This window comes from Eutrigla gurnardus (assembly GCF_963514095.1).
Source record: "Eutrigla gurnardus genome assembly, chromosome: 2".
Taxonomy (NCBI): Eukaryota; Metazoa; Chordata; class Actinopteri; order Perciformes; family Triglidae; genus Eutrigla; species Eutrigla gurnardus.
This window is the reverse complement of record NC_139916.1, coordinates 5,636,235-5,758,871: the sequence shown is the minus strand read 5'-3', so window position 1 is coordinate 5,758,871 and position 122,637 is coordinate 5,636,235. Positions and strand designations below refer to the sequence as shown.

General features: G+C 45.2%; 6 protein-coding genes across 18 annotated transcripts; 4 read left to right on the top strand and 2 right to left on the bottom strand.

Moving 5' to 3' along the window:
- The first annotated feature begins 22,306 nt into the window (after nt 1-22,306).
- Nucleotides 22,307-23,591, top strand: id1 (inhibitor of DNA binding 1, HLH protein). Its single transcript, XM_084028478.1, has 2 exons — nt 22,307-22,789; nt 22,992-23,591. Exons 1-2 carry the CDS (start codon nt 22,427-22,429, stop codon nt 23,025-23,027), a joined length of 399 nt encoding a protein of 132 aa, XP_083884604.1. The 5' UTR covers nt 22,307-22,426; the 3' UTR covers nt 23,028-23,591.
- A 2,447-nt stretch (nt 23,592-26,038) lies between these two features.
- On the bottom strand, nt 26,039-53,025 carry LOC311025276 (nuclear receptor coactivator 3-like). Of its 4 annotated transcripts, none has more exons than XM_084028124.1 (23): nt 52,918-53,025; nt 38,875-38,942; nt 36,879-36,983; nt 36,464-36,624; nt 35,176-35,276; nt 34,792-34,966; nt 34,500-34,691; nt 34,163-34,249; nt 33,711-33,854; nt 33,466-33,613; nt 32,743-33,368; nt 31,659-32,632; nt 31,455-31,578; nt 31,114-31,353; nt 30,786-31,001; nt 30,534-30,645; nt 29,975-30,149; nt 29,147-29,509; nt 28,794-29,048; nt 28,445-28,706; nt 28,154-28,346; nt 27,805-28,048; nt 26,039-27,689 (listed from the first exon to the last, which is right to left on the bottom strand). In XM_084028124.1, exons 3-23 carry the CDS (start codon nt 36,962-36,964, stop codon nt 27,678-27,680), a joined length of 4,890 nt encoding a protein of 1,629 aa, XP_083884250.1. In that variant the 5' UTR covers nt 36,965-36,983; nt 38,875-38,942; nt 52,918-53,025; the 3' UTR covers nt 26,039-27,677. The 4 variants fall into 4 exon arrangements, with proteins under 4 accessions (XP_083884250.1, XP_083884252.1, XP_083884253.1 ...); XM_084028126.1 differs by having other exon boundaries at nt 28,454-28,706; XM_084028127.1 differs by having other exon boundaries at nt 29,984-30,149.
- A 4,579-nt stretch (nt 53,026-57,604) lies between these two features.
- Nucleotides 57,605-71,379, top strand: zmynd8 (zinc finger, MYND-type containing 8). 4 transcript variants are annotated; one of them, XM_084028154.1, is made up of 21 exons: nt 57,605-57,703; nt 62,154-62,230; nt 62,458-62,609; nt 64,573-64,794; nt 64,991-65,104; nt 65,495-65,560; nt 65,754-65,846; nt 65,949-66,036; nt 66,220-66,275; nt 66,366-66,443; nt 66,565-66,680; nt 66,759-67,258; nt 67,335-67,469; nt 67,643-67,798; nt 67,946-68,476; nt 68,683-69,204; nt 69,412-69,608; nt 69,919-69,999; nt 70,094-70,172; nt 70,272-70,511; nt 70,680-71,379. In XM_084028154.1, the coding sequence occupies exons 1-21, from the start codon at nt 57,690-57,692 to the stop codon at nt 70,850-70,852; spliced, it is 3,690 nt and encodes a 1,229-aa protein (XP_083884280.1). In that variant the 5' UTR covers nt 57,605-57,689; the 3' UTR covers nt 70,853-71,379. The 4 variants fall into 4 exon arrangements, with proteins under 4 accessions (XP_083884280.1, XP_083884281.1, XP_083884283.1 ...); XM_084028155.1 differs by lacking the exon at nt 65,495-65,560 and having other exon boundaries at nt 57,606-57,703; XM_084028156.1 differs by lacking the exons at nt 57,605-57,703; nt 62,154-62,230; nt 62,458-62,609 and having other exon boundaries at nt 64,776-64,794; nt 65,918-66,036.
- Nucleotides 71,380-72,204: 825 nt separating this feature from the next.
- On the top strand, nt 72,205-93,564 carry LOC311024091 (death-inducer obliterator 1-like). Of its 3 annotated transcripts, none has more exons than XM_084026331.1 (17): nt 72,205-72,323; nt 74,522-74,614; nt 75,957-76,075; nt 76,336-77,422; nt 78,136-78,541; nt 79,150-79,545; nt 81,716-81,959; nt 84,426-84,996; nt 85,099-85,258; nt 85,394-85,510; nt 85,621-85,728; nt 86,033-86,195; nt 86,275-86,770; nt 86,945-87,092; nt 87,203-87,292; nt 87,386-87,581; nt 88,833-93,564. In XM_084026331.1, the coding sequence occupies exons 3-17, from the start codon at nt 75,994-75,996 to the stop codon at nt 93,002-93,004; spliced, it is 8,436 nt and encodes a 2,811-aa protein (XP_083882457.1). In that variant the 5' UTR covers nt 72,205-72,323; nt 74,522-74,614; nt 75,957-75,993; the 3' UTR covers nt 93,005-93,564. The 3 variants fall into 3 exon arrangements, with proteins under 3 accessions (XP_083882457.1, XP_083882456.1, XP_083882458.1); XM_084026330.1 differs by having other exon boundaries at nt 85,621-85,776; XM_084026332.1 differs by lacking the exon at nt 75,957-76,075 and having other exon boundaries at nt 85,621-85,776.
- Nucleotides 93,565-93,733: 169 nt separating this feature from the next.
- On the bottom strand, nt 93,734-101,582 carry LOC311024110 (uncharacterized protein). Of its 5 annotated transcripts, XM_084026365.1 has the most exons (23): nt 100,989-101,581; nt 100,681-100,743; nt 100,076-100,111; nt 99,907-99,961; nt 99,706-99,784; nt 99,562-99,628; nt 99,340-99,488; nt 98,440-99,244; nt 98,186-98,248; nt 98,068-98,103; nt 97,899-97,953; nt 97,735-97,813; nt 97,591-97,657; nt 97,359-97,507; nt 96,591-97,263; nt 96,201-96,542; nt 95,880-95,942; nt 95,756-95,791; nt 95,566-95,620; nt 95,403-95,481; nt 94,865-94,931; nt 94,633-94,781; nt 93,734-94,537 (listed from the first exon to the last, which is right to left on the bottom strand). In XM_084026365.1, the coding sequence occupies exons 1-23, from the start codon at nt 101,502-101,504 to the stop codon at nt 94,234-94,236; spliced, it is 3,987 nt and encodes a 1,328-aa protein (XP_083882491.1). In that variant the 5' UTR covers nt 101,505-101,581; the 3' UTR covers nt 93,734-94,233. The 5 variants fall into 5 exon arrangements, with proteins under 5 accessions (XP_083882491.1, XP_083882489.1, XP_083882490.1 ...); XM_084026363.1 differs by having other exon boundaries at nt 95,756-95,788; nt 96,201-97,263; nt 100,989-101,582; XM_084026364.1 differs by having other exon boundaries at nt 96,201-97,263; nt 98,068-98,100; nt 100,989-101,582.
- A 3,244-nt stretch (nt 101,583-104,826) lies between these two features.
- Nucleotides 104,827-109,232, top strand: LOC311024148 (potassium channel subfamily K member 15-like). Its single transcript, XM_084026430.1, has 2 exons — nt 104,827-105,796; nt 108,053-109,232. Exons 1-2 carry the CDS (start codon nt 105,421-105,423, stop codon nt 109,003-109,005), a joined length of 1,329 nt encoding a protein of 442 aa, XP_083882556.1. The 5' UTR covers nt 104,827-105,420; the 3' UTR covers nt 109,006-109,232.
- Nucleotides 109,233-122,637: the final 13,405 nt, after the last annotated feature.

Genomic DNA, 122,637 nt, shown 5'->3' with positions numbered 1-122,637 from the left:
TGAAAGTATTGAAATTGATTGCTTACGACTTTAACATTGCATTTTAATCATTTTCCGAAGTAACCTTGTGTCACTTTCAGGAGGATTTACATTCATCAGGGTCTATTTGTTTCATCAAACCAGGCACACACAAACAGACATGATAATTCTCCTCACACCCTCATATGTTTGCAGCAGTCTGACTGCCGTCCTTCATACCCGACTTTATCACCAGTCAAGAGTTTAGTCCTCTGATAACACGTTAAGCACCGTTAATACCGGTGCGGTTGCAGCACCGCCGCCACTGAGCCTCTCCCAGCGGGGCGCTTGGCAGGCGTGTGTTGACAGCGCTGTTGCCCCCAGTAAGCCGGATGATTCACACGCAGCATTGTGTCAGCCTGCAGGTCTCAACGCACACCAACGGCACACACGCCCAGCCGGGCCGGCCAGCCCAACGACACGACACCCAAAACGTTTACTCTGGCTCGTGAAGAACACTGTAATTATTGTGCAACCGGGACAATGTGATTCAGCGCTTATTTCTGAAGAAAATCCACTCTTGGGATTAAGGTGTGTTTGTGGCTGTCAATGGGGAGGGGATAGGTGTGTCAACAGCGTTTTCACTGCTGTTATATTCCTTGGAGAGGTAAAAAAACACGATATTTATGAGTTTTTAATGTATTAGTACGTCAGTGGAGAGCACCTTATGTTCTCACGTCAGCCAGGGTGAGCTTGGTGCTTGAGGGGCACTTTAGCAGAGCTTTAGCCCCGCGGCCTCGGTGCAGGTGAGAGCCACGCAGACACCTGTCTGGAAGCCCAAGTGATAGGTTGAGACTCTTTGACTTTTATAAAAAACAACAAAAAACTCCCTCCCTCCATTGTATCTGGTGTCTCACCCTCAGTATCTGTCCTGGGAAGAAAACAAGGGTGGGAACCAGAGCTGATACAGGTGGTGAGAGGACGTGCGAGCTTCAACGGGGGGGGGGGGGGGGGGTGAAACGTGAGAGCGATCGACCACGAACACACTTTGTTCTAATGGCTTGCAGAGAAGGCAAACAGCAACCAGCGCCATCCAGATGTTTTCTGTCTTCCTTTACTTCTCTCTCTCTTAAATGAACATTTTGTTTTACCCAAGTAGCTGGATAATTTGTTCCACTTTGAGGGGAGGAGGAGGAGGACGGGGGGGGGCAGGCGACAGTCAGGCCAGCAGCCTCACAGGTTCAGGCCTTGTTGGAAGGGTATCATGTAGCCGCCTTTTACGACCTGTTTAACACCAGAGAGTTGAACGCAGCCATTTATCCCACCGTGTATGACACAGTGTGAATGCGATATAGGGTGAACACGGCAGTAAAAAAAAAAGAAAAAAAAACCAGAGCTCATGTTCGTGGCTGGGAGAGGAAATCAGGCAACATGGAAAGAAAGAGAGGGTCGCCTGTTTTTCTGCAGTAAATTAGCCCGACGCCTGCCTCACTGACACGAGTCGTTTCTACGACAACTTTCCACCGTTCCGAGAGGGAGACACTATTGTGATTGTGCTGGTGTGCCGAGGGGAAACCCTGATGCACGCCGTTTACCGGAGGAGCGGTTAGAAACTGTCAGGTCACAATGGATGATTTGCATAACAATTCATGCCACAGCTAGAAAGTAGAGGTTCCCAACCGCCTCCCGAGACCATGTGACCTCCCCTACATATAGCTTCATCCATCATGTCGGTGTATTAAGAGATAACGTGTGTGTTTACACGCTAAGGGCTGCCGTACAAAAGGTGATTAGTGCGCCTTTAAAATCAACATTTTGAAGCATTATCTCGTCACGTGCGCGAAACAGAGGGAGGAGAGATAAATATGGCCGACCTGACAGCAAACCGGGAGCCGACGCTGAAACAAGGCTGCGTGTGAGAGAGTGAGCATGTGACGTACCATGCTTATCGCAGCGCTGTTTATTATGTATGTCAGAGCCAATATGTTTATATGACCGCTCTTTGGCTCGGGAGCCTGATCCTCAATTTCTTGAAAGATCACTGCAGGGTCCCCCTGTGAACACTTAGGCTTTCAGAGGGAGAGGAATAACAATCCCCTCTATGATGTCTTCCACATGCTCTCCATGACGCTCTCTCTCTCTCCTTTTTTTTATTTTCTTTTTCGGACTACTTTGTCCTTCATCAGATGTGTTGGGAGGTTGGGCAAGAATTAGAGAGCGGAGGACGGGAGAGACACGGGTGAAGGAAAGTGAGTGGGAGAGAGGAAAAAGTGAGAGCCGATCTTAAGTTTCAACTGAGCCCCGGCAGCTACGCAAACAGTGGACGAAGGTTAGAGGGGGGAGACACGGCAGCTGAGGCGGAGGGATGGATGGATGTGGATGTGGATGTGGAGAGGGAAGAAGGGAGGGAGTGAGGCGCTCGGCAGAGCCACTCAGTCTAGACTCCAGATGTGCAGGCAGCAGCAGTGTGGCTGTTTTGGCCCCCACCAGGCTGCTTTGGGAGTATCCCCGGCACATGTCCCCACGCCGCCTGTAAATCAGCCCAGCCAGGCCTCAGGCAGCACCGCAGCCACAAAAAAACCCTCCGCCCGGACCCCCAAAACGGGCTGGCCAGCGACAGACGGACGCCGACGAGCCCGCTGTGCCGCGTTAAGCCTGTAATAGCCTCCCTCGCTGCCTATACGAGATAGAACCAGCTCCAAATGTTTAAGAGTGACCGTCGTTTTCCTTGTACGCCGTTTGTGTGTTTGCATGCGCGTGTTAAGTGTTCCTATAAATGCAGATCAGCATCAGGCTGCAGCTGCCTATAGATCAGAGAGGAATGCAGCTCGGTGTCATAAACGCTGCCGTCTCTCCTCATTTAGATTCCACCACAGCTCGTCTGCTGCTCCGCTCCCTAGTCTCACTGGCACCAGGGCATGCCTTCAAGCTTCCCATACTTCACATCCACTCCAACATCCACACACAACATTCACACAATTACAGATTCCTGCTGGATATATGTGTGTGTGTGTGTGTGTGTGTGTGTGTGTGTGTGTGTGTGTGTGTGTGTGTAATCCTTTCCCATCAGTGCTCAACACATAATTAGATGTTGGACTGGGAGGCCGAGCCCCATATATAGTAAGCAATGCAGACCGCAAACATGCACTTAAAACCAGATTTCTTATTGTACTCCATCAGAGCAGAGTGAGCTTTTTAAAAAGAGAAGGGGGCGTTCACCTCGCAGTGTTCGACACATCCAAGTCCACGCCAGCAGAAGGAGCGTAGAAGAGGAGGCCTTGTGTGTGTGTGTGTGTGTGCGTGTGTGTGTGTGTGTGTGTGTGTTTCCCAACCAATCCCGTGCTATTGTGCAAAGTGCTAAAGTCAACGCGTCGCTCAGCTGTTCAAACAGGTAGCGTGGAAACATCGGAGCTCTGCAGACGTCCTCTGAACAAACAGGTGAGCGTAGGGGGAAAAATGTGGAGGTCAGTGTGTGTGTGTGTGTGTGTGTGTGTGTGTGTGTGCACTCAGCCGTGACTGTGGCTCTGTGAAAAGAGGCTGCCTCCCCTTCTGTCCACTGTGTGTGAACAGGTGAGCAAGCCACCCACCATTTTGGGTCCAAACACGGTAACTGAAATGCACAAACACACTTATTCACACACACACACACACACACACACACACACACACACACACACACACACACACCAGCTGATCCTCTTAAGCACATCTAGTGCTTGCTCATGGTGAGATTCCAGCAGCCTCCTGCTGCGTCCGTATATGTGTGTGTGTGTGATTGTTCAAACACGTTGATTGTGTTATTCCTTGTTGTTAGCGTCCAGAGGGAGGTTTCCCAGCATCGGGGCCCAGACCAGGCATGGGACGCCGCAGGATGAAACAGCTGACAGGCTGTGGAATGCTCCTGGACGTAGGAGGTTAACTGGGCTGTAACCTGCCGCCGTGGGAGGGGAGCTGCTGGAACTCAACACAGACCTCGGACCGGACCGTCATCACAAACATGACGATGAAGGGAGACTCAGCGATATGAGCACAGTGAGATTAGAGTAAAAACCAACAGTCTTTCCCTTTGACATGACATATAACATAAAACTAGAGTGATTTTATTTTATTTAATGGCAGGAAATGAAATCCTTATATAACTTTAAAGTGGATTTCTTTAGATTTTAGAAGCATATTTAATATTAAGGAAGACTAGACCAATAATTCTCTTTATTAGATGAACTTCCCCTTCATTAACATGTGTTTAAACCGTTACATTTTTGGCTTTTTCTTTACTTTTAGATAACTAAATTGTAAATCCACTATCTCTATCATGTGTTGCCATTTCAATCCATCATTCATTTAATACTTTTAACTATCTATTTTCAACCATTTATCATTACTTTTCACTAACTGTCTTTATTTCAACTCTTGAAATAACTTTTAAATGGATGCAAACATTTAGCCAATAGCTTACTTTAAGCTAACTTATTCAACTGTGCATCTATTCATATAAACTAAATATTTAACCATCTCCCCAACACTTGTAACTTTCAGTTTAAGCAGTTTATCTACTTTAACCTTTTGCATTCTCCTCATAAATACTGTAAGATTATTCACTAAAGTAGTCGTTAATTACCAGTTTTCCAATCCAATCCACTTTATTTATAAAGTGGATTTTAACAAACACAGGCTTTCCAAAGTGCTGCACGACAAGATAAAACACAATAGAAACACAACGTTTTGCATGTAAAACTCCCCATAATCAGTGTTTTTGCATCATTTCCTTTTTAGGTTTTTAGTCGACTCACAAGCCTCCATTATGCACCACAAGAGGGCCACCTTCACCATCTAAGCTCCTCCTGGGGTCCACAACAGACAGCAGTCTGTGTGAGTGTGTGTGCATTTGCCCCGGTGTCTGTTAGCATGCATGCATGAGCAATCCTGAGTGGGGGGATTGCAGGAGACAAGGCAGTCAGTCAGAGGGCTCTCCCAGTTAATTAGTAGCAGGGCTAAGACACAAACAGGCGGGCAGCAGCCGCCCGGGCCGCTAGTCATCATGTGAAACGGCTGGAAGGGAGAACGTCTCCCTGACGCTGCAGATAGAGCCGTTCAAAGAGCTTATCTCAGCCTGTCTGGCCTCGCCTTATCTGATCTGACCCCGGCTCATACGCCTCCTGTTACACTATGTTTCATCTGGTGCGTGGACGCTGTTGCTCTTTCTGTGTGTGTGTTGGAATCTGCTTATAATGTTAAATGCTTGGATTGGATGTCGACCAGGCCAGTGTGAGGTCACAGTCGGTTGTAACACAGTAAAAAAAAAGTGGAGGGTGGGGGTGGGCTGCATATCAAATCAACCGCAGGTAATGTCACTCTTACGAGGCGATCTGAAATCATTTAAGCGTGCATTTGTGCGGTGATTTATGAAGTGATTTATGGGAGAGTTACTCTGTGGCCTGAGCTGGATATGTTAAGGAGTGTGTGTGTGTGTGTTTTCGTGAAAGTGTGTTCTCAACACAGTTTGCAGGAAGCCCCCGGTAGTCTGACGCCGTTCTACGCGCGAGCTAACGAGCAATCTGCACAGAACTGCCTTCTTCAAACAGCCCTCTGAGCTTTGCAACGAGTGTGTGTACTCATCCTGCAGGTGATCATTTATTTTCCATTATATGCTAATAAGCAGTGTTGTATCTTTCCAATGAGCCACTGCACAGTAATTACGTAGCCACTCTGAGCTGGTTCTCTCCTGGCACCGGCTGGCTGTGGGCAGGGACCGACAATTCAGACGCAATTTAGCTACAATGCTGCAGTAATTGCTGTTGCCCACCGTCTCTCCCCCAGGGGTGACCCCCTCACTTCCCCGAAACACAATAACATGCAGATACAGATGCACACACTCACACACATTAACACACAATGTTGACACAGCTTCAGCAGGGACACCCACCCCCCCTCCCCCCCTCCCTTCTACACTATGACACCCCCTTCCCCTCCTCCTCCTCCTCCTCCCTTTTGCCTTCTTGATCCCTCATCCCACCGTCCCTCCCTCCACACACACACACACACACACACAGCTTTTTGGTGGAGATCAGAAGCCCAGCTCAGAGGCCCCACACCTGGGCATGTTTGCGAAGGAAGCGGGCCCTGGGCGGGCTGCACTCCATGCGCCTGTCGACTGGCTCCACCAAGTCTGGCCAGCTGTGCTCCTGGCCTGGCCTCGCGCTGTGGGGGCTGTGCAGCTGGGAAAGGCATGTTTCCCAAAAGAGGAGAAAAAAAGACAGGGAGGGGGAGGAGGGAGGGAGGACACGGAGAAGAGAGAAAAAGAGAGAGAGAGAAAAAAAAGGGCTTTAGGTTATTTCGAGCTCATTACACATTCATCCCTGAGCTCTCGTAAAGCATCTCTTTTTGTATGAAAAAAACATTTTTGGACTTAGCTGGTTAATCGTGTTGAAATTCCTGATTTTATTTTATTGTCGTTGAAAGCCGAAATGATTTGAAGCAGAGGAATTAAAGTCTTGCCGAGCAGATAATCAAACTGTAGCGGTTCGGTTGTGATAATTGTACCTTGGAAGCACATTTGTTGACACATTTGTTTTCCCACCTGATTATGTGACCTGCTTGCAATACTTTATATTGGAAAATATGAATCCATATTCGTCATATATATGTTTAATTGTGCAAAACCGATTGAAATCAAATAAAAAGTTTGTTTTATTATGGTTTGAATGTCGGGTATTGTCATTTAGCAGATGCTCCAGTGTAATGAGTCGGGCCGGGGATACAAACACGCACCCGAAAACGTTGGCCGCTTTAAAGAGACGACAAACAAACTGTTGCAGCATCTGCTGTTTCAGATGTCACCTCTTCCTGTGTGTGTGTACTCAGCCTGCTGCCATGTGGAGCTCCCGAGGACTGGCGAGGCCAGCAGTAGCACAGGAAGTGGAGGACGTGCGGAGAGGCCACCGTGTTCTCCCGTCACTCAGCAGTCGGAGGGACCGCCGAGCCAGGAGGACGAGGGCCAGACCCGGGGGGGATCCCGTCGGAACATGCCCAGACATCGGGCTTCATCCTGGGCCCGCGTCCTGCTCAGCCCTCCCTCCAAACCTCCACACCTCCATCCCAAAAAACGACATGACCTTGATTATGAAACATGGAGATCTGCTGCTGTTATTTTATGTGACTGCCAGAGATCGCTACAACACACTGCCATCCCTCCAAGGCACCTTCCCTTGATCGGTATCACTTGTGTGTTTTGAGCTGTTTGCATAGTTCAGATTCTAGACACCGTGATACTATCTGTGTAAATCATTTGAGGCAAATTTCAACCTTCAGCTTTTGGGCTTGGTTGGAGTACAGGTGAACCAACCCGGGCCAACTTTTTATTGCCCCTGCCAGGTCATTCTCCTCAGAGGACCTCGACCATATGAGAACAGAGGGAGCAACACACTAAACCCACAGAGCCTGCTGACACACAACGTGTTCTGCCACGTGTGCCTCATCCCTCAAAGGAGGCTCTCACAGTTTGGCCTCTGCAAAAGGGAGGGGGGGGGGGGGTGCTGAGGTGGCATCCTGGCCCTAAGCAGTCTGTCGGCACCCCGGGACCTTCCCCTGTTAGCCCCCAGGCTAGTGCCGCTCCCCGCTCCGGCCTGACCCTGGAACTGCCACCCCCTGCTGCCACCAGTTGCCCAAAAAGTTGCACTGTGCATGGATGATGGGTGATGTGCTGCAGGATGGGACAGAGGAACTATTTCCTCTCCTACACATTATTTCAGCTCTTTTCTCTGTAGGCCTGTGCTCTGTCCTGCCAGCCCCATCGCAGCAGCCTGATCTCAGGCTTGGCGTACCGACTAGAGCCAGTCTGTGCTCGCTACCAGGGCCCACACGCCCACACCGACTACATTCCTCCACTCGCAGCCAGAGGGGAGGGTGAGGTGAACACCAGGTCTAATGGATGGGACAGCCTGGCGCGATATTGCGGGATATGTTCTCCAGATCAGCAGGTATGAACTACGCTTTGTCCATCTGACATCGTTAGACCGTATAGATGTCTGTTAGGCTCGTTTTCCTGTGATGTTGTCTTTCATAGGTCTGCCTTTTCTAGAAGATGATCCATCCCTGGGGGGGGGGTCGCATTCGCTTTGCTTCGTATCAAAAATAAACCTGCAGCTTAGATGAGTAAATGGAAAAAACAGTACAGAGGGGGAAGAGGACCTCTGGAGACACAGAAAAAAAATCAAAAAAGAAAAAAAAAAAATTCCTGACAAAGGCAGAAAGAGAGGATTATCTCCCCAGCTGTCAGTGCATCAGGAAGTCTCTCCCAGAGAGTCAGCTCGGACCGGCCTGATCACAGAGGCAGGACAGGAAGTCCCACAAAAAGAAGAGGAAGTGAGCACCAGCTACAGGAAGTGACTTTTTGCTGCTTCGGCTCCACGAAGTCTGGACCCTGAAGAGGGGGGGGGCGTCCAGCTGAACACCAGAGTGTGAGAGAGGAGGAAAAAGAGAGGGAAACACATAGAGGGAGGCAGAGACAAATTAGGGCGTAGTGACGGCAGTGACAGCTGCCTCCACGCCGCCAGCTGTGTGTCATTTAGTGTGCGCTTATAAAAACCAGCCTGGCACCAGCGAGTGATGTTCCTGATGCTGTGGCGCCAGGCGCTCCGCTTCAAATGACACTGGGTGCCACCACCGACCGACTTCCTCTCAACCTACACACACACACACACACATGAGGAGGAGCACAAAAAGCTCAATTCAGCACAAGTAAATGCAGGCTTGTGTCTGCGAGAGACATATTTTCAGCGCCTCCTGCCAAATCTCCTCCAATACAAGACCGAGATGTGTTTCCACGAGTCATCAGATTACACAACACGGTGATTCAACATTATCAGGGCAAACACGCAGTGTGTCCGGGGCAAACAGATTAGTGGCTCCTCCGCTCACACACACACCTGCGTTCACACATTTTCAGGCCTCAGCTCGGCGTTTTGCATGCAAATAGTGTGTCGCCGGGCGTCGGAGGTGCTAACTTCCTCTGTGTTGCACCTGGCCGACGGCTCATCTGCATGAAGAGTGAAGGACAGCTGCAAGGACAGAGAGAAAGAGAGGGAACATCAGAGGTGTTAATGGGTTAAAACCTGGTAATTGGGGGGTATTTAGTCCACCATTGTCATTGTGATGCCCGAGGGACAACAGATGAAGCCTCATTTGGATTTCTTAGAGTTCACGTGTCACTTTAAGCAAGCGCCGGCGCCTTTTAAGTCATATCAGTGTCATTTCTTCCTGTATTTTTTTTTGTCCTCGTCCCATTCTTACGCCGTATCACTAGCTAGGACTGTAGGGACTTTGCATACTTCACTTTTGTTAGCGTGTTCGTTTGTTTGAGATTTGTTAAGAGAAGACGTACTGTTAACTATTTATTCAGAATTGTATCATTAAATGAAGATATCAAGGACTTTCTCTGTTTGAAAAATGGCAGGCATCAAAGCTGATAAGCAACTAGGATGTTCAACCAATCGCACAGAAAAAGATGCACATTTCTTGCAGCAAAGTGTTAGATACATTTCTTCTTCGTTGGTGCTCGTTGGTCCCAGCTCCATGGCAACACGACTTTAAAAAAATGGGAAAATCCTAACACTTTATATGTTATATTCTATTGGATCAATAACGTTCCTCTTCTCCTTTATCACAGCTCGTTTCCACGAACCGACAGGCCGCGCCTTTAAACGCGTGAATTCCCACTGGATGCCATGTTCCTATATTTTCGGCATACAATATTTTTACGAGCGTCCATGTCATAAACATGCAGTCGTAAAATTCATCCAGCCAGCCTTGAAACCACGTCTCAAAATGTGCCCTTTGAGATCCCTCCAAAAGAACCGCTTGCACAGAAAGACAGAAACGCTGTATGGCGAATATCAAGAAGAAGGAACGGTTTGACTCGACGCACAAACACGGATAAGTCAAAGTCGTCATGTCCTCCTGCACGTGCTTCACCTCCGATACTCAGACTTCCCTGATGGATGATAAAGCAGACAACCCCGTGTTGTCCTTTCACTATCAGAGGCTATCAGGGCCTTCCAACAGTATCTACTCGGGCCTCATCAAGGTCAGACCCAGAACCCCTCCAGGCTTGTGCAACTGCTTCTCAGATGGGACTCTGGCGTCTTGGAGTCAGCACGGGACACGCAGTCATAACATTTGCGTAATATTCTTCCAGCAGACGTAATTCAGCACAGCTTTGAAAGCAAAGGCCCCGATAATATTCAAAATGACCGCTGTCATCGTACTCGAGAGAGGGAGCGCTCTGGGTCGGGGCCAGCCCGACTCAACTGCTCTATATTTGGTCATTTTCTCCTGCCTTCCAATGACTTCACCGATTCATTTTTCAGCGCCGGCCCATGTGTTGTTTCAGTCTCATTTTCAGTAAACTCTGTGATCACCTTGCCTTTGCGTTCCACAGGCCTTTCACTGGGAGCACAAAGAGGGAGAGGGGCGTTAGTCCACAAGAAAAGCCCAGCTTTGGCTTCTTAAAGAAAGCAGAGGTTTAGCTCTTTCACTTCCACTGCATTGTTATGCTAAGGCCCAGCTTGGGAATAAGAGTGAACCATTAGCATCTGAAGAAGAGCCAACATCTGAGGGAAACATGTCTTTAAGGCCCCAAAGAAAGGAATCCATGCTGTCTCTCCCTCTCATTTTCTCATTCTCTAACTCACTCACTTGTTCCTCAACTCAGCTCGCCATTCCTCGCCATTCGGAGGCCCATTCTCTTCTTCTTTCAGTTTCTCCTGCTGGCTCTTTTGGCGCGAAGAGGGATAAGAGGTGTTTAAATGTGTGTGGGGGCAGATGGGTGGAGGGAGGGGGGGATTAGGACTTGAAATGCTCCATGAAACAATGCATATAGCTCTTACCAGATACCATGCACCCATATCAAACAGGATACAGTATATTCATTAACAGGATATCATTTAAGACGTTGTGATTTTGAAGATTACAGCACATTTACATATCTCAAAGGTAATGTCATCACTGGCATTCAAGCGTTTCAGACTATTTGTATTTATTTATTTTATTTTATTTATGTATTTACTTATTTTTGTGTGTAGTGAAGTTGTTTTTTTTGTTGTGTTTTGTCGTCATGTCTTGGTTGTGTTTGATGATCATGGGTTCTGCATGGGTAAGAGTTTCGAGTCCCAGTGGTTATATATGTATGTGTTATTATGTCTGGAAATAAATAAAGATATTGTTGGGGGAAAAAAGCATTTTGAGGTTTTTAGTTTTAGTTAAGGTGAGTTTATTCACATACATACCTACACATACATGATTCGTGGACATTTGGGACAAGAAGTGTCCATGCATGTGAACTGGTCCCCAAAAGAAGCTACCTAAAGCTTATGCTAGGGGGCCATGACAAACACAAAAGAGGGGGTGTGGCCTACATATAATACATTACATACATCTCATTCATACTACGAAAACAGTGGTAGATCTCAGATCAGTTCACAGTTACAAAATATGATTATTTCTTGAGGTTGAAGGATGATGGTTGACGTTACACATACAAGGTGAGAATACAAATAGACATCACAAATATACGAGCTTAACAATTGTTTCTTGAGGTTATGTTTAAAGGTGAAAATAGAGCTACCATAGCATGACTTGTGACAGCCTATTTTGTCTTTAATTGCTATTATATAGTGGGATTAATTTGCAAATGTCTTGTCTTTTATAGCGCCAATGTTATGAATACACTAATTTCAACTGACGTCATGAAATCATTGCACCTGATGACATTTTAATAGGATTAAACAGAAGATTGTGTCACCTCTATCACCACTGTTATCTTGTCAGGTATGTGTATCAGTCACATGGGTCAGGGTCACAATTAAAACGCCTAAAAGGACGGGTTTCTGGGTGATGGTTTGGAGTTAAAGCTGCAGGCTGAGTTGTCCTTGTCTGTATATTTGGATGTAACTGAAGGGCAGAAACACAGAATTCTTTAATGACGTTGATGAAGTAACTTCATAACTTGATGAGCTCACAAACGAGGATGTCATGGGGTTCGGGGGAGTTAATTTGCTATGAACTCTAGTTTATCTGGGAGCAGGATAATTACTTATGTTTAGTTTCCACAAACAACAAAGCTCCGACATAAATATCGAGCCTCGCAGACGCAGCCTAATCTACCCGGAACAATCGTGTTACCTGGATAATTGAACACGGCATCACCGCGGCTTCCAAGCGAAAAGCCACTTTAGTTTCCTCGGTGCTGAACAGTGTGAGCTGGAGATGATCAGGGTGTGTGTGTGTGTGTCTGTGTGAGGGGGGGGTTGAGGGATGAATCACAGTCCAAACACACGTCATCCTGGGTGTGATCCCGCACCCCTGGGTCACGACTGGACGTGGAGTGGATGGAATCGCAGAAAAGATACTGTTAAAGTGAGCGTCACTTGTTTTCGACTCTTCTCTTCCCAGCTGGCTGTTGACAGCGAAGGGAGGAGTGATGAGTCGAGTGGGAACAGCAACACCATCACCGGCAGCACTGGAATGGCTGCTGTCTGTCTGATAAACACATGACCCTGACAGGGCTTTTTTTTTTCTTCTTCTTCTTCTTCTTCCCTCGGTCAAACCCTTCTTTGCTGCCTGAAGCTTCAGTGAAGCACGGAGCCGTTCGGGGAAGAAAAGAATGACTAAGTCGTGCACCTGCTTCTCTGTCAGAGTAACGCAGCCAGCACACTGACAGGAGGGAAGGGGGTGAGAGGGCCGAATGAAAAGAAGAAGAAGAAGAAAAAAACAGAATTTCCAAGGACAGGGAAGATGTTGTGAAATCTTATTGCGCATGTGGCCTGCACAGCTGCAGAGGGAGTGAATCGCTCCATGTGTAACAGCATGAATCACCAGAAGAGTTCCTCAGAAGTCAAATCACACTTTTACCTCGCTCTCCTGCCTCCCTCCCTCCCTCCCTCCCTCCCTCCCTCCCTCCCTCCCTCTGTTTTCCATACCTCGCCTTCTTTATCGCAGGTGCGAGCAGTGAAGTAAGCTGACTAGATTATCCACATATGCAATGTATGATCACACCCAACCTCTCTCTCACACACACACACACACACACACACACACACACACACACACACACACACCTCAGTAATCACAATGAACAATGCTCGAGGCATCCAAAGTCTCTTCATCAGCATGAGATCATGTGGCACAAATAACACACATCGCTCACACACTTCCTCCTCCTCCTCCTCCTCCTCTTCCTCCTCTGTAACGCAGGTGGCTGACTGCAGCAGCCGGAGCAACATTCCTGCTCTGTTGTTAAGTGACATCTCCTCTCTAGAAGTGTCCTCGTCCAGGAAAGTCAGATGACTCACAAGGTTATTCATCTCACATGGATCTCATGGAGGTTTTTGTGTTTGTGAGCGTCACATCTAGATTTGTCTGGAGGCCCAGAACACCTTGAGTGTTTTTTTTTGCTGCAGATGTATCATATTTTATTGCGAACACTTCGGCTGCTGCAGCTGTTTTTATTTGGTCATATCACCGTTTCAACTCTGTGGCAAAATCATCTCTTTCCTTGTAGTGGATTTGCTCATAGGGGTAAAAGTGAATCCACTATGGGGATTTCTCTTGGAAGCTAATGTTTGCTGTGAGAGGTGAGAGGTCAACTTGACTTACAAAAACTGCTCAGCAAATGCAGATTGCAGATACTACTTATGAGATAAGAGTAATCGGTGTGAATACATATTTTAAATCGTTTGTGACAATTTATTGCCTCGTTAGCAACCGAGCTAGCAACCTTGAAGAGCCATCCAATCATCTTTACTCCATAAAATGAGAACAAGTCAACGGTTTGAAGGGCTATTGTGACTGATTTGTGCTAGCATGTCACATGCTGGCTAGCATAGCGTGTTAGCCTGCTATAGCCGTGCAAATAACCACTTTGGCGCCAAAATGTATCAAATCAAATCAAACAAATGTCGCTCAGCAAAGTCCCGCCTCTTCTCTGTTCTGGCGCCTCATTGGTGGAACGAACTCCCGACCAACGTCAGGACAGCAGAGTTATTTACCATCTTCTGAAAAAAGCTCAAGACTCACCTGTTCAGACTCCACCTCGACTCTGTATATAGCATGACCCACTAACCCAAAAAAAACAAAAATACTTCTATGTTCTCACCTATGTCACTGTTGTTCTTAAGGTATGCTTGCTGAACAGCTACTACTCTACTCAGACGAGGATCTAACACTTTATGGGCAATGATATGTTGTGGTTTCTTTCTTTCCACAAATGTACTTATTGTATTTGGACAAAAGCGTCTGCTAAAAGCCCTAGATGTAGATGTAAATGTATGTCGGATGCATGTTGCTGCCCCACTCTGGCCATCGAGAGACACCCGAGTGCGGCGGGAGGAGGATCATCCTCATGAAGTGGAGCGGCCGACATCTTCATCTGTCAAAGCTTTTGGCTCATGATGCTAAATTGACAGCTTTAGAATGCGTCTTTAATGCTAATTCGAGTCGAGTCGGGGCTAGCCGTTGTGCCCTGTAGGGCAGCGGTGTTATCCCGGGTCCCTAAGGACTGTCCAGTGCTGCTCTGTGTGGTCCAGCCCCCCCAGGAGAGGGCTAGGGGGCTTTGGGCCGCTGCCTCCCTCTCCTCCTTGTCCTCCTTTGATATCAGGAGTGCTGGAATGGAGGAGTAGCACTGGAGGAGAGAGGAGGAGGAGGAGGGGGGGGGGGGGGGTCTCCCTAGTTGCCAAGCGAACGCCATATGGGCAGCTCACTGGTGTTACTGGGGGCCCGGGGCAGTTCCCAGAATTCACATGATAATGAAGCCCGGGGCCATTCAGAGTGCTGGCCTAAAGCTGGGCCTAAGAGCTTTTGATAGCCCCCAGCAGCCTGTAGGCCTGCCCACCCCGAGCCCAGCCAGCTTTCCTGCCAGGCCCAAACCACCTGTTTGATTTTCCCAGGGCCCTGCCACAGCAGAGGGGGACCAGAGAAAGAGGGATCGGGGGGGGGGGGGGGGGGGGGGGGGGGGGGGGCAGCAAAGGAATGTCTCCCTCTTATTTTGTCACCGAGTGTGTACTTCCCATTCACTTCCTCTTTATAATCCTCCAGCCCTCCCCTCACGTGCACACACACACACACAAATACACACTTGTTGCATAAACACAGGCGCGCCCGCGAACACATGAGTATAACCTAGATGCACACACACACACACACCCGCACACACACACACACACACACACTCTTTGGCCTTTTGTTAAACCCCCTGAATCAACCCTGGGGGAGAAGAATGAAGTTTAAAAGTAGGGCACCTTCTGCTGCATCCAAGTTTCACACAAGCAGAGTCCTGGAAGTGGGCTCCGGGTGAAAAGCAGGGCACTTGTCTTGGATGTGCGTCTCTCTCTCTCTCTGGGTTTTACATGGGAACCAGGGGAGGATGGAGACCCGGGTGGATGAGAGGAGGGAGGGGGGGGCGGGTTGTGGCTCTTGCGGGGGGTCGACTCCTGTTTACAAGAAGGGCACATTCCTCTGTCGTGAGAATGGCTGGTCGATGCACAGCAATAACACCGGGGACAACAGACAGGGCAGATGGCCCCCGGGGGCCTCCTTTACTGTAGAGCAGATGAACACGAATGTTCAACCCTTTGCTTGTTGCTCTATCGAACCGGTGAGGTTGAGTGATGAGGCAATATGAATAGCTTTAAGCATGTGTATACAACGTGAGTCTTCTCTGACACGGTTTACTGGAAGAATATTTCCTGTTGTGAAACCATGTGATGTGATTACAGTAGCGGAACGCACACACACACACACACACACACACACACACAATGGGTGCACAGGTGTGCAGATGTGACGCTGTGTGCTGTGCAGGGACTCTTGGTTGTGTTGTGTTGTAGGAGGGGCAGCGTTCCTACAGTTTAACCTGAAATGCTACTTTAGCTGGGGGCTAAACACCTGCGCCGCGCTCACATGGGGCGAGAGGAAAGGTAGGCGAGAAAGGGGAGGAGGGGGTTAGCACACCTTAGATGCTCGTGTTTACCCCCCACCCTCACCTGACTGCCTCTCTGGTTACTGCGGTGTGTTCTTTTAACACATTATTCAGGTCAGGTGTACAGAAGGGGGACATCTGCATAGAAAACATGACAATACATCTGCACTGTAGCGCACTGTGACAAGAACACACACACACACCTACACCTGTTGCACCTGCACTGAGGCACATGAATAGATTCCCACACCCAGGGAAATTAACTTCCTCTTGCAGTTGTGCCCCCCCCCCCCCCCCCCCTCCCCCATCCAAGCTTTCATAAAGAGAAACAAACAAGCAGGCGAAACTTGAGCCGCCTCAGATCACAGCTGAACCAGCAGAGGCTGTTAAGGTGGGACTTTAACGTCAAGAGCATCAGGAGAGAGAAACAAAAACTCCCCAAAGGCCCAAATAACTTGATTATACCCGCTCCACAATCAAAACAAAAGTGGCAGGCCCAATCTGTTCACTGTCAATGGCGGCTCTCATTTGTCAAGCCCATCCAAGAGGTTGGTTCTCAGGCGACTCGCACAATGCCCAGTGACAAACAGGAGGGCTCTCCTTTTAGCCCTGCCTGCCACCGGGAAGCCCATCTGAAGTATTAATCTTTGGGTGGAAGAGTGGAGGAGAGGGCTCAGCCTGGCCCAGCCATTGTCCCCAGGCCTGGGCCCTCTGAATGGGGCTTTGTCAGCTCCCCAGCTGCCACTGTCCATGCTCCATCTTTGGGCTTTGGCTCCCATGTCCCCTGGCCGTGCTGACTGGACGCCTCTGTGCAGCTGTGGGGATGTTTGTGTGTGTGTGTGTGTGTGTGTGTGTGTGTGTGTGGGATGGAGAGAGAGGTTAGGTGACAGACCATTCGTCTCATGCTCACACAGACACACACAAATACGTGGCGCTACAGAGGATCTTACGTGTCATTTCAAAGCATTCAGTTGCCATGGGATCTTAAAACCGCCAGAAAGAGTTTCCTATCAGAACTTTAGGAGGATATTGCCGGATGGTAAACAATGCTATATAGAAATATATGTATTTGTATAGCTTTTTCTTATTGATTATTAAAATGTGTTAACATTTGTTGCTTTTTCATGTTATTTAGGGTTAAATAAGCAATAGATGGATTTGATGATTTCCCAGAAGCAGTTATTTGCTTGTCCTCCATCTCCCTCCTATAGCAGGGGGTAGCTGGCCAGCAGCAATCATGCCTGTCCCCCATAGGCATCTTCTGGCTACCAGCTGGGAACAGCTGGTCCCCCCCCCCCCCCCCCCACCTCCTCCTTCTGCTACCAGCAGACCTGAGCCCTGCTGGAAGTCCTGGAAAGGCCTCATAGGATCTGACAAACAGGCGGCATTCACTCACAGGTTCCGCTAATGAAGAAACCTCATTAGGCTACATTTACAGTTTCTATAGAGGTGCATCTATTGTTCCGTCCGAGAGGGGAGCAATAGCCACGGGGCTCCCTCGGGACAATGGAGCACCTCGTCAGGTTGTGTCGCCAGTTTCACCGCGGCCCCGGTGCAAAGTCACATTTAACTCACCCACCATGTGTGTGATGGCAGTGTTGCTAAAGTAAAAGCCTACTAGATGGTGGTGGTGGGGGAGGGAGGGAGGGGGGGTGATGACCAGTGGACGGAAAGGGACTCTAGCGTTATTAGATTTGCAACAAGCCGTAACACTGTCTCTCATTGTGTCGCCCTCCACCCCTGCCCTCCCCCAAGCCCCCGACGGTAGAGAAAACCACCCCAGCATCCCCTCCTCCTCCCTCCTCACCCAACTCCACCCCAGCACCCACCCCCCCCAACCAAAGCTCTCTCTCCAGGCAATTGCCACTGGAGTGGAAAGTATTCCAGAGCACAATGCCTATGCTCTCAATGGGTGCTTTAGCATGCCACCAGTGCGCTGTCACCAGCAGATGGGGAGCTAATTAGAAGCCATTAAAGGGCTTTGATAGTGTGTGTGGGAACCAGGCGGAGGGAGATGGCCACAGGGGTGTAAAGGAGGAGTTAGCTTCGGGTCCGGTGAACGCACACACACACACACACACACACACACACACATGAGATAGAAAGAGATAGAGAGAGACCACGCCGTCCCTGCAAGTCCTCCAGGCCAAGGACGGAGCAGAGGACATCTGTGTGGGCTTCAAGGACCTCCGTGAGGCTTCGCCACACATCGACTATCAGATGGAGATAGCGTTCCCGCAACGTGCCCCTGGCTCTCAGGGAAGGGCATCCATCCACCCACCCAGTCTGTCACACAGGAAAAACACCCAGACAGGCTGCGAAGGCTCCAGCCGGTCTGCACTGCTGATGACACATCTCTGAACCAGGACTCCCACAGGAAGTGACTCCCAACCGCCGTCCCTCAGTCATTACAGAGGCCGGGCTGCCCAGGGAGGGGCCGTGCCAGGCCACGCCGAGGCCATAGCAGGAATCCGTGCAGAAACATGCACAACAGTCTCACAAAACACTGCAGACTTCCTCCAACCCGTACCTGTGACCGACGACCCCCGAACGCCACCCGTCAATCACCACCCAGCTGGGGAATGGTGTGACGTTTTTTCTTTTCTTTTTTTGTATCTGACACCGAGCTCACCCCTCCCAGTCCCATGTGAGCCGCTCCACACACCTGCACACAGGTGTGATCATTATCAAGCAAACAGGAAGAGCGTGACTGGGAACTGGAAACTAATCCCACAGCTGTGAGGAGATGGCCTGCGTGCGTGTGTGTGTGTGTGTGTGTGTGTGTGTGTGTGTGTGTGTGTGTGTGTGTGAAAATTGTTGAAAACCTGCATGTGGTGCTCTCTTCTCATAATCAAATTCCTCGCTCATTTCTTTTCAACAGTGTATCTCAATAATCACGCTGAAGTAAAAGCCTCTGTCTAAGAAACCATTCATTCTCCTCGGCCGTCACTTTCATGTTTCAGGAAGTAGTATGTGCACTACTTATTGTCCCCCACAGCAATAATAATAGCACAAAAAGTGTAAAGGCATTACTGGAATGTCCTATTTCCTCTGAATGAATTCCTGCACAGACTTCCTGTAGTGTGCTGCTGCACATCTACTTTCTGTGGCGATAAAGAGGGCGTAATACGTTTCCTCTCCGCCCGCCCTAATGGAACAATTTATCCTGAAAAACGCTACTGGTAAAACGGCACAAACACAGCCAACAAACACAATGTACTGGGATTAAAAAAAAAGCCCAACACGAGTGTGATGAAGGCAGGATGTTGCAACAGACAGTAGCCCGTCATAGACAACACTGAGTGATAATGGAGTCGCATGTAAAGAGTCCGCCGGGGGATGAATTGTGTGTCGTGGAGGTGGAGGAGGAGGGAAGGGGAGCTGGGAGAAGGGCACTGCCATTCTGTCAGTTAAAATCAGGAGCTAATATGTTTCACTTTTGGTTCCCCTCCTCTGCCTCTTCCCTCTGTCTTCTCTCTCCCCTCGCCTTGATGTGCTGTAAACAGGCTAAAAAGGGCCCAGCTGTGTGGAGTTATTGTTGGTGTCAGTAGGAAGTGCTGATAGCTTTTGCAGCTGAACAAAAGCTGGATGAGGGGAGTGGAGGGGCGCTCCAGACACTGTGGCTCCAGCCTAGATTCTCTCCCACAATCCCTGCACCGCACTCCCATTGTTCTGCCCACCCCGGCCCTCCCTCCGCCCTGTCAGCTGCGACCTAGGACAGAGGGCAAAAAAAAAAAAAAAAGGGAAAAAAAGAAAGTTTCTTAAAAAGTTTTTACAGGCTACTGCAAAAGGGAGAAGAAACAGGCCCGTTAACTTTGTTACAAGACAGCACAGCAACACTGTTGTTATCTGGAGTCTGGAACAACATCTGTGCAGATACAAGCAGCGGCCCTTTAAATGCCACGAGCATTTAAATGTGAGGAGAAGGAGCTGTTTTTAATCCCTACAATATGCAAATGCATTTAAAAAAGGGGGAAAAAACTGTCAGAAACTAAATGATACTCTAAACAGAAGCATGTATTTAATCACAATTATATGTTGCACATCCTAGTCAAATAAAAAAAGCTTAATTATGAGCTTTTATACAATTCTGAGGTATTTGAACCTTAATATGAAACTTTATACTTCTACCTGCACTTCTTGTCTAAATCAGACCCAATACTTTTTACTGCATTCCACTGCTCAAGTTACTGGCTCGTTACTTTATTCTGATTTTCCATCTAAAATATAACATCTGCTTATAAATGGTGATGTATCGCTTTACATGTAACTTCCCAACAGTATGCACAATAGATTCACATCTAGCTGGAGTATTAAAATACATGGTGTCATTAAAAACAATCCAACAATATAAGACAAAATAACACAGATAGGGGTGATTGTCTACTAAGTACTTTGATCCTGAAGTTTTGGACCTTCAAATGCAGTGTTTAATGGATAAACATCTTCTTTTACTGAAGTACAAGATCTAAATATTTGTTTCACTTATTAATATAGTAGTTGCTGCCAGAAAACTAGCAGGGAGTAAATAAAGAAGTAAACAAAGTACATTGTTTATAAATATTTCATGATCATTTTAATCCAAATGAGTTGAATGCATGATGTGGTATTTGACTGAGTACTTCTGATACTGAAGTTTTGGAACTTCCAATGCAGTGTTTTATGGATAAACATTACTTCTTTTACTTAAGTAGCCTACAAGATAAATATTAGTTTCACTTATTAATAGAATGTTACTAAAGTAGTTGCTGCCACAATATAGTGAAACTAGTTAGGGGTAAATAAAGAAGTAAATCAAGTAAATTGTTTATGATCATTTTAATCCAAATGAGTATTAGTTGAATGCATGATGTGGTATTTGACTGAGTACTTCTGATACTGAAGCTTTGGAACTTTAATGCAGTGTTTTATGGATAAACATGACTTATTTTACTTAAGTACAAGATCACAATATAGTTAAAACGAGTTGGGGTAAATAAAGTAAATTGTTTATGATCATTTTAATCCAAATAAGTTGAATGCATGATGTGATTTGACTCAATAGTGGGAATAAAATGCATGAAATGAATGATTTCAACGCCGTTTTAAGGCCACAGTAGTCGGACTGGTGTGCAGGAATGCAACCGTTATTCTGTGTTTAAACGCGGCGAGGACACACACACACACACACACACACACACACACACACACACACACACACACACACACACACACACACACACACACACACACACACACACACACCGCCGGGCCTCTCCCCTCCTCTGACAGCCCGGGCTCTGCAGGTGCGCTGGGCGGTAATCTCACCCCGCTGCTCCGAGGTGATAAATGAACGACAAAGCTCCGGAGCCGGTTTGTTCTCAGGGCTCCGCGCGCCACGCAGGTGAAAGGAAGGAGTGCCGAGTGCGAGCTCTCTTGTTTGACGTCTCCATGGAGACCGCCCGAGCGGCGCCAGGCTGACAGGCGTCAAGGCTCGGATGAATGGGTGACGTCACCGCGCTGGCGCCTGCCAGTCTGCTCGGGCTTGTTTGGACAATCTGGGGGGAAGATTCGGAACAGAGCGATGCGATCTGAGTGCGCACACAAGGCTGAGCACACACTGCAGAAACATGTGAAGGAATCCGCAACGCCGCGGCGCACACTGGGCTTCCTTCAGCACATGCAGAGGCAGGAAGAGGAGAGCAAAAGTGCAGTTTGTGAGCATAAAGAAAGCTTGTGAGTTTTAAAAAAAACAGCCTTTTTTGTGTCCTGGGAATGAGTTTTGCTAAAACAATCAGCAATCTGTCCTCAGATAAATTGAATAAACTGCTAATCTCTTTATTGACTGCATGCCACACAAAAAAGAAGCTTTTTCCTTCACACATATTAACAAAAAAATGATCTTTTCCCCAGATTTCCCACCAGAAGGCTTCCTTTACTGTACTATTGTCAACCACATCTGCAGCCCCATCGACATTTGGTGAGAGGCAAATCTGGGACACGGTGGTATCCTAATTATCATGAGCCATTCATCCTATTCATCCTGTCCCATCCCACACACATTCTCCCAGTGCATACCCAGGCATTCACCACCCCTCCACTGTCCCCGGGCAATCTACACCTGCAGAGTCCCCAAGCCATGGACAGCTGGATTCCCACATATTACCCATAAAAGACACACATTTGTTTCCATTTGTAACGCCATCCCTCAAACAGATTGTAAATCCCGATAACCAGGCGAGAGCAGCCATTGGCCGAGAGGGCTGTTGTGAACCGACCCACCGATGCGAACGCTGCCCTCTCATTGGCCCTCCGCCTTCAAACGGGACAGCTCTGGCACGCCCCCCTGCGCCTGCTCCGCTATAAAGCCGAGGAGGTTTGCCCATGTGGATGTTGCAAACTGTCAACATAACCGTGCCAAGATCTCTTAAGAGGAGGGGGGAAAAGCCTCATTCCACAACGACTTTATCTTTCATCCCTCGACACGTTTGGACTCTACACCTACCACGTCAATCAACGATGAAGGTTGTCGGATCTACCTGCGCCCTGAAGAGCAAGGTCGGCGGCGACGACATGGTGCGCTGCCTGTCCGAGCAGAGCTTGGCCATCGCCAAGTGCAAGATCCCGCTGCTGGACGAGCAGATGAGCGCCTTCCTCCACGACATGAACAGCTGCTACAGCAAGTTGAAGGAGCTGGTGCCCACCCTGCCCACCAACAAGAAGGCGAGCAAAGTGGAGATCCTGCAGCACGTCATCGACTACATCTGGGACCTGCAGGTCGAGCTGGACGAGCCGGAGAAGAGTCGCCAGCTCGCCGCCGGCGGCGTCACCCGCACGCCGCTGACCACCCTGAACGCAGAGATCGCTAGCATCGCAGTGGAGGTAAATAATCTCCTCACATGTGCAGCAATACATTAGTGGATGGTTCAGTGTCCTATAAAGGCAGGGCACCACTGCTATGTGTGTCTTTGAAATGTGCGTAAAAGTGCCAAGCCCGTGCGTAAAATGTACTTTACGCACCAGTTGTGCTTTATATCCACGTAACGCAGATGTACTAATCACGTGTCCCTTCTTTCTCACGCAGAATGGATGCTCGGACGACAGGATTATGTGCCGCTAGGAGCTCGTGGAGCTTCGCACCATCAACCCGTAGCGAGCACCGCGAGGAACGAGCAAGGCTATCGGATGTGACTTCTCCAGCGCATCTCTAAAAAACAACCTTGAACTGTGTAGGGACGTTTCAAACTCCCAATGCTAGAAAAATAACGTCGTGTGGACAAATCCTCTGGCGGCGAGGATCTCCTTCCACCGGGCTCTCGATTGATCAGAGGGCCCCGAGTGGAGAGGAAGAAGAGGACGAGGAAGAAGTCCGGCGGGGGTCCAGATATAGACTGGGTTAGCCGGGGGAAGGGGGACCAAGACATGTTCAGTGCAACCTGCAAAACCTGCGCGTTGCTTGTAGAGTTTCTAAAGAAAGCTAATGTTTCTGTTACGCTCTTTGTATCGTGTATAAACCATATAGAGATATTCAACATGTGAAAGAAAAAAACGTAAAATTTCTCAGATTCCTGAGCGACAAACTGTATTGTATATTACAATGCCACACTATGTGAAGATATTGTTTTCTTACAATGTACCTTATCTGTGTTTTTATTAAAACAAGACGATTATTTTTGAACAAGAACCCTCCTGTGTCATCGTGTGTGTGTGTGTGTGTGTGTGTGATAAACAGGCTACCTGTAGTTTCACTATTGATTCCCTTGAAAAAACGACGCGCATAGTTGTGAAACATGACACTCAGGTGGTTATTGTGGGCTGTTAAAGCCTTATTATCATCGTGACTAATAGCAGGCCCACTCATATATCGCACATCTCGTTGCTGTCTGGTGGAGAGAGAAGTGGCTGTCAATAAAAAAGCCTCCACGTATAGAAGCTGTGAAGTCATTCAGGTACCATGAAGCTGGTGGTCAGCATAATGGCTCGTAGCCAGTTAAATTGGTAATTTGCCTCTCTAAGGGTCATTACGGTATCATATTACAAGAGGAAGTCTCGTGTTAAATCGTCAGCTTTAAACATCTTGACAAATTGAGGGAGGTTGGAAATCAAGTTTAGTATGAAGACACAATCAGTCATGACACATGCATTTTTTTTATTAAATGAGGGTGATTCTACTTAATATTTAACATAAAAAACACGAAAATAAAGTGATTTAATTTGGCGACACCAATTAAATAAATGCGATTAAAAAGCTCCCCTTTAAATGTGCTGCTTCAATATGTTTTCGTGTAAATCAGCAGTTTTTTTAAACATTTTTTTTTGGTCTCCACCGGCACTGCAGGGGTTAAACTGGCTTTGGCGAAGCGATTCGTTATAAGATTTATTCTGTCTCCCTGGTGCAATGTTTTTCCCATTTCCCTGCGGTGCGATGCGCACAGCTGCAGCCCCGGCGTGGCCAGTGTGTGATTGTGTTTGTGTGATAGCTTTGTGCCAAGGGCAGGGGAGGGCGGCGGGGCCCAGACTGAGCGGCGCCTCGGCACACCTGGGGAAGTTCAGGTTAAATAGCTCCACATTCCTCAACACACAGCTGATTGAAACATTAACAAACAGTAATCCACGGGCCAGGCCGCAGATGGGCCGGGAACCACGCCAAGAGAGGGAGAGGGAGAGGGAGAGAGAGAGTGTGTGTGTGTGTGTGTGTGTGTGTGTGTGTGTGTGTGTGTGTGTGTGTGTGTGTGTGTTGCTCTCGGGTAGAGATTCCCACAGTACAGTCTTATGTTCTAAATGTGCTATTAATATATACACTTTTTTTTAATTATTTAAAGAAACACACACTGCTCGAGGTGTTTTAAACAATTATTAAATATGTCCCTTCACACCGAAAAAATTAATTTGTGTCTCTGAATTTCTAATCGCATATAATTGATCTGTAAATCCCTCACATGTAATCTGTGGAGAGAATGAGGACCGGGCTTGTTTGTGGTCTCCACAATACCGGATGTAGTAGAACCTTTAAATCCAATTAGGCTCTTTGGTTCGATATTCGCTTAATTCTTAATTATGATTATTCATTTCACCCCTCGGTCTATAAAGGCGAATGAAGCTCCTGCTTGTAGTCAGCGCCCTCTTGTGACCACGGAAGGAAGTGCAGGATTAAAAGTCTGTATGAGCTGCATTGACTGTGACGTTAGCACATTAGCAGACAACAGCTCCCCCTTCTGGTCTAGTATATATATTACACGTTACATTCATAATACTTGACTACTAGACCTTTACTGGAGTATATAATCCTACATTGTACTTGTACTCCACTACATTTGAGTGGGAAATATTGTACTTCATACTACATTATGCTAATCTAAAATAAATTATGCATTGTTATTAATTAAATGACCAAAACAGCACATAAATTACTTGTACTCAAGTATAGCACTCAAATATTATTTTGCAGTACCTGCACTTCACCGTTTGATGAACCTTGTACTCGTGTACATTTCAGTGAGAGATGATGTACTCTGCATGTATCTGAAATACTACGACTTGTTTCTTCTCAGATTACGGTTTTACATAAAATCAACTAATAAGATAATAATCCTTTATCCTTTAGGATGAGGCCTTTATTAAACTATAATAACTACTTTATTAAACTATGAAACCAGCTCCAGCTGTAAAACTCTCCTGATGATGATGATTAGTAGTATTATCATCTAATAAAGTGTTAATATATCAGTCACAAGTGCCACGTTTTCTGCATATACTACTTCTATATTTGCTAATAATATGTATGTGCTCTCACTTATGTAGAAAACCAGACCTTTACTTGTATTGGAGTATTTTTACCCAATACTTTGTCCATCACAAGTATTTAAATACGGTTATGTCGCTACTTTTACAGGGTGCTTCCTGCGTTCATGTTTTCTACATTATAATTCTATGCTGAAGGGTAATTATGAAAAGCAAAGCAGCTTTTCTTCTAACATTAGATCTTAAGATGGGAATGGATGAATCCTTCGTTGGCATCTTCCCAGAACCCGACAGCGTTGTTTGGTCACGGTGATTATTTTGTAATAAACCGGCTGATATCAGACGGAGTGAATTGCAGTCTCATGCATAAACAACAAAAAAGAGTCAAGGGTGTTTAAATAGAAATTTGTATTTACATCAATATCAACAACAGTAAAGATCTGTAATATACATCCTGTAAGATGACAGCTCATCTCACCTCCAAACAAAGAAAAACAAATTATATCTCGCCTGTTTTTGCACTTCAAACTCTGCCAAGTTTATTTTTCCTGAAGTAGCAAAATCTGGACATACAATTAAGTTGTTTCCTGAAAGACAGAAGAGATACTGATATGTCTCGAAGTGGATTTCATTCCATTGGTTTTTTCTCTTTCACAGCAAAACATGCTCGGTTTGTTTGTTTTCTCTGGATGTATAAACGCTCGGCCGTGGGGTTTCCAGTCCTCTTCTCACTGATCGCCTCCCACTGTGGAACACTCTGTTGTTTACATGTTTACAGTACAAAGCTGTCTTTTACAGATCCGTGATATGTACCCATTTACCACCAGACTAATATAATACATATCATTAAAAATATACACCAGAAACTATACAGAGATGTGGAAAAATATCTTTGGATTGCGCACGTTCAAAAGGTAGATTCAGCGAGTTGAGAATAACAGTCAAAAGAAGATGAATAGAAATACACTTGACAGACGGAGCTGGTGGGAGAACGTGGCGAGGAGCAGGCGTGTTGCTTCGCTGAGGAGTGTGTGTTCCCGTCTCCACCGTCCTGCAGACCGAACCCACACAGACACCAGCGAAACCAACCGTTTTACATGATAGACTGTTCTCCCGACAGTGTGAAAGCTAAAAAACCTTCAACTCATCAGATACTCGTCACAAGTAAAAGTGCCTCGCTAAAACATGGAATACATGACTTTAAAAAAAAAGAGAAATACAGCATTCAGAAAATGACAAACAAGGGAAGGAAACCCCCAAAACACACCTGCAATATTTGCAAGGGCATTAAAAAAAAAAGAAGCAAGATCAACTAAATCAGTACTGACCTATGGGACACAAAAATACAACCAGGTCTCATACTTTGTGCAATAATGGGCCTTTAAAAAGCATGTTTGATATATTTTGTAGAGTATTTACAATTCATATTCACAGAGGACATTTGAGACATCTAATACTGCAGTACCATTTGTTTGCTTATAACAGGTGTTATGATGCTCAGTTACAGTCTAAAGCATAGAGGCAAGAGTTATTGCTCCGATCTGCATAACGTAGTTAACTGTGCTTATAGCTTCTGATGACTTCAAGAATGAGGCGCATCCAAAGGATAAAAAAAAAAACAAGAAGAAGAAGAAAGAAACCAATCGTTGTGAAGGCATTGAATCTCTAGTAAGGCTGTAATGATGGGAGAAATATTGCATCGCTCTTTGTTCCACACAGAAGCTTCCAGGTAAAGTGCAGCCATAGCTAGTTGTACCTTAGTCCCGTTCTGCAGCCTGGTCGTGACGCAGAGTTCTGCCCGACAGCTCCAGGTCCTCCACGCTCACCCTAACAGGGTTTCAGGGTGTGAGACGTCCTTGTAGCCAACTTCTTCCAGGATGAGCAGTGTGTTGTGCCGAGTCTCCTGCGTCACGTTTCACGCTGGACAACTCCTGCTGTGTGTGTGTTTGTGTGTGTGTGTGTGTGGGTCCAGCTCAGACCACGCCGCCACAGCTGACATTCTCCAGATTCTGCTGTCAGCCACAGGTCTTCAGCAATATTTCTGCAGAGGGAAAAAGAGTGAGATGAGCAGACGGAAGTTTCATCTCCGGGTGTATGATATCTCTTCTAGACCTTCATGTGAGGCTGCTTAACTCCTGTGTCAGTGTAGCACCCACCTGATCAGGTCCCATTGGCATTCTGCCCATTCCCATGGGGTTCATGCCTATTTGACCTTGCATCTGGCCCTGCATCTGGCCCTGCATCTGGCCCTGCATGGGGACCTGCCTCTGTCCTGGCATTTGGCCCATCTGACTGGGTGCCCCGCTGACCGGCCCAGGTCCGCCCATGGAGTTGTTCATCATCATGGGTCCAAACTGGCCCTGACTGCCCTGCTGGGGAAACTGTTGCTGGGTGTACGTGCTGGAAAATACAGACAAATAAAAGAAGCCGTTAAAAATACACAAAAAGGAAACAGAAACCTTTATAATTGATGACACTAAATCGTTTTAGCCTGCTGGTACGTACTTGGTGCGTGGCATGCCGCCCTGTGGCCAGCCTTTCATGTCTCCAGACGAGTACATGGGCCCTGCCTGTGGATTGCCCTGCATCCCCGGCATCATGGCGTTCTGAGGAGGACCCCCCATTCGTCCTTGCATCATGTTTGCTGTCGGGCTGCTACCTGGAGCCATAAATGACGGGTCCCCCTGCTGGTTCATCGCTGCAAATACAACAACAACATGAGAACGGGGAGTCACGAGTGTGAAACTTGAAATATCCTGGAGGATATGACACAGAGCTCCGTCTCAGTCAACCTACCATAGTTACCTCCATAGTTGAAGCCCTGCTGTACAGGCTGGTTCATGGGGGGGCCTCCGATGGGGCTGTCCATGCCTCCTGGTGCTGTGACATTCGGAGGAGGGCTGAAGCCTCTGACTGCCGCCTGACCCTGACCCTGCTGCTGTTGCTGCTGCTGCTGCTGCTGCTGCTGCATCAGCATCATCATCCGCTGCCTTCTCATCTGCATGGTCATCATCTCCCTGCTGCGCTGAGCCATCATCTGAGCATTCAGGAAACCAGGCTGCAGACAACAATCAATACTCTGACTACACTTCTACTTCTAATGGTGACACGGCTTACGTATTAGACGTGAGGACTGACTACATACCTGTCCACCCATGCTTGCAGGTTGCACACCAGGCTGCATGCCAGGCTGCACACCAGGCTGCACACCAGGTTGCATGCCAGGTTGCATGCCAGGCTGCATGCCAGGCTGCATGCCCGCCTGCATGCCCGCCTGCATGCCAGGCTGCATGCCAGGTTGCATTCCAGGCTGCATGCCAGGCTGCATGCCTGGATGGATTGCAGGGTTTCCTCCAGGGGCGTGCTCCATCTTTATGCCTTGTCGGGCCTGGTTCATAAACTGCCAGAGGAGAACATATAAAGAGTTAAATATACCAGTTACAAGGTGACCTGCTGTATCTTATATGACAATATGGATGTTTGTGTCTGTCGGGTCACCTGCTGTCCTTGCAGTCTCTGCTGCAGTTGCAGTCGGAGAGGCTTGGGGGCGGTCATCATGCGAGGTCGCATCATGTTTGCGCGGGGGTTGCCCATACCCGCCATGCCAGGGAAGCCCCCCGCCTGACCGACTTGATTCATCATGGGGTTGAAGCCTCCGGGAGATTGGCCTGGCATGGCGTTGCCACCATAACCGGGCTGCATGCCCATAGAGGAGGGCCCTGGGGGCCCAGGGTAGCCTTGGTTATACATGGGTTTTTGATCAATTCCCAAGGAGGAGTCCGGCCCCGGGAAAGTCTCTGACGGCAGGCACCGACCCTGGCCTCGATTTGGGCCCTGCTGGTGGCCTTCAGGTCCATGGTTCTGAGGAACAGAGAGTTACAGAGAGGTAAGAGTCGTGCTATCCAATATTAACATGAAGGTTGATAAAGTGTTAATGTAATTAAACTACTGACATGAACACAGAGAGAGTAACAGAGAGTAACATTTACTGCAGGCTAGCATTAAGTTGAGGATTGAGACCCAGCATTCAAACCACATCAAATGTAATTATCTAAATGTAAACAGCAGAGAGGATATATATATATATTCATCTTCAACCTTATTTTTTTTTTTTAAATCGCCAAAACGACTTGGAAGACTTTGCATTTAAATATTGCGTCGATGTTATGAATTGATGTCTTAGATTACAATGAAGGTCACACTTCAGAAACAAGAGTTACTTTTAGAACAACTGAAGTTCGTTGGTGCCAACACTGCTTATGTGTTTCCTGATTACAAAATGAGTATATGCTATATATATTATGAATAATGTGTCGAGTGCTGTACCTGGCCTACAATTTCAGGGATGCCTAGGGCTCGGTCTATCTCCTGCAGTGCAATGACATCAGTGGTGTTGAGCAGAGAGTCCAGCTGGTCAAGAAGCGCCCTTTCATCGCTCGGGCCCTCGGTGGTGATGACCAGGGGCCCCAGCAGCTCCTCCAGGGGATGCCCGAACTGGTCCCTAACACAACAAACGACGAGAGGAAATGTGAAATCACTTCAAGGAAAGGAGACACTGTTAACACCAGCTTCTGACAGTAGTATGGGCAGGGGGTCTACTTTTCTTGTAGGTGGCTAAATATCTATGATACTTTAAAATCAATATCTGTTTTTTGTTTTAGAATATTTCCCCCACTCCATCTTCCCATCAGACAGCCCTATCTGACGAGGAACTGAAGCAGTCATCTATGCACGTTTTATTCCAAACTAACCCTTTAAAATACCATAAGTCACAGCACAAACAAGATAATCAATCAAGTGTTCTGCAAAGTAAAATAATGTGTTTTTTGTCAAATGCATGCAAACATTTAGAGCGATAGGGGAGGGACCGGTGCAAAATGTTTACCTGTTTGTGTTACTCTGTGGTCTGTCCATTCCCATAGCAGAGTCTGGCCAGGAGGGGGACCGAGGTGGTGGCCCTCCAAAGGGGCTCATCCCCATGTTGGCTTCATTAGTACCTGCAGAGGGGAAAACGGGGGAGTGTAATGATCAATACTGTGCAGACACAATCAGTCAAATGATCAATTCCCCCCAAAATATTCCAATTTAGATCATATCCCAACTTCCAAACATTCAGTTGTAACAGCATACAACATACCCATATCCATGAGTTGTTGTTGCAGCATAGATCTGGCTTTTCCGGGTACGCTGCTGGACCGGTTGATCATGGGTCCTCCCATGGAACCAGAGCGACCCATGCCGGGGTGTCCTGGTCCGGCCGCAGGGCTGCTGCTGCTGGATCTCTGGATCCCCCAGTCCCCTGGGCCTGACATGGGAGGCCGCTGAGGCATTCCCATTCCTCTGCCCATACCTCCTGATCAACACAAACACCAGAAATAGTGAGTCATCAATAAGCTCTGCAACACAGTGAATATGTAGTTTCACTGGAGCTAAAAAGCATGCTAATAAACAAGTGTTTAACTTACTTGTTGGATTGCCCCTCGGTGGACACACACCCATGCCCCCTGGAAAGCCATTGAGAACCGGCCCGGCTCGGATTGGAGCGTCCATCTTCTCCTCTTTGACCAACGTGGGACATGGGACATTGCGTCTCCCGGCCAGTCCGCCTCCTATTGGACCCTCTCCGCCGACGGGCTTGGCGTCCATGGACATGGTTCTCTGATAGGCACTACGCTGAGCTTGAGGCATGGGGCCTCTCTCCCCATCTGAAACACACAATACAAATATTACACAACAGACCCTCACACATTTAGGTTCTTCAGCCATTTTCCGTTTCTCGTCTCTAAGCAAGATGTGATAGACTCACCATGTAAACTGTCAGGCACATTTCCCTGTTTGTTTCCCACTTCCTTCCCTGCTCTGGAGTCTGGTTCAGGGTAGAAGCCCGAGTTGTTCCTTGGGACGCCCAGAATAGTCTCCAGGGTCTCTGCCTGAACCATCGAAACAAGAATGATTAGACTCTAACTGCATATTATAATCAATAATCGATTCCTTTTGTTAAAAGCCTTACCTCATCGGATGGCTCCAACTTGACCTTCCCATCCATGCAGTGTGGGTCAGAGCTGGTGACCCCTGCCCCCTGAGCTCCTCTACCCTCCAGCTCCTCCAGCTTCGGCTTGACGTCACCACTTTCTTTCGAGTCGTCCTTGTTGAGCAGGTAGTGAAGGAGGGCGTGGGGCTTCTCCTTCTTGGGGCTGTGCTGCTCCGGCTTTGATTCTGGTCCCCTCATCCCTCCAGTGGCTGCCGGTCCAGGCTCTGGCGCCCCTGAATCAAGGCTGCTCTTCCCAGTGGCCTCGGCCGTGATGCGAGCCACCTCGTCGGGAGTGTTCCCGTTCTGCAGGAGCTTGTGGAGGATCTTGTGCTTCTCCTGCAGTGACTGACTTGTTAAATGCCCCGGACCACCAGAGGAGGACACTGTACCACCTGTAGAGGAGGACACCCCGGTTGAGGAGGGGCTGGTGACGCCGGCCGTTCCGTCTTTAGCATCAGGCGTGGAGCTGGGCCCGGAGCCTGGCGTGTGATTAGATGGCACCAGCTCATCTGTAGGGGAGGTGAGGAGCTGCAGGAGCTTCTTGTGGCACTTGGTGTCAGGGACCCGTCGGTTGGAGTCTCCTCCGGCCAGACAGATCTCTCTACTGGCCTGGCTGTCCGGCTTGTCAGGAGGGCCCTCACTGGTGGGGGTGTGTGGATGTGGCTGAGGCTGCTGCTCCCCTCCAGACCCCAGTGAGCTGCCTGGGCTCTTGGAGTCAGAGTAGGCCGGGAGGCTCGGTTTACAGGGTCCCCCCACTGCATGGTTGGTGGAGTTGATGCTTGGGGAGCTGTCGGGCTTGTGAGGAGGAGGAGAAGTGAGGGGCGAGGGCATCGGATTGCCCACTCCCTCGCTAATGGCTTGGAGGGCATTCAAGGAGCTGCTGGAGAAGGTGGTCCCTCCTCCTCCACCTCCAGAGTTACCGGGGTGACTGGAGCTCATGGGAGAGTTCATACCTGCAAAAGGACACAATCAGACACTTATAACCTGTCTGCCTGAATAACACAAAATGTGTGAGTTAAGAAGTTGTCATTTATAACTCTTCTACAAAAGGTTTGGTTTATACCTCCGGGAGAAAAGGGGCTGGCACTCATCTTGGGGCTTCTTCGAACTCTGGGTGAACCCATGACGTTGTGTGAGGGGCCATTCAGTCCTGGACTGGCCTGGGGGGGACTGATCATTCCCATCCCGTACCCTCCACCTCCATGGAACTGACCCATCTGCTGATGCTGCTGCTGCTGATGTTGCTGCTGCTGATGCTGCTGCTGCTGATGTTGCTGCTGCTGCTGATGTTGCTGCTGCTGATGCTGATGATGTTGTTGTTGTTGTTGTTGTTGTTGTTGTTGATGCATGCCATGGTGGCCCATCTGATTCATGGACCCCATCTGGTTCATTGGGGAGTTCATTGGATGCATGGGATTCATTTGACCCATGTTGTTCATCTGATGCATCGAGTTCATTTGATTCATCTGATGCATGGGATTCATCTGGTTCATGGCGTTCATGCGGTTGCCCCCGGTGTATGGAGGCGCTCCTCTTTGCGGCATGCTGCCCTGCTCGGTCATGCCGTAGCCCCTGTTCATGCCCATGCCCCCCGCTGGGCCCATGCTCATCGGTTGGTTGGGGTTGTTCACACCCATGTTTTGAGGCCTAACGCCTGCACTCTGGTTCCCACGAAAACCGTTCTGCTCCCTACAAGAGAATACAGTCACATAATACAAATTATAACAAAGTTTAAGCACATACAACAAATAATTATTTCTAGATGCAATTATTACAGTATGTGCACCTTTGTAGCAAGTGTGTGGAGAGGAAAGAGTGTGGTTCATTGGTGTTGGGATTCCTGCAGAGGTCACTCCTGGTCTGGGCTGTGACTGGGGTGCCATCAGAGAGCGAGAAGCGATAGAGCGGGGTCTCTGCGTGGCCAGTATGGAAAGCTAGACCAGGAAAAAAAGAGGAATGAAAACCCCCGACATGGCTGACAATGGGATAAAAGCATGCATTCCCATACAGTCTAAAACATAGGTACTATACCATCTTGATAGTGCCGTTTGTAGGACCACGGTTGCCCTTCACTTCGATGGAGGAACATCTGCATGCATCGCCTGACCAAGTCCTCCCAGCCTGGACGCATTGTGGTGCTAAGAGAGGCTTGCTGCTCAATTTCAATCAGCTTACCTGCAACAGAAGATGCACCATGAGGAATACAACAAGGATAATGGCTAGTGGTGAACTTTAGATATAATGTGTGTGCCTAAGTAAATTATTTTGAAAGGTCACATTAGTACAAGTAACGAGGGAATTTTCATTTTAATGTTGAATTTAAAAAAAGGAAGTACACAACATCACCCAATGCAATCTAACACAGCATGTATAGCCTAACCTAGGATGACTAAGATACAACAAAAACATTGCCAAAAGTCATGACACATGTATCCAAAACAAATACACTCGGGGAAAGTACATAAAACACAGTGTACACTTACCAGACAGTTCATGGCGTGTGCTAAACCTCTCTGTCCTCTCTACTGCAATGATGCGTCGCGCCACACAGATCATACATGACTGCAAATCTAAAACAAATGAGACAATGCAACATTAATTCCACATTTGACTCCGTTAGAGGAGAACGTGAGCATTTAAAAGCTTGTGGATACAGAATAATTTGCAACATTTAAGCACATGCTGACCAATAAACCCAGTAGAGCTACGCAATACATGCAAGCCAAGATAGTCGCTTTGAAGCTGCTTTTTAAATGTCAACTTGCTGTCACATGCTTACGCCATTTTATGTTCAAAGCTTTAAACAACAATGGCTTTTACCATCTCCTTCCTCCATCATGGCCCGGGGCTGAGTGAGGGCAAAACACTGCATGCTCTCATAGCGTTGGCCCCCGGGCCTCTCTTCTGACAACCCATGACCCTGACCATGTAGGAAGTTCACCAGCATACGACAGTTGAAGGTGTGGCTCTTCTGTCTGGGTGCCTCTCCACCCCACGATGCCCCGTTTGGTGCTACGAAGAGAAAAAACACGGGGGAAGACAGTCGACCGTGAGCCTTCAACCGTAGGTAGGTGATCTGAATGTGCTTCTGCCCACACATGTATAAACTCACCATTAGACTTGGGTAGATTCTTGTGAAACTCCTCCCTGTCCTCGTCGTGGATGATGTTGTACACGCTGGTGTTGATTAGCTCCTCCTGCTTGTACTGCAGGTACTGCGTCACGTTGTCGGACACAAACACGATGCTGCCTTCTCGGTTAACCACAAACAGAAAGCCATCCAAGGCCTGAAAACAGCAGGGACACAACAAATGCATTGTTGAATGGAGGAAGACTTATCAATGAACCTAACAACATTATATATACCAGATTTAGTTATCATGTTCCCCTCTATAAACCAGCTGAGGCATCTCTATCAACTTCAAGAGCGTAACGACTGGGCAAGCATATGGAAGGTGTTGTTTTTTTGCCCCCCAGTGATTGTCCCCAAGCTGACCTGTAGAAGCAGCGGCCCCAGATGGTCCTTGTCAATGACCCCTTGACCAGTGGAAGACACGTCCGCCTTCTGGACATCGTCATCACTGCAAGAGCTCTTTCCTGAGGACAGATGAAGCAAAATATCATGTTCCAACGGCTATCTTTGTCCGTGGAGTATTTTTTCTTCATCTATTGCAGATAATTTCCATGGTTTAACTGAACTCAAACCACTGTCGTTTAGAATACCTTAATGATGCCCACTTAGCTGGAGGAGATGGTGCCCCGATCCAATTAAACAACATGTGTTTTGCTTCTGACCAGCAGGTGGCAGCATGAGTCACGGATGGATGATTAGCATGCCTTTCTATTTTTAATATCAGCATGTGTCTGAGGCTTTGTTAGATACCACTCTATATAGCAGGGCCATCTGTGGTGTGAGACACCGAGCAAGACGACAAATACGATGACGCTGGATTTAATTAGATTTCTAAACAAACCTACCAGCCAACTAGGAGCAAACACAGCTGAGAGGGCCCGTATGTGACGTAAAAAAAAGAAGACACCAGATAATCTGATTTCAAAGAGCAATGATGTGTAAACAGGGGGAGGGAAAAGGTGTGTTAAATGGACAACAGACAAAAAAAGAGAAGGAGAAAAAAAAAAAAAAAAACAGAGGCCCTCCATCATTCCTATCCTGTAACTATGGCAACCTGGCTGCATAACACTGGGGCCAGCAGTAGCCAGCTGTGACCCTCTGTGTAGATTCCAACATGATTGCTCTCTCTCTTCCTTACCCACTTAACCTCACAGATCTAATCACAACCAAGCTAACGCAGGTAGAGGAATATATCTGTGTGTGTGTGTGTGTGTGTGTGTGTGTGTGTGTCCAATCATGTCAAATCTACAAAACAATTGGAAGATGCCCCAAGGATCGGAGCGACTATTTATAAAAAGGTCTGATTTCTGAGTCGACGGTGTCATTTGTCTTGTGACACCGTGTCGGCACTATTATACACACAGTCACTGACAGCCTTGAGCCACGACCACCACGGACCCGTCTCAATTACCGGTGTTCGTTTACCCCTAGCAATACAAACAGCCAAACTGGCTGTCAGTCTGAAGCGGCCTGGCCATGAACCAAACCGCCACTTCATCACTGGCATCATCTGTCCTGCAGCCGGGGACGGACTCACTTCATTCAGTGTTTACTCCCCATAACAAATACAGAAGAAAATACAAATATAACAATAATAATGATAACAACACCAGCATTGTATGGATGTACACAGACTGCACAGTTGTGGTACCTTGCTCTTTGATTTGTCTGATCTGTCTCACGGTCTCCTTGAGGATGGCACATTTATCAGGCTTGACGTTGAAGCTGTCAATGTTGGAGAGGTTGGCGGAGATGAGCTCGGCCAGCTCCTCGATGTACTTGCTCTCCTGTTCCCTCCGACGTTTGTCACACCTGCCGGGGGCCGCCAAGGGATTAGACACGTTGCCATGACAACCTCACCTCCCCATGCCCCCCGTCCGTACGCAGGCCATACGGCCTTGGCTTTCACAGATTTTGCAAGCAGCAGAGGCACGTGTGAACCGGGTGGGGGGGGGGGATAGGGATGTTTATGGGAAGCATGCGTATACTGCCATTCACGGCAAAAACAGCAGCCGACATAGTGGATTGATGTGTGGTTGACACTAAACAGCAGTTGTAGGACTCACCCCAAGCCCGGTGTGTCACAGGTGGACAGTTTACGTTTGCGGTCGGAGCACAGCGGCTCCAATGAGTTATCTCCGACCCCACTCATCTTCAGCGCATATCAGCACCTGAAAGCACAGCATTGCACATCAGATACACACACACACACACACACACACACACACACACACACACACACACACACAGGCTGTGCAACATGATCAGGGTGTGTGTGTGTGTGTGTGTGTGGTTTTATATGCTTGCGTGTGGTAAAATCTAATCAAAGGATATGTGGCTTGGAAAGTGATGTCAGCCGTCGTCCCTTTGATTCAGAAATTATGTCAAATTCAGGCAAATCTTAAGAGCTTAGCGTCAAGTTATGGAGGAAAAGAAGAATCAACAAAATCCCCAGGCTGAGGATATAAATTAAGTGATTCTTCTAAGGGAAGAGTAGGTTGTAGATTCCTACTGATTTATGAGGGTAGAGTATCCAGTTAGTAAAGCAGCCTCGGTTCCTTCTTAGTGCTCGATGGGAGTGAAATCTCATCTGTTCCACTGCAAGAAGCGACTGATTATGATGTAGTGATTTGGAGCCTCGGGGGAGATGGGTCATCCCGCGTTCAGTCAGCTCGCCCGCTAGAATGAAACCACTCTGCTAGCCGTACACGCTGCGTATACAAACTGTTTCCAGCACGCTTGCATGTTCAGGCATGTCTTTGCACAGTCTGTTAGAGAGATGAGCGCTAGTAGCTACTGCCCCAGCAATGCACATATTCACCAGTCTGTCTCTTTGTCTAATTATCTAACTTACTAACGCTGCTTAGGCTTGTGGACGAGGCTCCATTCTGCATTTTCAGGACTAGTAACAACTATCCCTCTCCTGCATTCTCTACACTCTGCACACTAGGCTACATCCGCTCTTTCTTCCAGCCGGTTTTAACTGCCGTTCTCCCCCTACCATCCGATGACAACCCCTCCCTTCTTTCCCTCCCTCCCTCCCTGGATGCAGGCCTGTGGACCCTGCCCTTGTTTTCTTGCTCTGGCATTGCCCTGTGTCTGACCCCCTCAGAGCTTACGTTAGAGGAAACCTCTGTAGCCAGCCTCTAAGGTCACTGCTCTTTCCTATTCCCACCCAGAAACACACACACACACACACACACAACGCTGTAGCGTGTGTCTGCACAACCAGATTGTTCTGCTGCAGCTCTGTCCTCGACTCGGAGTCTGCTGCATGTGTGTATGTGCACACACACACACAAAACGCTCTTAAAAAACACAGAGTGAGCTCATTCCAGAGTGGAAAAGTATAGAACGGATGGGAGCTATTATGCAACTCCTTCTCCGCCACTGCAGGCTAGGACATGCAGCCCAGTCACCCACCACCACCACCACCACTACTACTACTACTCCTACTAGAGGAGCACCAAGTCTCAGACACGCACTCGTCATAAATCTGCATCGCATGCTTCGTGTCCGTCCACCTCTCACCACCCCGCTCTAAATCTGCCTGTCCTGCTCCGGCTGTGACTCCCAATGCCTTTCCCTCCTCGCTTCCTTCCTTCCTTCCTCCCTGGTTTCTGTCCTAAGGCTCACCTCTGCAGCAGTGGAGAAAGATGACATCAGCCCTCAGTCGGCCTCACATCCTGAAACGGGGGCCGTCCTGAGAACGGGGGAATGCATAGCGGTGTAGAATGGTAAAAATAATGTTGAGAACTCCTGCAGCTCCTCAACTTCGTGGGATTCAAACGACACGTTTTACTGTGCTTTCATGTTTGTAATGGTATGTTTTATTAGTACGCTCATATTGACGTTTTGCACCCTCTGAAATCTGACAACCCAAGTACACAACTTCCACAGCAGAGTGAGAGATTGTGAGCAGCAGCCCACCAAAACCACAGCTGAGTCTCAACAGGCCTGGCACAATGCCACTGACCTGAATCAGCTTCATTTGACAGTGTGTGTGTGTGTGTGTGTGTGTGTGTGTGTGTGTGTGTGTGTGTGTCTACATCACATGCTCACCTTGACCAGTACAAGCCCCAGTCAAGCTCCATTCAGGGTCTAGTGTCGCTTCAATGTCTCAACATCTCCTGAAAACAGAAAAAAGGAACATTCAAAAGGTCATGAAGTGGTTGAATGTTGAATGTCATGGCATCTCAACATGACCCCATAACAGCACCGCTGCCTATGAAACGGCACACGTTTCAGTATATGTTTAGCTGTCACAGAAATTCATGGGAAAAAAAAAAAAAATGATTTCTAAAATTGCACAGGAAGCCACAGCAGATAGCATCCTGTTTATGTCCTCCCCTCAGCCCGTTCCACTGCGTCATCACTTCCCTTTCCTGGAAATGTGGCCAGTCATGCAATATTTACATATTCTGTTTATCACGCCAGATCCCGTTCGTCCTGGTTCCTTCTCGTACTACCGGCAGCCCAAAGCTTAGCTAACTCAGCAGTAAGAGTGCTTATACAACTTGGAGAAATACTCGTGAGATACGACACACAGCAATTCTGTCAAAGCTTTCATAACCTTTAGTACCTCAATAGAGTGCAATCATATTCATAATCACAGTAAAGAAGGCTCCTTCTCATCACAGCGATTGGATAAGCTTCATGAAAGAAATATTCTCTCTTGAGGCGACCGAGTCTCATTGAAGTAGAATTCATAATACTATACCAGATATGAACCTTTTCTGAATTATTTTTTGATGTACATTTTCATTTAAAGGGGCCCGTCATGCTAATGTATGTAGCTTTGTGTTGCATATATAGTGTGTTAATTTCTCATGTTATATTTTTTTACTCTGTGCCGTTTTTTTATTGTTCTAAATTGACCTGCCAAGGGAATTATTAATTAAAGAGTTAATCTGGTTTGATGCATCAAATTTATGTTCCTAACTTCAGTGGAACATTCAGTGTTAAGTACACACTGCTCCCAAATGTCCTTCCCTTCATGAAATCTAATAATAATCATACTTCTCTAAACACTAATTCTTATATAATGCAAAATAATATAGGACTATGATGCCCTAATAAAAAGAAATAACTGTCCCCAACTGGTGATCTCTAAAGGACACCGTACACTATAATTACAGATTTAAATACATCCATTTAAATTAGGATTTGATAAATGTTGAACTCCTGAAAAGAAAAACAGTCAGTCATGAGTCTTTTTCACAATCATCACAGCCAAGTGCACAGGCAGTAGCTGCAAGCACTCAACCTACTCTGTCCACAGTCTGTGTGTGTGTGTGTGTGTGTGTGTGTGTGTGTGTGTGTGTGTGTGTGTGTGTGTGTGTGTGTGAGATCCTCCACCACAGATCACTGATCACATCAGTCCTAAACGCAGGGCTGCTATTGAGCTAATGGTGCAGCTGAATAATTTAACATAGAGAAAGAGAGAAAAGCGTCGCCTTTCTGTCAACGGTCCAAACACAGTTTAATAATTCGGAGTCCACTCTTCCGGAGACGAAAACAAATCAACCATTCAAAGAAAGTGGAATGAGAAAGCACAACGCGTGACTATTTTTTTACATATATATTTTTGTCTTGTTGTGTCCTCAGCTCTCGTTCATGCCTGCTATTATGGTTGAACTTTGTTTGTGTTTTCTGTCACACATAAAAACCACGCTTGCACGTGTAACTTCTGCTTGTGAAATGTCATTCCAAGCAGGAGACATAAGTACTAGTATGAACATGGACGGCAGCAGCAGCAGCAGGAGGAGGAGGAGGAGGAGGAGGAGTCAGGGCAGATTGAGTAGAATAAAAAGAGGGAGGTGGCGGTAGAACAGGGAGGGGGAGGGGAGAAGAGAGGAGACAGAGTGCAGCAACATACATAGTGCTGCGTATCCATTAGAAACATTTAGATACTGGTAGTAAGAGATATTTGACATTGAAACTTGGTTACAACTTGTTTTAAAAACAGAAAGTATGTTACACATAAAAATGCCAGTAAAAGCAAAAAAGTCAGACTGTAAAGGAACAAAATATTAAATAGTTAAGTGCCAGTAGAGTCACTGTAGGGGTCAGAACTGAAGTTATGGGCTGTTGTTTCACCCATGAGCCTGAACCTGACATATGACATTAGGACAGCTATACTACCCTGAATAGAAAACAGTTAATTGTAAAAAATATGTCCACATCTGAAATGATAAAACGGCCACAGTGCTTCCATTAAAAAGGTCACTCATTGGAGCTTTGACAGTGAATTTGCTTGTTGAAGCTGGTCAAAAGTGAAGAGACAAAAGGCCTTTTTACACAGAAGAGTCCGCCGTAATCACGGAAAGGAAAGTCAAAAATATGCCGCAAAAGTATTTTTACATTCTTCAAAGTTTGTTTACACGACAACGCCATTTTTGTAGGCTGCAAAGCTGGTTCCAGGGTGAAATCTTTTGAATATGCTACCCGTCGCCGTGGAAACGTTGACGTTACGGCTCCGCTTCGCACAAATTAACAACGGTGGATTACCGATCTGTCTTTGTGTTGTTATAAATGTATTTACCTCCAACAAAGTGTTGATTTGTTGCACCATTACTGTGACCAGTGGAGACAGATTATCAACAGGCACCGAAAGGGCCATCTATTAGAAAGTTTCATAAAGTACGATAACCCTGGTAGAGCAAGAGAGCCATTCACGCTTGCGGATCTCCAAAAGAAAAATGCCTTTTCCTTCACATATACGATGCTAATAATACTTACGGTAAACTTGGTACTGAATGACACTACACTACATGACACTACATGTCAAAGCAATTCAGTTGGTATTATAAAAAATACTTTATTTCCATACATGGGCTAAAGGCCAGAATGGCAGCAGTGTCAGTCAGTCAGGACCAGAATAGTGAGGAGGACATTCCTGCTGAGCCTGAAATAAAGCCTGCAATCTGAGCTCCCGGAGACAATGAGTGGCAGGCCCAACAATAAACAGAGGCCCACCCAAAACAAAGATACACACAATTACAGACCCCCTTAAAACACACCCAAAGCAACACGTGTCCAAACTTTCTTTATCATATCTGTGTACGCGAGGGGTTCAACAGCTCTGGGTTTGAGGGAGTGGGAAATGTGCCAAAAAATAAAGAAATAAAAATGAGTTTTCCTCAAAATCATGTCAGACATGAGATACTCAAAGCATTCAGCACTCTAACTTCACAGCACCCAAACACACACTCATACACACAGCAATAAAGCCACAAAAGGGTGTCCACTAGAGCTTGGGACATCAAGAGCAAGAAAGAAACGAGGACAGAATGACTTCCTGTTTTTCTTCAAAGAACTTCTCCACCTCCTGCTGAGCATACAACCAGCTCCTGGGTTAAGTGCAACTGGAGCTCACAAAACCCCCAATGTTTTTGTTCAAGACCAAATCCTGGATCATTTAGGGAACAATGATTTGCAGAATCCAACTATTGAGCCTCCAGACTTTACGTTCTGGGCCCTCTTGGACTTGATGTAATATAAATAAATAATACGAAATCAAATTTTACATTTTGAGCTTCAGATAAGCTCTCTGACATTATAGGATGTGGGTATTTTTGCCGGTTTGATGTGCAGCAGGCTGAGGAATGCCATGTCTATTAAGACCCACCTGTTGTACTTTTCCCCCAAAATAAAATACTGTCCACAACAAAGAGAATTTAACAAGGAGCACCTCGTGAAGCTTGTTAACAACACGCAACAAAATGAATAAAAGGTGAACATAAACATTTGATATTTACGATTATTCCGACCATGAAAATGCACTGTTATCATCTTGTGTTTTTAAAATCTCCATCCATGATGAATTCCTATATCTTCCCATACCTTACACGGTAATGTTTCACTCCCATTTGGCTTCAGAAGTTGGTTAGTACTGATGATGTGCTTTCAGACAGACATTAACAATCAATGTTAAAAAAAAACGTCTTTCTTTAAGTCTCGACTTCAATGAGCCTCCATGGCGAGATATGTAAAGCGCTCTTCTGGCCCTCAGCATGGAAATAAAGACAAGGAATCAACTTAGGCTGAAATCGAGTGGCCATTACAACCATAAAAATACATGCTGCCATAACAAACTTACAAATTGCTGGAGTTAAGGAAAGCATCATGTCTTGCAAAAGTGAATATAGTTAAAACGCTTTAAAAAAAGGTCTGACTGCCTTCGAGGAAGTAAAATCAGTTAAATCTGAAAAAAACTAAACAATAAAAGGGCTTCCTTCTTTGTACTTTTCCACTGCAAATGTTTGAAAAGATGGTTCATTAGTTCTGTTTGCATTGAGAGCAACCAACGGACGGTGTCATCAGATTTAAAAACATAACATTCTGAATCAGAAGATAGGTTGGGAAATGATCCTTGCCACAGCATCTGTCTCTCCGTGCTGGAACCAATTTTTCACTCAGCTCGATGTCAGGAAAAAAACAAGGGAACCATAGATGGCGTTACTGCTCTTGCTTCATATCATTTAAAACTATATTTCACGTTGTTTAGCAGCCATCCATCATCCCGACATTTTGGGCGCTCCCCGTTCATTTTGAACCAAGATAACTTTCAGAGGCATTTTTCATAGTGAAATGCACCCTTGTTGGTTGAATATTGTTTATTAGCCATTTCCCCGTCACATTACACAGGATTCAAATGAAACATGAGCTAATGGGTCTAGACTGGAGCCAGGAGGTTTAATGGCATGTTGGAGAGTGTCGCCACACAATGTGAACCAGGGATGGGGATGAGGACACATGTAAAGCATGTGTGTGTGTATAAGTGTGGATTTTGAAAAAGTGAAGCTGTAAATTGTTCTGAAAAAAAGCCCCCATTTATTTGCTGAGGCAGCTGTGAAATTCCAGGCAGCTAAGAAAAAAATCTCCAATGTTTGTCTGCAGTGTGTCTAGCGGTGGAACAAGATGTTTTAGTGTCTTTATTCCTCTGCATACTTTTAATATGATGATGATAAACCAATACAAAGCCAATTTGATTTCATTTCCGTTTGAACAAATTCACTCACTTGGATAAGTTCGTCAAATGAAAAGCCTCGGCCAGTCTGACTGATTTAAGAGTTAAAGTCGCACAAGAAGCAGCTCACAGTGGAATAAAGCACACCTTTCATGGAGGTGGAGTTGGGAAAGCAGACAGAAACACCCTCACAGAAGCCAGTAAGAAGCATCGGTAAGAAGCCTCGGCCTTTATGAAAGACTCGAGGCACAATCTGGTTGACCGCTCGAATATATGACAAACACAAATACGGTCCGCTATGTTCTATACATTAAATAGTTTCCAAAGTCCACCACAACCTCTAGATGAACAATAAATGTGGGGATTTATTATCTAAGCCCATCTGCGACTCATCGACACCGACTGTAAAACATAAATTAAATATTGAAATTGATGAAGAAATTTACAAGGGCCCATAAAAAAAAACAACTTTGATGTCTAAAAACCCACCCACAGAAGTTATATTTTTCCTCGTGGCTTTTCCCACAAACTTGTAGCATACATGATGCCTATAGATGAATGTGGCGAGGGAGGGAAGATAGTTCAAAGCACAGAGAAACTGCCTTCATACTAGGATTGCCTTTTTCCAAGAAAAAACATCCCCCACCCTTGCCCAGCGCACACAGATCTCAGACAGGCTGTGTGTGCATCTCCACAGTTCTCTCACACAATCTGCATCGAGTAGAAAAACCAGGGGAAAATAAATGAAGGTGGAAACAAAGAGATGGCAGATTCCACCGAGTGTGTGTGTGTGTGTGTCACACATGCATCTCCTACAACTATCCATCATTAATAGGGACAAAGAACAGAAAGGGAGGACCACACGGGCACAGATCCAACCAGCAAAAATGTCAAACAACCCCTTCATTTTCTATGAGCGTCACATGTTGGCGTATATATGTGAAGGTGATAAGAGCGAGGACACGGCATCGTCCAGAGGAGACGGCAAAACAAAATGAAGGCGGCTGTGTGATCACACAAGGCTAATATTATGGAAATGAGTTCATTAATCAAACAGCCTTTTATCTGGAAAGCCAGAGCGCCGGGGCCTGATCAGCCACCATATTGCCCATTCTGATAACACACATGTATCTTCACGGGCAACCGATGGAGATGCAGTGAGAAAGAGAAATCACGCAGCCTCAGATAATTCAGTGTGAAGAGATGTCAACCACTGTAATTGCTTTCGGTAATATGTCTTAAAAGACTGTGGGCTTAACTTGTACACGTTTCAACTGTGCCGCTAAAAAAAAAAAGCAGATATTCATTTTCTGCAGCGCAGCTCTGGCGATTTTCTCGTTTCCCTTCCTCCCTCCCTCTTGTGTCTTTCTCTCCTCCCTCATTCTGCTCCCTCCCTCCCCCCTCCTCCTCCCTCTCCTCTCCCCGCCGTTCCCTGTTGGATTGGTGGAGTAAACACAGGAAGAGAGCGGGCTCTGTTCCACCACGCCAGAGCTCGGGCTGGGCGTTCCTGCGGAGCTCCTGCTCCGGGGTCAAAAGTTTACTGTGGTTTTCATTTCACCTTTCCTCAGCCAATCACAGCGCCACACTGTAGCACCTGAACTCTGACCCCTGCAAAGAATTCCACTCAAAAGATGGTCTGACGCCAGTTTCACAACTGCACCCCCCCCTCCCCTCCCATCGCTCATTTTTTCTTTTACTACTCCTTTTCCTTTCTTTCAACTGGCTGGTTTCATGTGTTGACAGAGCCTAGGTGAAAAAGATTCCAGAAATGAGGTACGAGGGGTAACGGAGAGCAGGAGCAGAACTGGGGGGTTTAAATCGTCACAGAGTCACAGCCATGCTTTACTAAAAAAACATCAAGTCTGACACACGTTTTGGTTCAATAAAACCCACAGAATTATTGATTATAGAAAGATAGACCTAATCCTTGTACACATGACAAAGTCAAGCAATCTACTCGTTGGTTTTCTGCACGTTGCTTCATCTTCAATGCTCTACAGAGCCTCCACCACATGCCTCTGTTCCAGGTTAACACTATTAAAAGCATGTTTAAATGACGTACGACAGGACAGGCTGGATACAGGGGTCACACAAGTACCAAGTGTTGAAAGGCAGACGGTGAAAGAGGGGGAAAAAGGAAAACAAGAAGCTTGTATCCCAGCACTCGGCAGTCTGTTTAGGAATCAAATCAGTGTAGCCCAGTCTGACTGGACACAGACAGACACGCAGGCTATAATCTAACTGTGGGTTTGTTTTTGTCCTGGTGACACTGCACTCTGTTCCCATCTGCTGAGTGATTAAGCCTGCACTGCTAATCAGGTCTCTCGTAGTGTAAGGGAGCGGGCAAAGGACGCCTCACGCTGATCCAGCCGACACGCGCCGGCCGACGCTTCAAAAATCCTTCCGTTGTCAGCCGTAAAAAATAATAAAAAGGTTCAGGGCCAATGTTCCTGTAAATCCACAGGTTTTCAAACTGAATAAAAGAAAATATGTTAAATATTTGATGTCGCCATGGAAGAGCGTGTCAGGTTTCTTGGATTGGACTCAACTATACTGACCAACAAATGTATGAGTAAGACGGAGATTTTTGTCAAAATTCTGCTTGCATCTACTGTTAATAGGACAGCCAACTATAGCTCTTCTGTAGCCTTATTTAAGTTCAGTGTATAAAGCAGTTACAACTGCCTGAGGCTTTAAAGGAATATTTCACTCCCTATAAATGTTGAAAACAGGAGGAACTAGTGTTGTAGTCTCACCCCCTCTAACCAAAGCAGCCTCCGATGACGCAAAATGACGATACTTGTGTCATCTGAGGCTCTTTTTCAGAATAGAAATACGGAGATCTCCCTGGAGAAAACGAGGGAATGATGCACGACCATTCAAAAATACTACCGGGTTTCTAACGATACAAACTAGAACACTTTATATGTTCATTTAAGTGTTGTGGAAATAAGCATCTGACAACGAAATATTCAAGGGATTCAATTATTAGATACATTTCACATTGATGTTTTATTCCTATTGAAGAATGATTTTATATAGCTTTTGTATAGATTCTAATGTATGTTTAATGTATGTTATCGCTACTGGATGCTTGAATTTCCTTCGGGATCAATAAAGTATCTATCTATCTATCTATCTATCTATCTATCTATCTATCTATCTATCTATCTATGGAAAACATTTTATTGACCTGTGAACCTTGTGACTACAGACTGCCTTGTCCCACTACTTCTGATTACTGTATTTGCTTTTCTGTCAAAAAGCATTTATTAAAGCTCCCAAAACCATGTGGGTTGACTTGATCCACGTTGCACCAAAACACACTTATTGCGATCTGCCCCGCTGGCTGTGCTTTTGGCCCCCACAACTGTCAAAGCTGCCATCTCTGCTTAAAACCAAACTCAGAAATTGCTCTCAGTATTGTTTAGTTTTTCATCCAATTCCAAGGGTGGCCACATGGAAGAGGGTCGTATCAGGGTCGTACAGACAGCAGTGCTAACTGAACTGGGGCTTTTACTTCTCCCATTTTAGTCCGACCACAGCAGTAGAAAATCACTTGTTCCAGTAGGTCAATAGCAATCAGATGAGCATATACTGACAAGAAACAAGCCAAATGGAAACATGGCGATCAGTTGCCAAAAGCATGGCCACCACCATACAAAATACTGGATCGGACCAGTAATGGGCAACTTATGTGAAAAATAAGCTTGGTGTTGCAATGTTAGGAGGAAACCGTATGATTGAAGTGTTGCCTCAACGAAAACCCACATACAGGGCGACGTCACCAGGCAGAGTAAGGAACATTTTCCACTTTATCCAGAGAAAAAAAATCAGTCCAATTAAGAACTATGTGTAAAACAAAAAAACACTGTATGGTAATAAATTATCTGCCACATGCCTTGCCAGTGTTGACATGCTGTACTAAGTCTGGAATCTTTAACGATGGTGTGCAAGTCTGTCATTCACAACTTGACTTTTCTTTGAACTTAAGGCGGCAATTAAGTGGAAATCGCGTGTGGAAAATCAAAACGCTGTCTAGCACAGTGTCTGCACACTCACTGCAATTTGTGGTAATTCCTTTTCATGAAAGGAGCTTTTAAAATCACAGGTGAACTCCACGCCAGTGCCCCTACGGACCCTGCTTGCACGGTCACATACGTGCACATATCCTCTTACGACTAGCGACTGCAGGGCCATGCCAGCCTGCAACTGCCTCTCAACCCAGACAGACCCGTGAAACCACACCCCGCTGCCACATAAGTCCAACATCAAACGGCTTCATCGTGGAGATTTACAATGCGGAAGAAGGACACAATGTAAACAAAGCGAAAAAAAACACAACCGACTTTTCTACAGTGTTCATTTGCAGGGGATGGAGTACTGAGGTTACCGCCCTAAATACTACAAAAACACAATTGTGACCAATTCCCTTTGCAGTGGTTAAAGTCAAAGTCCCTTGTTGTTTTGGTTGAAGTAACTATTTTGTGTTTGTTTTTGTGCTATTAATGGAGGTAGAGCATACATTTGTACACGGGGAGAAGATGGAGAGTGTCCATGAAGCAGTTGAGAAGTTCATCCACAAATGACTGTCTTTTCTCCTCACCAGCCTCTCTTTTGCCTGCTCTCGATGCTGAATAACAGACAGAGAGAGCATCTGGTAGCAGTTATCTCACAAACCAAACTTTTTTTCACCCTTGTCTCTCCCCCAAAGCATTTTTTTTTTTTTTATAAAAGGGGGCCCTAAACAAAACACAAACAAGGTCTTGCTAACATTTTACAATGGTAACAAAACTAGGCCAGGGAGCTACCCTCCCACTGGCTTGTTCAGGTGAACCCTTTTTACGAGCATTCTTCAGCTGGGGGAGCGAAAGTTAAAGGGGGAGTTGAAGTTAAAGAGGAAGGGCAAGGAAGGAGGGGGGGGGGGGGGGGGGACAAAGCTCTTGGCACCCCCTTCCCTAATAAACTCTTGCCTTCGTCCAATCAATGAGGACTACAGAGAGTGAACTGTTCCAAATCCTTGCTGGTTATAAACTGGAATTGGGTGCAATGATTGCTTCAGGCTGCCCGTTTGGCTTTTAGAAGTGTGCATGGCTCCCATATGGCTCAGCTATAGCCTGACACTTGGGTATTACCTCAGAGTTGAAGAAGAGGGGACAGAGGGGATGAATGAGATGGGACTTCAAACAGAGTCGGGAGTGCAAACTGCACCGCTTGACTTTGGACCGGCCCGGCCGTCTGTCTGACTTCCTCCCGGCGAGTGAATACCAATCTGCTTCCAGCAGCTCTCATCTCATATTCTCACTCTCACTTGTTTGGGGCGAAGTTGCTGTAAATATTTTAGCAGTGGAAACACGACTGTCTTGTTGAGCAGAGTCGTCTATATTTAGCTCATAGGAGGTAGAGCAGAAACCTACCTGTTGAGCACTACCGCACCGGTGAGGGGGATGTTCACTTTAACGAAACACAAGGACGGATCACTGACACCGCATGAGTGACCTTGAGATGTGGGGGCTAAACAGGATGTTTTACACAGCTGGAGCTGACCACAGGAAACATTCTTAAACTGTGGCTGTAAAACAGCCTCCCGGAGTCGAGACTAAATTGTACGAATTAAGTTGCAGAGAATCCCATAAAAATGAGGAATACTCTTAACTTGACTTGGAAACAAGTAAAACGATTAATTGGAAATGTAATTATGTACACTCTCTCTTTGAATGACTTGCAAGTTATCCATCAGAAGCAGCAACTTGACCAACCCTACACTACCTGTACTGCTGCCTAACAAAAGGGTACTAAGCCAAGGAGTCATATTTCAATTAGGGGAAACAATCGGGCTTTGCTTTCAGCTCCGTGTCATCAAGAGTCCACTCACAGCCACTGCTCACTCAAACAGCTATTAATCTTATTGAACACATGGGCCACATGACCAAATGGCAGTGACTCAGAACGAAACATATTATCCCCGTCTCTCGGCCTTTCTTTTAGGCACACAGACTGACGAAACACTAAAAGAATGCCATGTATTTAGACACCAGCGATGCAAAAATGCAGCTTGACGAAGACAGATTAGAGACAGTTATCAAAAAAGTGGAAAACTTTCCACTTATCCCCCCCTTTATGATACCAGCCAGTATTTAGAATTCAATTCAAACACATACCTGCAACATTTACCCAAGCCCATAAAAAAATGTTTTTCACATATTCAGCATACAGATTTAAAAACCTCTAGAACCTACTATACTTCCTACACTGGGCTGGTCTACCATTAACGCCACTGTACCGATTAATCAATTTGTTGTTCGGTCTATAAAATGTCAGAAATGGAAATGGTGAATAATGCAGCTCTATGTTTCCCCAAATATCTAATTTTGTCCACAACTGAAATATATTCACTTAGCTCCTGTTTCAACAACATCGAAGTTTTAAACGATCGGTCTGTTGTGTTATCATAACGATGGCGGCTAACGGCTAAAAACAGTAATGTAATGACGTAGCTAGGCAGCTAACATCATCAGTGCTGCCTGACTACGGTTGAGACGTTAATTTAACAGGTTAACACAATAACGTGTCTGAAAAGTCAACCAGCTACTAGACAGGAATGACCAGCAATGAAAATATAGTGACAGGAAATAAACAGGACTGTAGCTGAATACATATAATATAAATTATACCCCAAGTTATGTTGTTGATGAGGACTTTTTAAAAAGTGTTATTGATGGTGTTTGTATTGGTCTAAAAATTCTGCCTCTTAATTATTAAATACATTTTCTCCCCGTGGCATCAAAAATGTTATTGAGTATCGAGTATTTTCCTGGGTATCGGTATGACTTCTAAATTCTTGTATCGTGACAACCCTATCTAGAATCAATACACACAACCAGAAAGTCCAGTTCCACACGTCACCTAACCCAGGAAGCTACAGATGCCACGCCACATATGAACAGCCAAATCTGCTGCATTTTTACACCGATTTATTATCCGACATGCCTGATCTTATTTATTGATTTATCTTTGTCTGTTTGGTAACTCTCTCACCAAACTATATTTTTTATATTTTGAATTGTTGACAGGATTCTAACAAATTCAACTTCAAATAGTAACCCATGAGTAATATATCAGTAATGCCCCTAAATGTATGCTCATTCGATTATCAGGCAATCTGATTTAACCACAGAATCAGCCACCGGAGAGAGACACATCTCCCAATCCCATGAGAAAAAAGTGATAAGTTAATGAATTATTGGGCGCACAGGGGCCGGCAGACAAAGAGCGAAAGCCATGCATCCCAGTCACTCCTTCACCCCATCTGCAGTCAAAGAATCCCCCCGAAGATTGATTCATTGTTAACGCAGCCTGACACCCTGTGTGAGGGAGAAAGAAAGTGGTGGATAAAGGGACAGAGAATGGGGGGACAAGGGGGCTCCATTTGCCAAGAATATGAGCAGAAGCACTTCGTTGGACGGGTTCCCACAGTGGTCATTCTACCACTTACAGAAATACCACATACGTGGGCTTGAGTGATGGCATTCCACCAGACTTAAAATAAAGGCATGTTAGCTCATCTGACGGCTGCAGACTGCCGGCGGCGTCTTTTCTCACTCGCTCATTCAGCTCGCCATTAAAAGGCCCAAATTATAAACACGTTGCAGGTTATTTAATGACTGGCCTGCATTAAAACTACACAATCAGGAACGTTAAGTGGCATCCTAGTGGTCACACCATGTAGTAATATGACACAACAACAACTAAATGCTTTCAGAAAGTCTCACATGGAGGATTGAGCTGTAAATACCTGCAAGTATAAGCAGGGATGGCCCCGGGGCGAAGAGCACACCTAGACCTCAATAGTTTCAGTGGAATGACTAATCTACCTCCTCATTGTGTGCCTCCACAATGAGCACGCTCTCCAAGAATGTCCTCTCACCACCTAAAAATACTGAGTGCTCAGCATTACACACTGTCGTGCAGCACGGAGAAAGCAAACCTGGACTCTACCTGAACCCTGTGAGTGATCATCGTCCTCCTCCTGCACTGAAACGCATCAATCTCCCTCTGCCAGTCTGTCTGTCAGTCTGTCTGTCTGTCTGTCTGTCTGTCTCCCACACACACACACCTAAATATGATTTATAAGCAGTGAAGAAAAAAAACAGCATTTACCATTCCGTGATTATACCAACCATTACAATCACGCACACGTTATCTCGCTGCAGCCGCGCAAACACATAACAGATGCCGGGGATTCTCCGGAGCAGCCACGCTGAGCTCTTCAGTTCAAGTTTGGTCGTCGGCAGCGGAGGACAGTGACGAACACAACCAGGCAAGCAGCTGGTTAACGTCACAAACGTGTAAAAACAACGAGAAAATATGACTTTATTTCCTGAAAAGCGCATCTTTTATTTAATATGACTTGATTATACAGTTTGTTGCCATTTGTTTATGCGTGTTAAATATGGAAAAAGGTAAGAAAACTACAAAAACAAACAGCAGACAGGACACGCCGTGTTCACCCTGCAAAGAAAGACACACTTTTATTTCCCCCCTGTTACCGAAACACAACAGCCCCCGTTGTACCGAAACTGTGAGGCGAGTCGGACCGTCTGATGCGAGAGAGAGGGGAGAAGAAAGAGAGGTAGCACCCCGGAGCCGCTCAGCCGTGTTTGTGGACACCGAACGGGGCCCGGAGGCTCCACAAAGTTACCGGTAACGGTTGGAAACACGAGTATTAACGGCTAACGTTAGGCTATCTATCGCACCCCGGTGGAACCAAGAGAGCCTGTGTCTCGTAAACTTTGTAGCTAGCGGATAATGGAGGGGGGTTAAGAAGAAGAAGAAAAACCGTAACCGACAGGAATGACACGTTAACAAGCTAGGCTTAACGCAACGTAGCATCTTATTGCTAGTTTAGGAGCCGGTAATATCACAACACATTCCATAACAAACAGCGGTAAGATGGTTCGTTGTATCACGGTGGCTAAAAAAAAAAAAAAAAAAAAAAAAACACACACTGCCTGCTCGGAAGCGGAGCAACGTTTAACTGCCTCTGTGACAAATGTGCACGTTCAAACACGCGCTAACGTCCGCGTTCACAACTTAACGTTCGTTATATCGCGAACAAACAGCGGGAAACTCACCGGTGTCGATGCGTTCATTGAGTGGAGCAGTTTCTTTTTACGCCTCTACAAACTCTCCGCCATCTTCGGCAGGACCGTGTTTGTTTAAATGCGAAACACTCCCAGAGCGGAGGGAGCCAGCTTGTGGCAGAGCGACGGGACTTGTGGGTAATGTAGTCGCTTTCCTCGGCTAAGCGCCGTCCGACTGTTCGACGCGTTCCGCAAGCGAACTACACATACACCAATACTCATAGGCAATATGATAGTATTAGGGGAGAGATGTAAACTTATTTATAGGCTGGCAGAGAAAAAAATGCTTTATGCAAATTACTTATCATGCCCCCTAGAGTATGACATTATTATGTTCTTGACTTTACAATTATAACAAATATTTTCCACAAATCTTAAATACTGAATAAAAGTAGTTATTTGGAATAAGAGTTGACTTTTAATGAAGCAGAACACTGTAAAAAGCTGGACATTTTCCAAATATTGTTACTGTGGGACTTTACAAATGTCCATGTGTAAATAAGAATCGCCAAATATGAATTTGCAATCATGATTTATGGTAAACCACACCATTACCTTTTAATACCGTGCAATAACGTCAATTTTAAAGTGAGTTCCTCTGACACATGCCAACTCATGCAGCCTAACAGAATCTGGATTCAGTGTCGGTTATATTATTTGGAGTGAGTGTGAAGCCATCATTGCCCCAACAGTGGATGGAGGAACAGTCTCCATGGTGATCTCTCAGGCACCCTAGTTTTGAACGTTTTACTAGAAGGGAATGAGGACCAAAGAAGGAGGTAGAGCAGCAAAGTAAAAAAGAGAAGGGCAGAGTTATAGCTCCTGACTTGCCGAAGCATTATTCTGCAATGAGTTTAAAAACTTGGTGAGGTGAACAAATTAAAGGGTGAGTATATGCGGGACAGAAATGTACCCATGGTTTAATTGGTTAAAGCAGAGCTGCTGAGAAGGTTCATTACCAAAGTCAGCATTTTAGGTTGTGCAACAGACGTAGAGGCCTTCTCCCTGAAGTGTTACACAACTGGTAAAGCAGAATAAGGCCTCAATACATTATTCACCATATAGATGAAAACAATTAATCCAGATCGAGGCAGATTGTTTCCTGGTGTGAGATGATTCATGACATAATGTAACAAATTAAAAAATGCCTCATGCTTTTTTGTTGTGTGTATGTTTTTGGTCTGATGTCTTCCTGAGAGAGAGAGAGAGAGAGCCTCCGTTACTTTGCTAAAGAGGGGCCCCAGTGGCCCTCTGTTTGTGTCCCTTCCCCCACAAAACATGGCAAACTGACCTTCCCCCTCAGTGTGAGACACTTTATCCCCTCCCCCTCCCTACTCAGCCTCTCTACTTTGAAAGGACAGGAGATAACAGTTTGAAAGGACAGGAGATAGCCCCATAATCATTAATGTATTCAGATTAGTTTACCTGCAAACAGCTAACAGCATGCCTTTCTTTGCTCCAAGCCCAATCCCAACCCCCCCACATTTGCAACGCTATGCAGATGCAATAAAGCACAGGGGAAAAAAACAGATTGCATACCAGCTATAACACAGATTATAACTAAACAAGATGACATAACGTAGTTTTAAATATAAAATCCAGGTTAACAAACGTCCTATAGGTCCAAAAAACAAGTTTAAAGTTTGGTAAAACACATTCATTATCTTATAAGTTGCTGGAATTTGAATTGTTTTTTATTTTTTTTATAAAGAGAATGAAAACATTCATATAATGAAGTTTTATTTAATCAAGCCACTAAAACACAGCTGAGACACAGATAGTTAGACATTTAACGGTAACTGGAGATTCTGATCCATATCCTAAAATCTATTTTGATTGTCGAAATAAAAAATAAAATAAAAAAAACACTTTAAAAAACATATAAACGTCTCATGAATAGCAGCTAGTGTCATTTATGATACAGGTATTGCCTTAGAAACCAACAGTATAAAGTGAAGGCCCAGTCTATTAACCAATACGTTGATAGAGAAAGATTTTGCATAGCAGACTTTCATCTGGTTAACTTAATTAATGTGTTCAAAAACATCTCCTCAAAGCACGCGCACATGTATTATGTCCAAGGCCTTGATTTCCGGGGAGACTTCAAAGCTATAAAGGTCTGACCCGAGCAGCCAAAGTCTAGCGACGGCGCCATCTTGGGGGCTGCGGGGCTCGTTACGAGTTAGTAAAACTGGCCGGTCGTCGTCGTCTCTGCTCGCCGGACACCAAACGGTAACTCACGGCAGAGGCTGACAAATACAGACACCAAGTACCTGTTACGTTTTTGTTGTGTAACTATCACTATTAATGACGTTATTATCGTTAAAACATCATAAATGGACCGACGAAGTCCTCAAGCTCGTCCCCGTTGAAGGTCTCGCGAGATCGTAGATGCTTAACCCCAGTTAACATGAATTTAAGCTAACTCATCAGCTAATTTACTAATTAACGTTATTACGAGTTAATTATGGGGGGGAGGGCACGTTAGCGGAACCTGGCGAGAGATACCGCGTGAAAAGCTCCACTATATAAAGTAACCTTCGTGTATGTTTGTTTATTTTGTATTAAGTTACCGTAGTTAACGTTAGTCGGCTTTATTAGGCGTTAATGTAGCTGTTTAGCTAGCAACGGGAGGAGATTTGCAAGGTAAAACCTAATACGACTATCTTAACTTTGGTGTCGTTTTACAGTAAGACGTCGTGCTAAACTATTTCGGTATCATTACTTTGATGACATCCATATATATATATATATATATATATATATATATATATATATATATATATATATATATATATATATATAGTGTGGATGTCATAATAAAATGTATTATTTGAAATTATTTATTTTGTGGGTCTCGACGTGAATAATTGGTTTGTGAATCTCTGGGCTCGTGTCCACTGAGCTGTTATACCGTTTCGCCACTAGAGGTCGCTGCTGCCTTTCTTCCTGCAGAAGGAGCGAGGTGCAGGTAGATGCTTCTCAGTAGTCAAACCTTATACATGACAAAAAGCAGAATACAGTTAGCCTTGTCGCTCTGTGAAACAAACAATGAATTCCAGCATGTCATATTTTACCTCCAGAGAAACAATACTTTGTTTTCAACCTAAAAATTAATTAACCACATATATTATGTATGATCTTAATGCTTCCTGCTATTATGCATGCCACATGACAACAGAGTGATTTATGTCTGTCTAAAGTGGTGGATAATCTATTCTGCTGTTCACTGTTACCTAGGCGGTGTTACTGATGGCTAAGTTTTATATCGTGATCATAATTTACCAGTTCCAGTTTAGCTTTGACAATAAGTGTAATGTAAGTACCCTTATGTGTGACAAGTACAGACTTCTAGAGACAAGTAGTCTAGTAAAGTAGTAACAATTCATCGAAAATAGATCAGTGGATAATTTGCTTACAGGTAGCATTATCCAAATGTTTTTGATAAGCACTTTACATAGATTTACATAGATTTATCTATCTATCCCTGATATGCTGTTATCACAACAGCAGTACAAGAATGAACCAAACTGAACAAAGTATATCCAAACACAAGTACTAACATAAGAGTAGGAAGTAAAAGGGTATGCCCATTAAACATGCAAACAGATTTCCAATTGCTGTAATCTGTGCAAAATTAATGTAAACTATTCTTCCTATTGCTATGCAATTAGTAATGCTAGTTTTTCTATTTATCTTATGTCTTTTTTAGCAAGACACTAAATCCCCTCCTGCTACTTGCCGTGTTTGTGTTGACAGCTCTCTGGTTCATGCAGTATGTGTGTGGGAGCTGCACACAACTTAAGTCACAAATTATTTATAACACTGTGAAATATGTAAGAAAAAAAAATGCTGTTCTTTACTAGCTAACGACATGGTGAAAGTGAAAATAAAAATCAGATTAGGTGAGAAAATGATATGAAAACTTTCCTACAAATTTCTGTGTTGTAACACATAATAAATATAACATCACATTTATAAAGATATACATTAGGTCAACAAAAAAGAAAACAAGAATAAGTGTATTCTGTGGTACAAAACATTTTATTGTCAGTCATTTAAAATCTCCACCAATTGTGCTCCACGGTGGAACTGAAAGTCACTGTTTCTTTAACAGGACAACCTTGGCCTATGTGGAACCACATTGTCACCATGTGATCAAACCAGTTCAAAAAGCCAGCGTCAGACAGATCACATGACTGAAATTGTGTCTGCATTTTTTAAGCATTGTTATTAAACCCTTATGGGCCAATGAAACAGAACATATTTCATTAAGTGCCTGTTATTAACTGCTTTTATTTACACGGTAGTTTTTTTGATGGAAGCTTGAGTTTGAGGGTGGGAGCTAGTGAGGCCCATTTCCTGCTTAGGAATACAGCCACATGCCTGTTCTTGGTGTGCACACTTCTTAACTACACCTACTTTATAGTGAACAAACAGTAACAGCTGTATGCAGTCGTCTTTGTGGCTGATAGGTGTGCAGAGCCTGACTACTTTGATGTGGGCCTAGCTCCCCTTGCTCTGAGTGCTGCGTTTAAGCTCGCCTGTGCTAAACAATAGACAAGCAGCCAGGAAATGCGCTAGCCAATCAGCAGCGGCCTTACATTCCGTCGGCCTGCGTGGCCACTCTCAGAGTGCCTTATATCGCAGCAGTGAGTCGGACAGCTTGGAGAGCCGTGGCTGTGCTCTGAGCAGGGTGAGGGCTGACAGGGCTGTCCTCCATGTTTTAATAAGCATTGACATATCACACAGAGTTTGTAGCCATGCATCCACAGAGGTAAGCCTTATTTTCATTCTTTTACATATACAACACTGTTGATAAGGCACCCAGCCACTGTGTGTGAGATCCGTGCCTGAGCAATAATACAGGTTTGTCTGACAGAATGGGGGAGGGGGAAGAGTATTTGTCACCCCACAGCATTGGAGTGGAGCTTGGAAGGAGAGCATAGCATGGTACAGCACACCACACTGCCTCTGCTAGCTGGATGGCCGTCTGGACACATACAGTAAGGGGGGCCACAGGTCAAGTGGAAGGTCATTGCGTATTCACAGTAGACAACCTGCTTTCTTTTCTCAAGATCAAAGAGAGGATTTGAGTTTTTTGTGGGCTGCCCCTGGCCTCGGCTGTCAAGATGGCAGGCCTGGTGAGGGATCCAGGCAGGATGGGAGAGGCAGGGAGCAGCGCAGGGGGGGAGTCCCCAGAGGAATTAACAGATGGTAAACTGACAGCACAGCAAGTTTAATTTAGGCCTCAAACTGGCACGGGAGCAAGGCAGCAGGGCACTGTTGTTAGCTGATTGCCAGACCGACGTGGCAATGACAAACACAAGATTGTAAACTCTACTTGTCTAATTTTTCTACACTTCACTCAGGACCCAGTTCACCTCACCACGAGTTCCTTTTCCCCCCCTTTTGGTGAATAAGAAAAAACAGGCTTTTAAACAGGCCTAAACCTGTAAGCTGCTCAACAGTTTTCTAAAATACCAATAAACTGCGGACTAAATATGCCGTAGCAGCTTATTTATCCCAGGGTTGGAGGAATCGCCTGAGCCTAATGGTGTGCACTGCCTCCCAGTGTTGTTCTCTGCTGCCGAGTGTCAGCCATTTTAGAGAGCTTCCCCTTTCTGTCCCTCTGCTCCAAGCACACTGAGTATTTGTATGTGAGAGAGAAGGAAAGAAGGGAAGGACTTCCTCTGAAAAAAAGGCTCTGCATAGAAACCTCATCTCATCCAGAGGGGCTTGAAAGCCTGTCTGAAGTCGACAAGGTTAGATTGAATTCTGTTTATATGGAATGTTGTGGATGTTGTCATTTTGTGTGCATGAATCAGATAAAAAAAAAATATTTGAATTTACTTAATGATTGTATCTATATTTCTACCACTTCATCAATGCTGTTATTTTATTCTTGAACGTTTAATCTATTCCAGATGGAATGTTTTGTCATTATGAGTGGATGATGTCTGACAAAGGCTCTGTTTTAAATACAACCAGGTGAACTATGGCCTGGACATAATGGCGCTCATAATATTGCTTGACCAGAGTTGAGGAGCACTCTGCATTGACTGAAACCCCCCCCCCCCCACCACCTCTCCCCCTTGTCAATGGTGCTTGGTAATTCGTCTAATCCCTTCATTCCACGATGGGGTGAGGATTGCTGTGGACTGACTCACAGCCTATTGAGCTCGGTGTCTTGAACGCACCACCGGTGGACCTTCTCGGACCAGCGTTGATGATGCCATTTTGGCCTCGGCGTGTTTCTGTTTTCAAGGAGGGTTTATACTTCTGAATATGTGTACGTGCTTTAAACCCTGTGTTGATTAAAACGCGACGCGATCGCAAACGGAAGCGGCTTCCACAAATGTATACCCGTTCCCCTCGGGGTGTTTTATTTATGTATTTGTTGGCTTCCTATCCGCTCACACAGATGCAGATTATGAGACAGTGTATGTTAAAGAAGCATTGCGGAGGGTGGGAGGGTGTTATTCCTTCCATGCTGTCTGGGAGGCCTGTGACATTTCCAGTCCCGTCTTTGTGTCCAGTGTTAGGCCCATGCCGCATATCAACATGCTGGGGCACATAATAAGCTGCATGTGGTCTTTTACAGCAGATTCGACTTGTGCTGTGTGTACGTGCTGTGTGTGCGGCGCGCACAGTGGTCAGAGAGAGAGAGAGGGAGAGAGAGAGATAGAGAGAGAGAGAGAGAGAGTGTTCAAAATGGATGCCATACACACACTGGCTGAGAGCACAGCGAGGGAGGGAATCTGATCCTCTCCCTGTCAAGAGCTGCATCTTACATGTCTGATAAAAGGTACAGGGGCTGCTATGTGGTGGTGGTGGTGTCTGTATGGCTTTTTCAAGGGGAGTGAGAGACTTGGGTTTTTCAGGAGGGTTTTTGTAGCAAACAGTGAGGAGCAGTCCTCTCTGCATTGCAGCACTGTGGCTGAGGAGAGCGGGGAGAAGAGAGCCTGTGTGGCACACCAAGCCGAGCACCCAATCAGGCACCTCCGTGTGGTGCTCAAGCCAATCGGCAGCCTGCAGCCGAGGTTAAAGATTGACAATTGCAAGGAGAGAGCAGCAGGGAGAGAAGGCCTTCTGGGAAACCTGGACCCATCTTTTCCCTCATCCCCCAACGCCCTCAATAATTGAAAAAGATTAAAGAATAGGCTGAAGAATCTGTATCTGAGTGAGGATTTAAAAAAAAAAAAAAGGTATGCTTGTTGATTTCCTACATTGAAGCATTGGTGTTGTGGCAATGGTGGGTGTGGAAAGGGTTGTAACAGTAGGTTACAATAGGCTGTTTGTGTGCTCTGTGGTCTTTGATTTAAAAATGTCTTCGTCAGGATTGGGCAGTATTGATTTACGTCCTTGTGCCTTTGCCTGTCTTTCTCTTTGTCTTGCTGTGTTTCCTGCTCTGGACAGGAGCAGATTTTGCTGGGGTAGCTTGTCTGAGGCTGTCCAGACAGGTTAGAGGAGGAGGCCAGTAAAGCCATTTCTCTGCACATGCATCTCCCGTCTGTGTCTGCAGATGTGCTGTGTTCATGTCTGATATTTCATCCTGCTTTAGTGATGGAGGAGCAGGAGGTGTAAGGGGGGGGGGGGGGGTTGTATTATTTGTGTTTTCGGTGAATGATTGTCGATTTTTCACACACAAAAACATTCAAATTGTGCTTTGCTCAGGGGAAGTCGAATTGGCAGAACGGTGAGGCCAGTGCATCTGCTGTGGGCATTAGAGAAAATGGCAACTATGATAGGCTCGACAAGAGCGCACCTGAAAGCCAAGGTGAATCATCTCGAACTGATACAGAAAAAAACCTGTTGGGCAGATTTTGAATAGAGGCTGATTCACAGCACACCCTGCGTTTCAAGGAAACGTTTCATAACGTAGCTGTGATTGTGCAATCCATTACGAGATGGTGTCTCTTATGAGGTCACTTGATCAATGGATGTTGCTGGTTGCTTTTAAACACCAGGGGAAGCAGGCTATTTTACATGCTTTTGCGTGCACTTGCTGGACGTCAGAAGGTTCGGACACTGCAGATTCTACTGTTCTGTGTTGTCAAGTTTACTATTTATAGATCCGTGGTCACTGGAGAGAGGCGCTTGCTTGTTTATGAGTGGAGAATGGCCCTACACATTGAGCTGCCAGTGTTGGTTATCTTTTGCTTTAATTGAGTTTAAACTAGTGTGAACGTCTGACCGAGTCACCAGGATGTGGTCTGATTCTACTTTAGAGCGTAACAGTGTTATTTGGATGTGTCTTTAAGGTGTTGGTGTTTGCTTTGAGTCATATAATAGCCGTTATGAGTACTGTCATTCATGACGAGGCTTGAAGGTTGTAGTTAGTTTGGAAAAAAAGTGTTTTTATGTGCTTTGTCTCTTTTTTGGCACATGAATTACATAAATACTTATATTTACACACACTCACATATTTATATATATATATAAAATTCTTGTTGCAACCCACTACTGGTGACAATTGAATTTACTGGATTATATCAATCTTATGAATCGTATCCTTCGTAACATATGTAATGAGCATGGCACGTTGTCAGAAGTAATGGTTTGAAAGATGGGTTTCAATGTCAGTTTTTACAGAGGATTTATGTATATTATTTATTTTCTGTGACTACACGAGCAGCCCAAGTATAAACCATAATCATATTAATGTCAAAAGACAGTCTGCTGGAAACATTGACCTTTCCTGTCTAGAATGAGCTCATTGCAGTAGGACGAGGGAAATGTATCACGAAGTAGGTGGGACTGATTAATAACAAACTCCTGCAGGAACGTATTACTGTCACGTTTTACATGTAGCATGTAACTGAAGGTCACTAGTAATCTAGACTGTTTGATTCCTTTGGCACCTTGTCAGGCATGCAGTCAGTTGTGTTTGGTGATATATAAGATTTGACCTCAGTTGAGGAAATTTTGCACTATTTGGCCACTTTGATATATGAAATATTTTAAATATATCGGTCAAATCTCTAGATCCTCGCTAGGCTAATCAACTGTGATGTTGCATGAAGATAATCGTTCTCTACACACCATGGACACCATTTTTCTCTTTTATGAGATAGAGTGCAGTAGAGAGCTGACAGGAAGTGAGCGGCCAACATCTTAAACTCCTTGACAGCGAGGATGACCCAAATACAATATACCTCTAAATAAAGTGTGACGAGAGGCTGTGTTTACTGGTAAACCTTTGACAATGCTCCTTTTTGCATCAGCGTGGCAGAGGAGGAGGAGGAGGAGGAGAAGACTGAGATTACAACGGGAGAAATGGAGATCTCAACACGATCCAAAGGTAAGAACATACAGTACGATACAGGCTTGTTTGTTGCAAAGCTCTGCTTCTACACGCAGTAATGTAAGTGCTTTTGTCTTGGTTTTCTATTACGTAACCATGCCGATGCCTTCAGCCCACAGTGAGACTGCAGGAAAGCTGTGGTGTGTGTTCTGGTATTTCTTTCCTGCTTGGGTCATCACTCTTCCTTTCCTGGTTTGTGTAATCTTTGACCTTTTTGTCTGCAGTTTCAGACACAGGGTCAACAGAGCGGATGACCCAAAAACGAAAGATGCCGAGTCCCTCTCACTCATCTAATGGTCACTCGTCTGCTGAAACGTCCCCCTGCCCGATGAAAAAGAAGAAGAAACCAGGTGCTGTTAGCAGCAGTAAAGACCAGGTAACAACCCCCGAAAAAACAGGACTTAAATCAGCCGTCGCCCCCCAAACTGATTGATTGTCTTTATTCAGACCTGAGCCGCAACGTTTGAGAAGTTTCACCAAGAGGTAATCAATCATCATGGGGCAGCTGTGGCTCAGTGGGTACGGCAGGTTGTCCTTTAACCACAAGGTTGCTGGTTAGATCCCCGGCTGTCCACATGTTGAAGTGTCCAATGCTTAGGAAGGGTTAAATGCAGAGGTCACATTACATGTATGTACCTGTGACCGTTTTAATAAAACGTGAATAAACTGTTTATGCAATTTTATTCAAAGGTTGGTTCAATCAAATCAATAAAGCACATTTTGGTGTTGGCTTACAGCCAAAGGGGATAGTTACCACTGAGACTTTGTGAGCTCCATGCATCCAAAAAGATCACATTAAAATGAGGTATTACAGCTGAATTAATAATAAGTACTATGAAACAGTTCGCTTTATGTGTTGTCATATTGAGGATAGTTTAACCCCAGATGAACATGCATCAAATCAACATGAGATTAACAAATACTTTTGTTCGGAGGGTACTTTTCAGTATTAAAACAATTCTGTGAATCAGACATCAACAACACACATATCTGTGTGACAATCTTACTCAGGGATACATTTGCATCTCTGTATTTTAATAAAAGGCACAGTTCCAAACCTCCAAACCTAGAAGTCGCCCAGTATAACCTGTCAGTAGCTCCATTGGAGCACACAGGGCTCCAATGGACATGTGCCACTCCTCCCATTACATTTCCCCAGTTTGCTCCAGGGTTGAGACAAAGTGATATTGTGTCCTGCTTTATATTATTGCAAAACTGGCATCGGTGGCACTTACACTCTCTTGTGATAGCCTTCTGAGGCAGAGGGATTTATTTATGTCCGCTTCACAAGCATTTCAGCTCTGAATCTGTTCAATGTGTTGGTTGTTTGTGGCCGTTTGAATAAAAGCACATGTTTGCATGTAACTGAAAGTATATGCAGATGAATACATGCTGTTTCAGTAATGTTGTGAATCTGATTCCTCATACTACCAGGAGCTAAATATTGCATTATTATTATAACTAGGGTAGTGCCCGTTGAAAAAACATAACATAATAACTAACAAATCTGCATTTTAGTCAAGTTCAAGTAAAGCATGGATTTATTAAGTGGGAAAAAACATACAATTTGTGCTGCAATGGAAGATTGGTTTTGTTCCTGTGGGCTAAATGCTTGTGATGCTATCCATTATTAATTAAGTGTTATTTATATGTTTTATATATATGTGTATATATATTCTGCTACAGAGTGCTGTGTGTTTGTTATTCAAAGGTAATTAATATTGAATGTGTCCAAATTGCACCGAATTTGAAAAAGCACTGCATTCTGTCCCCAGCAATACACTTACCAAGTTCTCAAGATATATTGTTTTATAGTTAAATATATATATATATATCTTAATGTTATCCTGTGATTTCCACATCTTGTCTGCTCCATTCAGATCTAAATAATTTAGTATTTCAGGGCACTAAAGCCTATTAACTTGTTATATTTAGGACGGTCTGAATTCACATTTTTGTTGTACGCAGTTAAATCTCATTGGTTCCTTCTGGTCATAGTTCATATGTTTGAAATGTGTATGAAAGTGTGACACATATCCTTTGCTACCATTGTGTTTGTAAATGCACAGTCGGTGAATGATTGCGAGTGTCTTACACTCCTACACCTTTCGTAAATGATTAGTCGCCATTGGAAATACCAGTTTAATCAAGGCTGTCCACACCGTTTACCCTTCTACACGTTGGTGATGGCCACATTCTGAACCCAGTCCACGTCTAACACTCATAGCAGTGTGAGCTTTGTTCATTTTTTTGATGCTGTGCATGTCTGCTTGGCTTCTCTAATGTCTGGCCGGATTTTAACCTTCCACAACTTTGTCTTTCTTTTGCCTGCATTCCAGTCAGAACTAAGACATGGTCCCTTTTACTATGTGAAGCAGCCAGCACTCACCACAGACCCTGTTGATGTTGTACCGCAGGACGGCAGGAACGACTTCTACTGCTGGCTGTGCCACCGCGAGGGCCAGGTGCTCTGCTGTGAGCTCTGCCCCAGGGTGTACCACGCCAAGTGCCTCAAACTACCAGCCGAGCCCGAGGGCGACTGGTTCTGTCCGGAGTGTGAGGTACTCGCCCAGGAATGTGTGTCGTGGGAAGCGTGTTGCAAAAACCATATTTCCAGGCCTCGAGTCAAAACGTGTCTGAATATTTCTTTAATTTTCCCGAGGGCCTGTCAGCAAGTTTGGACGCAAAGTGGTAAAAACCTGTTCTCTGCAACAACAAAACAATGTTTTCAACTATTTTCCTCTTGGTGTCTTTCAGAAAATAACAGTTGCTGAGTGTATAGAGACTCAGAGCAAAGCCATGATGATGCTTACTATAGAGCAGCTGTCTTACCTCCTAAAGTTTGCCCTTCAGAAGATGAAGCAGCCAGGTGTAAGTACTCTGGTCCCTCTGTCTTTCTCGGGAATTCATGCTACTAAACTGATTATATTGTGTTGTGGCAGACAGTGTACACTCTATATTCTCATTTCTGCCGTTTCTAATTATGCACTCGGATGTATCACTTAGGAATGCTTAATTTTTTAGATTTGCTTTTGCGACCATCATATTCCCCCCAGTTGCTAAGATCTGCACCCTGACGTACTTCCTGTCCACATATCAGTGCAGCATGATATGTTATTGATCTGCATGTGCAAATTGTTTCTTGTAACAGAACTAACAATCAGTCATTGTACTATAATGGGCCTGTCATGACTGGAAACCATGAAGGTAACCATGCTAGCTGGTGGTGAGGATACAGCTGCCCCTCTCACTCTCTTTCAGGATCATCCCCGCTTGTCATCTCGCTCCCCCCATGCAGCTTCCACGCAGAGAAAGACTTTTAATTGGGTAATCAATTACACTAACAAGACCCCTTCATGATTTCTTCCTCCACTGGTTTTTCCAGCTTTTGTTTGATGCGGCTTTTAGATGTTTCTTTAGTTGTAGCATGGTGGTAGCATGTTCATGTGCGGTAGAGGGGAAGGTCGAGCCGTGAGTCTGTTTTCCTTCACTTTCCTTTCTGTCAACTCTTCTCCTGCAGACCGAACCATTCCAGAAACCCGTCTCTCTTGAGCAGCATCCGGATTATGCAGAGTACATATTTCACCCTATGGATCTTTGCACACTTGAGAAGGTAAACCACAAGCTGTCACATATGTTTTTTCTTTGATAATATGAATTTAGCACCATTAAAAAGTTTGTCAGTCGGCCACCATCTTTTCTTGTTGCACTGCAGAATATTAAAAAGAAAATGTATGGCTGCACAGAGGCCTTCTTGGCAGATGCAAAATGGATTTTGCACAACTGTATTATATACAATGGAGGTATGTTTCATTGTGAGAAACCATATTTAAGAATAATCCAGCAGACTAAATCACAATTTACTCAGAAAGATGAATTTGGTAAACTGACGTTGCTGTTATAATCCCTTATGTAACAATAATATTAAATCATCACCATGTCCTGCGTGTATTTAATAGTTTAACATAAATGTATGTCTGTTTCAGGCAATCACAAACTCACAGCTACGGCTAAAGTGATCGTGAAAATCTGTGAACATGAGGTGGGTTTGTGATCTGCGTCAGAAAATCATCTTCTTGTGTTGTCCTACACGTGATGTAATCCCATGTTTCTTCTGATTCTCTGATTGCAGATGAATGAGATCGAAGTTTGTCCCGAGTGTTATCTGTCTGCTTGCCAAAAGAGAGACAACTGGTTCTGTGAGCCTTGTGTAAGCTAGTTGAGCAACTTGGGAAGTGTCTGTTGATGATTCCACCAGATTGTTTACCCTTTTAAACATAGATCGCTGGAATACAACCACTTAGTTCCAGTGTTTTACTGTATGTCTGCAGAGTAACCCACACCCTCTAGTGTGGGCGAAACTGAAAGGATTTCCATTCTGGCCTGCTAAAGCTCTGCGGGACAAAGACGGACAGGTGGACGCTCGCTTTTTTGGACAGCACGACAGGTACGACCCTTTTGTGCTTCGGTCACTCAGCTACTTTGGCACGTTTCATGCCGTCTTCATGATGTGTTTATCCTTTAGGGCGTGGGTGCCTTTAAACAATTGCTACCTCATGTCCAAAGAGATTCCATTCTCTGTGAAGAAGACCAAGAGCATCTTCAACAGTGCCATGCAAGAGATGGAGGTCTACGTGGAGAACATGAGAAAGAAGTTTGGGGTGTTTAACTACGCCCCCTTCAGGACGCCCTACACTCCCGAGAACAACTTCCAGATGCTGCTGGATCCCTCCAACCCCTCATCCACCCCGATCAAACCGGAGAAACAGGAGAAGATCAAGCTGAGCTTCGATATGACGGCATCGCCCAAGATCCCTTTGGCCAGGACCATGTTGTCTGGAGCTGGGGTGGGAGGGAGCACAGCAGGCCGGCGGCTCCCCCTCAGCGATATGCCTCGCTCCCCCATGAGCACCAACTCCTCTGCCCATACTGGTTCAGATGGGGAGACGGAGACAGCAGACAAGTCCCAGACAAAAGCTCCAAACAGCCTGTATAGTACAGGAGAAGAGTCCATGGACTGTACAGGTATTTCACCAGATGCATGTCTAGTGTATGTTGTGTGTCATGGGAGGAGACTTTAACAGCAAATATCTCTGAACAGCATCACCTGCCCATCATCGACCCTGCACCGCAGGCAGCTCCTTGGACAGCCCCAAACCATTCCACTCCCAAGCTCCCGGTGCCCCCAAGCAGGAGAAGACCCCGCCGACAGGAAGCATACTGAATCTCAATCTAGGTGAATCTTTTATGGCAATTATGTAATATGCATGAAAGCGTTTAATAATGGCCATTCTCCGTGAGAGAATACTGGTCACCACTGGACATATTTCTGCTAGAAATCCAGAGGAGATAGAATAGAAGTTTCTTGTGCAAATATTACTGTCGTCATTTTGCATTGTGTCCTTCCAGATCGGAGTAAAGCCGAAATGGACCTGAAGGAGCTCAGTGAAACGGTTCAGCAGAAACAAGGAGCCACACCGGTCCTCACGTCTCCAAAACGACAGATCAAGAGCCGTTTCCAGCTGAACTTGGACAAAACCATCGAGAGTTGCAAGGCACAGTTGGGTCAGTAGATTATGTACAGGGAAAAAAAAGCACTTCCTGAAGTACGTTTGATCCAGTTACTTGCTTAGTGTGCATGCTCCTCAGTAGCTGAACCTATAATATACTGAATGGCGGTGTGATATATCCCTCCTATTCCTTGTTTTGCAGGTATAGATGAGATCTCTGTCGATGTGTATAAAGGTGTGGAACACAGCGACACAGACGATTCTGATAAATCGGACTCCAGTGACAGCGAGTATGCCAGTGATGAGGAGCAAAAAACCAAGGACTGCCAGGATGCTGAACCCAATGATGACACTCAGAAGGAGCCGACCAAAAGTAAAGTCAAAGACGAGCTCTCTCACAGCCAAGATGAGGGTAAAGCTGATTCCCACGTGGCATCTGAGACTCCGGCAGGCGACGCCGCTCCAACGGCATCAGAGGCTTCAACTAAAGAGAAAATGAGTACAGATTCTGAAAAAGAGAGCCCAGAGAAGACCAAAGCACCTCCAGCATCACCGAGTCTCAGAGAGAGGCCTCAGGTGAAGGAGGAGGCAAAGCAGCCGGTCCAAGTGGAGGACTCTGACTCGGAGAGAGAGCTGGTGATTGACCTCGGAGAAGACCAAGGAGGCAAGGACAGGAAGAGGAGCAGGAAAGAGAACGCCGCTGTTAAAGAGTCGTCTGCTGGTAAACCTGAAGGTAAGAGTTGTCTGTTTCTTTGTTAAATAATCACACACATTGAATATAAGGTCTATTTGATTTCTGTCTCTTTTTTCTTTTTTGTCTTATTCTTGACGTTAAAGCACTGCAATAAAAGAGTTCTATTTTTAGCGTATGTAACACGTGGAACCATTACAACTTTGTAATGACTGGTCAAATGTGTGTGTATGTACTTTCCCTTGTAGGTAAAGCCCTGCCGTCATCCACACTGCCGTCTCAGAACAGTACAGCTCCCAACACACCCTCCAGTGCTTCCACACAGTCCCCTATGGCCATCCCCGTCACCATGGTCTCCTTCACTACTCCCTCACCCGCGACCATAAGCCTCTCAAACGTGTCCAGCGCCACCGCCACGCCCCCTTCCTCCTCCTCCTCGTCAGCCTCCTCCACCACACCGGCTTTGAAGAAACAGCGCCCTCTGCTGCCCAGAGAGACGGTGCCGGTGGTGCAGAGAGCCGTGGTGTGGAATCCCAGTGCCAAGTTTCAGACCTCCTCGCAGAAATGGCACATGCAGAAGGTGCAGCGTCAGCAGCAAAACCAGCAGCCTGTGGCAACCACGCAGACGCAGGCGTCATCTCCGCGGCAAAGCCAGGCTCAAGTGCCGACCCAAACGCAGGCCGCCGGGAACAGCGTGACGGCAGTGTCCTCGTCTTCAACACAGCAATCGTCTCAAAGCACACGCTATCAGACCAGACAGGCTGTGAAAGGTAGAGAAAAACCATTCCAGTATGGCTTTACACAGTGTGTGGGCCATTTATGTTTTAAATATTTATATACACAGTTTGTATTTAATCAAAATGGATTCATATAATACTGTTAAAATATTACAATTAACCCTCTACACCAACAAATGGGCTCATAAGTTGAGTTTCCCAACAGTAATGTTTCTGATTCATAGTGTTTTCTCATTCCAGCTGTTCAACAAAAAGACACTCCACTCAGCACGTCCACGTCGGCCATCACCCTGGTGTCCAGTAGTCCGTCTTCTGTCGCCATGATGGCAGCGTCAAGTTTAGGCACGGCTGCTTCATCGTCACCGGGGGCAACAGACCTGTATATCCCCACTGCCTCGGCGGATGTAGCGGCAGACATCGCCAAGTATACAAATAAAGTTAGTCACATTTACATTTGCTTTTGTAGGACGCCATATCCACTGGACTTTAGCACTGACGTCCTCCTCTGGATCAATACCTGAGATGAAAAGCAGCCTTCCCCGAGAGCAAAATCTGTGGGGGTGAAATGTAGAAATGTCTGGTGTCTGTCATAAACTGAGATCCAGTAGATACCTTTCAAACTACATATTTTACACAAAATGCCACATGAAGATGACAAAGACAAAGAAACCAGATTAACACCAATTGGCTCAATCCGTCAAATATTTTTTCCTTGAATCAGAATATCATAAGTCTCCTCTTTTTCAGATAATGGATGCAATCAAAGGGACAATGACTGAAATCTACAATGACCTTTCTAAGAGTACTTCAGGGAACACAATAGCAGAGGTGGGTGTTTCCTCTTGGCATTTTGAATACTATTTAGAGCACAACAGTGGAATGTGACCCTTAATGTACCCTAACCCATGGGTTTTTCCTCCAGATTAGACGACTGAGAATCGAAATAGAAAAATTACAGTGGCTGCATCAGCAAGAGTTGTCGGAAATGAAACACAATCTTGGTGAGTACTTTATGGATCAGCAAAAAAACTATACATGTGACCTTCACCCCCTCAAAACTGTATAATAAGTCTTACCTGTGTTTTATCATGTGAACGCAGAGCTGACAATGGCAGAGATGAGGCAAAGTCTGGAACAGGAGAGAGAGAGGTTGGTGACCGAGGTGAAAAAACAGACGGAGCTGGAGAAGCAGCAAGCAGTGGACGAGACGAAGAAGAAACAATGGTGTGCTAACTGCAGGAAAGAGGCCATCTTCTACTGCTGCTGGAACACCAGCTACTGTGATTACCCGTGTCAGCAGGCTCACTGGCCAGAACACATGAAGTCCTGCACTCAGTCAGGTAACAGCCCGGGCCGGCCTCAGCATGCTGCTCACACAAGCTAGGGCTATTTGGGTCTTTTTCTTCTGGCAGTTTCCCGTCCTTCGCTCACCTGCAGAATCGCCAGCCACATTTACACCTGACATTTTCAAACGTAATGCATATCTTTCACTTTTGTTCCATCTGTAGCGACAGCCCCACAGCAAGAACCTGAGGCTGAGTCGACAGCAGACCTCCCAAACAGAGGTTTAGGGCAGACTAGCAGTGGCCCGACTCTGAGAGACACGCCGGTCTCTGCACCATCAGACAAAGACTGTGACACGGAGAAGAGCACTGACAATGTCGCCGTCACTTTGTCCTAAACGGGTTAACCATACTTGAAAATGTAAATGTGTATAGATTCTTTTTCACTATATGTCTATGTAAATTGTTTTGTTCAAGCAGCTATTAAGGGAGCAATCTAAATTCTTTTTATTTATATATTTGTGTTTGCCTTTCAGGGCTCACATACTGCCCACAGTGCACAGTGGTCCTTACATTTTAAATGTGGAAACAAGACAGCAGATAGTTAGTAACCACTAGAGGGGGCAGTTTAAAAAAATGTATATTCACGCACTCCTTTGCAGTATATAGAGAGCTGTCAGTATAAAGATCTTCAGAGCATGCCTGAGTGTCACAAAACATACACATAGTGTAAAGGACAACAGTTAAACAGTTTGAGACTGCAAAAATGTAACCCATGCTAATGGACCACCCAGATTTAGAGTAGACTGTTGACAGAAATGTCTGTAAATTCCTTATTTTGTACTCTATGTTAATTTATTTGTTATTCTAATGTTGCCTGCTGTATACCGCAAGGAAAATAACAAATACAAACATTTGAAACAAGCTGTTTATTTGGTTGCAGTGTGGTCAAATTAGTTATGAAGCAGTTGGCAATACATTTGCATACCGTAGTTTCAATTTTAGCTTGAGGATATATATTGGTGTAAAACATTTGAACTTAATTTCGGAAACTCAAGTTCAGATGATACATCTTATAAAAACGTGTTCATGTGTTGGATTGATTTTGGTATATGTCAATTTTTATCAGATTATATATTGTCAATTTGATCAGATTATATATTGTCAGCTTCAAGCTGAGTGTATTCGTAACTCTTTAACAGCTGTGGTCTATTTTGCGAATTTCAGGACTTCAGAATTTAGGCATTAAATACTGATTCATGGGAGGTCAAATTATTTACTTCTGTATCAAATATCAGAAGAACAGCCACAGACCAAAGTCAGGAATTCTGAAATTGGCAGCTGCAATTTATTACTCATAAGAATGAATGGTTGCCTCACACTTTAAAAAAAAACAAAAAAACCCTGACCCATAGTATAATATGTTAAAATGCAATATATTCAGCATATTATCTACTATAGGTAACACATTGAAATAATAAAAACGCAGGCAATCCCATTCAGTTTAAGGTAGTTTATTATTATTTATTCATTTTTATTTATTTATTGGAAAATAAATATATAAAAATGACAAACATTTCAGTTTTTAAATCTTTCAATATTTAAAATGTTCAACATATCTTGAGATTAAACTAAAAATGCTAGATGTCAGTCTATTTAGAAAGTATCTGATAACGCATATGCATACAGGCCAACTCATTGTTACCCTGCGCAGTTCCCCTCCTGGCCATTGGGGGGCGCTGCAGACAAAATCAGTATTCTCTAAACCGTCAGCCATCTGCCGCAGTCAGTTAGCTAGCTCCAGCGGGAATGGAAAATGGAGGATTGACCGAAGAGCGAGGGCATATCATCGGTATTTCTGTCGTGTAGGTGGGTACAATGCAACAATTTTATATTTTAGCAATGCAAGAGTAGTATTGGTATTTTCTGAGGGGTAAATCCGTGTATCCGTTGTGTTTCTGCTGCGGGTTTTGTCGTTTGCATTCGAGGCAACGTTATGCGTGCGCCTGACATTAGCTGTAACGTTAACTTGGGTAAGTTGCCGCAAAACTACGCCATTAAATGTATCGAGTCGTTTGCGTTGGTTAGTTGGATATGGCTCTTGCTACAAAACGAGCCTTGGTCCGTGTTGTTTTATACTTAACTTTACGTGCGTCCATTTTGAGGGTTAGCTTAAAAAAAGCCTAGTAGCTACAGGTTAGGTTTGCCGTTAGCTCGCCCATGCTCGTGGTGGCTAATCGCGTTAGCCAGGCTGCTTCTGCACGATTCTCCCAGTTCTTGGCAAAACGGGACGATAAGCAACGAGGGGGGGAGGAGCTGAAAACATACATCGGCATACTTAACATTATACATGGCGTTGCTGCATGTGTACCGTGATGCAACACATTCGTTTGCCGCTTGGTTTAATTTCCTTTGCTAACGGGCTACCGTTGGTTAGGAGCGTATCGGCGACCATCGGCTGTTTCCGGACTGCGGGAGGCAACGCACTAGTCTGTTGTCTGACTTCTCCAATATATATGTATAACACATATTACAGTATACGTTTGACAGCGTGCGTCTTATATCGATACGTGGTTGTGAGCGGGATTAACGCCACTACATCACGCGCACCAAGGCCCCGCGCAGCCTCCATCTTTTCGGAGTCGGAGCAGCAACTACTGGACCTCAATCCGCCGACTTCAATCACGGCATCACCGTGTCGACATGTCACATTTTTGAATCCGTACGTGGTACAACGTGGATTTCTCCGTTTTGCTTGTTTTATGCTCGTGTTACATTTGACCGCCGTCCCCGGGGCCCCTCCCACCTCTCATGGCAACAGTTTTCCTGCCATTCACGTGGCATTGTGTCGTGACCACATTGGAGAAATCCTTTTTAATCACTCTATTGATTTTGTGTGTGTGTGTGTGTTGCAAGTTATCGATTCCTCAATTTAAAGGTATATATGCAACAATTTCACCTACTAGAAGTGTGTGGCGGGGTCTGTATCTACAGAGACCCTGTCCTCTGCCTGTGTGTCCTTTTTCTATTCTAATTTTACTATGTTTGGGAGTCATCTTGGCGTCAGCACCCTATAAGCAGGGTGTGCAGCCCATTCTCGTTTCTAGCTCAAACGCTGCTTTGTCACGCCTCTCTCGGCTTACTCATAGCCCTGATGCATACAGATGCACACAGACACCACAGCAGGATGAAGCATGTTTGTGAGGTTTCCATGTGTTAAATGGTGCTTTTAAACTTAATGATGAAGCCTTCAGATAGTGTATTATTCTGATCCACCTCTTTGTTCCTTCATTCACTCACTAGCTGGCTCAACCGAGCGCTCTTGCTCCCTCCTTGACTGGTGAATGGGTGCTATTTATTTAGGAATGCTGTGTTTACAAAAAGCAACTGACCCTGAGTGTATCTGTTATACTTAAAAAAAAATATATATAAAAAAAGCAGAGACTTTTATACGCTATTCAATTTCATTTATAAATAAAAAAATCACAAAATTACCACAGAGGGCTTTACAATCGGTACAGCATATAACATCCTCTGTCCCAGGACCCTCTCGTTGGATAAATAAAAGCTCCCCAAAAATATTTTTAAAAAGTTAGAAACCTCATTGAGAGCAGCCGCGGAGGGAACCCTCTCCCAGGATGGACAGGAGTGCAATAGATGTCGTGTACAACCAGATAATAACAACTTGGTCAATCCAAATAATGCATGTAATGAGAGCAGTAGTAACATTAATAACAGAAATAAAAATTATTTCAGCTATTGATATATTTAGATTATACCCTAAAGGTTTCATATTTACTGTTTCTTACTAACGTCAACAAATTGTTGCATATTTGGTTCCTTTTATCCATTTTCAGTCACTTAAATTAACATTGTACAATTATCACTCTGGTACATCAAATCATTTGTTCAAATACATTTTTATTTTTTATATAAACATAAAACATTTAACATTTTCATAACATGGAACATGACGTGTTGTTGCTTTTCTCATCTAAACAACCTTTGTTGCGTCTTAGCCAAAGCGGAGTATTTGATCCTAACTTGTGTTTTCCTCTTTCTGGCAGATACTGTAACCTCGTACCAAGACCGATGATTACTGGTGCAAGGCCTTTGTTTTGTTTGAAGAACAACCGTTACTCGTCACTGCAGAAGCGCAGGTACAGACACTAACCGTTTTCATTACATGCTCTTAAAGACCAGCCAGTTTGGCCCTTGACTGTCTTAAATGTAGTGAGGTTTTCTTAATTCTCATTTTCACTAAGAATCATCACTATCAACAATTTGTAAATTCTACAATCAGTCTGGTTTAGACTTGTTATTCCGTTCTATTAAATAGCTTTTCTGGTTCTCATCTGAATTTTCGGCCTATAAATCAAAATGAAATCCCAAATGATCCAAACGCAAACATTAAAACCTGTGATTTTAACTACAAAAACGGGTATTTTTGTTATCAGTATTGTACAAGTCTAAGTTGCAGCATTAAGACTATAGAGGGTATGCATGTGACTTGACTATACACAGAAGTTGCTGCGAGTAGAAAACATGCTACAGCACCTGTCCTCATGCAAAATACTGCTTTAAATATAAAAGGCTGTGTTTTATATTTACAGATTAAAAGAATGCAGGCACACACATTTGCAGGCGGCAGAAGGCTTAACATCTTAATATTTTCCACAGAAAATAATTAACCACAGACAACATTTTCATTCACATTATAAAAAACATTTTAAACACTTCCACATTACACTGAACAAACACTTCACCAAAAGGCAACAGGTCACAATATGCGATACAACTAAAAACATCTCCCGTGCTATGAAATTCAAATCAACAAAATTAATATAAATTAATCAGGGGAAACAAATTAAACATGTGCATTAGGAGTGTTTTAAGTAGTTCCACCATGGCTAAATTTAAAAACTCACATCTGGGTGATACTGTCAGACAGGCGTAAACATGTTCCCATACACTGGAGCAACACACCCTCCATATTTTATTGACAACTCTCTCCACTGCTGTTGTAGCTAAGCGGGAATGCGTCTTCGACCTCCTGCGTTTGATTTGCACTCACCAAAGTGTGCCTGGTTTCCACATCAATCTGCTTGTTGTGCTAAAAGTAACTTGGCGGAATACAAGCTTGTGAACTCGGGTTTCACATTACTTTTACAGCCTTACTCTGCATTCATAGCAGCCATAACAAGCTTGCTTGCTACTTGGTGGTGGTGGTGGTGCAAAAAAAAAAAAAAAGTGACGACAGTGCATGCCCTCAATAGAGCTGCCACTACAAAGATTTTCCAAACTAGAATTGTCTGGTGCAAAATAACTTTTAGTGTTTGCATTTGTAACGCTACGGACTGAGAATGTAATAGGAACGCGTTATTTACATTCCTGCAATCCCTCCCTAATTTATATAATCCTGGCAGCCCTCAACATTTGCCATGTTATGAAATGGAAAGAGTGACTCATAGCTGATATTTTGTGCTCTTCTCTTAACTGTAGACATTCTGTTTGAGAATAGTGATTGACTCCATCATCTATGGAGGAGAATGCAAGCCCTGAGCTCTCTCTAGCTCCTGAGCCAGAGCAGAGCCAGAACCGTATGGATACCTGCTCACAAGGTACCTTGGCTGAGCTTCTTTTCCCCTCACAACAAAGGGGTGGGGACGTGGTGATACTGGGCACAATTGTAGTTCTGTGATCCTTTAAAGTGTTTTAAATTTGGGTTAATATGTAGGGCAAGTAATGGTCAAACCAAAGTCAATCATTTTCAAATTTGCTTTGATAACTGGATCACAAAACAATTAGTAGTCTCTTGGCTATGTTGTGATGTTGCATGCCACCTTTTTGCCCACGGCCTTCTTTGATTGTTTGTTCACAGGGTTCGAAGAAGAGGATAGAGAGCAGAACGAACAGTTTCCACCCAAATGTGAGAATGTGGCCAAAGAGACACTAGAAGAGACGGATAAATCTTCCAAGGCCAACAGTGAAGTAAAGAAGACTTGGTGTTTCCGACGGTCCACTGTTGCAAAGAGAGAGATGCCAGTGGAGGCAGCGACCGACAGCCATGACAACCGCTGTCCTGTACGTCGCAGTGGCAGGCAGCCGAAGCGCACTGACAAACTAGAGGAGTTCCTATCGACTGCCAAAAGGGGGCAAAGAAAGAGTGCTCCTCCTAGTCTGGAAAGCGGAGATCCTCCTTCCCAAACCCCAACCGATGCAGAGACCGCCTCAGAGGCCAGCTTCGATGGTAACGCCGACACCAAAGCTGTGGAGGACAAGGTAGAGTCTCCAGAGAGGAGGACGAGAAGCGGCACAAGGAAGCAGACCCAAAGGCAGAGTCGAGGCGGCAGACCGACTCGAGGTGGCGCTGGAGTTACAGTCAAAAATGAAGGAAGCTCTGAGAACGAGGAGGACGGCGCAGACGCTACCAAGAAGGACCAGTTAGCGGATATAGATGGGGCGGGGAAAGATGAACAGAGTTCTCCCACCCCTGAAGATGTCGGGAGCAGCAATTCAGTACAGCCTCAGCCAGAGCAGGACTCTGAGAGGAAAGAGGTCATCACGGAGAAGAACGAGCAGGCAGAGGAAAACGACAAAGTGGAAACGGAGGAGTCTGATGAGGAGTCTGACGAGGAAAGCACAACCATACCCGCAGCAGTGTTGGTCAAACGTGGACCAATAAGAACATACATCAATAAAAAGAGGGCAGCCAATAAGAACGCTGCCCCTGTTAAAAGTCCTGCTGTTGCCAACAAGATCGCCACTGCTGTCAAAAGGGAGACCAAGCCTACCGTTCCCCAAGTTTCCGGAATGATACAGAAGACCCGGGCTCAAGAGGACAACGACGATGAGAATGACTCTTCGACCTCTTCGTCTTCCTCATCCTCCTCATCCATCGATTCGGACGAGGGTGGATATGACCCCAATGCCCTTTACTGCATCTGTCGCCAGAAACACAACAAGAGGTATTGGTGGGTCTTATACTATTATTTTGATAGTAATGGCTGCAGTGTGTATTTAACGGACCAGTGAGTAGGACTAGTAGGTAATATGTATTTATATAAGGCTTTCACAGGTAAAATCACAAACTGCTTCACAATAAACAAAGTGCAACAGTTATTAATTAATTATTAAAGTAATTAAAAACGGAGACAGAACCACCTTAAATAAGTGGGTCTTAAGCTGCCCTTTAAAGATTTCCACAGTATCAGCAAAGTGCCTTTTAACCCTCCTTCGTTGTCCAACTTAACTTGTGGCAATCGGTGCATTCAGGGAAACTACGGCAAAAGTAGAGTTAAGTGTTAACCTGAGGGGGAACATGTGTGGGGGTTCTACACTAATGTCTGACTGCGTTACCAGCTGTATGAGCAGAGTAGCAGGGCATGTTTACTAAAAGCATGCACGGCTATATCCACAGAACAAGGAGAAGCTCTGATACCAACATAAACAAAGAGAAGAGATACTTCATTCTCTGCTCTGGACGCCATTCCTCCAATATATCTTTACATAGCAAATTGTTTTTTTTTTTTTTACCATGTTGTCAGACTCGCTGTCCGATTCCAAGTTTTCATGTTGCATCCATAATCTACTCAAAAGTCTGAGGAATTGCAAACAATGTTTGTTGACCAATACTTTGAAGAAATGTGGCACTTCAACGTGGCACTTCTGTGCTCTCCAGGTTCATGATCTGCTGTGACCGCTGTGAGGAGTGGTTCCATGGAGACTGTGTGGGCATCACTGAGGCCCGCGGGCGCCTGATGGAGAGAAATGGAGAAGACTACATCTGCCCCAATTGCACCGCAAAGAAGAACCAGGTGGTGAGACCCGCCACGTCTACCCTCACTACAAGCATAGATATGGGGAAGGCCAGAGCACCGACCTCTGCTCCTGGTTTTACTGCTGTGATCTCTGCTGAGAAAACCTGCGGGGTAGACTTCAGTCTGTCAGCTGTTCAGGCGGCGGCTGCGGCTATCTCCTCCACTACTGGAACCGAAGAGAAACCACCAGAGGACCTGGGCATCAAAGGCCGGATAGAGAAAGCTACTAATCCAACTGGGAAAAAGAAGATAAAGATCTTTCAGCCGGTAGGTCACAACTCATCTCAACTTGAAGGCTTTGAATTACTCTGTTATTACGAGTCCAGCTATTAAATCACAATTGCAGTGCCTATTATGTCATCAAATACTTCACAGTGCATGTCGAGTGTTGTCCTGATAATCTTAATTTTAAAGTATGTGCCATAGGTTAATATTCAATGCTGTAAATGATTTGGGCTTGGACCAAATTCAATTACATTTCACCACAGTATGTAAATAAATGTAATTATTAATCCTCCTATCTATGATTTAGCGTACAAACTGAAAATTGTTGTGGGCCATGCTGCGTTGCAAACTGCTTTTGCCGACCTCATATTATCTTGAGTCTCTGGGTGCTGCTGAGTTTAGAAAATCCAGATTGGGACTGAAAAAGCTCCAGATTCTAAATCTCTTTGTGGGCAAATAAATGGTTAAAGGCACGGCAATGGCATGAAACTGAAAACCGTACTGCAAAACAGTTTTTAAAAATAATTATTGCTATCTAAAAAAAAAAAAAAAAATGTAGTAAGAGTAGTCAATTCAGCTGATATTGAGAGAAAAAATAATGGCATTCCTCGTCTCAAGCTGTAATTTGATTGTGTGCTGACTTGGAGCAGACTCTACTGCAGTCGGCCCAACCAAAAGCAGACCAGAAACCTGCACCAACCCTGGAAAAGAAGGCAGCGCCGGCGGAGCAGAAGGCCCTTCCAGACGCGGAGGAGAAAGTGGCGTCGAACGTGGAGGTGAATACGACTCCGACGACGGTGGAGGTGCCGGAGGAGAAGGCCGAGGAGAAGGCAGAGGAGAAGGCTGAGGAGAATGCTGAGGAGGACTCTTCCCTTCCCAAGTGTATCGGGCCCGGCTGTGAGAACAACGCCCAGCCAGACTCTGTGTACTGTGGCAACGGCTGTATCCTGAGACACGCTGCAGCAGCCATGAAGTCCATCACTGACGTCAAAGAGCCCAAGCAGAAGGACAAGGCCAAGGCTCCGAAAACCAAGTCTACACCAAAGGTAACTCGGACGACTCAAAACCAAGCCTTTTGTCTGTCCTGTTCATGTCTTTCAGCTTTCAGACAAGCTGTGCAGGGTTTATATCGGCAGTGGGAATGTGTGTCCTAGTAGTGTAGACACTTTTGATGCCATGTCTTTATCACATCTCAGAAAGGAATTGGTTACATTGGCGAGTACTTTTCTGTCCCGTTGATTATCATCACAGAAAATCAACATGTGAACATCAATCTGTGCTTAATACAGTTATTACAGTCAGATTTGGAACTTAATATAAATTCCACTTTGTGTTTTGTCTGCGACCTTCCTCGCTTCTGCTTCCCTGCATTTTGACGTCACACGAGGTCATAGCTTGGCCCGACTACAACGGCTCAGAAAGCTTTAGCGTTGCTCTAAAATACTACTTGGAAGTAAAATGGCTTAATAAATAGTACTACTTTCTGATGTCATTATGTCTTCATGTTTACGAACAAATTTAGTGCCTTAGTGTGGCAACCTAAATTTGGTGGTAACGGGCTGTTTCATAATACGTGAACTCATATTTGACCCCAATTACTGTGATTCCGTTGACATATTTGTATGCAGTATCTCATGCCCACCTTGGGCAAGCGTAAAAGTTTTTACGCTTGCCCAAGGTGGTATTTGCCTTTTTGTAAATAAAAAAAAAAAGTTCATGGAATAATGGCAATTGTAACTTCTTTGCCGAATGAATTCTGATGTAGCAAACATTTAACTTCCATGACTGATCAGCTGTTTTGGCTCTTTGCTTCTTCATGGATATTCCTATAATGTGTGAATGCTGGTCTTTGTCTCCAGACAGCATGAAACATGAACAAAGGTAGCTGACTTACAAGAACAAGTGTTTATTGGCAGATTACAGCCTTATAGCGCTCACTTCTGATCAAACTGCTGCCGCAGAGGTCACTTCACTCCAAATTAATTGATGGAAATGTGCCTAATTGGCATTTTTTTGGCAGCCTTTCAAAAGTTAATGTATTATGTCAATGATAAGATGTTGTAACCTAATAGGGCTACTGATGTTCCATGATCCCAGAGAATATGTGGTGACTTTATGAAGTGAAAATTGTATTCTAGATGCGATGTCATAGGTTGTGTAAGTGAAGTATTTTCCAGGTGCACCTTGAAGATGGCACTGTTTTATAAAACAAAAGGAATATCTAAATGAATATAGCTCCTAATATGTAATCTACACGCCGTTTTAACATGTAATGCAAGCTTTTTCATGCAGTCACACTGTGCTTGTCTAATGTCCTGTATCATATTTATGTTGTGGTTTATAGTGACGGTACAGAGGGGAGATCACTATAGGCTTGGAAATACTGGCAGGATGCAGCCTTTACAATAACTGCACAGTATACTTGCTTTTACTGTTATTACTGTTTTATATAGATTAATGTTGTGCTTATCCTCTTTTATGAGCCCAAATGTATATAATTTGGCAACAACACAATCCTTACATGAGACGGCAGTTCTGCTCTTGTGTTGAATACGTTTCAACGCAGTGACTGCTCATTTGTTACAGACGTATAAAGTGCAGTCACAGCTGGATTAAAGAGTCCTATCATCTCATTACTTTGAGATCTCTAAATGGACTTTAATGAGATTTGTACTTTCCAGGGCTGGGGAAGCAATCAAACAATGACGTACCCCAAAGAGCCACATATTGTTTATATTAATATGAATAATTTGAAGTGATGAAGTGATTAAAACTTGAACTACTCCTGAAGAATGCCTGACGATGTTGAACTTTACTTATAATACGGATCCCTGAAGGCAATGTCTATAATTTCACCTTTCGGCTCGCTGGCCCAGACCCTTAAAATGTACCTGCCAAGTCTAATGTAGCGTACAGTGTGTGTTTTTCATAGAGATATGTCCAGGTTTAGAGAAGCTTAGATGCTACATGCAGTGCAATGTAAAAGGATGCTAATGCAGAGCCTGGTTTATACAGAAATGCTGTTTTTGTGTTCGGTGGGCAAAAACCGACTAAGAAAACTAAGTTAATTATTCAGTTTAACATGGACAGATTTGGCAGTACTTCAAAGAGGGAATCTATTTTTAATAAGTCAAACATTTCTCTGCTTTAGCTCCAGTGTTCTCACTGAGTTCTGTTGTCAGAAGCCTGAATGTGTGTTTCTTCCCCTCCAACCAGAGGAGCGCCGCTGGTGGGAAGAGGACGCCGAAGAAAACCCAGGAGGATTCGGACAGCGAGGAAGACGACGATGCTGATCCGGATGACGATGATGATGACGACGACTACGATGACGACGAAGATGAGCATGCTGAGGAACACCCGCCCCCGCCGGCCACTGCATCCTGGTCCAGCGACCATAATTACATTGCAGTAACACCAGAAAAGACTACACCCATATCAGCAACAGTGTTAAACAAAAAGTGTATGTATCTCCTTGACGGTCTGGGGCTGTTGTTGAAACCACGTTACTTTTCCATTATAAATGTGCTTCCTGTCGTGCTCGGATAATTTAGATGTTAACCGTACATATGGGGATGAACTCCGCTGTATGCTACACTTAATCTTTTTTGCGTGTTGTGACTTTGATAATGTGAAGGTTTTGTCACTCAATGAAATGTTGGCAGCTGTGAAAAAAAAGGTAAGTGGTATTTGTGGCTTTGGGTAAGTATTCAATAATTCAGAACAGATTTGTTTTGAAAGGGGCACTACAGGTTGCACTCATAAAGGTCTTTAGTCCTTGTGATTTTATTGGCTACTTAGCCTGTGGACGCAGTCGCATAATGACCAGGGTTATCTCCGCTTGGAAGACTTTAAATCCGTAAGCGAAGCCTGCAATATAAAGTGACGGCGTGAATTTGAAAAATGGTAGGGAGTGTCTAACAAACCATCCTTTTCTATTATGGGAAATGTAGGATCCAGCTTTTCTATACTTTTTTTTGGATCTTAACCCGTTCTGACTAAACATAGGGATACTTCGGCCTCTGCTGCAGCAAATCTGACTTACTTTTTTTAAAGAGGATTCTCTTGAGTCTTTTTTCAAAGTGCAACCATCAATTGCTGGAGTGCCTCTTTTGGAATCCCTCAGGGTTAGAAGGCAGGCTGTACATGAGTTGTACAAAGGGGTCATGTGGGTGAGACGGAGGGTGATAATCGCAGAGCTCTTGTGCTTTTACCGTGAGATGCATAGATGGGATGAATGGACCGGTTACGTGTGTCTTGAGTGTGGTTTTCTCATCACCTGAACAAGTCTTCACTTCCTGGGTTCATCACCTCCACTGTTGACCCATAAAACAGGTCCTCCCCTCCCTTTCTCCAGCAGGTAGGTGTCTCATGTTAATGTGGACTAATCAAGCTAACGGCTCATATTGAGCTGATGACATCAGCTGTTTTTTGTTTTGTGGGCAACAGGCTGACTTGAAAGTTTTTCCATTCATATTGAATATGATTCTTCACTACTCATGGTGAAACTGGCTTTGAAATAAAAGGTGTTTTAACAGATTTTTAGGATGCCTCGATTGATTATGTGAGCAGTGTTGGCTAACTGTGGAGCAACCCTGACCAGTTCAGCTCAAACAAGCATGACGCAACTGACAAATCTGCACACACCGTGGAGATGTGACACCCAAGAGCCCCCAGATGAACAGCCGGGAGAGAAGGCAGCTCAGCCGGGGGGGAGACTAGACCACCGGGAGATACTGCGAAGAAGTTGAGATGGGCCACTGAAGAAGATCCAAGCTGAAGACCTCGGGATTCAGAAGAGGGAGACTCGTGCTGGCGTTTTTTCACACACACCTGATCTGATATATATTGAGGAGCGTTTGTTGCAGTGACATGTGGACAGTGTGTTTCACCTCTCCCCTTTCTAATTGATGCGATAGCCAGTATTGATAAGCAAATGCATCTTAGGTCAGGAGAGCAGTATGACCACTGATTAACAGAAGGACGAGGTTATGGCTCATTGATTTGTTCTTTAACAGCCTGTATTTTTTTTGCTGAGTGCCATTTTGATTGGTGTGTCTTCAGAAGGTGGTTGACTTTGGTTGCTTCCTGTTGCTCTGCACAATCGTGTTGTGGTTTATACATCTAAGTAGGGGAAGAGTTTGTTAATGCGTGCTTTAACATGCAACTTGGACATGAGAGGTGATGCACCAGCATCTGCAGATTAGTTCGGAAAAGGATGTCACAAAGGGTGTATTGCCATATACTGTAAGTGTTGGAGCAACTTGGTTGATATACTTTTTGATATATAGTTTATGTGAATAGTTTTATTTATGTGTGCCTGCATTTATTCAAATAACCATTTACACGGTTTTGAGTCAGCTCATTGCCTTCTCAGCTGGTGACTGTTAGTGGTTAGGGTGATGATATGAATGCATGTTTAAATTAGCTTGAGAAGTCGTCAACCTGGTCCTTGTGCAGCCGCCCCCCCCCCCCCCCCCACCCACCCACCCAGGATATGCTGATAAGCAAGTTAGTTTACACAAGACTCATTTGTTCCCCGTGCGGTTTTATAGACCCGGTAATTATGCTGTTTTATGAGTATGAAGACCGGTTCCACCTGAATAATATTCAGAAAGAAAACACTTATTTCTCAAATGGACCTCCATAAACCGCACAATGCATCTGGCGTCAACTGATACAAATAAAAAGGGCCTTTTTTTAACAGCCCAGTTATCAACTTTGTGTTTATTTCAGAATGTTTATAACGGTGTGGACACAATTTTTTTTTTTTTTTTATCAGCTGTGAACTTGCAGAGCAATAGTGTTTGAATTAAGGTCCCAAAGTCATGATCCTCAGTGTTATACTGTGACCCTACATGTCATAGCTGCTCATATTGTATATGATTGCATATTTATAAATGTTTTCTCTTTTTTTCTTGCTTTCCAGCCTCCCCAAAAGAAGAGAAGCCGAGTGAGAAGGAACCGAAAGAGAAGGAACCAGCCCCTCCTCCTGAGACTCCTTCCATAGCGGCCTCAACGCCAGTAAAGGGAAACAAGAAGTCTCCGGCGACTAAAGCAGCCAAGGTTTCCCCAAAGGGCAGGAAGTCTTCCCTTCAGACTAACAGCTCAAAGGCGTCCAAGAAACCTGTGGCAGCCTCGAGTAAAACTGCAGCAAAGTCCAAGAAACCAGGCCAGGCGCCCGTCCACACCCCGTCTCGCTACCCTCCTGGTCCGATCCACGTCACAGGAGCCCTGAGAGTCACCAAGTCCAACTTCACCATTCCTAAGAAGCAGCCACAAGCGAAGGCTGCCTCGCCCCCGAGTAGGTCCTCCTCGTCCTCCTCATCCTCCAGAGTCCCGTCGTCTCCGGGTTCCTCAGCGCCCTCCAGCCACTCCTCATCCTCCAGACCTCCACATCCAGCTCCTTCAGCGCCCCCGATGTCCTCCAAGCTGCCGCAACCCAACAACCAGATGAGAACCAACATCCGCCGCTCGCTGACGGACATCCTCTTCAAGAGGTAAGAGTCCCACAAAGCCTAGTGCAGAATACTTTTTGTCGTTTCTGAGATACTTTCTGTAAGTCTTCAACGCCAACGTTTGTTGCGTTCCTTCACCACCAGGGTGAGCGACAGCGACGATCTGAAGATGACTGAGTCTGAGGTGGCGAGGCTGGCGGTTGGCATTGAGAAGGAAATGTTCAACCTCTGTCTGAACACCGACAGCAAGTACAAGAACAAATACAGGTCCCTCATGTTCAACCTGAAAGATCCGAAGAACAAAGTGAGTCGACGTACATTGTCAGATCAAGTACACATCGTTTGTTTACAGAGTGTGAAAGCGTTGCCTGCAGCCTGAACGCCTCGACTTGAAGTTCATGCTGAGATGTTAAATAACTGTTTGGGATGTTTGTCTCAGGGCTTGTTCTACCGGGTGGTGGGCGGAGAGGTTAGTCCCTTCAGACTGGTGAGACTGAGCGCCGAAGAGTTGCTTTCCAAAGAGATATCCGAGTGGAAGAAGCCGGAAGCCACGGAGGTAATTGATACTTCTCTTTGACTCAACTTGTCCCTGTTGAGAGGTTTGCAAATGAAACTGTCATCCAGGATGCATACCATTTCTACATTGTACATGCTTGTCCCCTGCAGGCGCTGTCTCCCAGTGCAAGAGCTCATTCGGGTCATTCCAAGCTGGGTAACAGGCATGACTCCCATAGCATGGATATGGAGGATGCACCGCCGACGTCCGATACGGATGTATGTATCTCTGCCACCACTTCAACTACTCGCATGGCTTCTGCTGCAGTAAGTGGTGGCACGCTGTCTTTCTTGAGCTTTCCACTCTTTCCTATTTCATCTTTGCATGGGTGCTTAGTTACAAACTGTGACACAAAATGACGTTTTCCAAGCCGTTTCTGTCCTTCTGGAACTTTTTCTTCGTCTACTTTGCTCAAAACAGTGTTTCCTCACATCATAGTATATATCCAGAATTCTTGGTGTTATGTGAAGGACTATCGGCTGACCCCAGGGTTGACGGAGGTCCTCTTTTCTGCGTCCACAGGACCCAGACGAGTCTTACTCCACTCCCTCAGCTTCGGCTCAGTCCTCGAACGCCGAGGGGAACAGCGGCGGCAGCATGCCGGACATTTTCAGCACCATGCTCAAAGACACCACTTCTGAACACAGGACTCATCTATTCGACCTCAACTGTAAAATATGCACGGGTAAATGAGACGCGGAGGTCAGAAAAGTGTCGGTGTTAATTTTCATCCAGTGAATTAAACATGATTTCTCGCCCTCTAGGTCAGAAGAGCGACGACGAGCCTGCCGCGAAAAAAGCCAAACTGACCAAGAAGCCGGAGACGAAGCCTCCCAGACAAGAGCCGCATCTGTCCAGGTCCGGGGATGCCTCTCCTGCAGGCCAAGCACAGGTCGCCACGGGCTACCAGCACCAAGACCCCGCCCCCTTCCAACACCCTCCACCCTACAGGTCCAACGTGGAGCCGGCCGTCGCAGAACCGCAGCCTCAGCTGGACCTCAACATGCTGGCAGCTCTAGTCCAGGAGGCATCACCCGTCACCCCCACCGTGTCCTCCGTCAGCATCACCCGCAGAGACCCGCGCATGGCGAGGCACGGCTCCGGAGTGACCGTCACCTACCCCGCTCCGGAAAAACCCATCAACAACTTGGCAGAACCGCTCCCCGCTGCCGTCAGTGCTCAGGTGGACGCTGCACCCAAGGCGCCCCTACCGATGCCCCCGGCCCCCCCGCCCTCAGTGTCCAAAACGGCGAAAACAAGGTGCTCGATCTCATCACGCCTTTCATTAGTGGTGTACTAACATTTGTTGGAAATATATTTTTAGATCGTGTGCTAAAATTGCATGAATATATGGATGTGTGAATATGATTAAGAAAAACCCTGTATATGATAAGCCGATTAGGTATAATGGTTTGAGTGTTTTGGCTTTTACAGTTCATCTGAGACTCCTCCCGATGGTGAGACAGCAATCTTCCTCCACGGCCAAGAGAAGATCTGGAAAGGATTAATCAACATGCAGTCCGTGGCCAAGTTTGTGACCAAGGCCTATCTGGTGTCGGGAGCCTTTGAACACCTGAAGGAGGTCAGCATGAAGCCTGGCGATTAGGCGCCATTCCAAACTTCATCAGAATTGAATGCAAAAAAAAACCCTTTTGCGCATACTTATAAGCAAGTGTTGTCGATGTTGTGCAGGATTTGCCGGACACCATTCACGTTGGAGGACGGATCTCTCCGAGCACGGTGTGGGACTACGTCGGTAAACTCAAAACCTCGCTCTCCAAGGTTGGTTTGGGAAAGAAACGCGTTGCGTTTGTGTAGAAGTGCTTCGTTTCGAGGCCTTGCATCGCTCACATGCCGTTTTCTTTGCGTTTGCAGGAACTGTGCCTGATCCGTTTCCACCCAGCCACAGAGGAGGAGGAGGTGGCGTACGTGTCTCTCTTCTCCTACTTTAGCAGTAGGAAGCGGTTCGGCGTGGTGGCTAACAACAACCGGCGCATCAAAGACCTCTATCTCATCCCGCTGAGCTCAAAGGACCCGTTACCCTCCAAACTCTTACCGTTTGATGGGCCAGGTAAGCATCTACAGGGATACACAGATGTACCTTTTTGTGGTGAAATTCGTCTTATTTGTATTTAGTTTGCTCTTTAAATAGTGTTTATTGTCGTCGTACTTGCGGTGAGTATATTTAGTGTGATTTTTTTTGCTACTCGGGTTGAAATGAGAGCTTGTTGATTCTTGGGTTTGTACTGTAGGGGGCACTCACATTCCTTGTTGAGTTACACACTTCTGTGCATATAACAGCTGCTGTGGTCTCTGCTCTGTATCTGACTTTGTATCACACATGTCTAATAAAGGAAGTTTGCATCGCAGGTTGGTGCCATCTGAGTCCGGTCTCAGCCTGTTGTTTGTTAAGACTTGGCTCCTCCATAAACACCATTGAACTGTAATCAATCAATTGCAATGACGTAATGTCAACCATGTCATACCACACTGGTGTTTATATGGTCACGTGCTGCCTCGATGAGATGAACATCCTCCTAAATGCAAAATCAGCACTTGATGTAAACTTGTCCAACACTGTTAACCGCACATTGCTATTACAGCTGTGGTAAGTAAATGGGTTGTACACCTGCTGCATAATGTGATTCAGGAAGAGAACATTAATTATATATATTAATAGTTTCAGAAAAATAAAATCCCACATCTGGAATTTGTCTGGTTTTCTGATCCTAAATCCCATTTTAATAGGACCTAATGTATGCACCCAACTGCAGATTAACCAGGATTGTATTACACTTTACATTTTGAGGTCTTTCTGTCAGTCATGTTTTGGCAATTTCCAGAGTCTTTAGGGCGATCTTATTTCATTTATTTTGACTCTTGGTTCCATCTGGCAGGACGTCTACGAAAGAATCGCATCAATAACCAACACAAGCCTGCTGATGACAAATGTTGTTGTTGTTCTACATTTGTTATTTTTCATTCACAAACAGGTTTGATGACTACAAACTAAACTGTAAAACTGCACAGTTTGTAATATTGACCATTTGTTGTATAAAAGGATACACAAGGGAGAGTTGAGTTGGTTTAATATCTGATAAACATTTAGTGATAGATTATTCTTATAGCTCAGAACTTTTTTTAGAAGCTCTCATTTCACCCGTTTTCATCCCCTTTTTGAAATCAATTCATCAGAAATACGGAATCAACCTTTTTGTAGGTTAGTAGAAAGAATGGCTGTTTTGTGAAATGACATGTTATTTCACATTCACATGTTTTCTAATGTTCTAATTGTTTGATTCTTCTTTTGTCCGTGTTGCAGGGCTTGAACCAGCTCGTCCCAACATCCTCTTGGGTCTGCTGATCTGCCAGAAGGACAGAAAGCGTACTGGTGCTCCGTTGGAAGCTGAGGAAAAACGGTTCAAGACTCAAACCAAAGAGCCAGAAGACACTGGCCTCCTGAAGCCATCTGCTGTAGTCAGAACAGAAAGAAATACCCGGCAGAGTCTTGAAATCTCCTATAGCAAAACCCCTCCGGGGTCGCCTCCATCTCACTCCTCTGAGACCTCGAGCAGCAGTCTGCCCACCTCCTCGGTCTTTTCCATTTTATCCTCTGTCAAAGCTACAGCCACATCTACCACCACCGGCAAGGACTCCCCTTCATCATCCAGCTCTGTCGCTTCCTCTGCAGCAAATGCGACCCCTCTTCAGACCATCCTCAATTCTCTTTTCGGGAAGAAAAAGCACGACTCGGAAGCTTCCAACTCTCCATCCGATCTGGGTGGGGAACTCTCCATCCCGACCTCTACAATGCTAGACCCCATTGTGCAGCAGTTTGCACTTTCTAAAGAGCAACAGGTGGAGGAGGATGAAGATGACCGGCCATATGATCCGGAAGAAGAGTATGACCCCAGTAGGGGCTACAATGCCCTCAAGAAGTCTGTAGAGGTAGTAAGCATAACTGAAACCTCTAAGCAGCCTGAAGTAACGAGCGAAGGCGATGACGTGGCGTATGACCCAGAAGATGACTCCATTTTTGAAGATGTCAAACCTGTAGTACCTGTAGTACAAGCTAAGGTTGCAACTGAATCTATAGCTGATCCACAAAAGATCTTGGAGAGCCTTAAACAGTTTGGGGAACAGGCCTTCCAGAAACAGGCAGAGCAGCAAATATCATCTACAGGGACACCTGGTGCCTCATTGACACTTCCAGAAGCACTCCTATCTCAACCTACCAAATCTCTTTTGGCCAGTACTCAGCTATTGCAGCTTGGCAAGAAGGTTGAGGAACTGGTGAAGTCTTCATCGGTTGCTCCCTTGATTAACCAGAGGAGAGATCCCCGACAGAGCCGGGATCCTCGCCAGGCTGCAACCGGCAAGAAACCGACCGATGAACCCGAGGATCAAGAGGAGACATCTGCTCCGTCGGTGGATTCTACTCCTGTCTCACAACCTGTGGTTCAAGAACCTCAGCTGCCTAATGTAACTGAACTCGCTGAATCCTCTGAAGGCCCCCCGGAGGCATCGCCGCCTCGGGAGGAAGTGAAAAGTGAGACACTACCCTTCATGCAGTCGGACATGACGGATGTAGCGATTCCGTTACTAGGAGAGGAGGTGGAACCCGATATGGAGGTCAACTACATGGACGACGTGAAAACTGAGGAAGCTGAGCCAATCAAGGGCGAAACTGAGATGGACAAGTACAGTATTTGGCCAAATGCTGCCAGTATTTTAAAAGCTAACGAGGAGTCAGATTATGAGGAGAATAGCCAAGATGCAGCGTCAACAAATTATTATAGTGAGCCTATAAACTCCTCCACGATAACGTCAACAATCCCAGTACTCACTCAGAGTGCAAAGGTTGACTCTCATAAATCCCACGAGTCCCATCACATGCCGCATCACAGGACAGTGTCGGGCTTCGACGGCGAGTACAGACCTCCGGCTGACATTCCCCCGCCATCCAACTTCCCCCCGTCACACCCGATACAGGGTCAAAGCCTGATGATGAGGCCGCTGCCGATGTCTATGCCTCCACCCATGCAGGGTCTTCCTCCAATGTCAGGCCCCCCTCCTATGCAGGGACCCCCTCCACCCATCCATGTTCCTCCCCCTGTACGTGGTCCTCCGATGCAGAGTGACAACAGCCTGCAATATGGTCCACCTCTGACTGCATACCCTCCCTATCAAAACCAATGGCCAGGCTCCCAGCCGCCGCCGCAGCAGCAGCCGCCTCCGCCTCGACCACCACCCCAGAATATCATGCCTCTCAGAGGACCACCACCACCATTCCCTCCAATGGCCCAGAGAGGCCCTGCTCCTCAAATATTTAATCCTTCCATTCCCCCACAGCATATCGGACAGCAAGGCCTCCCTCCAGGCCTTCCCCCACCTCCTGCTTTTGATGGACAGAATAGTTTACCGCCACCAAGATTCACTGGTCCCCCGCCACCATTTAATTACCCTACAAACAGAGGTCCTCCTCCACCTTTTACGGGGCCACCTCCACCACCTCACTTTGAAAACAGACTCCCTCCTCCGTCCCACTACCCTGGGCCCAGGGGTCCCCCGCCATCTCAGTATGGCGACCATGGGGCTCAACCCCCGATGGTAGACCAACCTCGAGGCCCTGCAGAACAGTATAACAGAGACAATTCTAATTCTTTCAAGCTCAATGTGGACCAGAATCAAAGCCCTCACCATATTTTTAAAGACAATCATGGTCCCCCGCCAGCTCCAGCATACCGGGGACCTCCACCTAACCAGTATGAGGACAGAAGAGGCCCACCTTCCAGTGGCGAGATGAGCGGACAGCACTTCAGTCTACATAACCAGCACGAGAGTTCCAGACTACACTCCTCACCACCACCACCACTTCGAGGCTCTTTCGACGACCACCGAGGTCCTCTCCCTCAGGAGATTAGACCCCATCCATCTCCACGTTTTGGGGGATCTGAGCGGTACCGCTTAGATAGACTCTCTGATGAGGCTAGACCTATTCGACACAGTGGGCCCCTACTGCCAACTCCTCCAGAGGCTCCCATAGGTCCTCCAAGTCGCATGGGAGCCCACAGTCCTGACATGCACCGGGACGATCCCTGGCGACGCTACTCTCCTGAAATGAGGCGTAGGACCAGTGCCACTCGAGAAGGCTCAGAGCCCCGCATTGGAGATCGGTTCAGTCGCTTTGAAGGAGTGTACAGAGAACCTGTTTCTGGTCTCTCACAACCCTCTGAAGAAAGACAGAGGGAGCTGTCCGAGGACCCCCGGAGAGAAAGAGAGCGGGAAGTCCCCCACGCCGGCAGGCCCTCATGGGATAGAGGTCAGGGCAAGCGGTGGAGCAGAGAGCGGGAGTGGGATAGAGCCAGAGAAAGGGACCGCGATCCGGAGCGTAGCCAAGAAAGGGATCGCGATCCAGAGCATAGCCGAGAAAGAGACCGCGATCCGGAGCGCAGCCGGGAAAGAGACCGCGATCTGGCACGCAGCCGAGAAAGAGACCGTGATCCGGAGCGTAACAGAGAAAGAGATCGAGATCCGGAGCGTAACAGAGAAAGAGATCGAGATCCGGAGCGTAACCGCGAAAGAGACCGTGATCCGGAGCGTAACCGCGAAAGAGAAAGAGACCGCGACTCTGAACGTAACCGAGACAGAGAAAGGGACCGAGACTCTGAGCGTATCCGAGAAAGAGATCACAATCCAGAGCGCACTCGAGAAAGAGATCACGATCCAGAGCGTACCCGAGAAAAAGAACGCGATCCGGAGCGTAATCGAGAAAAAGAACGCGATCCGGAGCGTAATCGAGAAAAAGAACGCGATCCGGAGCGTAATCGAGAAAAAGAGCGCGATCCGGAGCGTAATCGAGAAAAAGAGCGCGATCCGGAGCGTAGCCGAGAAAAAGAGCGCGATCCAGAGCGTAAGCGAGAAAAAGAACGCGATCCGGAGCGTAGCCGAGAAAAAGACCGTGATCCCGAGTGTAGCCGAGAAAAAGATCGGGATCAGGAGCGTGTCCGAGAAAAAGACCGCGATCCAGAGACTAGCCGAGAAAAAGATCGGGATCCAGAGCGCGTCCGAGAAAAAGACCGCGATCCGGAGCGCGTCCGAGAAAAAGACCGCGATCCGGAGCGCGTCCGAGAACGAGACCGCAGCAGAGGGAGGGAGGGCGACAGGCACAGAGACCAAGACACCGACAAGAGGAGAGACAGGGAGAGAGACAGGCCTCGGGATTCCGACAGGAGGGACCACGACCGTGACAGAGGGAAAAACCGCGAACGAGACCGCGAACGAGACAGGAGAAGGGACAGATCCCGAAGCAGGGACCGAGACCGTGGGAAAGACCGGGGCAGAGACAGAGAGAAAGATCGGGACAAGGACAAAGACCGGGATCGTCGGGACAAGAGCAGGAGCAGAGAAAAGAGAGAGGAGAAAAAGGACAGTAAACACGATCCACCCAAGGAGAGAGAGAAAACTGCAGAAAACGACAAGAACGTGTCCTAGTCAGTTTTATGGACACTCCGTTATGGTTCTGAGACACTTCAATCTTTCCCCTGTTGCATCACTGTAAATGTAGTTAATCAGTATTTCGTTAAATTTCCACATTTGTGTTTCTACTAGGAAGAAAAGAAGTTTGACAATGTTTGTGTTCTTTTCGTGACTTAAAGGTTTCTAACTTTGTTTTATCACATTTGAAAAACTAAAACAATGAAGGCCATCTAAGTTGCTTGTGTACAAGGTGTGTTCAGGAGGCTACGAGTCCTATTTCATGTACCTTTCTCCGGTCCGAGCAGGTTTTTTTTAAGAAAACAAAAATGTAACTGAGTAACACACCATTTGCAATATGTAAATATGAATGTATTTGTGTATATACTGTTTTTAATCATACTTTTCTTGGTAGAGAAAATAAAAGCCATATATCTCAGATGGAGAATGTGAAGGTTAAGGAAACACTGTTGAACTTAAAGGCTCCAACTATCTACAGCATACATCCTGTCAGTGGTTGTTAATGAGATGTGCAGATTTTGTTTCAGCTCAACCAATTAAACCAGTTTGATGACTCATCTGTTTCTCTGTTGTAAATACATATTTAAATTTTTTTTAAATATGAATCAAGCCTTGGTCCCAAATAGGGGTGGGTAAAAATATCGATACGGCAATATATCGCGATACTTTGCCGCCCAATACAATATCGACTTTTCAACTCCAAAGATTGTGGGAGTTGAATTTTTTTTCAAAAGAAAGACTTTTATTAGAATTATACATTATATTATTATTACATAATGAATACAGTCATAGTGCACCGTTTTGTTTGTGAAAGTTCAATAGAATCCAACTGAATCGAAGATTACTGGAAAACCAAACTGAATACAAAAGTAATCAAAAGCATCAATTAACTTTGGTAAAACAAAATCAGCCATTGTATGAAATACTTCGGAGGGTCATTCAGTATTTGGAGTGGAAAATAAAAGTATGCTCAAAGCAGACAGGGGACTAAATGTGATCACGATGCAAGCGTGCCTTTGATGCACTCTACTCTCCCACAATGCAATGCACGAAGGAAATGGAGCTACTCACGGCTGAAAAAACGTAAATACATTGTGGGTGGTACTGAAAGAGCTCCAATTAATCTTGTTAAACAAAAATAAGTATGTTTTGATTGTATCTGATGATTAATATGTAGTTCAGGTTTAATCTTCATTGTCTGGAGTGAAGGGATTCGGGTCAGGCTCTCAAGCGGGTGTTTTTACATTCCTTTCCTGCAACCACATCCTCTGGATTTTCTTCGGGCACCACACAAACTCGTCTTTACGCTCGTAGTTCAAATAGGCAAACTTGATGAGCCTCCTGCGCTTCTTCTCATCGCGGACGGCAAACACAAAGTAGTTGAGAACACTTTCTTTGACTTTTGGGAGTTGTCTGTGGACAAGCGTCTCCTCCAGGAAGAAGCGGACCAGGGGGGCCTGGTAGTGAGGGAAGCCCAGGGTCCCCAGGCACTTCAGGATGCGAGTGATGCGCAGGTTGTTATGAGTGTTACTGTCAATGACAAAGAGTAAAAAGGTCAAGACATGACTTGGATGTTGTTTTACACCTTTAGTGAACAATTTGCTTTCTTGAAATCCAGATCTCACCTGTTAAGGTTGTTGAAACGGTCTCTCCAGTTTGATGCTCTCTGGACTTCTCCTGTCTCCTCATCAAACAACCTGATACCATAGAAGTCCAACATGAGCTTGTAGGACTTCAACAGATTGGCCTTTGCGGTTTCGTTTCGACAAAACTCCTGGAGGAAAAGTAGAACACCTGTTAGGATATGTGAAGAATTTGTTTTGAGGTGTTCATTTGGCAGATTATTTAGAAAAGCACCTCTATCTCTTCTGTTGTCAGTATCCTGGCCTCGCGGTTCATCCCTGGTTCCTGCAGTGGGAACAACCTTTGAGAGAAACAAATAAAGTATATAAACAGGAAGTCAACATTTTAAATCACCCCTGTGATTATTAGGGTTGGGTAAAAATATTGATACAGCAATATATCGCGATACTTTGCCGCCCAATAAAATATAGATTTTTCAATGCCAAAGATTGATTTAAAAAAAAAAAAAAAAAAGATTCATGTTTAGATGCGTTGTGAATGCAGTACTTTATCCTTTTTCATTTTATTTTCAATATTTATTCCAGTGAATTTCATGGGAATTAATAAAATGGAGAGGCTGTTTTGAATGAAATAGTTTTGGCTCAATTTGTCCTCTGATCAATATCATCTGATGCACATATACAGGTACTTGTGTTTTAATCTTTATTTATGTCGCAATATCGTGATACGTATCGCATCGTGACCAAAGTATCGTGATACATATATCGTGAGGTTCTTGCCAATACTCACCCCTGTGATTATAGTGACTTACCATTGAATGTAGGAGTGTACCATCTCCAGTTTGTCATACCGCCCAAACCAATCCTTGTGGAAACCGTCTATGAAGACACCTGAATACAAAACACAAGTACATTATATATATGTAAAAATATAGTGTTTCATTCACATTTGTTTGCTTGTAACTGTCGGCCTACCGTCAGGAAGAGAGCACTCCTGTCCGAGGTAGAACCACAAATTGGGCTTGTCCTGCTACTCAACAGAAGAGAATTACACTTAGATTTTTATGTTAGGAAATAACCACGTCATATAATAAGTAAACACAATCATATAATAAGTAAACACAATCATATAATAAGTAAACACAGTCATCGTTTGCATACTTACGGATGCTGTGCTCCAGAGGAACACACTCTTTAGCTGCTGTGTAGAAGAAGAAAAAGCACAAAGTGATGCTTCATGCTCGTGTGTAGCCTGTGTGTGTGTGTGTGTGTGTGTGTGTGAGACTCACAGGGTAGCCATGCCTGTAGTTCTGCATGTCTCTTGCAGCATTTTGAAATAGGTTGAACTGCCACTGGCACACAGCAAAAATAAGTGCAGGTCAGTTAAAACTCAAACATGTAATGGTTACAGAAGGCCTAACAACAAACAGAGCAGTAAATATCAGCATCCTCGCACCTCCAAGAAAGTGGAGCCCCCTCTTAAAACAGCAGGAAAGTGGTTGACATTTACTATTAAGTCACCATGTCTCTTCAGTCACAGCAATACATGAAATAGAAAGTGCTTCCAACGCAGGCCTCACAGAGCTGCAGCAGGCCTCTGGTTTACTCACATGTCCGGACTCTGCGGGTCTCCTGGTCCTCCTGCTCCTCCTGTTCCTCGTGGACCCGCTACTCGTGTTCTCTTTGGTCTCCCAAGTCGAGTCGTATTCACAGTACAACTCATCTGTGGTTTCAACTCGATACTCCCTGCCGCGAAACTCATCCTCCTCTTCCTTATCCACCTTCTCCCCGTCCTCCTTCAACTCGTGCTCTTTGACCTCCTTCAACTCGTGCTCTTTGACCTCCTTCAACTCGTGCTCTTCGTGCTCCGTCAGCTCCTCCTCTTCGTCAGACCTCGGCCACTTGTGGGCGAGTTGTCGATTAGATTCCGCGACCCTGTTCCCGGCGGCGGTCTCACTTTGACCCTCGCAGCGAGACTCCTTGACCTCCTTCTCCCCCACCTCCTTCAGCTTGTGCTCCTCGTCCTCCTTCAACTTGTCTTCCTCGTCCTCCTTCAACTTGTCTTCCTCGTCCTCCGTGAGCTCCTCCTCTTTCTCAGACCTCGGTTGTCGGTTGGGTTCCCCGACCCTCGTCCTGCCGCCAGTGTCACTTTGACCCTTGCGGCAAGACTCCTTGACCTCCTTTTCCCCGTCCTCTTCGTCCTCCTTCAACTCGTCCTCCGTCAGCACCTCTTCTTCGCCAGACCTCGGCCACTTGGAGGCGAGTTGCTGGTTGGATTCCGCCGCCCTCTCACCGTGACCCCCGTAGCGAGACTCCTTGACCTCCCACGAGCCCCTCCTCTCCGTGAGTTTGTTTTCGACCTTTACGTCTCCTCGGCTCCTGTCAGCGTTCACTTCCTGCGACCACATCCTCTGGATTTTCTTCGGGCACCATACAAACTCGTCTTTACGCTCGTAGTTCAAATAGGCAAACTTGATGAGCCTCCTGCGCTGCTTCTCATCACGGACGGCAAACACAAAGTAGTTGAGAACACTTTCTTTGACTTTTGGGAGTCGTCTGTGGACAAGCGTCTCCTCCAGGAAGAAGTGGACCAGGGGGGCCTGGTAGTGAGGGAAGCCCAGGGTCCCCAGGCACTTCAGGATACGAGTGATGCGCAGGTTGTTGTGAGTGTGACTGTCAATGACAAAGAGTGAAAAGGTCAAGATATTACTTGGATGTTGTTTTATACTTTTAGTGAAAAATTTGCTTTCTTGAAATCCAGATCTCACCTGTTAAGGTTGTTGAATCGGTCTCTCCAGTTTGATGCTCTCTGGACTTCTCCTGTCTCCTCATCAAACAACCTGATACCATAGAAGTCCAGCATGAGCTCGTAGGACTTCAACAGATTGGCCTTTGCGGTTTCGTTTTGACAAAACTCCTGGAGGAAAAGTAGAACTCCTGTTAGGATATGTGAAGAATTTGTTCTGAGGTGTTCATTTGTCAGATTTTTTAGAAAAGCACCTCTATCTCTACTTTAGTCAGTGTCTTGGCCTCGTGGTTCATCCCTGGTTCCTGCAGTGGGAACAACCTTTGAGAGAAACAAATAAAGAATATAAACAGGAACTCAACATTTTAAATCACCCCTGTGATTATAGAGTGACTTACCATTGAATGTAGGAGTGTACCATCTCCAGTTTGTCATACCGCCCAAACCAATCCTTGTGGAAACCGTCTATGAAGACACCTGAATACAAAACACAAGTGTATGTAACATGTACTGTAAATACAGTGTTTAATTCACATCTGTTTGCTTGTAACTGTCGGCCTACCGTCAGGAAGAGAGCACTCCTGTCCGAGGTAGAACCACAAATTGGGCTTGTCCTGCTACTCAACAGAAGAGAAGTACACTTAGATTTTTATTTTAGGAAATAACCACGTAATATAATAAGTAAACACAGTCATATAATAAGTAAACACAGTCATCGTTTGCATACTTACAGATGCTGTGCTCCTGAGGTACACACTCTTTAGCTGCTGTGTAGAAGAAGAAAAAGCACAAAGTGATGCTTCATGCTCGTGTGTAGCCTGTGTGTGTGTGTGTGTGTGTGTGACTCACAGGGTAGCCATGCCTGTAGTTCTGCATGTCTCTTGCAGCATTTTCAAATGGGTTGAACTTCCACTGAGACACAGCAAAAATAAAATAAAATAAAAAAACTCAAAACACTGAACATGAACAAGTGATTGACATTCAAGGTCACCTTGTCTTAAGTTACATGAAAGAAATAGAAAGTGCTTCCAACTCAGAAGGCCTGTCTCTCTCTCACAGAGGGCCTGTCTCTCTCTCTCACAGCGGGCCTCTGGTGGACTCACATGTCTGGACGCTGCGGGTCTCCGGGTCCTCGTGAACGCGGTCCTCGCGCGCTCCTCGGTCTCCTCGGTCTCCCACGTCGAGTCATAGTCGCAGTACAACTCATCTGTGGTTTCAACTCGGTACTCGTCCTCGTCCTCCTCGTCCTGCTCGTCCTTCTCGTCCTCCTCGTCCTTCTCGTCCTCCGTCAGCTCCCCCTCTTCGTCGAACCTCGGCCGGCTGTAAGAGGCGAGCTGCCGGCCGGACTCCGCGGCCCTCGTCCCGGCGGCGGTCTCACTTTGACCCTTGCGGCGAGACTCCTTGACCTCCTTTTCCCCGTCCTCTTCGTCCTCCTTCAACTCGTCCTCCGTCAGCACCTCTTCTTCGCCAGACCTCGGCCACTTGGAGGCGAGTTGTCGGTTGGATTCCGCCGCCCTCTCCCTCTCACCGTGACCCCCGTAGCGAGACTCCTCGACCTCCCACGAGCCCCTCCTCTCCGTGAGTTTGTTTTCGGCCTTTACGTCTCCTCGGCTCCTGTCAGCGTTCACTTCCTGCGACCACATCCTCTGGATTTTCTTCGGGCACCATACAAACTCGTCTTTACGCTCGTAGTTCAAATAGGCAAACTTGATGAGCGTCCTGCGCTGCTTCTCATCACGGACGGCAAACACAAAGTAGTTGAGAACACTTTCTTTGACTTTTGGGAGTCGTCTGTGGACAAGCGTCTCCTCCAGGAAGAAGTGGACCAGGGGGGCCTGGTAGTGAGGGAAGCCCAGGGTCCCCAGGCACTTCAGGATGCGAGTGATGCGCAGGTTGTTATGAGTGTGACTGTCGATGACAAAGAGTGAAAAGGTCAAGATATTACTTGGATGTTGTTTTATACTTTTAGAGAACAATTTGCTTTCTTGAAATCCAGATCTCACCTGTTAAGGTTGTTGAATCGGTCTTTCCAGTTTGATGCTCTCTGGACTTCTCCTGTCTCCTCATCACACAACCTGATACCATAGAAGTCCAACATGAGCTTGTAGGACTTCAACAGATTGGCCTTTGCGGTTTCGTTTCGACAAAACTCCTGGAGGAAAAGTAGATCCTGTTAGGATATGTGAAGAATTTGTTCTGAGGTGTTCGATTTTTTAGAAAAGCACCTCTATCTCTTCTGTTGTCAGTGTCTTGGCCTCGTGGTTCATCCCTGGTTCCTGCAGTGGGAACAACCTTTGAGAGAAATAAATAAAGTATATGAACGGGAACTCAACATTTTAAATCACCCCTGTGATTATAGAGTGACTCACCATTGAATGTAGGAGTGTACCATCTCCAGTTTGTCATACCGCCCAAACCAATCCTTGTGGAAACCGTCTATGAAGACACCTGAATACAAAACATAAGTATATATATATATATATATATATATATATATATATATATATATGTGTGTACTGTGTATATATAGTGTTTCATTCACATCTGTTTGCTTGTAACTGTCGGCCTACCGTCAGGAAGAGAGCACTCCTGTCCGAGGTAGAACCACAAATTGGGCTTGTCCTGCTACTCAACAGAAGAGAATTACACTTAGATTTTTATTTTAGGAAATAACCACGTAATATAATAAGTAAACACAATCATATAATAAGTAAACACAGTCATCGTTTGCATACTTACAGATGCTGTGCTCCTGAGGTACACACTCTTTAGCTGCTGTGTGGAAGAACAAAAAGCACGAAGTGATGCTTCATGCTTGTGTGTAGCCTGTGTGTGTGTGTGTGTGTGTGTGTGTGTGTGTGTGTGTGTGTTTGTGTGTGTGTGTGTGTGTGTGTGTATGAAGGTAAATCGATGTCAAAACACTTAGAAAGATGCGCAGCAGCGTGTGTGTGAACGCATGGTTATTTGTTATGCGTGCGTGCGTGCGTTGTCGTGCGCAGGTTGTATGTCACGCGTAACAAGAAGCTGCGTACATATGAAGCAGCGTGCGCACGTCTGTCTGTCACTGTTTGACAAATGTTGTTACGCGTTCACACGCACGTGCGGTCGCAGATTCTGATGCTGCGCGGCCGGAATTGATCTGCTGTGCGCACCTACTCCGCGTAACTTGAACGCGTAATGTAGTTGGCCTGTTCATTTCAGTCAACCAGGGGAGGCAACTACATTACACGTCAGGCGCTGTGTGCTGCACAGGCGTCAAAGCACGCCGGTGTGAAGCGTTCAGTTGATAGTTGCGCAAGTAATATGAAACTATTCTGACGCCATAGTGTGTGTGTGTGACTCACAGGGTAGCCATGCCTGTAGTTCTGCATGTCTCTTGCAGCATTTTCAAATGGGTTGAACTTCCACTGAGACACAGCAAAAATAAAATAAAATTAAAAAAAACTCAAAACACTGAACATGAACAAGTGATTGACATTCAAGGTCACTTTGTCTTAAGTTACATGAAAGAAATAGAAAGTGCTTCCAACTCAGAAGGCCTGTCTCTCTCTCACAGCAGGCCTGTCTCTCTCTCACAGAGGGCCTGTCTCTCTCTCACAGCGGGCCTGTCTCTCTCTCTCTCTCTCTCACAGCGGGCCTCTGGTGGACTCACATGTCTGGACGCTGCGGGTCTCCGGGTCCTCGTGAACGCGGTCCTCGCGCGCTCCTCGGTCTCCCACGTCGAGTCATAGTCGCAGTACAACTCATCTGTGGTTTCAACTCGGTACTCCTCCTCGTCCTCCTCGTCCTCCTCGTCCTCCGTCAGCTCCCCCTCTTCGTCGAACTTCGGCCGGCTGTGTGAGGCGAGCTGCCGGCCGGACTCCGCGGCCCTCGTCCCGGCGGCGGTCTCACTTTGACCCTCGCCGCGGGACTCCTCGACCTGCCGCGGGCAGCGCCTCCTCCTGCTCCCCGTGGGTTTGTCCCCGGGCTTGACTTCGGCCTTCCGCCAGCCTATCGATAACAGCACACGCCCGGCTATCGGACCGAAGGCTCTCGCCGCGCAGCGCCACAGGAGAGCCAGCGCGCTGCATATCCAGCCGATCCACCGGAGCCCGACCGGGTAGCCCCGGTTGTTGTTGAACCAGGCCATGACACGGACCACAAGGCGTCTGCCGAGGCGGTACAGCATTATAGACGGTCCTCACCCGGGCTCGTCTCTTTCACTTTCACTTTCTCTGAACTCCCCCTGAAAGTAAACAGAAACTTAGCAGAGCTATTAATACTTATGTGAAGTTTGAACGAGACGTTTTATTGTCTTTGTGTTGTATTTTGATGGTTAAAATGTACCTGAACAGGTGTGTAGTGACGTAAAGGAAAGGGAAGAGTTGCCCTTTTAGCTAATAAGGCTCAAAGGAACTGTTTATAGCTGTAAAGTTCAAGCCTGCTTCCCTCTGAGTTCATACAAAACCTTTTTTTTTTTAATTAGCCAGGTTCTGAAGAGACCTTTTTTGTTTTGTTTTTACAACCAAAATATGCCACGTCTCTTTAATATATGATCATCCTAATGGCTATCATTATCTCCTCGCCCACTTTTTATCGGCGTTAAGATAGCATCATATTTCCCCGCCTCGTTTTCTTGGATGGCACTTGGACAGATGAGCGTCTCGCCTCCAGTCATGGACATCCTGCTCTTAATGTCTTCCTGTGGGAGATAAAGGGAGGCATGTAATGTCCTGTACAGCAGAGAGATACGAGATGAGCACGTCGATAATGCAGTTGTTAAACCGCAGGATCCTTATTAAAAAAAAAAAAAAAAAGGCAGGGAACTGCTGAATAGACTGCTGCAGGAATGAGTCCCACAACAAGGAAATGAGTGAGCGTTTTTTGCACTTCCGGTCCCCTCGTCTCCAAGTTTGTTTTTTAATGTGTTTTTCATTAGATGCCTGACGTAAGGTCTGGTCAACACAAGCTTATGAGATTTTAATATACCGGTACGCATAGAAATTAAACTAAACCACTAGTTGTTCCGATTCCGATACCAGTATCGGAAATGCCTCCGAAGCTGCCGAAAATGCTTGCATCAGTAATGGCGAGTACTGGAGTCCACGCACCGATCCGATACCACGTTATTTATTTTTCAATTAGCTTTGACACAGTTCTTCTTCACCGCTCTTATAACCATCGGCAGCTGCTGTTTTAGAGGGGTGAAGAAGAATTGATCACCTGACCCCTGCTAAAAGGAGCTAATGTTAGCGCATCATGTTGGCGGTTTGGCAGTACATCGAGGGGTGGCACGAGTGTTGCAAATTTCAACACCAGCAACTTAATCAAACATTTTTAAACACACTGGTATCGGCCGATACCCTCAGCACGAGTATCGGAATCGGTATCAGGAGGGGAAAATGGTATCGGAACATCCCTATAAACCACACTCACTGAGATGAGGCTTTGCATTCTCCATTAAACGAGCAGTGTAAGGTTACCATGCGATCTTGTCATAGGGCAGGAAAGCCTGATGAATAACTTTGTTCAGCTCATTTTTCTTTTAGCCACAGCTTGATTAATAAGCCGGCTGGCTGACAAGCGGACAGCTTGTTACAGAAAATGAGTGAACAGCGGGCCGCTGGGTCTAACGGTCCTCCGCCTCACGTCCTGCTGCTCCGGAGGAGGACAAACTACCCAGTTAGGATGCCAGCCATCTCCGGAGCCGAGTCTGCTCTCTCCCTGACGTGTTGCTGGACAATCGCCTATGTGGGCTGTCACCATAACAACTAACAACAATCACCTTTCTTCTTTTACAATGTCCGTTCTTCTACTTTTCTAGTTTTATGGTTCTACGGCGTAAAATACATCAGTAAATATCCCACTTGTGGGTTCGTTTATAGACTCACATTCGCTTGCGTTTACACTTCGAAAATCCTAAAAAGTGGTGTTCATTTGTGAAGATTATCTTGCTGAACAAAACATGTAAAAGTTAAGTTTTTGAGGAGGGGACCAGAGTGATGAAATACAAACACGAATGCGTCATTCTACAGCACTCTATGACTGTGTCTATTTCTTCTGGGGTTTTATTTGTTTCCTGCATACAACGTGAAACCCCACATAAAGAACTGGTGTCGAATGGAACGACTGTGAGCACTGTGTGCACTCATTAAGTGGACACTGGACCGGGCTATTATCTCCCAGGCACTGCTCTCAAAAGGAGATAATTGCACTTAACGCCAGTGGAGAAAATCAAGACTTGTCTGCATACAGCGCTAACATCTGCTGGGCAATAGATTAATTTGTGCTTGCTGAGTCTGTGTCTGGAAGATAAAAAAACACAGTGTAGAGATAGCCATATGCTCTATATGCAATGGAGGCAATAAATGTGGGTTTACATGACAGATCTCAGCCTCTTTATGGCCGGGTTTTAGTGCATGAACGGCTCCCGCAGATTGGAATGTCCTCCTGAAATAGATGGGAAGGTGAAAGTGAAACAACTTGCAGCACTGGAGCTACAGCAGTCAACCTATTTTCTGCTCGCTCTGCTGTGTGAACCCAATCAGCGTGACAGCTGAAAAAAAAACACACAAAAAAAACACGCCACCGAGCAGGCCTCTATGTGGCTTCCCTCCCTCTCCCGCTCCGCCTGCGTGGTGGACTTAGTTAATGACGGAGGCTTGCTGGATCACTCGGGGACTAAGTGTGCTCGATGAAAGGTCAGCGCTGCCACCAGCTAATGCTTCATCGCTCAGAGTAATACTTTAGCCGAGCGTATTGTGAATACTCCGCACATGAACGCTTCGCAGCGCAAAATAATCAAGAGAGTAGAGTCTGGAAAAGCCCAGCTGTTTCTGCTGAGCTTCTCTGTGGCAGACACAACACAACACACAAACACACACACAACACACACACACGATCCCAAACCTCCAAAGAATCAGTGATTATTAGCTTGGAGAGTCAGTTGGACAACTTTATTTAATATTAATATTAAAATAAAGAGGGATAAAGTGATGATAGCTGAGAACTAACACGTTATCATTTGTCACTTCATCATCAGGAAAGGAATTCACATTAAAAGGACTAAAGTGGCTTCCTTTCCCGCCTGCACTGATTTATTTTCGGCTTACTGAAGTTCATTATTAACATTTTTCTGCCTTATTTATTCTGTAAAGCTCTCAGCGGATTGGAAAAATACTGCCAATCCTTGTGTCGTGAATATCATGAATATAATATCAAGGATGCTCACAGACCGACACACATGCATGTGTGCTAATGTAGTTATTAATGCCCCCCCAGACATGTTACTGATGCTGAATACCTATGATACAACCAAAAAGTTACCTTTCCTAATTGAAATTCTTCAAATTCCATCCCCTGTTTTACCTTGTTGAAAAATGAATGACACCAATGTGAATATTGATGAATCCATTAGTGTCTGTACGCTGGAAGCTCCGGGTTCTGTGTCAGAGACACACTGGATCACACAGCTGTGATGTGCACACACACACACACACACACACACACACACACACAGGTGATATCAGCAGACTACAAGGTCAAACATTAATATTTCTAGATATGATCCAGTGACCTAAAAGGGCCTTAAGGGGAAGAGTGTGATTTTTATGTATTTTTTGTTGTTGTAATAACTCAAAAAGTAATAATATATCAAAAGCAATGTTGCTGCTAATCATTGGCTTATCCCAGACTGATAATCCCTGCACACACACACAAAAAAACGCGTTGCATTCACCATTATGTAAAAGAAAATGTGCCATTATGTATATTAACTGGCATTTATAGCGTTAGAATTCTGAAAATGAACTCACATTTGATAAACACGATGAGAACAGGAGTTAATGACCTTTTTTTTTCATGTTTAATATTTTTTTCATATGGTCCAGTGACCTAAAAGGGCGTTAAGAGGTAGAGTGTGATTTTTTAAAGTAGGTCCTGAGGGTTAAACACCTGTTGCGTGGAGAGGGATTGAATGCACCTGTATTTAGGTTAATCACGTGATGACCTAACATCCTGTGGGAAGGTAAGGTGCTGCAGAGAGCTCAGGTAACGCGTGCAGACACGCAGGTTTGGGGCCGCCTCACCTGCAGACACGCTAGTAGATGGATGGAGTCGGTGGAGGACGCTCCTCGTCCCCTGCTCCTCCTCCTCCTCCTCCTCCCTCCGTCCGCTCCCCGCGCACTCCGGAGTTGAGGATGAAGGCGCAGAACATCAGGACCCTCTCTCTCATCCTCTCCATCGTCTTCTACTTGCTCGTAGGCGCCGCCGTGTTTGACGCGCTGGAGTCGGACAGCGAGAGTTCGCGGAGGAGCGCGCTGGAGCGGAGGCTGGACGAGCTGAGGCAGAAGTACGGCGTCACCGCGGACGGATACGGCGACATCGAGAGAGCGGTCCTCCAGTCGGAGCCGCACCGCGCCGGCAGGCAGTGGAAGTTCGCCGGCTCGTTTTACTTCGCCATCACCGTCATCACCACAATCGGTAAGTCTGATTTTATAGATATTATGTTTCCCTTTCCATACAAACGGTGCAACATGCGCAGTTCCTGCCTTAAACCTCGTGTGAGTCAAAGTTGAGATCACGTGACTTTTGTTGGAATACAACTTTCCAGTGTAAACATGAGGGTCCATAGTGAGCACTCAGATGATTGAAGCCTTATTAAGTCATGTATTGAAGATATGACTGGAATGTATCAGCAGCGTACATTATACTGTTGCAGTGCATGAATTTGGAGAATTTGGACCTTTCAATCCCCCCCCCCCTCTTAGAGAACTGTTAGAATCCATTAAGTTCAAGCTGCCCAAGCCTCTGTTGGATGAGGGAGGATGAAGTGTGACCTTCAAGCCGCTGACTGTTACTTACATTTTACGTTTCTCCTTAATTGCTCTTCCTTTTTGTTTTTTAACTTAATGTAAGTAAATGTAATTTGGATTAGTGGACATACAACACAACAGCATGATTGCTGAAAAGCAGCTGAATTATTAGTGAAATAGCTGGGAAAAAAGGATTTACATTTCTGTTTTTAATGAAATTGCCCTGCATGCAAGGCAAGGCAAGTTTATTTGTATAGCAATTTTCAACAACAGGGCAATTCAAAGTGCTTTACATAAAACATTAAAAGCATTGGAGGAAAAACCCTATTAAAACAAGCCAATAATAAAATAAAGTTTAAAATTTAAAAAATATATAAATAAATAAAAAATCCTGCAAATCAGGATATGACCATGGAAGTGTCACGTGAGCATGAGTGGGAATTTATTTTTAATATTTCATGCCATATGATAACTTCAAAAACAGGTTTTACAAACACATTCGCTCTATCTACGCACCTTACACTTTTCTACAACGTTAAGGGCATTTATGACATCTGGCAAGCTGGACCTAATCTACTAAACAGACTTGAGACCTGGTGCACTGCAAAAAGGGAATTTCAAGAAAGTAAAAAAAGCCTTGTATCAAGAAAATAAGTCTTATTTTTTGTCCAAAAAGAATATTAATCTTGTCAAGCAAGTTTTGCATTAGAAAAAATATCTCATTTTAAGAAAGTATGCCTTACTTTTTCTTGATAAGATATTCCAGCTAATTTTGAGCTAGAATGAACCAGAAAAAGAGTATAAAAATGTTTTACGATCAAACCCAGCGGGGCACCAAGATTATTTGCCTTATTTTAATAGTAAGACCATTTGCACAACATCTCAATTCAAGAATGCCATGAAACAAGGACAAAAGTTTTTATTATTAATATTTTCATTTTCATTACAGGACAGTTGCTTGGTGAGAATGAAAACCATATGGGATATTATGCTGCAAACCAGCTGCAACATGATGTTTAGTTGCTATGCTGCTACAATAACTGATGTATTATTATTTTGATAGTGAGGTTCAAATCAAAACTGGCTTTTCAATCTGTTTGATTATGATGGATCTGGAATGCAGAAGTGCCCTTTTTTTTTGGATGTTGAATTGAGCAATTGTATTGCAAAGTTAATAAAAAAAATTAACTGGGGCGGTCGGTAGCGCAGTCGATAAGGCAGCCGCCCCGTGTACGGAGGCTCAGCCGGTGGCGCAGTGGATAAGGCAGCCGCCCCATGTACGGAGGCTCAGCCTCGACGCGGAGATCAGTGGTTCGACTCCCGGCCCGGCAATCTCCTTCGTGCATGTCTTCCCCCTCTATCTCCCCTTTCCACACTGTCTCTCTCATAATAAAAATAAAAAAGGCTTGCATGGCACTCCAGCCATAAAAAAAAAAAACTGAGAAAGTTGTGGTATCTTGATTTAAGACATCACTTTTATATTTGTTATGCTGTTTTAAGAAATTATGTCTTATTTTAACTACTTTTATGCTCATTATCAATCCCAGATTAAGGTGTAATTTCTTAAATTAGTAAAGAGACTTAAATTCTAATTTTGAGTAATTTAATCTTGAATTAGTGTTTTTTTCATTGCTTGTTTTAGAAGAATTTGGATTAGTTTAAGATTTTCTGTCTAGTTTAAAGTCTCATTTTAGTCTTTCGGAGCTAAGAAATTTGGGCTTATTTTAAGAATTGCTTGTCAAGCAAAAAAAGCTTACCCCATTGGCAGATTTTTTTGCTTGATACAAAATAATTTGATTGAATATGAGAATATTTTACTTCTTTCTAGAAGGGCTGTTTTTGCAGTGTGACGACTGTGACTCATTCTAGACATGAAACATGAGTATTGACCTTATGTGACCTCCGATATTCTGTGACTTTGTAGGTTACGGCCACGCTGCTCCGCGCACCGATGCTGGCAAGGCCTTCTGTATGTTTTACGCCGTCTTGGGCATTCCTCTGACGCTGGTCATGTTCCAAAGCCTCGGCGAGCGACTCAACACCTTCGTCCGCTACCTCCTGCGCAGAGCCAAGCAGGGCCTGGGTTTCCAGAAGACCGAGGTGTCCATGTGGAACATGGTCCTGGTGGGTCTGCTGTCGTGCATGAGCACCCTGTGTGTCGGGGCTGCAGCCTTCTCCCATTTGGAGGACTGGACCTTCTTTAACGCCTACTATTTCTGCTTCATCACGCTCACCACTATTGGATTCGGAGACTTTGTGGCCCTGCAGAAGACCGACGCCCTCCAGAAGCGACCTCCCTATGTGGCGTTTAGCTTCATGTACATTTTGGTCGGGCTGACAGTCATTGGGGCTTTTCTCAACCTGGTGGTCCTGAGGTTCCTCACCGTCAGCGCAGGGGAGCCTGACGTGAGGGCCGAGGCCAGGGTTGAGGAGCAGGGAGGGCAGCCTAAGGACACGGATCGGGAGGCGTCGGAGGCAGAAGCTGCTGATGTTGGCTGTAGAGACGGACACAGCAGCATGTGCAACCTTAGCCTTCCCATGGAGGGGGGCACCAGCTGTATGAATCTCCTCCCCTCTCCTGTAGAGGAGCACGGACTGGTTTCATCTGATCGCCCACAGCTCTCCAGGCCCAGCAGACTCGGGGCCTTGTTCTCCTGCATGTGCTGCGGCCTGGACATTGCCGACGTCCCCTCGCCGCCCCTCAGCGACCTCATCGCGGGCGGCCACAGCAACCCGGTCTTTTACAACTCCATCTCCTACAGGGTGGACCACGCCTCCTCGTGCAGCTCCTGCACCGCGTCGTCGCAGGCGTCGCCCAGCAGCGTGGCGTTCTGTCTCGGCAAGAACGATCGTCACGCCAGGAGGAGGTCGTTGTAACTCTCCCAACCTTCTGACTCAGTGGCCTTTTGTTCTGGACTTTTTGTACACACACCAGAGAAGCCTCTGATTTGCTGCACGGTGGATGTCTTTGGACTGTGGGAGGAACCCGGAGAACCCACACTCACACGTGCAGCCCTTGAAAAATCGTTTCCAGTTTCTATGTATTTTTCTACTTTAAAAATTAGAGCAAAAGAAAACTGTGTAAAAGGTATTAAAGTGTGTGATACCCATGTTTCCCGACCTGTCCCAAAACACTGAGCTTTTCTAGAAACGCAGGAAAAACGTGGCATGCGCAGGAGAACGGTGTGGTGATCTGCATTATTTTTTTTTGAGGTGTCAGGCTTTCTGCAGTGTTGTCACCTGTGACCTTCAGTTATTTCCAGTCAGTAACTATCAGTGTCTTCTAATAGGAACGTACACTCTGGCTGGTTCCCTTGGTAACGTTTCCATCCTCATTGCTCAGTGCAGTGGAAAACTGGAGACAGACGTACAGCACCAGGAAATGGCGCCTGTCTGAAGGCAAGCCGTGTCCTCTGATGAATGAACTGATGTGATGTATGAGTGTGTCAACAGAGAAATATTACGAATATGAAATGTCTCCTAACGAGTGTTTGATTGCCTTCTTAGGCAACTAAATCAGACTTTATGGTTACATAGCTCATAGTTGCTCTGAATATTGAATTTAGCCCCTTTAATCTGGCACAAGACCAAATAAGTATTTTAATACAACGCTGATTTGATAGCTTATTGTAGCATCATCGACCAATTTACACCCCAAAGAAGAACCGCCGGTTTAACCACATTAACCAGAGGAGCTACATTCATGCATGACAAACATCTGCCCTGAGGAACACCAGGAGGGGTTGCTCTGTGGCTGATTTTAAAATCAGAAAAGGTTTGCCTACTGCCAGCTCCCACCGAGATGGCTTCATTTGCAATTACTATCCCCTCCTGTTAATAATTCAGTAATCTGTATCTGACCTGTACTCTGACCTCCCCGTGGAGGGTCAATTTGAGGCTCACTTTGCATTATACTGTATTATTAACAGGAGCCTCTCGTGGTAACAAGCTTCGACTTGCATTTATTTTCCTCTTGTTCCCATTTCTGACACTAGGGGGCAGCATTGGTCAATGTAAACTCCAGGATTAATTTTGCAACACAGGCAGCGTTTGCAGAAGTCTTTGCATGACAAAAGTCTTTTTACGTGTTTTATTTATGGATGTCATGTAAATACATGGTACACAGTCATTGCATGTGAGTGCATCACAGCACAGAAGATTTAGAAGAGTTAAAGCATGACAGCAGGTCATCTTTAATGTAACAGCATGAACTATGGCAAAGATTACTGCTGCAGGAATCAATGTATGGATACCAGGGGTTTATTTTAGAAAGCAGGCTCTACCGAGCCTAAACCTGAACTCTAGAGTCAACCAACTCTGAACCTAAACCTGAACTAGTCTCTGAGTCTACCAACTCCGAACCTTAAACCTGAACTCTGAGTCAACCAACTCCGAACCTTAAACCTGAACTCTGAGTCAACCAACTCCAAACCTTAAACCTGAACTCCGAGTCAAGCAACTCCGAACCTTAAACCTGAACTCTGAGTCAACCAACTCCGAACCTTAAACCTGAACTCTGAGTCAACCAACTCCGAACCTTAAACCTGAACTCTGAGTCAACCAACTCCGAACCTTAAACCTGAACTTAACAGTCAACCAACTCCGAACCTTAAACCTGAACTCTAGAGTCAACCAACTCCGAACCTTAAACCTGAACTCTAGAGTCAACCAACTCCGAACCTTAAACCTGAACTCTAGAGTCAACCAACTCCGAACCTTAAACCTGAACTCTAGAGTCAACCAACTCCGAACCTTAAACCTGAACTCTAGAGTCAACCCACTCCGAACCAAACCTGAACTCTGAGTCAACCAACTCCGAACTTTAAACCTGAACTCTGAGTCAACCCACTCTGAACCTAAACCTGAACTCTGAGTCAACCCACTCCGAACCTTAAACCTGAACTCTGAGTCAACCAACTCCGAACCTTAAACCCGAACTCTGAGTCAACCAACTCCGAACCTTAAACCTGAACTCTGAGTCCACCAACTCTTAACCTAAACCTGGAAAAACAGTAAGTCATCAAAATTCTCTCCTGATGGTTACCATGGTATCTGACCTAAAAGTTGAGTTCACTCTTTCTGGAACAGAAAACTCAAGAGTATCCCTCTTCTCAAGGTTAACAAACTCAGAGTTTCAGCAAAACCTGCTTTCTGGAACACACCCCTGGTATCTAATATACATCATAATGCCATTAATATTGCAGACGGCGCTTCTCTTTATGTTGTTATGAGGCCTCAGATGATGACTCATATCTGTGACTGTAGCTGGTCTGGGCCTGAAAGTCTTGAAAGCTATCCACAAATACCACAATCCAGAAGAAATGAGCTCTGTGTGTTGTTTCAGGCTGTGGCCTGAAGGTGGTGGTAGTGATCTTTGTGAAAATACAACCAAGCCATGTTCTTTAGGTGAGTCCAGTTTCCGTGCACACACACAACAACTCGTTCACATTGACAGAAATGCAGTCCCATGAGAAGTCCAGTCATTCTGATATTATGGGTTGTTGTTGTTTTAATGTTGGGGTTCAGGTTGCTGAGCATCATGTTCAGCTCTGCTGGAGTGAAAACGGCTGCAAAATCCATAAGCTTGTAATTCCGAATGTTAATACCCACACAACAATGCTTTAGTTCATTAAAACAACAGCAATACCCTTCAGGTAATAACCAACCATTTATTGATTACAGTGTTGATTTCATCATCAAAGCATTACACACATGCTTAGCCTCTGCTGTATCGTGGCCGTCCAGGGCGGAGAGGGTGGTGAATAATTGATTATATTGTTCTGGATTTCACTTTGTGAACACACCCGGTTAAGTCCTCACTGTCCGGCGTTGAAGGGTCTTTCATGTAGCCTACAGTAGGAGATTAAAAGGGAGCAGTGTGCAACTCTCCTCCTTATAAAGGGTAAATATTCCCTTTTATATGGCAGAAACACAGGCAGTAGGTTCATAATAGAAGCTGCAAATTATGTATTTATGAATGTACAAATAGACTAAACCAATAGCGGTTGCCATGTTTTGATTACGGAGAAATATGTTTGCGTAGACTGCATTCAGTCTTCCAGGAGGAGCTCGGAGATTAGCATTTATTTTCGGATGTGTATCAGAATGCAAAGGCATATTTGCCGCGGCTCACAGTGAAAACAATGAAAGATTAAGGAACTAAAGACAAGTGTCATATTTATTCAGATTGATTAAATAAATGGAAATTAGGATTCAGTTGGAGAGCATTGAGAAAACAGACATTAATAGAAGTTCATTGGTGGGGTAATTGCTCATTAGTTTTAATTCCCAGCCAATTTGCTGCTTGTGTCGAACAGTGTGAAAAAGGCTGTTTTTACCCTGTTGTTGTTTCCTCCAATCAGACGCTGTGCTTGACACACCGGCTCTCTTTGACACAGAGGTGTCTCTTTGACATTTGGTGTCAAAGAGATGACGCTGCTTCATCACTTGTAGAATGAGTTGAGTCTTAAAGGGGAGTTTGAATCATCCTCTCATCAATGGGGCCTTACATCTCTGCAATACTGACATCTGTAAGAAAAATAAAAAAAATAACACTTTCTGTGTTTGCTGTGCATATGACCTCCAAGCTAGTAGACTCCAAGTTAGCATATTAGTGTGCTGTGGGTGTTACTGTCAATCCTGCCCTTCTCCATCTATTTTAATGCAAAATATGCTGCTGAATTGGTGTCCTTTAGAAGCCGAGGGAAAGTTTGGTCCAAAGGGAAATATTTAACTGTTGTGCTTATCGTAAAATAATCATGTAGAGCTATTCATGGTCCCCAGAAGATAAAGCAATTCCCTCACTCATTTCAAGTCTCATTCAATACATGATGTCCATCAAAGTCTCATTTAGGATAAAATAGTAGATTATGCTTTTTGGGCGTGGCTACCTTGTGATTGATTGGTTGCCACTGTCCGGTGTTCAATCCTTTAACCCTTTCCATTCATGAAAGTGAATTGTAACATTTTTGGTTAGCTAAGAACGCTGGTTGTACTTAGATCCTCTCTCTCGTGTCACATCTGGTTGCTAAAAAGCCAAGATGGCGACGGCCCAAATGATGAACCAGTGGCTTCAAAGCGCTAGTCCGCATGCTAGCGTCACAGAGCAGAGATTCAAGGTCCCCTCGGGATGAAATATAGCTTTATTCCTAAATAAATAAATCATCAGGTCAGAATCGTCCAGCACTTTGGTTCATGACCAAATAATGCCTCTCTCCTCAGCCGTACTTTGCACTTTTTGTTTGTTTGTCAGTTAAACTGATATGGCAAACGTGGTAAACATTATACCCAAACACTAACCCATTAGCGTTGTCAATGTTAACATGCTGGTGTTAGCATTTAGGCTATGGACTGTTCGTCACATGATGACGTATATGAGCTAAAGCTCTATTGGGCTTGACAGTGCTACCGAATAAAGTGGCATATAAAAGTAGCCTTTGAGTCGAATCCTTCCCAGTGATTTAGGCTGTTGTCTGAGGCACAGGATGTACAATTACCACGGCTGTTATCCATTTCCTCCTCAGTCGTACCATTTAACAAGACAACGGCTCCTCCGAGCACACGGCTTCCTGTCTAAACAGTGACTCTGAGATGGAGGGCGAGATGGGAGAACGGCAGCGGGCGGCAAAGTTTATATGAAACAAAGCTGTGGTCAGCAGCAGATTAACGTCCGTGTGAAAGTGTCTATTGGGTCCGAGCGCTCCTCAGTTGGAGGACGGGCTGTAAAGAGGAACTTCTTATCGTGACAGTAAAGAGACACAATGAGAGATGGGGAGATACGTCGTCGGGAGATTTGTCTCATCTCCAACATCTGCTCTTGAATCCTCCCAGCGTCGTTCAGGTCACACTTATCTCCTGTCCGGCAGCGCCGCCATCTTTTTCTCATTGTGTGCGGCTCCATATGGAACTTGCACAAATGCGTTGCCTCCTGTAATCAGTGCGACTGACTCAGAAGTTGCTGTCGGGGCAGAATTTGAATGAGTGAGATAAGGCCACGAGGAGAAATGCAACACAATGGCCTTCAGTCGGGTTGGATAACGAATGCACCCTTTTTTAAAATGTATTTATTTATTTTTAGACATGGAGAATCGTTCCCAGTGGAGATACGAAATCGGATTAATTCATCATCCAGCTCGGAAATGCAAAAGATTGACAACAGAGTGATTTGCCACATCTGTTAATCTCCCTAAATGAGCAAGCAGTCAGATCTTTGCTACGGCCCCTGCACTAAATAATTCACAATACTGCACTTCAGTTTTATTCCATTTCCATCTTTTTTTTTTCCCCTCCTCACTGTCAACTGTCAAGAGCCTGAAATCATTGCTACTGTATCTCGAGGCACTGCTGTATATTTCTCCATATTTTGCCATATGCTCATAGTCAGGCTCATTAGGGTCAGCCTTTTGGGAAGTAGGTGATAACAGCAAAGAGCAACCAGAAGAGGGATCATATTTATGAGCCATGTAAGCCATTATCCACATGGTGACAAAAAAGAAAAAGTGTTTTACTGTGATAGATTTCCCAGCATGTGGGTGTTATCCTCATATTATTCCACCGGTCATCATACATAGACATTTCACCTGCACAGAAGATCAGATGACCACAGCAGCATCTGATGCCTGTCGGATGAAAGACTTTGCTTTTGAACAATCGCTGCTGTTTATCCCACACCTCCAATGCTGGATTTTTCCCCCCCCACATTCTCTGATATAATGATTTTAATATTCCATTGACTGTGGCTTTGCTGGTCTGCTGAGCAGGAAGCAGACGTTCACCATCAGCAGTGCTACGTCTGGCATTCATCATCAAAGGTCTGCTCAGGAAACAGACAGCTTTCCTCTCATCTGCATCTGCTTGGTATGCCAACTGAGTGAACATCCACATCATCCAACCCACACTGTTATTTCTGATTAGCATATAATGCATCAATTACTTCACTTTCACTAAACAGAAAAGCAACCGCAAGTTTTGGTTTCCAAGGCAACTATGGAGAGTGCTGGTGGCGGCGGTAAATTAGTTTGGATGTGGAAACCTTCCATTGCGATGGCAAAAGCCAAATATCGGACACAATGGTTGTCCATCACAGCTCGTCTTCACATGTGGGCTGTGATGAGGGAGTGTAGTGATGACTGAGCAGTTAAGATAAACAAAACACACACTTCTGCATGCCGTCTCAGATATGGAACATAATTACCATCATTACCTTATACATACATCCTCTTCCTGTATGCTATATTTTGTCACTTACAGGCATTTCTTATCTTAATATGGTATGAAAAGAATAAAAATAAAACTACTTTCCATAAACTCCACTATTCCTTCATAGTTCAGTGCACATCACAGCTGCGTGTTTGTCAGTTTATTTGTTTATTTTTTCCAGTTTTATCATCGTAGTGATTCCAATGTTTGGAAGCTTTTTATCTTTGAGTGAACATCAGCAGCGACGGGGGTTCGCTTCAAATAAATGAAAAGAACCGGGGAGTGAAAGCACAATGGTTTTAAATTCTTTAAAATGTTTTTATCCTTCTTTTTGTGTGCACTGTAGCACTTTGAGGTCATTAGGTTGATGTAAAGTGCATTATAAATAACATATTATTATTTTATTATTATCCTTATCATAGAGATATAGGGAATAGGGAAAGAACATGGAATGGAATGATGTCACACAGTGATATTTGTTTGTTTGTGTGACTCCACCCTCATTAATATAAATGCGTTGGACAAAATAACAAATATTTGTGATGATTCAAATTTATATCTTTATATCAAGATCTCTGAAATAAGCCTTAATTAATAAGTAATAGGCCCCTCCTATGACGTTTACTAACCTTATTATATTTAATAAAGATGATGTAGTGATAGATATTGTGCATAACAATATAATCACCCGTTAACAGTCGATGGTATTTCCTGTATTCTGGTGTATTTTAACATAGTTTGATACTTTTATCTGACTGTCACTCCTGTCAGATCACATATTTGATAATATTAAAGAAGCGGAGTACAGTACATAAATATCATGTAATCCAGAGAGACTGCTCCAGGTCACATAATCCAGGCCGATTAGGTCACAGCCCAACAGCATTGTGGGTACGGCAAACAATCAGATCATAACTTAAAAAGTAATATGGACTGAAAGGTCAAATACTCGTTTTGAGCTTGTGAGACTGCAATATTCACACCTGGAAGCTGCTTATATAACAACGTATCTGCTGTTGAGGAAGTATTATATAATCTACTGCACATAAGTAATGTCTGACAGTTATACTGTATTAAATGTGTATCTGGGTTTTTAGGACTATATCAATATTGTCTTTGTTATGATTATTATTAATATTATCAACTAAATGAGATATGTTTGTTAACAGACTGAACAACTGGCGTTAATTATTACATAGGAAACAGGAAATTTGCACTTTCTACTAAATGTGCTGTTTGTTATCAAAACTAAGAGCCAATGGCTTTGGAGCCAGGTGTAACCGAGGTTATGGGCCCGAACCATGAGAACAAAAAGAAAAGAAAAAAAACAAACTAAAGACTAAGGGTTAACTGTAGTTTTTTAAATAGGAGCCATTAAACAAAATACGTCACTGTGGTTCGATAAATAAGACAGAAGAGGCAACATTTTTGTGTTCATATTGTCCATTATTTCAAATCTAATGATGGGAGTGTTGTTGTTTCCATTTTGCAGACTTCCAGGTGACATTTGAGTGAAATAGCCCTTTTGTTCATGTGACACGCGTATGATAGCCAGATGATAGACCTAACCAGCCAATCAGAATTAAGCTTTGCTGCGTGATCCGGAAAAAAGTACAATTTCAATTTCACAAAATCATAAGTATGTGACCATGTCAGTGCAATTTAGACAAGTCCAATGGATTCATAGACCCAGAAAACATGGGGTTAGACACCAAGATTTCTTGACAAGGTCAAATATTGAAGGAGCGAGGCTATTTTAAGGGTTTCCTACACATCTTGGACGCCATCTTGAAAATGACACCTTTATAGTGGTCAGAATTTGGTAAACCTTTAGTATGTTATTAAGGACACCTAATACTACAAAAATCAGTTGAAAAACATTTTGTTAGAATTATTTTAGGTTTTAGTGGGGGTTTTTTTTTCATATATGCACCCGCCTAAAAAGCATTATTTAAATAGGGTTGCCAAGATGTGAATGTAAACGCCAGCAGGAATCACTTTAGCAGGCCATAACGTTTTATTCTGATTCGTGTTTCTTAGGTGCTTTCCTTTGGGTTTGCTTCCCTGAGGTGTGCCGTCTCCAGGGGGAACTGCTGTACTTACCATTCATTCAAGCAGTCTCGCTCCATTCATACCACTCTGTTCACTTCCCTTTATTCTCAGGAGGATGTCTTTGTTTTGCCGGATGATGGCCACATACACTTCAGCCAGAAGGCCTGAATACAAGACGCCATGTTGGTAAGTCGTTCACTGAACACTGAACGCTGAATTTGTACAAGCTCCATGACAAATGTCCAAAGTAAAAACAGTTGTTGTCCTTCACTGAGAGCTGTTTCTGCAGATGTAGACAGCTGTCATTGCTATCAGTGAGGTACATATATCATGATGTATTAAACCCAATGTTATGCAATGCAAAATAAATGGGGGAAGTAGTCAGACAGCAGACAGTCTATTAAAACGGAGCTACTTACCTGTCTGTCTCTACATGTCAGTCCTGTGATAGACTGGTTACCTGTCTGTCTCTACATGTCAGCCCTGTGATAGACTGGTTACCTGTCTGTCTCTTCATGTCTCCCTGTGATAGACTGGTTACCTGTCTGTCTCTACATGTCAGCCCTGCGATGGACTGGTTACCTGTCTGTCTCTACATGTCAGCCCTGTGATAGACTGGTTACCTGTCTGTCTCTACATGTCAGCCCCGTGATAGACTGGTCACCTGTCTGTCTCTACATGTCAGCCCTGTGATAGACTGGTTACCTGTCTGTCTCTACATGTCTCCCTGTGATAGACTGGTTACCTGTCTGTCTCTACATGTCAGCCCTGTGATAGACTGGTTACCTGTCTGTCTCTTCATGTCTCCCTGTGATAGACTGGTTACCTGTCTGTCTCTACATGTCAGCCCTGCGATGGACTGGTTACCTGTCTGTCTCTACATGTCAGCCCTGTGATAGACTGGTTACCTGTCTGTCTCTACATGTCAGCCCCGTGATAGACTGGTCACCTGTCTGTCTCTACATGTCAGCCCCGTGATAGACTGGTCACCTGTCTGTCTCTACATGTCAGCCCTGTGATAGACTGGTTACCTGTCTGTCTCTACATGTCGGCCCTGTGATAGACTGGTTACCTGTCTGTCTCTACATGTCAGCCCTGTGATAGACTGGTTACCTGTCTGTCTCTACATGTCGGCCCTGTGATAGACTGGTTACCTGTCTGTCTCTACATGTCAGCCCTGTGATAGACGGGTTACCTGTCTGTCTCTACATGTCAGCCCTGTGATAGACTGGTTACCTGTCTGTCTCTACATGTCGGCCCTGTGATGGACTGGTTACCTTTCTGTCTCTACATGTCTCCCTGTGATAGACTGGTTACCTGTCTGTCTCTACATGTCAGCCCTGTGATAGACTGGTTACCTGTCTGTCTCTGCATGTTTCCCTGTGATAGACTGGTTACCTGTCTGTCTCTACATGTCGGCCCTGTGATAGACTGGTTACCTGTCTGTCTCTACATGTCGGCCCTGTGATAGACTGGTTACCTGTCTGTCTCTACATGTCAGCCCTGTGATAGACTGGTTACCTGTCTGTCTCTACATGTCAGCCCTGTGATAGACTGGTTACCTGTCTGTCTCTACATGTCTCCCTGTGATAGACTGGTTACCTGTCTGTCTCTACATGTCGGCCCTGTGATAGACTGGTTACCTGTCTGTCTCTACATGTCAGCCCTGTGATAGACTGGTTACCTGTCTGTCTCTACATGTCAGCCCTGTGATAGACTGGTTACCTGTCTGTCTCTACATGTCGGCCCTGTGATAGACTGGTTACCTGTCTGTCTCTACATGTCAGCCCTGTGATAGACTGGTTACCTGTCTGTCTCTACATGTCAGCCCTGTGATAGACTGGTTACCTGTCTGTCTCTACATGTCTCCCTGTGATAGACTGGTTACCTGTCTGTCTCTACATGTCGGCCCTGTGATAGACTGGTTACCTGTCTGTCTCTACATGTCAGCCCTGTGATAGACTGGTTACCTGTCTGTCTCTACATGTCAGCCCTGTGATAGACTGGTTACCTGTCTGTCTCTACATGTCTCCCTGTGATAGACTGGTTACCTGTCTGTCTCTACATGTCAGCCCTGTGATAGACTGGTTACCTGTCTGTCTCTACATGTCAGCCCTGTGATAGACTGGTTACCTGTCTGTCTCTACATGTCAGCCCTGTGATAGACTGGTTACCTGTCTGTCTCTACATGTCAGCCCTGTGATAGACTGATTGCCTGTCTGTCTCTACATGTCAGCCCTGTGATAGACTGGTTACCTGTCTGTCTCTACATGTCAGCCCTGTGATAGACTGGTTACCTGTCTGTCTCTACATGTCAGCCCTGTGATAGACTGGTTACCTGTCTGTCTCTACATGTCTCCCTGTGATAGACTGGTTACCTGTCTGTCTCTACATGTCAGCCCTGTGATAGACTGGTTACCTGTCTGTCTCTACATGTCAGCCCTGTGATAGACTGGTTACCTGTCTGTCTCTACATGTCAGCCCTGTGATAGACTGGTTACCTGTCTGTCTCTACATGTCAGCCCTGTGATAGACTGGTTACCTGTCTGTCTCTACATGTCGGTCCTGTGATAGACTGGTTACCTGTCTGTCTCTACATGTCGGCCCTGTGATAGACTGGTTACCTGTCTGTCTCTACATGTCAGCCCTGTGATAGACTGGTTACCTGTCTGTCTCTACATGTCAGCCCTGTGATAGACTGGTTACCTGTCTGTCTCTACATGTCAGCCCTGTGATAGACTGGTTACCTGTCTGTCTCTACATGTCTCCCTGTGATAGACTGGTTACCTGTCTGTCTCTGCATGTCAGCCCTGTGATAGACTGGTTACCTGTCTGTCTCTACATGTCAGCCCTGTGATAGACTGGTTACCTGTCTGTCTCTACATCTCTCCCTGTGATAGACTGGTTACCTGTCTGTCTCTGCATGTCAGCCCTGTGATAGACTGGTTACCTGTCTGTCTCTACATGTCTGCCCTGTGATAGACTGGTTATACCTGTCTGTCTCTACATGTCGGCCCTGTGATAGACTGGTTACCTGTCTGTCTCTTGCCCTCATGCTGTCTCTGGGGCTCCAAATGAAGCTGATGTGTTGGAGTGTATTTTAAATGCAGACCCAATGCCCTTTTGTTAACTCTATATTGAATGTGTCCTTCACTCCAGAAATCCTCAAATATTAATTTCAGCTGCATTTCCTGTTAATATGTCAGCAACAATTCAGTGCAACCAGACACACAGAACGACGGCGTCGGATGTGATTTACGAATAAACCAACCAAACTAGACAGCCCGGGCAATCAATATGAAATGACATATGAACTGCAGATCTACTGCTTGTTTTGTTGCATGACGCCTCAGCTGTGTGACTCACGCTGGCTGCTCACGCTTCCCACTCGGGCATCAATCTTGTATCTTAAGTCTCCTGTTTTCTCTCCGCCACAGAACCAGGAGACGTCTGAATTAAAGATGGGCCCGAGACACACCATCGCTCATCGTCCCCAAACAGCTCCGCCACCTGCAGAGACGCTCGGAGTCAGTCACTCTCTCTCCCGCACCAATCTGGACGAGCAAGCAGGAAAGTTTGCATCTTGTTATTTGGGGGGTGAGGATGCTGACTTTGCACTTTGAATAAGAGTGTGTGGAAAGTGAAAGTGAGTGGTTTTTTTTGTGTTTTTTGCATAATGGGACTTGGAGTTGACACTTACACATGTAGTCTGGTGGAGGAGGTCATAGTTAGAACAACAGCCAGGGTCTTGTTCAGCACAAGGGTCAATGCCTCGCTATTATCTATCGTAACCACACCAGTCTGTATGAATGTGAATGCCTCGGGGGAAAACAATACAGAGAACCTGATTGTTATGGAAAAATTCTTATTATATAATAGCTCCGTTGACACGCCACATAATTGCTATTCAAATCACGTACAAAACGCCAGTTGTTCACCAGGTGCAAGTCATTAAGAGATAAAAAAAAAAAAAACATCTTACACTTTAAAACACCAAAGAAATGCAAGCATGCCCTGGTTTTGGTTCCTTCTCTCTGCTGAGTTCTCCCTTTTGCAGCTTTTTCATTAGCTGCTCTGTAGCGGAGAGTGCTAAACGTAATCTACATCAAGGCCGCTGCTGATTTGTTATTCAGAATAGAAACTGGCAACATTATGTTAGCTCATACTTAAATCCAAGAACTAAAAACTGTATCGTTTAAAGGTGCCAATTTCAATTCAGTCAGACCATTGATTGAGGGGTTGCCTCCACATGGCTCTCAACATGGCGACGGCTGAGCTGGCGGCTAGCCGCTAATAGTGCTGACAGCAGTGCAATCAACAGGAGATGGAAAAGGAAGATATGTGTGTGTGTGTGTGTGTGTGTTTGTATGAATGTATGTAAAAATATATAAAATAAGAGATATATTACATCACATATACTGTTTATATAATTAATATAAATCAATGTTAATATGTATTACTGTTTATTGTGTACTTTCCTAATATTTGGAGAGAGAGAGAGAGAGAGAGAGAATGTAAATAAAGAAGATGAAGGCCGTCTGATTGAAGGCTGCTAAGCTTGGTTTGGATGTTGAATTAACGTGATATCCCATGAAACACTGAATCAATCCCTCGTCTTACTCCGTTGTGATTTTACACAGACGATCAGATTAAGTTGACAATGTTCACATATTGAGTGGATGCGAGCTCTCGGCTGCTTGTGGCTGTGTGTCGGAGTCGTCATGGCAACGTGCGTGTCCCCACTCCGTCTGTTTAAAGCTGCTTTTTGATTATGAGTATGAGAATGCATCAATGACAATGTGGAAGAGCCAGATATCGCTCTTTAGGAGTTGGTCCAGACCAAAGATTTAGTGTAAAGAACTGTAATGTTGGAGGAAATTCTGCCCCATTGTTTGGAAAGCCAGCATCTGAGCCAGGGAATAAAGAAGAGACAATTTAAAGCTATGCTAATTAATATGTTTGTACGAAGCTTCCTCTTGTGTTAGCTTTCTGTTACCATCTCTTATGTTAACTATGTTATGTCTTAAATCAGCTGTAAAATACACTAAAAACAATTATATCATCCAGTTTGTTTCTCATCTCTTGGTTACCTTGTTAGGCTTCCTTATCCATGAAAATATTGGTTTTAATATTTTTGGTGTGGGCCTCTGGGCCTTCTTTTTGTCAATATACCCCTCGATTTTAATAAAAAAATGGTAAAATGAAACTCAAGAGAATCATATAAACAAATAAAAGGTTGTTGTGTTACCTGGCTATTAC

Excerpts from the sequence above, each read along its gene's own strand:
- id1 (XM_084028478.1), top strand. The coding sequence starts at position 22,427 with ATGAAGGTTGTCGGATCTACCTGCGCCCTGAAGAGCAAGGTCGGCGGC. Across the intron at positions 22,790-22,991 it reads TCGCTAGCATCGCAGTGGAG|AATGGATGCTCGGACGACAG; the intron begins GTAAATAATCTC and ends TTTCTCACGCAG.
- LOC311025276 (XM_084028124.1), bottom strand. The coding sequence starts at position 36,964 with ATGAGTGGGGTCGGAGATAACTCATTGGAGCCGCTGTGCTCCGACCGC. Across the intron at positions 33,369-33,465 it reads TCCACACACTTGCTACAAAG|GGAGCAGAACGGTTTTCGTG; the intron begins GTGCACATACTG and ends ATTCTCTTGTAG. Across the intron at positions 29,510-29,974 it reads TCCCTGAAATTGTAGGCCAG|AACCATGGACCTGAAGGCCA; the intron begins GTACAGCACTCG and ends TCTGTTCCTCAG.
- zmynd8 (XM_084028154.1), top strand. Across the intron at positions 65,847-65,948 it reads ATCTTTGCACACTTGAGAAG|AATATTAAAAAGAAAATGTA; the intron begins GTAAACCACAAG and ends GTTGCACTGCAG. Across the intron at positions 67,259-67,334 it reads AGAGTCCATGGACTGTACAG|CATCACCTGCCCATCATCGA; the intron begins GTATTTCACCAG and ends ATCTCTGAACAG.
- LOC311024091 (XM_084026330.1), top strand. The coding sequence starts at position 75,994 with ATGGAGGAGAATGCAAGCCCTGAGCTCTCTCTAGCTCCTGAGCCAGAG. Across the intron at positions 78,542-79,149 it reads AGATAAAGATCTTTCAGCCG|ACTCTACTGCAGTCGGCCCA; the intron begins GTAGGTCACAAC and ends GACTTGGAGCAG. Across the intron at positions 85,259-85,393 it reads TGAAAGATCCGAAGAACAAA|GGCTTGTTCTACCGGGTGGT; the intron begins GTGAGTCGACGT and ends TGTTTGTCTCAG.
- LOC311024110 (XM_084026361.1), bottom strand. The coding sequence starts at position 101,504 with ATGCTGTACCGCCTCGGCAGACGCCTTGTGGTCCGTGTCATGGCCTGG. Across the intron at positions 99,245-99,339 it reads CGATTCAACAACCTTAACAG|TCACACTCATAACAACCTGC; the intron begins GTGAGATCTGGA and ends TGTCATCGACAG. Across the intron at positions 97,508-97,590 it reads TGACTAAAGTAGAGATAGAG|GAGTTTTGTCAAAACGAAAC; the intron begins GTGCTTTTCTAA and ends CTTTTCCTCCAG.
- LOC311024148 (XM_084026430.1), top strand. The coding sequence starts at position 105,421 with ATGGATGGAGTCGGTGGAGGACGCTCCTCGTCCCCTGCTCCTCCTCCT. Across the intron at positions 105,797-108,052 it reads CACCGTCATCACCACAATCG|GTTACGGCCACGCTGCTCCG; the intron begins GTAAGTCTGATT and ends GTGACTTTGTAG.